General features: G+C 32.5%; 11 protein-coding genes and 2 pseudogenes across 11 annotated transcripts; 10 read left to right on the top strand and 3 right to left on the bottom strand.

Moving 5' to 3' along the window:
* Positions 1–4,389: 4,389 nt before the first annotated feature.
* Positions 4,390–7,716, top strand: LOC125821877 (cysteine-rich receptor-like protein kinase 44). Its single transcript, XM_049501244.1, has 7 exons — positions 4,390–5,213; positions 5,780–5,911; positions 6,009–6,136; positions 6,206–6,416; positions 6,529–6,766; positions 7,086–7,236; positions 7,357–7,716. The coding sequence occupies exons 1-7, from the start codon at positions 4,412–4,414 to the stop codon at positions 7,714–7,716; spliced, it is 2,022 nt and encodes a 673-aa protein (XP_049357201.1). The 5' UTR covers positions 4,390–4,411.
* A 15,541-nt stretch (positions 7,717–23,257) lies between these two features.
* On the top strand, positions 23,258–24,251 carry LOC125822996 (cysteine-rich receptor-like protein kinase 10). The gene is given in 5 exon segments (XM_049502449.1): positions 23,258–23,303; positions 23,384–23,520; positions 23,685–23,895; positions 24,014–24,079; positions 24,082–24,251. Coding segments are annotated over 5 exon segments (630 nt in total).
* A 3,650-nt stretch (positions 24,252–27,901) lies between these two features.
* LOC125821866 (cysteine-rich receptor-like protein kinase 44) lies at positions 27,902–30,957 on the top strand (annotated as a pseudogene).
* A 5,537-nt stretch (positions 30,958–36,494) lies between these two features.
* Positions 36,495–39,100, top strand: LOC125821863 (sulfite exporter TauE/SafE family protein 5-like). Its single transcript, XM_049501225.1, has 4 exons — positions 36,495–37,366; positions 38,071–38,205; positions 38,282–38,431; positions 38,524–39,100. The coding sequence occupies exons 1-4, from the start codon at positions 36,572–36,574 to the stop codon at positions 38,830–38,832; spliced, it is 1,389 nt and encodes a 462-aa protein (XP_049357182.1). The 5' UTR covers positions 36,495–36,571; the 3' UTR covers positions 38,833–39,100.
* Positions 39,101–39,634: 534 nt separating this feature from the next.
* LOC125821854 (transcription factor ILR3-like) lies at positions 39,635–42,725 on the bottom strand. The gene is made up of 5 exons (XM_049501216.1): positions 42,429–42,725; positions 40,882–40,944; positions 40,573–40,647; positions 40,211–40,373; positions 39,635–40,101 (listed from the first exon to the last, which is right to left on the bottom strand). Exons 1-5 carry the CDS (start codon positions 42,551–42,553, stop codon positions 39,835–39,837), a joined length of 693 nt encoding a protein of 230 aa, XP_049357173.1. The 5' UTR covers positions 42,554–42,725; the 3' UTR covers positions 39,635–39,834.
* Positions 42,726–47,840: 5,115 nt separating this feature from the next.
* LOC125821860 (thioredoxin-like protein CXXS1) lies at positions 47,841–51,631 on the bottom strand. Its single transcript, XM_049501223.1, has 3 exons — positions 51,437–51,631; positions 51,210–51,332; positions 47,841–48,211 (listed from the first exon to the last, which is right to left on the bottom strand). The coding sequence occupies exons 1-3, from the start codon at positions 51,536–51,538 to the stop codon at positions 48,059–48,061; spliced, it is 378 nt and encodes a 125-aa protein (XP_049357180.1). The 5' UTR covers positions 51,539–51,631; the 3' UTR covers positions 47,841–48,058.
* A 1,924-nt stretch (positions 51,632–53,555) lies between these two features.
* Positions 53,556–55,334, top strand: LOC125821853 (oxygen-evolving enhancer protein 3-2, chloroplastic-like). The gene is made up of 3 exons (XM_049501215.1): positions 53,556–53,968; positions 54,746–55,041; positions 55,153–55,334. The coding sequence occupies exons 1-3, from the start codon at positions 53,671–53,673 to the stop codon at positions 55,249–55,251; spliced, it is 693 nt and encodes a 230-aa protein (XP_049357172.1). The 5' UTR covers positions 53,556–53,670; the 3' UTR covers positions 55,252–55,334.
* Positions 55,335–55,882: 548 nt separating this feature from the next.
* On the bottom strand, positions 55,883–57,303 carry LOC125821857 (protein DESIGUAL 3-like). The gene is made up of 3 exons (XM_049501219.1): positions 57,191–57,303; positions 56,637–56,842; positions 55,883–56,320 (listed from the first exon to the last, which is right to left on the bottom strand). The coding sequence occupies exons 1-3, from the start codon at positions 57,287–57,289 to the stop codon at positions 56,107–56,109; spliced, it is 519 nt and encodes a 172-aa protein (XP_049357176.1). The 5' UTR covers positions 57,290–57,303; the 3' UTR covers positions 55,883–56,106.
* Positions 57,304–61,169: 3,866 nt separating this feature from the next.
* LOC125821852 (protein HEAT-STRESS-ASSOCIATED 32) lies at positions 61,170–64,843 on the top strand. Its single transcript, XM_049501214.1, has 5 exons — positions 61,170–61,458; positions 61,931–62,122; positions 62,212–62,422; positions 64,151–64,374; positions 64,463–64,843. Exons 1-5 carry the CDS (start codon positions 61,336–61,338, stop codon positions 64,571–64,573), a joined length of 861 nt encoding a protein of 286 aa, XP_049357171.1. The 5' UTR covers positions 61,170–61,335; the 3' UTR covers positions 64,574–64,843.
* A 2,998-nt stretch (positions 64,844–67,841) lies between these two features.
* LOC125821847 (uncharacterized) lies at positions 67,842–69,632 on the top strand. Its single transcript, XM_049501210.1, has 2 exons — positions 67,842–68,739; positions 68,974–69,632. The coding sequence occupies exons 1-2, from the start codon at positions 68,112–68,114 to the stop codon at positions 69,597–69,599; spliced, it is 1,254 nt and encodes a 417-aa protein (XP_049357167.1). The 5' UTR covers positions 67,842–68,111; the 3' UTR covers positions 69,600–69,632.
* A 7,363-nt stretch (positions 69,633–76,995) lies between these two features.
* LOC125821837 (alpha-farnesene synthase-like) lies at positions 76,996–82,008 on the top strand. Its single transcript, XM_049501200.1, has 7 exons — positions 76,996–77,223; positions 79,298–79,565; positions 79,734–80,091; positions 80,547–80,765; positions 80,856–81,000; positions 81,096–81,341; positions 81,704–82,008. The coding sequence occupies exons 1-7, from the start codon at positions 77,065–77,067 to the stop codon at positions 81,992–81,994; spliced, it is 1,686 nt and encodes a 561-aa protein (XP_049357157.1). The 5' UTR covers positions 76,996–77,064; the 3' UTR covers positions 81,995–82,008.
* Positions 82,009–88,897: 6,889 nt separating this feature from the next.
* On the top strand, positions 88,898–91,287 carry LOC125821841 (alpha-farnesene synthase-like; annotated as a pseudogene).
* A 6,179-nt stretch (positions 91,288–97,466) lies between these two features.
* LOC125821840 (alpha-farnesene synthase-like) lies at positions 97,467–101,119 on the top strand. The gene is made up of 7 exons (XM_049501205.1): positions 97,467–97,622; positions 98,620–98,881; positions 99,003–99,345; positions 99,452–99,670; positions 99,761–99,902; positions 100,470–100,706; positions 100,791–101,119. Exons 1-7 carry the CDS (start codon positions 97,467–97,469, stop codon positions 101,079–101,081), a joined length of 1,650 nt encoding a protein of 549 aa, XP_049357162.1. The 3' UTR covers positions 101,082–101,119.
* Positions 101,120–104,990: the final 3,871 nt, after the last annotated feature.

The raw sequence follows: 104,990 nt of genomic DNA, 5'->3' as shown, positions 1-104,990 counted from the left end.
GGAGATTTTTGAATTTCAAATTGGGAATTCCAAAAGATCCACCCGTTTTCCCCCCTTTCAAATTCCAATCTTTCCTCTTATAAATACTCATTCCTTTTACTGTTTTAGGGGTTCGTTTTTTTTTTTTTTTTTTGGAGATGACCTAAGGCACGAATTTCTTATTCCAAGAACGACAATTTCACGCTCTAATACTATAAGCTTAGAAAAGGGAAATCCCTAGAACAACTTAGTTAATTTAGAAGTAAAAGTTTACAAGTCTTGGTTGATCGAATTCGAAGGCATTTCCGGAGGGATTCCGTTGGTGGTGAGTTAGTCGCCTCGAAGCTCGTTGTCTCAGTCCGCTGCATCCAGAAAGGCAATCTCCATTTATTTTGTTTCTTGGTGTGTCGATTGCTCGATCCTTGCCTGTAAAAATGTTTAAATGAGGAGATTTTGGGTGTATTTCAATTGATTGTTGGCTGTGAATCAGTAGCATAGATGATCCGTTCATTCATACTTATTTGTCCCGTTTTCAACCCTTTCTGCTTGAGATTTGATGATCCTATTTGACGTTGAGTTGGCTCTTTCCGGATTAATTTTCCCTTGTTCCTTTCTGTTAGTTCAGTTGTTAATTTATGAATCTAGTTTATGTGTTTTCTCAATCTGATGTGCGGAAGTTTTCAATATATTTTCAATAGTATAAATTGTGTGAGTTTGAGTAATTTATTGCTTTTTTTTTTATGGCACAGGCCCCTTCTACATGCGAACTAATGTCTTAGTACATGTGTTAATCGTTCACATCTTTAAAATCCTGCTATGTTTACGTCTCTGAAATCTTGCTTCTAGCAGTGTTGGTTGCGTATTCTTAATTATCCTTCATGTCAAAGTTAGTAGTTTCAAGTATGTGAAGATAAGCTTAAACATAATAAATGAGTTAATGGTCACATGTGACTACCTCTGTTGTTAATCCATCCGTTATGCTTTCATATTAAATCTCTGTTTCCTAGTCCAGTTTTTGCTTTAAGTTCCTCTAAGTCATGTTATACCTCTATGTGGTTCCTAGTCTAATTATTGTTTTAAGATGTGGATTATTATAATATGTCGATTATTTCTATATCTTTTAATTGCCTAAATGTGTGATAATGAATAGTTTTGCCATTTATTATTACTGTCCAATATGCCTTTGTGTGATTCCCTTTTGTAGTATTGTGTGTTAATGTGCATTTTTCTTGAGATAATGCATATTTTCTAGTAAGTTGGCTTACTTCTTTCTATATTATATTAGTTGGATTATATATTAACTCTTTTCCTTTATTTATGTTGCATGTAAATCTGCCCGAGTTCGCCATGAACTCCTATTTTCCTCTCCTCACATTTCTAGAGAGCCCTAAAGGCTCAAACCCTTTCCCTCGAGTCAGCCCGCCACAAATATCGAAGAATAGGTTTCCTAAAATCGACAAACAGGTCCCGAAGCAGAAAGAATGTGCAAGAAGTCGGGAATCGAAAGACTGGGGCAAAAGCCCGCTTTTGATTTTTTATTTATATTTTTAGTTGTATTTTATTGTTTTGGGCCTAAGCTCTTATTATTTAATTTTGTTATTATTCTGTTAGAATTTTAGGACAGGTGAAAAATTGAGCCCAAAGAAAAATATTTCTTTAACGTTAGTATAGGACAGGTGCAGGTGACTCACATGGGCCAAAGACCCAATATGAAAATAGGCCCAAATACTGGCCCAGACGAACAGAAAAACCAGATTTTGGCCCAAATCTCTTTCCCTCTTAATTTTGATTATGTTTATTTACTTGTTAATATTTGTTGTTAATCTTAAGGTCGAAAAATTCAAATCCCCGAAAGGCACCCATTTTGAATTAATAACTTAACTAAGTTATTCGTCTCTTACTTGACTTAAAAATAAATAAATAAATAAGTTTACAAAATATTTTGCTTAGATAATATTCAACATTTTCTTTAATGGTCTCAACTATAAAGTAGTTCATTTTTGCAATTCAAGATAAATTAGAATATTTTAGCCATATAATTAATTGCCGGATAACCGCATATTAGCGGGAATTTCGGGTGCTTTCAAACCCTTCTCGAAATGCTAATAAGAACCCCCGAACCCCCCTTAAGTATTTTCAATTGATTCCCTGTTTTAATCTATTGAAAATAAGTTTTCTTGATTTTTTCTTAAAAATTAAGTGGCGACTCTTAAACCAGTTTAAAATATAATTTTAAATAAAACAAGAGTTATTTTAGAGTACCATTTTCAATAGTTCAAGAATATTTTAGGTCCTTTTCCATACTTTAATTATATCATGTATACTAATTTTTAATAAAACAAATCAAACATCAAACAAAAACTAATATCTAGTTCATATTTTTGCATCACTAGTTCTAATATTAGTACTCCCTCCGTCCCATATTATAAGTCACATTTTTCATTTGTACTTGCATTAAGAAATAAGGTAATTTTACCATTATGCCCTTATTTAATGTTTGTTTATGACAACTTTGTAATAAATGATGAAATGATAGATTTCAAAAATATAAATGCATTTGGATGACTATTTAAATTTTACTTTTTGGAGTCAAATTTTTTCCCCAATTGATCCAAAAAATTTTAAAAATCAAGTTTTTCCTACCTCAATTTTCCTATATATTTTGTGTAAAATATTTTTTTAAATTTTTATATATAAATTCTTAAAGCAAACATGACAACATCACAAAATATTCAAATTCCATTACTTCAAATTGATCTAAATTTTCCTGCTGAATCTGATACTATTGATAATGAAATTAGACGACAAATGAATTTTAGTTCTAGTTCGACAAATCATTAGTTTTTTTTATTTAAATAGTGCATATAACTCCTTTATTTGGATCTTGATTTTTCTCAATGTGGCCTTCACATGTTTTGGTTGAGTCTTCTATTTTTACATCCTTTGAACTTTTTGAAATGTCATCTTCTTTGATAAAATTTGTTGAAGCTTCAACTTTCAAGATTATTTTTGAATTTTTTTTCATCTTTTATTTTTAATTTGTTTGTTGATATTGTTTTTCAAAATCGGATTTTATAGAATAAGTAGTGAATAAAGAAAGTAGTTAATTAATGAATGAAGTACTCTCCCAATGAAATTAATTACTTGTAGATTTCCTAGGTTAGTCAAAGTAAATACATTTTCAAGATTAATTAATTAATCAATCAATCAAGGGCATAATGGGCAAAATATGGTAATTTATGCATAAATTTTATAAAATGATATTATTGTGGTCCAACTATTTTTAAAAAGGGGTGACTTATAAATTATAATATGGGACGGAGGGAGTATCTGTTATTTTGGCACAAAAAAGTTTTGGTACTTAAAAAAAGGAATAGTTCGAGAAGGCTTAATTGATCGAAATAAATTTCTAGATTTGCAAATTTATCAATATCAAATGCATAAAAAGAACCAAATTCTTGTTGGGATCATTTATGATAAAAATAATAATTGAATTATGAAATTCCTTTGTCTTATTTATAGTGATAAAAGAAATTTCTAACATCTCGTAGAAAAAAATATGCAATATAGAATTTGAAGAAGAGTATTTGACTTTCATTTATTTTGATTTAATTTTTTTAATTGGAAAAGTGTGACTATATTACTATTGCTAGATTTCATTGCCATACAACGTATCAATAATTTTCTTATTCTTAAATAGAAAGTTAAATTTATCTATATACGATACCTAATAAAGCGATAAATAAATGCAGGGAAGAAAAAAATCATTGAAAAGTGTCCACGTGATTTTTTCTGCAACTGAGGAAGAGCTTCCACAAAAACGCGCTACTATTTTCTTGGTTAAAAAATTACATTCTTCAAAGTTTCAAAAAATATTTTCTCCTAAATTATCAACTCCCGTTCTTTTCAATGACTTCTAAAATTCTACTTTTCTTCTCCATTGACTCCACAGACAGAAAAGTCAGTAGTCAACTAATGCTATTTTAATTTATAATTTTCAATATGATCTTAAAACTTGTTAAGTATTACTCTACTATTTTATATAACAAACGAAGCATTTTATTAACGGTCGATTCCTCCGTGACATTTTAAAAATAAAGTATCCAAAACTAGCCAAATCATATCAGCACTAAAGCGAATTCAAAATGATTGAAACACGGTAGAAAATTATAATTTTAATTATTTAATATTCACAATAGAGTAACCCATAAAAAAAGTAGAATACAAATCTCTTAAAATAACATTGAAAAACCGGACCTCATAAAATAACTTGACAACTTCAATTCCCGTCCTTTTCAATGCTTTTAATTTCCGCGTTTCATAAAATGAAAAGTCAAGAGTAGTTGTAAAAATGAAAAATGGATTCGATCTTCCTAACAAAATGAGCACAACTATTCTATTAAGCTTTGCGTGAATTCTAATATTCCAAGCTATGGGTTTTTTGAAATGTCAGATCATTGTAATATTCCTATTTTACTACCTCAGCATAGCACAGCCTAATTTCAGTTTACAATGTAATGTGACAGAGTACCCTCCAAATGGTACATACCACACAAACCTTAACACACTTGTCTCGTCTCTTTCGCGCAACATAGACAGTGATGGCTTCTATAATGCTACCATAGGCCAAGATCAGAACAGGATTAGTGCCATCGCACAATGTAGAGCAGATGTTGAATTACAAGCATGCCGCGACTGTATAAATAATGCTACTCGCTTGATTTTAGAGAAATGCCCTTCCAAGAAATCAGCCTTTGAGGTTTATGACGCGTGTCTGATAAGATATTCAAATGAGTCCTTCATAGGTACCATGTCAACCGATCCGCGATCTATTTCTTATGTCCGCGGGAATTTCTCGAACCCCCAATTGTTTTTTAACCAATATCTGACACCTGTGTTGACAAGCTTACGAACTCGAGCTTCAGCAGGTGGAAAACGCAAGTTTGCTGCTAATGTTTTTAGCGCCCCTGATTTTCAGACTATACATGCACTTGTACAGTGCACATCCGATTTATCTGCTCAAAGTTGCTACGACTGTTTAACCGCTATTTATTCAAGTTTGCTTGGCTGTGAATGTTATGCAAAGACGGGAAACTACTATACAATGCCCAGCTGCATTGTTCGGTATGAACCTTACTCATTCTTCAATGAATCATTATTGGCTGAAGCTCCGCCACCCTTATTGTCACCACCGCAGCCAGCCTCATTGCCGCTGCCGCCACCGCCACCGCCAGGTATTTGAAATCTTTGTGGAATTATATTCAGGGGACCTGAGCCTCTTTTGTTGGCTGGCTCACCGGCCTCAATTTATGTCTAAAGAATGTTTGCACTATCAGTATATTTTTTTCAAGATTGTAATCCCAATTATTCTGTGACTTAAACACGACAATATACCTATTGTGCTTGTAATTAGGGGTTCGTTAGATAGTTGGTTTAGATGTGAGTTATGCAAGTATTACATTCTGCATAAGTAAATACTATGTTTGGTAGTTGATTAGGAGATAAACTATTCATGTATAAAATTAATATGATGTTTGGTTTCTAATTTAGAAACTCACATAACTAATACATGTATAAGTTATGAGACAATGCAAGATAGAAGGTACATGCATAAAATAATTCATATATTCACTAGGTCATTAATATACCAAACGTCATTATAAAATATTGTGCTTAACTAACATATATATACTTCAATTCAAATTGCAATTCTAGTTTTAACTTTCCACAAAATTGCAAGAAGTGTGGAAAATATGAGTAATTGTTAACCTAATAGTACTAACTTGAAGCATTTTTGTAGGGAAGGCTGATAAAACTCCAAGAACTATCATCATTATTGTCGGGCTCGCTGTCACAGTTGTTATATTTATTGTTTGTATTCCTGTCATCTTGATGAAGAGGCGAAAGAAGAAGTTGGTGAACAAAAGAGAGGGTAAGGATGGCTTATTAATGATCAAGGAAAGTTGAATTTTAATTAAAACCATGTTTCACTAATTTGTTCTGTTCAATTGCTACTATGTTGGTGAAAGGTATACGAGACGATGATACTAGCAGTGCAGAATCCCTGCAATATGAATTTTCTACAATTAGAGCAGCAACAGATAACTTCTCAAATGATAATAAATTGGGTCAGGGCGGATTTGGTCCGGTGTACAAGGTAAAAATTCTTTACAATGTCACTATTTATAATTAATTCATTCTTTCAATTTGTGTTGATCTGCTTCAGGGTAAGCTTTCAAATGGACAAGAAGTAGCAGTAAAGAGATTGGCTGCAAATTCAGGCCAAGGTGATCTAGAATTCAAAAACGAGATCTTATTGGTGGCCAGGCTTGAACACAGGAATTTGATTAGGTTACTCGGATTTTGCTTTGACGGAACAGAGAGACTTCTTATCTATGAATTTGTTCCCAATGCGAGCCTTGACCACTTTTTATTTGGTATGTATTGCTTAGCTTTTTACCTGATCTTCTACACTAACAATATATAGAAGGTGAACTTTTTATAAAATATGGAGTTTATTATTCATTTGATTGTCCAATGGGAATGCAGATCCGGTTAAACGTAAGCATCTGGATTGGGAAAGACGATCCAAAATCATAGGAGGCCTTGCTAGGGGAATTCTTTATCTTCATGAGGATTCTAGACTTCGCATCATTCACCGTGATCTCAAAGCTAGTAATGTTCTACTTGATGCAGAAATGAATCCTAAAATCTCAGACTTTGGCATGGCAAGGTTATTTGCAATGGATGAATCTCAAGGAATCACAAGCAAAATTGCTGGGACCTAGTAAGTTTTATATCTCTCATTAGATAGACTGTTCATAAATACCCAATTTGCAGCACAACATTCTACCTCAGTACTTCCTAAGTTTATTAGAAAATGTCTTAATTTAATTAATGGAATGTGTAGTTCTGGCTTTTAACGTCAAGTAGTTCCCTGTTGACAGCTTATTCAGTCATGCTGATCCCCCTATTTGCAGTATCAAACCCCAGAAATGAGTTTTTTAGCCTTTTTAACAAGTCTGTTGAAGAAAAAAAACAAAATTAAACAATTGAATCATATCTAACCTACCAAATGTTATGTAATTCTTGTTTTGGCTTTGCAGTGGATATATGGCGCCAGAGTATGCAATGCAGGGAAAAATGTCAGTCAAATCAGATGTTTTTAGCTTTGGAGTATTAGTCCTGGAAATTTTAGGTGGCCAAAGAAACACTTGTTTCATAAATGGAGAATATGTGGGAAACCTTCTAAGCTACGTAAGTAGTAACCAAGCCGATTAATCAGCTTTACCTTTCAATTTCAAATTAGTCGGGGTCAGGTGCATGTAAATTATTTTACACTATTAGTGTTAAAATTCTTAAACTAAACTGTCACAGGCATGGAGGAATTGGCGTGAAGGAACAACATCAAATTTAATAGACCCCATGTTGAGGGGAAGCTCGGGACTGGTTTCTGACATAACGAGATGCATCCACATAGCCTTATTGTGCGTTCAAGAAAATGTTGCTGATAGACCAACTATGGCTGCAGTAGTTCTCATGCTCAGTAGTCTCTCTCTGGCTCTTTCAGTGCCTTCAAAGCCCGGATATTATATGCAAATTGATGTTAGCCCAAATATTTCACCTATTCAAGGATACAAATCAAGATTATTATCAGAATCTAATCGACCAGCCAAAAGTACATCTATTTGCTTATCACAAAATGAGATGTCAATAAGTGAGTTAGATCCTAGATGATAGAGTTAGATATAATTGCCCTTTGTACTTATTATGTTATTTCTTTGAACGAGTGATCATTACTGATGATTAAGGATTTAATTTGGGGATATTCACGGAGAATTAGCAACTCCTAATAACAAAAGAACATGGTACTATTTCACTTTCAAAACATCGCAACAAAAGTTGTTCTTTTCTCTCAATTCCAAACACATAGTGGTGTTCCACTTCATTTTCCAAATTTGCAAAAGACACAAAAACAGAATTTTCCATGTATTCACTTGTATATGATGATTGGACAGTTTGTTAAACATAAAACACAAAAGTTTCAATCTCGTCCAGGGATTGTTTTAGTCACCAATCAACTAACCACAACAACCGAACCAGTATGTTATACGAAAAAAAAAACAGAGGAATCCCCGAAACGTTGATTCCTTATTGGACACAGCTTATATTAACATTAAGAAAGTGAACAGCTGCTTGGCAGGTTCCATTGTTAATTGATTTGTCAATTCAATTTGACTCACTTTTGAGAAGTTAAGATGTTTTCTCTGAGATATATACAAATAAGTTGGATTTCCATTTCTGTAATCATATAATTCAAAGAAGAACAAGAAACTGTCATAATTTCCCGCCCTTGTTGGCTTGTTTGCATCCACTTCCTGTCCATAAATTAGAGTTGTTAAATTCCAAGTAAATTTGTCAATTCCAAAAATATAAAAAATAAAAAATACTCCATATAATAGACCAAGTCAAAAGTTTTTTTTTTTTTTCAATGCGTGTGACGACCAAGCAGACGTGCAGTCAAAAGTTGATGTCATCTTATGTGACATGAATTTTATTTGGAGTACTAGAAACGACAAACAAGAGTAGTGTGCTACATGGAAATTCATACTAAAGGGAAGTCGTCAAACCTAAAGAAATTCAAAGCAGCAATACCAAAATAACTTTTTAAAAGTTTCTAAGCCTAGAAAACACAATCTCCTTATTTACTCCCATCCATTTCAATGCTTGAATTTTCTGCCTTCCATATTACTTCATAGACTGAGTCAATCTTCCAACAACAAAAAGGTTGAAAAACTGAAAATTTGGAGCCATGCCTTCTATTTATACAGTCTCAAACACGTTAATTGAGCAGACAGCTATGGGTTCCTTGAAATGGCTGATCATTCTTGAAGAAACCTTACCCCTAAAACAAGAACCAGGTTCTTGTATATTTGCGTATGACAGAATACTTTAACAGCTACACAATACTTTTTGTTAAAAACTTCCTCACTCAAGGAAGGAAAACCTTGTTTTATTATTTAACAACTATGTCACGATTACAACTCAATAATCAATGACCTCAAAAACTCTTGACTAACTATAGTCAACTAACTCTACTCTCCAAGAGGCCAAACCCACCTCTTGTTACAAACCTCTCAATAACTCAACTCTACAAGAAGCCAAACTCACTTCTTGTACAAACAATCTATGACAATGATTCTAACTATGAATCAAAAACACTTTTTTCACACAAGAAATTCTAACTCTAGAACTTCTTGAATTTTATTCCTAAGAACTCTCAATATAGTAGGCTTTTGCGTATTTTCTTACTCTTTCTTCCTCTCGTTTCTTGATGCTGCAAAAGACAATCTGTCTTGTCTGCTTTTGACATCCTTTTATAGAGTTGAAAGATTGATGTCCAATGTATACAAGGAAACGACATAGAGTTGTGTACGAAAAGGAAAGGATTTATTTTTGACCTTTTATTACAAATCCTGTTAGCACACAACTTCCTCTTTTATTTGTTTCCTTCTTTAGCTCTGCTTTCTTGCTTCAATTGTTTCCTTCTTTTGCTCTGCTTTCTTGCTTTAATTCCTTTTTTACTCTTCTTTTTGAAACCCTTTTAAAATTGGTTTGCATATCAAGATGTGTCTATCATCAAAACTTCATAAATCATCATTTTCCCCCTTTTTGATGATGACAAAGTGTCTACTCCTATTTTCCTGTACAAATCCATTATAATATAACGCACACGACTGTTATATATACAATACTGATATATAATACTATCTTCCCCCTTTTGGCATATCAAAAAGAAGTAAACAGAATGAACAAAGCTAACCAAAACTCACAGCTCTGAAAGAGCAACATCGCGCAGATCACAACCAGATGGCTCTAGGCAAATGAAAGCAGCAATCTATAAACATAGGAAACAAGAAGATCAGCATGCAAAACCACAGGAAACATAGAATCCAAGATACATCAACATTTTAAGCTCATGCAGAGCCCCACAAAAATATTCAGTCTAAGCAAAAACACAAAACAAGCATAACAAAGGTCGTTAGGTCAAAGACACATAAGAAGCTGGAGCAGACAACAAGAGTCAAGAGGACGATTGGCTGAGGTTCGGAGGACAGGATGAAGAAGAAACAAGCAACTGGAGGACCCGGTCCATACGAGCGTTGTTGTCAAGCTGCAGCTGAACCAACTGATCTTTCAATCGCCCAACCTCTTCTTTAGATGCAGTTAGTTCTGCACACAAGGACATATTCTCATTCTGTAAAGTCTCACACTGGTCCCTTGCAGCCTGCAGATCCTGAAGTAAACGAGTGACAGGGCCAGACGCCCTTGGATAGGTAATAGGGACTTGTGCAGGGTCAACAATCAATCCACACTCAGCAAGAGTAGATGGAGTGATCATATCAGCACGCGTTAAGGCTCGCCCCTCACCCAATGGGACAGCAAACGCAGTGAACACTCTCGTGAGAAGATTTCCAAATGCCAACTGGTGAGAACCAGGTTGTGGATCAGCGACTCTGGCCATATGTTTGATCATAAGACTCGGCCAATCGATGGGCTCCTTTCTTTCTAAGGCATTGGTAATTCCCATGTCACGAAAAGACGCTATGTGTCGCCTATGACCCCTAGGTAACACCCACTTATGAACCAGTTCGAACAACAATTTATGCACAGGTGCCATCTCACCTTTCAATACCTTCCTAGCCGTGGAGGTAACTCTTCCTTGAGAGAACGTGGTTGTGAGAATACACTGCTCATCTGTAGCCCAAACATACTCAACAAGGCCAACAGAGGGTATACATAGAATCTCCCCAAGGCGACGATGATCAAAAACCAACTCCACCCCGTTCACCGTGGATGTCACCACATTTTCTTCCAAAACCTTTAGATTTGTATAGAATTCCACAACTTCCTTTTCTGATAATGGGAATGATGGAGATGAAGTAAAGGGTTCGCCTGAGGCGTATGTCGGCAATGGTGACTGTGGGCAAGCGGGGACGGGATCAGTGGGGGTTGAGTCATGGGGCAGTGAAGTGATGGAGGTGTCTGTGGAGTGATTTTCTTCCCCCTGAGACTGTGCATTGGGGGATGGTAGCATCGACCGGGATCCCGTCGACTTAGAGGAACTTGCATCGTCGGAGTAGGCAACAAGGCGTTTAGCCATAAAGAAAAATTGGAATTCTTGGAGACTGCTTGATTTTATTTTTTTGATTTTTGAGGGGTGAAGTGTTGGAATAATCTTTCAAAAGGAAATATTGGGAAGGAGAAAGTAATTATAAGGGTCTGACATTGATGAGTGACGATTGGGTTTTCTTTAGAGGTGACTTATGGGAAAACAAAAAAATAAGTACAATTTTTGTAGAAACTTTCCCGCGTAGAATATGAAAAGGAAGGGTGGACCAGGTGTCTTATGCATTTTGAAAGTTGACAATGTTAGCTATAAATGTGTATTGCATAGATAATTATTATGTGGGATGAGATGCATACCTGAAATTCGGAGAACCCGGTTCTAGTCATGTCAGCATTCTTGCTCATAGTCATGGGAGATTATGGGTAATGTCATTTAAAACAGGTCCATAGGTTGTGTCCTTATGATGTATACCTAAAAAGGGTACCATGATGAGTAAAGGAGAGCAGGTTCAAAGTTTACAACCTTTATAAAAAAAAAAGGAGAAAGACAAATTTATCAGTCTTGAAATACAAGTCCTAGAGCAAGACGATTTTTCTGGAATGATTCTCTTCCTAGTGCTTTGGTGAAGATATCAACGATCTGGTCCTCAGTCTTGCAGAATGTCATCATAATGAACCCTTTTTCAATATTATCTCGAAGAACGTGACGCCGAATGTCTATATGTTTGGTGCGTTTGTGTTGGATCGGGTTCTTAGCCATGTTCATAGCACTGGTATTGTCACATCTAATGGGAATGCACCCAATCTTGATACCAAAGTCTTCAAGCTGCTGTTTTTTCCAGAGGAGTTGAGCACAACAAGAAGCAGCGGCTACGTATTCTGCTTCAGCGGTAGAAAGAGCTACAGAGTTCTTCTTTCTAGTTGCCCAGGATATCAGACATGGTCCTAAGAAGTGTGCCATTCCAGAAGTACTTTTCCTGTCTACCAAATAACCTGCATAGTCTGCGTCTGCGAAACCGATTAAATCAAATGAGTCTCCAGCTGGATACCATAGAACCAGGTTCACTGTGCCTTTAAGATATCGCAGGATTTTTTTTACAGCCTTTAGATGAGATTCCTTAGGACAAGACTGAAATCGTGCACATAAACCAACGCTGAATACAATATCAGGTCTGCTAGCAGTTAAGTATAGGAGTGATCCGATCATCCCTCTGTACTTTGTATCATTTACTGGAGAACCAGGTTCATCTTTGTCAAGTTTTGTTGTTGTGCCAATGAGAGTGTCATTTGTTTTGGCTTCATTCATATCATATTTCTTTAGCAATTTTTTGATGTATTTCTGTTGATGAATGGATGCACCTGTTGGGGTTTGTTTAATTTGGAGTCCTAGGAAGAAGTTTAGTTCACCCATCATACTCATCTCAAATTCGTTGTTCATTAGTTGAGCAAATTCAACTCCTAGTACTTCATCAGTTCCTCCAAAAATGATATCGTCGACATAAACCTGAACTATAAATAGATCTTTACCTTGCTTTCGAAGAAACAGCGTATTGTCTATTTTCCCTCTAGAGTAGCCGTGTGTGAGAAGGAATGTAGACAATCGATCGTACCATGCTCTTGGTGCTTGCTTCAACCCATGCAGTGCTTTGTCCAGCTTGTATACATATTCAGGGTGTTCAAGATCTTCAAAGCCAAGAGGTTGTTTCACATATACGTCTTCTTGCAGATAACCGTTTAAAAAGGCACTTTTAACATCCATCTGATAAAGCTTAAATTCCATGTGAGCAACATATGCTATCAATATTCTAATTGCCTTCATTCTTGCTACGGGAGCAAAAGTTTCATTATAGTCTATTCCTTCTTCTTGATTATATCCCTGCACGACTAGTCTGGCTTTGTTGCGTGTGACCTGCCCTTGTTCGTCAAGTTTATTTCTGAAAACCCACCTTGTTCCTATCACTGTTCTGTTTTGAGGTCGTGGAACCAGGTTCCATACTCTACTTCGTTCAAACTGATTCAGTTCTTCCTGCATAGCAGTAATCCAGTCAGGATCCAACAATGCCTCTTTTATATTCTTTGGTTCAATTAAGGATACATAAGCTGAGAATGCACACATGTTTCGTAATTTGGATCTTGTTTGGATTCCTGAATCTAGATGAGTGAGAATATTTTGGATGGGGTGTGAGCTTTGGTGTTTCCAGCTATGAGGTTGATTTTCATGGGTGTTTTCAGAGGAAGAGGGACCTGATTCAATAGTATTTTCATCTTCTGTTGCAGGTGTTTTTTGAGGGAATGTGGGATCTGGCTCATTGATTTTTAATTCTGATGGGTTTGTCATTCCTATTTCGTTTTGATCATCCTCTGAATTCTCTTCTGTTGAGTTATTTCCTTCATCAAAGATAACATGGACTCTTTCCTCCATACGATTTGTTCTTTTGTTAAGTACTTTGTAGGCTTTACTTTGTGATGAATATCCGAGAAAAATTCCTTCATCGCTTTTGGCATCGAATTTTCCTAAGATATCTTTGTCATTGTTATGTATATAGCAGGTGCACCCAAAGGCTCTAAGATGTGTCAAGTTTGGCTTTCTTTCCTTCAGCAATTCATATGGAGTCTTGTTTAACACCGATCTGATCATACACCTATTTATAAGATAGCATGCCGTGTTTACTGCCTCAGCCCAGTAAGTCTTTGGAAGATTGCTTGAGATCAGCATGGTTCTTGCGATATCTTCGAGTGTTCTATTTTTGCGTTCAACTACACCGTTTTGTTGTGGTGTTCTAGGTGCTGAAAAGTTATGCTCAACGCCGTTTGTGGCACAGAATTCCAAGAATTTTGAGTTTTCAAACTCTAGTCCATGATCAGATCGGATGCTAGTGATTTCCTTGTTGAATTTCTTCTGGACCAGTTTTGCGAAGATTTCGAACATGGTATATGTCTCATCTTTTGTTGCAAGAAATAATGTCCATGTGAATCTTGAGTAGTCATCTACAATTACGAATACATACCTTTGCCTCCTCTACTTTGTACACGCATCGGCCCGCATAAATCCATGTGAAGTAGTTCTAGTGGCCTAGTAGTGCTGACCATTAATTTAGGTTTGAATGAGGATCTTACTTGTTTCCCTCGAATACATGTTCCACAGACCTTATCATCATTTAAGCTTTTGGTTGGAAGCCCTCGAACTAGATCCTTGGATATGAGTTTGTTTATTGTCGAAAGACTGATGTGTCCCATCCTTTTGTGCCAGAGAATAGACCAGTCAGTGACTGCGCTGAGACACTTGAGTGTATTTTCCTTAGGATTCATGATATTTGTCTTATACACATTCTTATGCCTTTTTCCTAGAAGAATCAGTTTCCCGGAGGCTGAGTTTGTCACCTTACATTCTTTAGCTGTGAAGAGCACACTGTTTCCTTTGTCACACATTTGAGATACGCTAAGCAAATTATGTTGTAGTCCCTTCACATAGTACACATTGTCAATTGTATGAGTATGCATTGATCCAACCTGTCCGATTCCTTGTATTTCTCCATTTTTTCCATTTCCAAAGGCCACGTTTCTGCCTTTGAAGTTTCTCAGTGAGTGAAAGTTACTTTTGTCCCCAGTCATGTGCCTCGAGCACGCGTTGTCCAGGTACCATTGCTTCAGCTCTTTCCTCACTGATCCCTGCAATTAACATTTATGAATTAGTTTTGGGTACCCAGATCCACTTGGGTCCCTGTTTATTACAAAAAAGATGAATGAGATTCTTCCTAGCCCATCTAGGGAGGGGTTTCTTATGATTTACAGATGTTCCTCCCTTCTTCTTCTGATTCTGATATGGCGACTAGAGCAAGAAAGTCATATTCATCGGATTGCTCGATCGCAAGAAGTGACTTATTTTCCAGTTCTTCATCCTCAGATTCTTCTTCAGACAGATTTCCCATTGCTGCGAAAGCTTTCTTCATGGACAGATCTGCCTCTTGATTCGTCATTCGTCTGTTTGAGGGAATATATTTGTCATTCTTGACTTCTCTTGATTTTTCCGAGGTGCTTCTTTTCTGCTCCAAAGCCCAAAGTGGGCAAAACTTGATGAAGTGATCTGGACTTCCACACTTATGACACACTTGTTCTTTGGTATTCTCATTTGTTTTCTGAGGATTTCTTCTCTGAAATACTTGCCCTCTCTTTAACATTCTAGAAAATCTTTTGGTCATTAGTGCAATATTTTCATCTTCAAAGTCTTCTGGTACAGTAGCCTTTAGGACCAGGTTCCTTTCTTTTCTCTTGCCTCCGATTTCTTTTTCTTGATTTTTCTTGAGTTCATATGTGATGAGATTTCCAATTAATTCGTCCATAGCTAGCGCATCCAAATCACGAGCTTCAGTGATTGCTTCAACTTTGCTTTCCCATGATTCATGGAGAACACTTAAGAGTTTTCTTACTGCCTTTCCATTCGGAACTATTTCTCCCAAAGAGTACATTTCGTTAATGATTGAGGTGAACCTGGTGTGCATTTCTTGTATAGTTTCACCTTCTGCCATTCGAAACAATTCATATTGCCTGTTTAGATTATCTACTTTAGACTTCTTTACTTGAGTTGTTCCCTCGTGAGCAGTTTGTAAAGTTTCCCATATAGCTTTAGCATCCTGACATGATGAGATTCGATTGTATTCATCTGGACCTATACCGCATATCAAGATTTTCATGGCTTTGGCATTGTTCTGGATAGCTAGTTTGTCAGCAACGTCCCATTCCTTCCTTTCTTTTGGTATCTTGGTAACTCCATCAGTTCCAGTTTTCATAGGTATGGTTGGTCCGTCCAGAATAGCTCCCCATAGATCAGGGTTTTCTCCGATGAGGTGATCCATCATGCGATTTTTCCACCATCCGTAGTACTTTCCATTGAACAGTGGTGGTCGAGTTTGTGAAGCTCCTTCTTGTGGGGTTGGTGGTGCTGCCATTGATTCTTTTCAAGATATTAATCTTTTAACGAGAAAGACCTGCTCTGATACCAATTGAAGAAACCTTACCCCTAAAACAAGAACCAGGTTCTTGTATATTTGCGTATGACAGAATACTTTAATAGCTACACAATACTTTTTGTTAAAAACTTCCTCACTCAAGGAAGGAAAACCTTGTTTTATTATTTAACAACTATGTCACGATTACAACTCAATAATCAATAACCTCAAAAACTCTTGACTAACTATAGTCAACTAACTCTACTCTCCAAGAGGCCAAACCCACCTCTTGTTACAAACCTCTCAATAACTCAACTCTACAAGAAGCCAAACTCACTTCTTGTACAAACAATCTATGACAATGATTCTAACTATGAATCAAAAACACTTTTTTCACACAAGAAATTCTAACTCTAAAACTTCTTGAATTCTATTCCTAAGAACTCTCAATATAGTAGGCTTTTGCGTATTTTCTTACTCTTTCTTCCTCTCGTTTCTTGATGCTGCAAAAGACAATCTGTCTTGTCTGCTTTTGACATCCTTTTATAGAGTTGAAAGATTGGTGTCCAATGTATACAAGGAAACAACATAAAGTTGTGTACGAAAAGGAAAGGATTTATTTTTGACCTTTTATTACAAATCCTATTAGCACACAACTTCCTCTTTTATTTGTTTCCTTCTTTAGCTCTGCTTTCTTGCTTCAATTGTTTCCTTCTTTTGCTCTGCTTTCTTGCTTTAATTCCTTTTTGACTCTTCTTTTTGAAACCCTTTTAAAATTGGTTTGCATATCAAGATGTGTCTATCATCAAAACTTCATAAATCATCAATTCTAATATTCCAATTTTACTACCTTTTCTACCTCACCATAGCACAGCCTGATTTCACTTTTCAATCGCCCTGTGAAGGTAATGTGACAGAGTACCCTCCAAATGGTACATACCACACAAACCTTAACACAATTCTCTCCTCTCTTTCGCGTAACATAGACAGTGATGGCTTCTATAATGCTACCATAGGCCAAGATCAGGACAGGGTTAGTGCCATCGCGCAATGTAGAGCAGATGTTGAATTACAAACATGCCGCGACTGTATAAATAATGCTACTCGCTTGATTTTAGAGAAATGTCCTTCCAAGAAATCAGCCTTTGGCATTTATAATCTGTGTCTGATAAGATATTCTAATGAGTCTTTCATAGGCACCATGTCAACCGACCCGCGATTTATTTATTATGTCCTCGGGAATTTCTCGGACCCCCAATTGTTTTTTAACCAATATCTGACACCCGTGTTGACAAGCTTACGAACTCGAGCTTCAGCGGGTGGAAAACGCAAGTTTGCTGCTAATGTTTTTAGTGCCCCTGATTTTCAGACTATACATGCACTTGTACAGTGCACAGCCGATTTATCAGCTCAAGGTTGCTACAATTGTTTAAGCGCTGTCTATTCAAGTTTGACTGACTGTGAATGTTATGCAAAGAGGGGAAACTACCATTTGATGCCCAGCTGCATTGTTCGGTATGAACCTTACTCATTCTTCAATGAATCATTACTGACTGAAGCTCCGCCACCCTTATTGTCACCACCGCAGCCAGCCTTATTGCCACCACCACCACCACCAGGTATTTGAAATCTTTGTGGACACTTTGTTTGGATAGTTGTTATGTATTATTTCATAATGTATCCTATTGTAATGTATTGTGTTGTATTGTATCGTAATGTATTGTTTTAATGAATACAATGTTTAGATAGATCGCATTGTTTCCAATCGTTACATAATGCCACACATTCATAATTTGAATGATAACCTACAAAAAAAGTAGGAAACAAGATAGAGCTACTATGAAAAAGTAGGATAAAAGATGAAATATAATTATTTAATCATCATCATATATCATATATTACTATAAGTGGGAACAAAAAAAGTTAAAAGTTGAATTACAATTTTACCCCTATTATAAATTAAAATATTATAAAATATTTAATTATTTAATTTAAATATTAAATTGTATCATTTCTATTAATATGTTAATGACTTTTGCACTTTCTTAATATGTTAATGACTTTTGCACTTCCTTAGATTAATTCCTAATTAAAATATCTAATACATATTTATCATCTATAATCTATATGTATATAATAATAAATTAATAATAATAACAATAATAATAATCCAAAAATCTCTTCATAAAATGTATAATTAATTAAATATTAAATTATTAAATAATAAACTGACCGTAGTATACTAATTAATACTAATGATATTATCATCATATGAAAAGACAATGTTGTCATTGTAATTACTACCGGTTTAAAACTAAAAGAAGAGGAAGGATTGATATTAATTTATTCATTAATTCATTCATATGATAATATCATTCATTTTTGGTCTTTTCAAATTTCCTGGATTAATGGTGGAAAAATATTCTCTTTATTGAATTTATATAAAAAGGCCTAAGTTCTTGACATTACTATTAATGTTATATTCATAGATGATTCTCACTTGACTTTAGCCTTTTTCATATTTTTTGTAAGTTATGCACTATATTTTTTTTCCATGAAGCAATCATTGCTCTTTTGATTTGGTTTACTTGGTCAGCCAGCAACATTTGCAGCATATATATAGGTAAGGATATACTTCATTTATCTAGAGATTGTATGAAAAATATTTATGTCACTACTTTAATTTATTGATTTGGATGAACATATTTCAAAACTTTTTATTGTTGTTTTTTTTTTCTTACTCGACGAAAATGTTAAAATTCAGTGGCTATGACCCTTTGAATTACTATAAGTTGCATCTACTAGCTTTAAGTTATAATTTATTATACAGTCTACCTACTAGCTATATTTAGATGCTCAAATTTACAGGTTTGGACAATCATTTTCCATAAATGCAATAATCAAGTCATTCAAATAGGTTCATTGTCAATCAATTTCAACTTACACTTTAAATGGCTATACTAAATTCTACAAGTATTTATAACACCTTAAATCTCTTCAATCACCCCACATTTGTTGTATTATTTCAACCATATCAAATTATATATATGCTCTTAAATTTGGCAATTTAAGGTTGAGTGATCAAGGCACAGGAAGTGTACTTTGAACTATAGAACAGAAGACGTTGGCAAAAGATGGCACGGAGATGGTTTATTTCCTATATTATATTACACTGCGTAAGGCACAATTTTCACTAATTTCTATTTTCTTTTGCAGGAATTAACTCAACAAATCAGTAACGTTCTATAGGTTTTAAAAAAAAACATGGATCCAAAAATAGTAGATGTACTGCATGGGGATGAAGAAGTCGAGATGGTGATGTCTAGGTGCACTTGAATTTGAGAAGGCTTGATTTGAAATATGAATTTATTTTTTATATGGTGTTTTATGCTCACACAAAATATATTGATGTTGACTTATTGTCATATTATATTTTATAATACAATATACAAATTATTCAACTAATATTTTCTACCAAATTTCCAGTTTAAATGACTCATATAAGTAAATCAAATAAAGGGTACTTATACATGCACTTATGATATATATATATTAAATTAATTCTCTTAAGTTGATACAACTTCAACAAACACTACTTTCATCTGACAATAACTACTTGATGGGGCTGAAGTATTTGTAACCATTAGCGGTGTTGCTCATATCCTGACTATTTGTTGTTGAAATATCATTTAGATCGAATATTTGATAGAGTAAAAGTACTATACAAGAAAACGTTATACAATTTGTTGACTGTATACAACTGCTAACTATAGTAGTAGTTATCAAAGTAATAGAATACAATGCTGAAGGAACTTTCTTTTTTTCTTAAAATTAAGGGGATTATTTCAACTTCATTTGATATTAACTTTTGGTGTGATGTACTTTGTGATGATAGTGAATATCGATTGAATTATTCATCAATTGAGCATGTATCCTTCACTTTCAGTTTTGGTGTTATTTCTAATGTTTTAAGAAGTTTAAACTATTAGCATCGAATACACATGCAATGCATGTGCTCAAAACTAATATATATTATTATAAGTGGGAAGTTCCAATATGTAAAGTTGAATTACCATATTACCCTCACACTAAATTAAAATATCTAATTATTTAAATACTAAGTAATAATTATATTATATCATACTAAATACTAAAAATAAGAACGTGTAAAGTCAAACTTTGAAAGAAAAAAATATTTCATAGAAAATTGTTAGAAATTATTTCATAGAAAGTTGTTAGGAATTACTTTTTTTTATATATATATAAAAACGCTTTTATCTAATTCTTTTAAGAAAGGTTATGTTTAAATTGATTAAATTTGTTAATTTGATAAAGCATTTTTATAAAAAAGAAATAGATAATTAAAGCATTTATCCTTTATTCTTTATTCTTTTTCTATAATTAGTGTGGTTAAATGAATTAAATTTGTTATCCTTTATCTATAATTAGTGTAATTAAATGTATTGAATTATCAGTAAAAACAATCAACCTTTCCTCTCCCCCATGTCTAAGTCACTAACTTCTGAAAATTAACTTAAACAACTCTTCACCTTTTCATCTTATCCTATAAATCTTTAGCTATATATATATCATGGAAAAGTAATTTTTCTTTACCAATTGCCTCCTGTTGATGTGAATCATTAGGCAATTTTCAGGTACTTTTTTTTTTGTTTTGAAATAATCATATTTGTTTTGATCCTAATTAGAATGTTATTTTGTATCTTAGTTTTATCTTTACCATTTTAGATGGCTTTTTTTTCAACTGTTTATAAATATCTGGATTTTTGTGAAACAATTATTATACTCTTATTTTATTATATTTTCCTCATTTTTGTGTTTACTTCTCTTTTTCTATGTCATTTTAATTTTAATTTTTAATTGATAAGCTAAATTTCTTTTCAGGTTATTGTCACATTAACCGTATGGATATATATATATATATATATACACACTAAAAGTGGGAACAAAAAAAAGTTAAAAGTTGAATTATCAAATTATCCTTTATAGGTTGAATAGTCATTTATGTATTTAATTAAACACTAATCCTTTAATTATTGGTATTAAAAAGTAAATTTACCTATCTATTAATAATATATTTCATTAAAATGAAACAAGAAAACAGATACATTCTCATTCATTAGTTCATTCAATTCAATGTGGTGGAATTGCTTTCATATTCCACAATTATTCAACCTTCAGAATTTCTTTTTAGTATTTTAGATTTGTAAAATATTTGGTAATAAATATAAACTGTATACTAATAGTATTCAGGAAGTCCAAGTGACGGGCATATCTATGTGGTCAAGATAATCATTTAACTTTTTCTTGCTTTTTTGGATTTTCAATTATTTTAAATTTATATGCTATGTACCATTCATTATATATATATAATAAGTCTAAAGTTGAATCATCATTTAATTACCCCTATATTAATTCAAAATATTATAAAATATTTAACTAATTAAATATTAAATAATAATCATATTACTATATTAGTATTATGATGATAAATACTACAAGTGAAAATGTGTAAAATAAAAAAAATAAAAAGATTAAAATATCCATAAAAGTATGTGCATTTATTTAGTACGTGAAAACTTGTATCTGATACTCTAACTAAACCTTTTCCCCTTCTCTAAAATAATTTAAATAATTTAATTAATGTAGTAGTATTTGACTTTATGAAAATTTATGTGCATTTTGTATTTTATGCAGTTCATAAAAGTAATTAATACTTTCATGTATAGGAAAAATCAAAGAATTATATTTGAAGTCTTATTATTATGATGTGGTTATTTTTTGTTCACTATAAATAATATGATAACACTATTTATTTAAATATCATTTACCGTAATGTTTTTCTCTCTTTTATTTACTTATTTATTATTTTTCTTCTTCTTCTTTTGCTTTAAATATTCACCTTCATAATTCATATCTAATATAATTACCTATTCAATTGGTACTCTTAATATTCATAACTCTCACGTTTTACATATTCGTAACTTTCAAATATTTAATTTAAAACTTTAGGGTGTCTTTGATATTCCTCTACTTTTATCTATATAAATCATTCTTTTTATTTCATGAGAAGAATCCCTACCAAAGGTTATCCATTTTCTCTGCAGTTAAAGTAGTGAAGCACTTGGATCATTATTAAGGCTTTTGAATTTTATTTGGTTACGGGAGAAGGTATCATCAAGAACTCTACTCCTTATGTATTTTTTTTACTATATATATTGTTATAATTAAAGTCTTAAGAAGGAAATGAATGTTGTATTTGTTCTTATCTGTTTAATTTTTTTGTATTCTTTACCGATTTATACTTCTTTAATTTAATCTTCTATGAAATTATGAATGTTATAAGCCTATCTTTATTAGTGCTGAAATTACTAATTTATGACTTTTATATTCGTTTTTAAATGTACTTTTATAATATTTTCTTTCTTTTCCTTTCCTTACTGATATGGTTTCTTTAACTAGCAACATATTTGTGTACTTACTGATATGAGAGCAGAGAGCGTAATGAGAGATTATTGATGATAAGTCATATAGATATATTCATATTATTAGAGGCTATAGTATCTTAATTAGTTTTCCATATTTATTGCTTGATGCGCAATGTACTATTTGATTATTAGGAATTTTATTTAATGAATAAAATATAAATTGGTAAAACTAATATTTGTAGTTTCAACATTTTCTATATAACAATTCAACTTTATAAAAATTGTATGGGACAAACGTGCAACGCACGTTCCCAGGAACTAGTAATAAATAAAGACAAAATGAGAAGAAAATATTAAGTAAACAATGTGATCACACTAAATCGGTCATTACATAAATTAATGTCATTACCTAAGGATGGATTTAAACAATACTATATAATAGAATTTAAGTAACAATCAAAACAAATATTTCATTTAAACTAATAATACAATACAATGGTAACAACCATCCAATCAAGGTGTTCATAGTCGTATTCACCTTCAAGGGACATGTTGTCCAAGTCGAGCCTCTTTTGTTAGGCGTGCTTGGTGGTGTCAATTGCAAAGTTAGATCCAGATTATAGAGTAATTGACACGAATAGCTGAATCGTGGGCTGTGAATTTTAATTCTATACTCGGCGGTGCTTGTGATACTAATTTGAAGCATTTTTTGTAGGAAAGGTTGACAAAACCGCACGAACTGTTTGTATTTCTGTCATGTTGATGAGGAGGCTAAAGAGGAAGTTGGTGAACAAAAGAGAGGGTAAGCCTAGTTTATTGACCTGCAATTGAATTTTAATTAAGACCATGTTTAACTAATTTGTTCTTTCCTATTACTACTAGTTATTGAAGGTATATCTGTGGATGATACTAGTATTGCAGAATCTTTGCAATATGATTTCTCAGCAATTAGTGCAGCAACAGATAACTTCTCAAATGCTAATAAGTTGGGACAAGGCGGATTTGGTACTGTGTACAAGGTGATTAATCATTAGTCATTACTAAGTTTTGAGTATTCTTCACATTGTCTGTGTATATAGATGAGGACCGTGTTGCATAACAACCTAGTTGGAGCAAGAATACTATGTTATAATTTCATTGTTTTAATTCATATTTTTCAACTTGGTCTCATATTATGTTTCAGGGCAAGCTTTCAAATGGACAAGAAGTGGCAGTGAAAAGATTGTCAATAGATTCAGACCAAGGTGATCTAGAATTCAAAAACGAGGTCTTGTTGGTTGCCAGGCTTCAACATAGAAATTTGGTTAGATTGCGAGGATTTTGCTTTGATGGAACAGAGAGACTTCTTGTCTATGAATTTGTTCCCAATGCAAGCCTTGACCAATTTTTATTTGGTATGTATTGTTTAACATTTAGTTAACTTGAGAGTGTAATTCTTCTACACTGTCCGTATATAGAAGTTAAATCTTTTATAAGTGCTCTACATTTAACATTTGTCCAATGGGAACACAGATACAGTTAAACGTAGGCAATTTGATTGGGAAAGGAGATCCAAAATCGTTGGAGGCGTTGCTCGGGGATCCTTTATCTTCATGAGGATTCTAGGCTTCGGATCATTCATCGTGATCTCAAAGCTAGTAATGTTCTACTTGATGCAGAAATGAATCCTAAAATCTCAGACTTTGGCATGGCAAGGTTATTTACCCTGGATGAAACTCAAGGCAGCACAACCAGAATTGTTGGGACCTAGTAAGTTGTATAACTCTCATTAGATAGACTGTTTAATTTCATATTGCTCGGAGAGATTCTTTAACCATTTAGCAAGCAAGAACAAAAACCTCAATACTACTCGTAAACAAACCATTCCTTAGAATTACTAGAATATGTAAGATGAATTTTGATTTGTAATGTAGTTGCTTCAGGAACTTTATCTCATTTTTTGTTTTCGCACCTCAATTTTGTTGAACTAGAATTTTAGTCGTCCCCACAATTAAGGTACCGAATACTAGAAAAGTTTTGTAATTTATGTAGTCTTTAATTTCCAGTGGATATATGGCACCAGAGTATGCAATGCACGGGCAATTCTCAGTGAAATCAGATGTTTTTAGCTTTGGAGTACTAATCCTAGAAATTTTAAGTGGACAAAAGAACACTTGTTTCAGAAATGGAGAATCCGTGGAAGACCTTCTAAGCTATGTAAGTAGCTAAGTTAATTGATGAACTACATTTCAATAGTGGGCACCATCCTTATGCATCAAATTGTTTTACATTGTCGATGTATAGAGTTTAAACTCTGAATTATAATATTGCAGGCATTGACGAACTGGCAAGAAGGAACAGCTGCAAATTTGATTGACCCCATGTTTAGTGGAAGTTCAGGACTGGTTCGTGACATAATGAGATACATCCACATTGCTTTATTGTGCGTTCAAGAAAATATTGGTGATAGACCAACTATGACTGCAGTAGTTCTCATGCTCTCAGTAGCCTCTCTCTGAGTCTACCCGTGCCTTCATACTACACGCACAACGATATTAGCCCAGAGATTTCACTTATTGAAGAGTACAATTCAAGATCGTCAGAACCTAGAGAATTAGCCAAAAGTAAATCTATTTCTTCATCACGTAATGAGGCATCCATAACTGAGTTATACCCTCGTTAACTTTATTTCCTGAATTACTTTTGTTATTTTTTCCAACTCCAGTACTTAGTCTAGAATTGATGAGATTGATTTATTAATAATTTTTGTGATCCAACTTGTTTCATATGTATTACTCCCTTATTAGACTAATATAATTGCAGTTATGTAACTAACTAGTTACACTTTAATTTAATTAATTACAGGGTTCTGGCCGCTTCCACTATCTTCTACAAAAACATAAGGAGAAAACGAAAATATAATACAAGTAAGGATCAGTTGAATTTCTTTTCTGAAATCATATTCAAAGAAGAACAAGTAGGCCCGAAATTTCTAACCGTGTTGGCTTGTTCTCATCCACTCCTTAGTCCTGTAGACATACATAAGAGTTGTTAGAACTCCATAAATTCTAAGTCAATTTGTCAATTCCAAAGAAAACTGACCAAATCAAATGCTGATGTGCCACCGTTGCAACAGATAGGGGCCATTTTAAGTTCATATAGTCAAGTCGACCGGTACTTTACTAGGCACCGTTCAAAATGAAAGTAATAATTCATGCCAAATTTAGATGTGATTTTACTACTTCTCTCAATCACGGTTATATAACAGAGAAGACACGTATGAATGTTCTATACTTTTTTCCTGGATATTCTTTATTTTTAATATAATATGATGTTATTTAGTTTTACCAGGCATGATTAATAATTATATTTTTCATATAAAAGTATATTTTATGTACTTGTGCACTAATTTTGAACAAGTAATGCATGGCTAAAGGTAACATGCGACTCTTTAGTTCTTCATAATTAGGTATTTCACTCTTGAGCCTTAATACATGCACTATTAAAAAAAATGAAAGGTATTTATCTTACTAATAGATTGAATTACTAAAAGCTGGCCATTAATTGTGTTCATTTAAAGAGCTAAAGTTCTTAAAATAATGAGTGCTTGAAGGGTTAAATGAACTCAATATCTAATGGATATTTCAGTCGTTTTAACTTTTCACTTCAAGACTTTGCGGTTATTAAATAAATAATGATAATATGATTTTATATGTATATTTTTTACATATTCGTGTATCAAGTACAAGACGTGTAGATTTTGCACTGAGGGCTCTTCAACCCAAACACCAAATTTGATGTCAGCACTATTTTTTGTGTAATCAACTCCAACTCACTGCACCAAATTTTACACCAAAAAGGAATATTTTTTTCTCTCTTTATTATTATTATATTATTTCTTATTTCATAAATTCTTTCTAAATCATTCACCATGTATAATTCATATTATTTCCTTTTATAATCGTTTAATATAAAATTATTTTGTACCATAATTTTTTAAATAATATAAATTTCTAGCAAATATTATACATTATACATAATAATGGATAATACAAATAAAAGTGAAATCATTAATGAAATACAATTAAATAAGCATTACATAATTGAAAAAATTATTTTAAATTCTACACAAATATTCAACTTTCAAGATCACTATGGTGCTCCCATAAATGTTCTATTAATGCATTAAGTAGTTCAAAATGAGCTTCTTTGTTGAATGTTTATTATTTTTGGTTATTTTTAAGTACATTGTATTATTTGTTTAAAAAATTATATGTTTACATTTTTAATTTTTGTGAAGGTTAATTGTAGTTATATCCAATTATAATTTATAGTAGAATTAACATAAATTTAATTTTTAGAAAAAGTCATATATAGAAAAATTAATTTATAAAAAAGCTAAATTTTATATCTAAAACTAATATTATAAAAATATTACATAAAAAATAATTAAATATACAAGAGATTTAATTAAAATATACAATTTATATAATGTTTAATTAAAAGTTTGTATAATAAAAAAATATTAAAATATTTAAAAAGTGAATTGATGTGATGAATAGTGTTACACCAAATTTGGTGTAACACTATTCACACACCAAATTTGGTGTAAAAAAGGGTGTGGGTTGGAGCTCAAAACACCAAATTTTACACCAAATATAGGATTTGGTGTTGGGTTGGAGATGGTCTGAGATAGCTAATTCTAGAGTTAAAATTCAAGAGAAATCATCCTAGAGTATATACTGCCTCTATTCCTAATTACTTGTTCAATTTCGAATTGACACACCTATTAAAAAAATAATTATTGACATAGTGAATTTATCATTTTACCCCTATTAATTATTAAATTGATGCATTAAAAACTTAAGATTTTCAAGAAGTAATTAATTGAGGGTATAATAGGTAAAAAAAAAAGTTATCATTTTTTGATTTGTCAAAATGGACAAGTAATCAAGAACAAAAAAAAAAAAAGGTGACCAAATAATTAGGAATATAAAATTGTATAAAGGAAAGAAAAGATTAAAAAAAGAACGTGTAAATAAGTGGAAATTTCCCACCATTTCGGTGTGCTGTCTAAAAGTCAACTTGTCAACGTCGGATACCCAAGTTAATAGTTGACTGACTTCCTATTTATTACGTCAAATCATTTTTAGTCTATTTCATTTTAATTCATCCAATACATAGCTCAATTTAACCCATGAAGAGTTTTGTTAATATATTTTAATAAGATATTTTTTATAACAACCAAGGTAAATGAAAAAAATTATTTATATACCTAAAAAATAAATAAATAAAAACTTAGTAAGAATTAAATGGATTGGATTATGATCCATTTTTTACATACATATTTCAGTACAAATTCTTTTGGCACCCCCCTATAAGCACAGATCAATTGCAGCCAAACATTCTATCTAACCTTATTTAAAATATCTTAGTTCTACTGATGAAGCTTACCCTCCATGGCTATTCATCAGAAATTGCAAATCTTTCTTGTTTTTCATATTTATTTTCACCATCTCATCATAGCTCAGCCTGATTTACTATTCTCCGATTGTGGTCTCAATGGTAACTACACTCAAAATAGTGTATACCAGAGCAATCTTAACACACTCCTTTCCTCCCTTTCTTCAAATATGGATGAATATGGTTTCTACAATGCTTCCGTTGGCCGAAACACCGACATAGTCAGTGCTATTGTGCTCTGTAGAGGAGATGTGGAGCTGCAAGAATGTCGCAATTGTGTCAATAACACTGCTCAAAAGCTTGTACGGTCATGTCCAGAACAGAAAGAAGCTTTTGGTGGCTATGATGACTGTATGTTACAGTACGCATCTCGATCAATCATTGGCACCTCGTCGAATGATCCTCTGCTCTACATGTGGGATTTTGGAAATGCCTCAAAACCCGAAGAGTTTAACAGGGAGCTCAAGAAATTAGTGGATAGTTTACGAGGCGAAGCTGCAAATGGCGATCCCCTTCGTAAATATGCCACTGGTAGTGCCACGGATCCAAATGATCAGACTATATATGCACTTGTGCAATGTACTCCTGATTTGTCTCCTCAGGATTGTTCTGATTGCTTAACGAATGCTTATGGAGCTATGGCTACTTGTCCCTGTAATGGCAATAGAGGCAGTAGACAAATAGGGCCTAGGTGCAACTTCCGTTATCAGAGTTATCGCTTCTTCAAACAGGTGGCGGTCGAATCTCATTCTCCACCACCAGGTGAATTTTATATATTGACTTTTCTGTAAAGAAGAGGATTAATTGGCCTTATACAACTTTAGCTGATATTTAATACTAGAATTTATTACTCACTAATTAGATTGATGCTAGGTCGGAGCGACTTTGCAGGAAAGGATGATAAATATGCTAGAATAGTTATTATCATTGTTGTGTCAACTGTTGCAACGATAATTCTTATGCTTTGTACTTTTGTCATCTTGATGAAGATGAGAAAGAGGAAGCTTATGGACAAAATTCAGAGTAAGAGTGACTTGTTAGTAGACAATGATTAAGGAAAGTTGATTTCTAAATCTATGCTTTGCTGATTTGTTTTAAATTGCTATGTTAATAAAGGTACACATGTGGACGATATTGATACTGCAGAATCCTTGCAGTTTGATCTCTCTACAATTAGAGCAGCAACAGATAACTTCTCAAGTGCTAATAAGTTGGGAGAAGGTGGATTTGGTCCTGTGTACAAGGTGATTAGTCCTAATTGTTGCATAATAATTACTGCAATAGTATCCCAAAATAAATAAAAATGTACAAGAGTTAGTTTCACTTCAAATTCAAAATTTCCACTTGTTATGATATGCTTCAGGGTGTGCTTTCAAATGGACAAGAAGTAGCAGTGAAAAGATTGTCAATAGATTCAGGCCAAGGAGATCTAGAATTCAAAAACGAGGTCTTGTTGGTTGCAAGGCTTCAACATAGGAATTTGGTTAGATTGCAAGGATTTTGTTTCGATGGAACAGAGAGACTTCTTGTTTATGAATTTGTTCCCAATGCAAGCCTTGACCAATTTTTATTTGGTATGTATTGTTTAACATTTAGTTAACTTGATAGTGTAATTCTTCTACACTTTTCATATATATAAGCTAAATCTTTTATAAGATATGGAGCTTGAGCATTAATAATTTATGCTCTTCGTTTAACATTTGTCCAATGGGAACACAGATCCAGTTAAACGTAGGCAATTGGATTAGGAAAGGAGATCCAAAATCATAGGAGGCGTTGCTAAGGGGATCCTTTATCTTCATGAGGATTCTAGGCTTCGGATCATTCATCGTGATCTCAAAGCTAGTAATGTTCTACTTGATGCAGAAATGAATCCTAAAATCTCAGACTTTGGCATGGCAAGGTTATTTGCCCTGGATGAAACTCAAGGCAGCACAACCACAATTGTTGGGACCTAGTAAGTTGTACAACTCTCATTAGATAAGACTGTTTAATTTCATATCGCTTGGAATTAAGGATTCTTTAACCATTTAGCAAGCAAGAACAAAAATCTTAATACTACTCGTAAAACGAATGATTCCTTGAAATTACTAGCATGTGTAAGATGAATTTTAATTTGTTATGTAGTTGCTTCAGGAACGTTATCTCATTTTTGTTTTTGCACCTTAATCTTGTAATTTTATGTTTTTTCTTTGCAGTGGATATATGGCACCGGAGTATGCAATGCACGGGCAATTCTCAGTGAAATCAGATGTTTTTAGTTTTGGAGTACTAGTCCTTGAAATTGTAAGTGGCCAAAAAAACACTTGTTTCAGAAATGGAGAATCGCTGGAAGATCTTCTAAGCTATGTAAGTAACCAAGTTAATTAATCAATTACCCCTGAAAGCCGAACTAGTTGGGATACCATCCTTATGCATCAAATTCTTTACATTGTTGATGTAAGAGTTCAAACTCTGAATTAAAATGTGACAGGCTTGGATGAACTGGCGCGAAGAAACAACTAAAAATTTGATAGACCCCATGTTGAGGGGAAGCTCAGGAATGGCTCGTGACATAATGAGATGCATTCACATAGCATTACTGTGTGTTCAAGAAAATATTTCTGATAGACCAACCATGGCTGCAGTAGTTCTCATGCTCAGTAGCCTATCTCTGAATCTTCCCCTGCCTTCAGGGCCTGCATACTATACACGCAACGATATTAGTTCAGAGATTTCACTTATTCAAGAATACAATTCAAGATCATCAGGACCTAGAGAATTAGCCAAAAGTAAATCTATTAGTTCATCACATAATGAGGCATCGATAACTGAGTTATCCCCTCGTTAACATCCTTAAGACATAATACCCTTCTTTCCTGAGTGTTGAGAATTACTTTGTTGTTTATTCCAACTCCAGTTAGTCTAGAATTGATGAGATTGATTTATTAATGGTTTGTGTGCTTCATACAAAATTCCAACTTGTTTCATATGTATTACCTATTACACTAAAACTGCTATATATTTATAAACTGCTATTACACATATGTATTACCTATTACTGTTATGTGACTAACTAATTACACTTCAACATAATTAATTACAGGGTCCCGGCCGATTACACTATTTTCTACAAAAACATAGAGGGGAAAAAGAAGATACAAGTAAATATCAGTTGAATTTCGTTTCTGAAATCATATTCAAATTAAAGAAGAACAAGTAGGCTCAAAATTTCCAACCTTGTTGGCTTGTTCTCATCCACTCCTGAGTCCTGTATACATACATAAGAGTTGTTAGAATTCAATAAATTCTAAGTCACTTTGTCAATTCCAAAGAAAAATCAGATCTTGATCTGCCACCATTTCGACAAGAGAGAGTTGCTCGGATGGTGATCACTCCTCAGTTCCAACCCTAAGATTTTGGGTTCGAGTCACCAAGGGAGAAACTCAAAGCAGCAATAAAGCTGTAAAGATGAAGCTGATGAAATTTGTATCAATGCACAGTAGGGTATCCAGATCAATCAGCTTCAACAAAAAATCAGAGAGGATATAAATTTAAAGTTTATGGGTCCGTACAACTATTTCAAGTTAATAAACAATAATAAATAGGGTCATAGTCAAATATTTAGTGAATACATTTATAGAATTTGAGCAAAAGCTACTTGTTCCTGTGAACCCTTACCTGACAACCTGGATTCGCCCCTGACTACAATCATATTAAAAAGGAATCGAGAAGAAGAGTTATACGAAATGAGGAAGAAGCAGACAATTATGGTGTACCTGTCTCACTCAAAATAAAACTTCTCCACAAGTAGCACTTGAAAATATCAATAGACGCATTTTGCATGTGAATACAATTGGTACAAGTCTTAGTTGAAGCGTCAAAATGAAAACTGGTGTGAAACGTTAGGTGATCATTCATGAATATGGTCATCATATTTATTCATTGATTAACGTGTGTTTCTCAGAAATTGTAAACATTTTTTCTGCTCATGCAAATATAGTCCAGTCCACTACACCTTTCAATACTTTTTCTCCATCTCTAATTACTCTTTCAAAAACATGGAATTCCATGGCTTGCAAAGACTATCTTTTTATTGCACTTATCATGTACTATTACGATATAAAATTTGATATAAATCATATTTTATTCAACTACAGCTCTTATTGATATGTCAATTCTGATTGTTTCAATAAAAAGTCGAAACAGTTAAAGAAAAAAAACATAGCGCAAAATGAAAAATAGAGATAGCTAAGGGTTAAATTTTCCCAAAAACATGCATTTAAATTATGATGCTTAAATGTGCACAGCATTATGCATTTGGTTATAAGGATATTAGACAGTATTATAGTCTCAGAAAACCATTTAGTTTATCAGGATACATATATTGCTTGAAATTACAAGAGAAAACTGATAAAAAGAAGAAGGCATAATACATAAATATGCCCTTTAACTTTGTCTCATTTTATATTTATGTCCTCCAATTTTAAGTGTGCACAAATAGACACTTAAACTTGTATAAAATTGAACAAATAAACACACACGTCCTATGTGGCATCCTACATGCCAATTTGTGTCCTACGTAGTGTCCTATGTGTATTATACTCATGTGTCTACTTGTTCAACTTTATACAAGTTTAAGTGTCTATTTGTGCACACCCAAAGTTAGAGGTATAAATGTGAAATGAGGCCAACTTTGTTTAACTAGCTTGAATCTAATTAGTTTGGACATTACTATCTGTTACCACCAGCAAAGGTCTTTACTAATTGTCCCAATTTATGTGGCACTTTTCGTTTTTCGAGAGTCAAACAGTTTAAGTTTGATCGGAAATTTGCGCATGGAATCTTCAAATTTTTTGAAATGAAATTTATATATATATAAACTACGTAAAAAGTACTATAAAAAAGTCAAAATAATTGGCAATTCAAAATATTTAAAAGATATATAAAAAATTCACAATTAAAAATAGATTTGTTTGAATCTTGAAATTCGAAAAGTGCCACGACGGAGTATGGGATGAATGGTGGTACCATCTTATCTTTCATCACTACGGCCAGATTTTAAAGACGATAAGATTCGAGAAGAAATCACTCTTGAAATATTGAAGAGTAGCATGAATATAAATTGGTACCACAACCAATACTATAAAGTTATACTATACAAATTAAAGCTATATAACCAAAGTTTTGAGTCATTTTAGTATCCCTGCCATTTTTCTTTCACTCTTTTCCACTTTCATGTAGCATCTGATAATGTACTGTAAGATATTATCTTAATGGAAATTTTTTATTTTCTTAAAAAAATAGGGATAAGGGTCTTAAAAATACCCTAATTTTGATCGGATTTGCTGTTGCGATACTAAACTTTCATGAGGACCTATTACCTCCCTAGACTATTTAATACCGTATTTTAAACATATATATTTGCCCACGTGAACATAAAAAATAATGCAAAATTATAAATAGTAATGTGTCCACATGGGTACATATATACCTTTAAAATACACTATTAAATAGTTCGGGGGGTAAAAAATACGGTATTAAATAGTCTAGGGTGGTAATAGGTCCTTATGAGTTTAGTATCGCAACAGCAAATCCGATCAAAGTTGAGGTATTTTTCAGACCCTTATCCCAAAAAATAACTAGGAAAATTGCTGCCTATTAAGCAAAAAATGCTCAAAATTCTTTGAAAGCGTGTAGTGGCAAAAAAGATGGCAATATTTGATTCACTGTGGATAAGAACATCAAAAAGATGGATTCTATATATAGGCTCAATCATCCAGCTAGATAGATGTTCTTGAAAACTTTATTGCTATGTATATATATAATTTGAGTCGAATAATATGTGCACTCATTTTTTTTAGGTAAATATCAGCATAAAGTGTTTACATCAAATCAATAAATGCAAGATATGTGTCTTATATATACACATTTATCACTTAATAAGAGATAATAAGTGATTTGATTTTTTTGTCTTTCATTTAAACTAACAAAAGTTGGTATAAACACGTTACGTTTTTACCATTTCCCTGGTTACAGGTGCAATTGCCGCTGAAACCAACCTTGTCTTAATAGCTGAAAAAGAAAGAAATATTTTGGTCTTGATTGTGTTAATAGGCACTATTGTTTTAAAAAAAAAAAAAATCATATTGTTAACCTTATAATCTCAAGATAAAATATTTTGTTATTTGTTTTTGTGTTCAAATACATATCTTAATTACTAGTAATTCAATTGTCAATGGTTTTCTTTTTTCTTTTTTGGAAAATTAGTAAGATCTTTGCAGGTCCATAAGACGTTTTCAAATTAGGACAAAAACTTATGCTAGCTAAAAGGAAAAGAGTTGAGTTCGGAAAATAGGTACATACATAAAAAGAGAAAAATAATAATGCGACAAAACTATTTGAAAGAATTCTAGAGTTAGAATCTGAAACAAATGGATTCTGAATTAGCTATTAAAATAAAAATCCTCAATAGAAATAAGTACAAGCAAGAGGGCTAGGTGTTACCCTGTCAATCCTAATGAAACAACGAACCTCTACTAATTAACAAGCATGAAGAAAATAAGAATTAGAGAGAACTAGATATACTAGTACTATTCTCATAATTAGTAGCTATTAGGAAATAAGGTGTTTAAGAAACTGCATTAGTGATTTTTCGAATGAAAAAAGTCTTCCAAAAATAAAATACAATATTACTTGCACCCTGAAAATGTATATTAATGAACTATATTTAATTGATAACCGTTTATATAAGAATAATACATATTTATTATATGATTTGTAAATAGTGAGCACATGCATTCATATTTTTTCAAGTTTACCCCAGCAAGGAAGCCACAAATTAATCATCCAACTTATCAAATCCAAGAAGCTTCGATGATGCTTCATTTCATCCGTTTTTGTGACACAAGCACTCCAAAAATAAGTTTATTCGCGTGATGTATCAATTGATTTAAAAGCAAGTTACACACGTCATTTTCGTCTATTATATTCTACCTAGGTGAGAGTATGGGCGGAGCCATCTAAGGCAAAAGATGGTCTGATATACACTATTTGATGGAAGATTATATGATGTATATAGGTTAAATATTAACTATTATGAATGTATATTACTCTTAACATAAATGAAAATAAAATTGCACACCTTAGCTAAATTCCTGGCTCCGCCGGTGCTTGGGAGTACCAGACTCGATCATCATGACATTTGCAAGTCATAGAATTAGAATCAGCTTGATGTGGGACTCAACATTTTGTATACTAAAACTTTTAGGTTGAACTAATGAGAATCAAGTAAAAGAAGAAGGAGGAGTTTTTCATATTTCAGAAGAGAAGGGGTGTTGAATTTGGCTTCAGTTACTAGTTACTGCACTAAAAAAAATTAGCATTATGATTAAGTTGCTAGTTTTAGAATGAGTTTGAATATTAAATTACTATCAGATTTTGTTTAGTTTGTTGTAATATACCATACTTATTAGTTTGTTTATTTAAATTTTAAAATTCTTATTAGATTTTGTTTAGTTTGTTGGATATTTTAGTTTTTTTTTTTTTAATTTTAAATTATATAGATTTTTTGGTTTTAAATTAGTTATTTAAAGTCTTCATATACGAGACATTTTCAATCGACACTTACAAATACTTTTTATTGCTCCTATCTTTTAAAAAATTAACACTTTCGCGGCATATAAACAATAGAAAAACGTAATTTTAATAAGTTACCGATAGATTAGTGACGAATTATTATAAAACTCTGCTAGCTACATATTATATCGCAACAGATTAACAACAGATTGTAACTATTTTTTTAAAATTAATGCCCCCATCCCATTATAGGGTCTACGGTTTTCAACTTCTTAGGGTACATGCATATATGCTCCTACTTCTGTTTTCTAAAAAAAATTACCTTAGGAGCGTCCATCTTTTTGTTCCTTTGGTGATTCAAACTCAGTGCCTTAGATTTTCTCAACAAGTCATTTTCAGATTCTGCTTATTTATTGATCTCAAATACGTGCTATTGCCATAAAGACAATTAATGTTATGTAGAGCTTGAGCCTTTAAGCATTCATCTGTCTCTATTTCAACTTATTCCTCAACCCCTTCAATTTCTTCACTTAAAAGAGTAGCAAATTTGATCAGTCACAATTATATACTATTTATTATACCATCCTAAGAAGCAACTCCACTGTTAACAAGCCAAATATATATGCTTGGATGTTGATGATGTAGACAATTGGTTGACAAGTGGCAAAACAATTCTAGTTACCCCCATGCATTTTGTACTATACTTCACTAAGTCTCATAAATGCACCATACATACTTCGTGTGTACCAATAGACACTCAAATTTGTATAAAATTAAATAAATAGACACTAGCATCCTACGTGGCATATTATACATAGGACGTCATTTAGGATGTGAATTGCTACATAAGATGTCATATATGAAGCATGTGTCTACGGTTCAATTTTATACAAATTTAAATGTCTACTTGTGTAGACCCAAAATTAGAGAATATAGATACTAGATGAAGCAAGTTAAAGATATATTTATGTATTAGGCCTATTTTAAATCATCATTCTTTTAAGCCACAACACTATCATAAAAACCCCTCCTACTCCAAAGCACTCTCATTGTAACCAAAAATTCAAGAAAATGAATTGTCACAACAACTACTTAAAGTTTATATTTTTTCTTGTTGTTTTGGCATCTTGTAGATTTTCTATAGCAAAACAGACAAACCCCACCTCAGATATCCCCAAATTGGATCAATTCTTGAATGCAATTTATGAATGGAGGGCTAATCAGAAGCAGAAACAAGAAGATGTGGGTTTAAAATTTGGAGTTTCAACTGTAGCAACAGGGGTGCTCTGTTTTTTAGCAGCCTCTATATCAAGTGCTGGTGGGATTGGAGGTGGAGGTTTGTATATACCAATTCTTACTATAATTGCTGGTGTAGAGCTCAAAACAGCTTCAAGTTTTTCTGCATTTATGGTCACAGGTGGCTCTATTGCTAATGTTGTAACTAACATGTTTGTTAAAAGTACCAAATATGGAGGCAAGATTTTGATTGATTTTGATATAGCATTGCTGTCGGAGCCATGCATGTTGTTGGGTGTCAGTATTGGAGTTATATGCAATAGGGTACTCCCAGAATGGCTTATCACTATACTGTTTGCTCTGTTTCTTGGTTTTTGCACTTTCAAGACATGTAAATCAGGCTTCTTTTATTGGAAATTGGAATCAGAATTGGAAAATGGAAAACAAGAATTGGAAAATGGGTTGCTGAAAAATGAAAGTTGTGATGAAGATGATGAGGCTTTGTTGGAGAAGAAGGAAGGAAAGGGAGGAATAGTTAGCAACATTCCATGGATGAAAATGGGGATGTTGGTGATGTTCTGGTTTTCCTTCTTTTTCCTCTATCTTCTTCGTGGAAATCAATATGGACAAGTATGCCTACTTTTATCTTGTCTTCACTTCTCTTCTTTTGTGTACACGTTTCTTTTTCATTTGTCTTGAATTTTCCTTTTTTGGACACTTTATGCCATAACTTAGTCCTATATATGATGCATCATGTGACCTTAAGTCCCTGGAAGTAATCTAATTTACTTCAGGTTTACAAGTATTTGGACTTCTTGAGTACTTTTCTGTGTTCCCTTTTAAGGTTAAGTTCATTTTTATTTCTCATCTTCTTTTTTGGTACACTGCTGTTTTCTCTCCTTTTTTTACACTACTTTTGGTAGTTGGTAGCATCAGTAACATGACTCCAATTCCTGTCTTCTTTCAGAATTGTGAGAATTTGTGTTGAGACCATGAAAGTAAGACAAACAAAATGAAACGGGAAAGAAGTGCTTAAATTCAGCTTAGCATACGCCATACGGTCTTTAGTCCCTTTCTAGCATAATAATAGGCTAAAAGACATTTAGTTGAGAGATACACATTATCTTTCACTTTCTTCAATCTTGAAACGGGAAAGAAAGTAGGGTCTAGTACTTCAGAGTATAGACTTGAGATGTGGTATTGCTAATTTTAAGGACGCTAATTGCAAGACAAGGAAAGAAAAAGAAAAGTGATGATGAGGCAGTAAGAATTTTTTAAAAGCTAGGTTACTTGTTTGTAACATTGTAACAGAAACTGTTCAAATCTATGTACAGGGCATCATTCCAATGGAAGCATGTGGAGTCGGATACTGGATCATTTCATCAGTTCAGTTTCCTATGGCTATCATCTTTACATCATGGATCTTGTATAATAGAGAAAGTCAACAGAACATGCCTTCCAAGAAACCGGTATTTATAAGTTATAAGAGAGTATGTTGTTTGCTTAACTTGTTGACTAAGAACTAACTTGGTTCGGTAAATGCAGGAAGGAAGCAGTGAAACTAAACATGGACCTTCAGGGAAGCTCATCTTCCCTATAATGGCACTACTAGCAGGGGTTCTAGGAGGCGTTTTTGGAATTGGTGGTGGAATGCTAATTAGTCCCCTCTTAATCCAAGTCGGAATAACTCCTGAAGTAAGCTTTGCTACTTGCTATTTTTCCATCTTACTTATCCTTAAATTTGTGAGTCTTTTTCTCACAACACTGATGACTTTGTTTTACCCCAGGTGACAGCAGCAACCTGCTCATTCATGGTGTTTTTTTCCTCTACCATGTCAGCTGTGCAATATCTATTTCTAGGGATGGAACACGTGGACGATGCCCTCATCTTTGCAGTTGTATGTTGTATTGCCTCAATCATTGGATTAGTAGTGGTTCAGAGAGCCATAGAGCATCATGGGAGAGCATCCCTTATTGTATTTTCTGTTGGCATAGTTATGGCTTTAAGCACTCTTCTCATGACTAGTTTTGGAGCTGTTGATATCTGGAGGGATTACACTAGTGGGAATTACATGGGGTTCAAACAGCCTTGCTAAGATAAGAAAACGAGGAAGCCTTAAGAGATGGTCCAATTCAAGGCATTGTCCAAATCTTGCATTACTATGCTCTATAAAGAATTAGATGCTTCTTTGGAAGCTTTTGTTAAGAATATCATACTATTAGAGAACACGGGTGAACTGGTGCTATGGAATGTTTGTAATCTGGATTATGAGTCAACACATGATTATTACAAATACCTATGCATTTCCAATTGTTATGTTTAAGCCATGATTATTACTTATATTAAATAGCTTGTATTACTACTATCTCTCATAGAAACAAACTTCCAATGAATCGTCACTTAGCAAACATGGAGTGACATGATTTACAGAAAGTGTTTCTTCAATGAAATTCTACTTCAGTATCAAACAGTATTTCTGAAATTAGTTAAACTGGAATGTAGAGTAAAAAGTTGTTAGGTCGTCAAACATGAGTCTCAACAAATAAATTGCAGGTACTTCAAAGCCAGACCTAGAAGAAAAAAAAAAAAGTTTAACAAATAAATTGCATGTATAGCTTTCTCATCAAATGTGTGTTCAAGCTCGTTCTTTCAAGTCCATAAAAACTAGAGCTAGTAGCTGACAATATATGATCTACAGGGTAAATGGAAAACAGAGAGCATAGGGTAGCATTCATACACAGTCACTCTATGCATTGTTCACATAGAAGATACGAATGAACCAACTCTAACAACTAGAAGCTATTTAGCTGAGTGTAAAACCAGATTCAAAAATCATAGAGTCAAAATTGAACAACCAAGAATGGCATGTCTTGAGGATGCTATGTTTGGTTAGATGATATAACATAAGGTAGGTATTCATGTAAACTTCAGCGAGATTTACGTATTAGTGTACATAATCAGTTGATCAACTACCTCATTATAGTATATATACCAATCTGCTCATATTAGGAGAACAAAATGTCAACAAAGGTCAACAAAATTGTTGACATAGGAAACAAACATTTGCATAATTCTGGTAACAAGAAGTCACCACGATTTAAGCAACTGGAGGACGGAGAGAATGATCTTCTGAGGTATCAACTGCAGCAGGAGGCACAAACTGCCACATAGGGATTCCAGGGTAGCCAAGATATGGCATCATTTTGCTTGCAAAGACTTGATGTGGGGCTGAGAAAGGGGAAGGCATTGCAGGAGGGTGTGGTAAAAATCCAGGTTGAGTGTTCATGGCCTTCAGATGCTGCTCGAGTTTGTCTTTCTCTGCTTTTAGCTTTTGTTTCTCATCTCGGAGTTCATTTTTCTCAGCCTGCTAAAGCCCAATCAAGAACGACTTTATACATAGCTCATTAAAGAGAATAATAAGATAGGGAAACTCAATCAGTATAATAACCAGATAATAATTTCAATCATCGCACCTTCAATTCAATAACCTTCTCCTGCAAGTTGTTGTTCGACTCTTTCAGCTTCTGAGCTTCATCTCTCAACTGCACCACCATACGAACTGCATCACCCAGGATAACAGATTTATCCATTTTTGGCTGCTTTCCTGGTTCCAGAATAGAACTTAATTCTTGAAACCTTGAAAAAAAAAACAGAGAACAATATTAAAACAATTTTATATTCTAAAAATATCCCACTTGTGAGATTACACTGGGTATGTTCTTGTTGCATTCTAAAAATATCGAACAAGAAGCAAACACAAGTATAATTGCAGCACAACCATCACTCAAGTATGCACACAGAAAGAGAAAGGGAAAGAGAGAGAGAGTGTGTCTGCCTGTCATTCAGCTTGTCCCTGCGCATTTTCTCCCTATGTGCTTTTGAATCAGATGCACATGCTCCAGATCTCACCCTGAAATAAATAAAGGCTCTATCATATAGGGAAGAGGAACAAGAAACACTTCACAAACACATGAAGGACATGGAATGTTAGATGATGCCACAAGACATCACTGATGCTTTTCAATTTTCTGATATACAAAGCACAAGACATATTCTGATGTTAGGTGCTAAAGGATACTGTTTTCAACTCTTTTATTTCTTGCTTCATAAACTCCAATCAAGTAACTCATTAAAAGAAAAATACCTCTTTTTGGAGCCGCATTCCTTTAAACTATCTGAGTTGCCATAGGAATCTTCTAATCCAGAACTGTAATAAGGTAAGAAACACATCACATTCACCACACCGATTTGAATGATCAATTGGCTTAGTTGTACAACGCAAAAATGGAAACGCTTTCATAAAATGCAAGGTTACTATGCAAGATTTGAACTGTCTGCTAAGGCCGAAAGGACTTAGCACATACAAGTTCCTCCTCATACCATATTTAAGTTTAAAAAATGAGTAGCTCCTCTATGATTAAGGCTGCAGATAAACTAAAACATTGTTCAGGCAAAGATCCACCAGGAAAATCTTTTCAAAATCAAGTGTGTCTAAACCTTCAACTTCATATATTCAAAACATATCCATGCTCAATCATTAAATTGATTTTTTTTAATTTGTTGGGGAAAAGGAAAATGAAGAAACATAGTTCATAACTTCATATAGTTGACTCCAACTTGTTTGGGACTAAGATTAGTTGTTGTTTGAGAAAAGGAAAATGAGTGCAGACAAAAGAAGGCCAAAGAAATCATTTCTCATATTCTTTTGGAGCTTCTTTTATTTGTGATCTCTGCATCTCAGCATAACTCCTAATTTATCCATCAGTATTTTACATGATTAGCTAAAGCATCTAACTGGAAATCCTTGAAGATCTATATGTTTATCAATAACCCAATCCAACAAAGAGCTAAACAACAATAAAACCAATCATTTGACAGCAGTGAGGCACCTAGATACCAAATCCAACTAGACTAAAAAAATCTTCTTACTTTTATGCTATAGATGGTGCAAAAGATTTTGGCTGTTGAAGAATAAACTTGAACATACTACAAAAGTCAGTATTTCCTCTGACTTTTCTTTTTGATAACTGTGGTATCCGGGTCAGCTTTCACACACCTCAACTAGTTCCATGTGATCCCTATCACCTCCCACCAACAACACCAAGGCTAGTACAGATGGAAAAAGTGTTTGTGTCTCTTCTGGGATTTGTCACAAATAAAACATTTATATAACCCTCATCTTACCCACAGCCTCCCTTATTCTGAAATAGACCAGCTTAGCTTAACAATACAAAATCACCCAGAACCTAGATTGAACTTACCTCTGCACATTGAAACTGGAACTAAAGCTATTTTACAAGTAACCAAGCAAAAAAAAAAAAAAAATCATCTTTTTCAATTTTATTAAGAGTGAACAAGCTAAAACTACTTGATGATTAGCAGTCTACTGATAATTAGCAACATACAGTTCAGAAAAAAAAATGTTTCTATTACCTTTTTTAAGTAGTACACTTAAGGAGAGTTCTTTATTTAATTTTTTTGGTATTTTGAATAGTTCACTTCAAGTTCTTTATTCAAGAAAATTCAACCCCACATTCCCATTTTACCACTTATTTATTTAAAAAAAGAAGAAGAATTAAAGAATGAAACTTGAATCGTTAGACAAAAGGTTCAAATTTTTTTAAAAAATCGATTAATTTAATTAAATCTGTTGGAAAAAAAAAGAAAAAAAGAAACCCTATAATTAAGAACCTGAGATTATTTGGAATGGAAAAAGCGTTGGAGGGCCATTGAGCATTGGGTTCAAGAGAAGGAAGGTCTTCCATTAACCCTAATTCTATAAGCCAATTTGATCCGTCTTCCTCTGTTTCCGCCATTTTCTCCGATGTGAGAACTACCGGCGCCGGAAAATTTCAGTTGAAGATTGTAGGGTATCCCAATCCCACTTGCGTGTTAGGTGGAAGAGGAAAAAAGGAGGAAAATGAGGAGGAGATGGAGAAGTGGAACGAAATTATATGTGTGGTGGAGGGAGATTTTGTTTTTCACTGTGAAAAAGTTGAACCTCTCTCTACTTTTAACGTCAGCGTTCACTGGCATTTTTGTTATTTTTTTCGTGTTTTTTTAGCGTTCACTGCCATGGGCTTTTGACACCATTTGCCTATACATAACTTTCAGTTTCGGTTAACATCTATGTCTTTCAATTTTTTATATGCACATGTATATATTTTAACTTGTGTAAGATTAAACAAGTAATATATACACATTCTACGTGGTGTGCACATGTATATATCTTCGTCCAATTATTAATTGTTATGGTTTTCTGTTTTAGAGTCAAACGATAAAAACTTTAACTAATATTTTATGATGTATTTTTTTATTATATTAATATGCAAAAATTACAATTTATAGTACTTTTCGTATAGTTTTTAAATATTTAAGTTTTTTGTTTAAAATATCAAATTAATGTAATCTAATTTAATTTGAAGATTAGTCAAATTGTTTTTCGAAAAGCACAATATAACAATTAAAAATGAACGGATGGAGTAATACTTTAAGAAAAAGTTATTGGCACGCTTGAATTCGAATTTTCACTACTAATGTCCATTAAGGTAAAGATAAAATTCTTCCTGTAAAGATTTCTTTTAAAATGCAAAATATTGGTTAAAAGTAAATAAATCTCTACTTGGGAGCGACTTTGTTTCAATTTTCATTAGCGTTTGTTCAAGTAATTATTAATATAGTCTTAAATAAATGCCACGTGTCTTTGTAAATTATAAAGGTTAAAATCTGTTTTTAATATTTCTTCTATATTAGAGTATTAATTAAAAGAGAAAAAAGTTAAAATCTAGATAGTCTAACATAAGAGCCTTGTAAATTTTTTATTTTTTAGTATATTTTTATCACTTGATTAATTCAATTATTCAATAGACGTGATATTATACAATGTCAAAAGAGGTGATAAAATTGTTCCAAAAGAATAATCAATAGTAGTTCTCTAAAATAATATTTTTTTTTCTCTTTATTTGGATAATTCAATTGTCAGGTGAATACAATTTGAATAGTGGTTAGTCTTATTTTATTTCGATAAAATATACAAGGTAATTTGACTCCTCATTAGAAAGAAAATTATTTAGGAATTAAAATTAGTATTTGGTAGTTTTTTTATTATTATTTTGTATAAAATCCAGCACATCAATTACCATATTTAATTATCATTTTACAATTTTATATAATTAAATATATTTGAACTATCAGTCAATTTATATAAAATTTTATATAAGATGAAAAATAAAATAATTAATACATAAATAACTAAATTCGACATTATTAATCATTCATTTGCATGATTAATACATATCTAACTCATATCAGCAAACCATTTGCATGATTAATACATATCTAACTCATATCAGCAAACAAACAAGTGCATTATGCATGTGGACGACTTTTGGAAAACTTTGTTACTAAAGAGTGTGTAAAACGTGTTTGAACACTAAACTAATTTTGTGAAGATTTTTGTGTATTCTTTAAAAATCCATCACTAAGACATGAAGAATCTTTGTACTGTGATGAAATAATGATTTACACATAAATTATGTGAGAATTTTATTGCTTTTCTGAATTGCACCAAAACAATAAGAAAAACTAGACATAATTTAGGTGTGTGCAACTAACAATTTCATTATAGTCAGACAGATTTTTATGCCTTATCCCTAAGAAAATTGGATTAGTTTTCAGAAAGAAAATTTTAAATATCTTGAATAATTTAATAATTTGCTACTTCTCTTAGCTTGTGCATATAAGTAACAAATTAGAGAATTTGCAAAAGATTGTCCTTTGCTATTTCAGATTTTAAAATGAGTGATATATGTTTATATACTTTTACTAGGAGTTAAAATTTTCTGGTGTCACAATGTGCCACGACTACAGCTTAATGTTTATATAGTTTTGGGGTGTTCTATTTATTACTCCACAATTCTTGTCCTATTTCTTATGACAAATGACAAATATTAATTTGAGTATGGATTCAATAACCATATATTAAAAAATAAATAAAAGAAAGGATGCTGTTTGTCTTGGGAATAAGGCATTCAGAGCCCTTCAAAGTGTTTCAAAATTATTACCACCATTAACAATGTCTCTTTTCTCTAATGGTCCCGCCTATGCACATTTATGCCTAGATATTTTATTCCAAAGAAATTTTATATGCCTATCTTCCATCCATTAGTGGACGTTGCCTTTTCAACTATTCCTTTTTTTGACTTCATTCATTCATGTAACCAAACTTTATTAGCATTTCTTAGTAGCAATAATTTACGTGAAAGCAACTATATATCCATTTACGTATGTATCCCCAATTAATACAACAAGTCAGTCTGTGAAGTGTGATATGTGATATTAGTACTTTAATAGTTCAGTTCGTTGACTATCTAAATTTTTTTATTTTCTAAGGAAGTATTTTCTTGAAACACGAGTTGAATTCTTACTTATTTTCTAGTGTTATGTTGGTAAGTAAGCAATTTTTTTTTATTATCTCAAAAGCATTTATATGTAATCTAACAGAACACCAAGGGCGGGAGGCGGAGGGGAGTGTGGTGGGGTGGGGGTGATGGTCTAGGGGTACAGATTGGGGTCGTTGAATGGGTGGGAAGATATATACAATAAACATAAAATGTCACTTGTAGAACTTATTATCCCTACTTCCATTAAGGAAGTCATTTTCCTCATTTTTGAGAAACATATTTTTCTAGAGAAATGTTTTCCCAAATATAGGAAAATAGAAAACGTTTTCCTCCATACCAAACACACATTTTGTGAGAATATTTAATTCCTCTATGACAAGCGGCGGGAGATTGGAGAGTCTTGATGCAAATTAAGGTCATAGATTAAAGATTATTTTTTTTACATATAAATGTACAGGAAACGTGTGTATAATAATTAGGACATTTCTTAGATCATAGAGAAAAAGTTGAATGCATCAAATTGCCTTTAATTTCCTTTCGGTATGCAACACTTAAGGAGAATTCTGCCACCACACTCTAGGTCAAGCTCAATGACGTGGTTAGCCAGGTTTAGGGGTGTCAAAATGAACCCAAACATAGGTAATCCGCTCAGAATTTTAAGAGTTGGGTTCAAGATAATTTGAATTGAGTTCAATCTCAAATTATTCAAGTCTAACCCATTTTAAGAGAATCCTCAATTGAGCCCAATTCAATCTCCAATTTCAACCCGTTTTAAAACTCTTTACTAAGATATGTTCATATATTAAAGGTATGAATTATTTTCTATTTAACATCTTTTAGGATTTATCTATCCATTTGTTACTTTAAAAAAAAAAAATCTTGAGCGGAAACTTGAATTGTGATTATAAAAGCTAAATATCACTATGTTAAAATTATTGAGATTAATCGGGTCAAAACTATCCTCAAACTATTCGAAATAGAGCAAATATACCCTTCATTTCATTTTTGGCTCAAAAATACCCTTGTTGTTAACATAAGAGACCACAAATACCCTCCAACTCAACAGCCCCGTTAACCTCATGACGTGGCATTTGATGTGGAAAAAATAAGCCACATGGCTCAACACCTAAAGATCCACACGACTGCCACCTAAGCTACCCATGCCCATTAACCATTTACCCATCCCACTAAATAGACCAACCCGTTCCCAATTAAAGGTTAAAGAATAGAAATTCTGGCTGCTACAGGTGTTGATTATGGCTGCCAAAAGGAGCAGATTGCCAATCTAACTCATAATGCTGAACAACTTTCTCTTAGAAACAGCGACCCCAAAAATGGCGCAAGCGAGATCAAGAGTGATATTCCCAATCTCGAGTCAAGTGATATTAAAGTCGTTGCAGCAGATGCATCTGCGTTTAGTTTTGGAGATGATGAAGACTATGAATATGAATGGGTCGGTCCATTTAGTGGGGTGGGTAAAGGGTTAATGGACATGGGTAGCTTAGGTGACAGTCATGTGGATCTTTATTCCACGTAGGACGCTGATGTGTTGAACCATTTGGCTTATTTTTTCCACATCAGATGCTATGTCATGAGGTTAACGGGGCTGTTAAGTTGGAGGGTATTTGTGGTCTCTTATGTTAACGGCAAGGATATTTTTGAGCCAAAAATGAAGCGGAGGGTATATTTGCTCTATTTCGAATAGTTTGAGGGTAATTTTGACCCTTTTCCCTTATCTATTTAACATCTTTTAGGACTTATCTATCCATTTGTTACTTTAAAAAAAAAAATCTTGAGTGGAAACTTGAATTGTGATTATAAAAGTTAAATATCACTATGTTAAAATTATTGAAATTAATCGGGTCACATTGGAAGGGTCAGTTTTTAGCCCATTTGAGTCCAAAGTAAACTTGGGAGGGTCAAGACCCAACCTGATTTCTATCTCAACCCATTTTAATATCTCCAATTTCAACCCAACCCGCCCATTTGACATCCCTAGCCAGTTTCATGATTTTGCTTAGCTTTGAATTACATAAAAGAATAATCTTTCATTATCTAGGTGTCCTAGAAAAGAGATTCCACATATTCACTCTTTCGTAATTTACGTCCTTATAAGTAGAAAGATGTAAAAGGATGAGTATCCAATTCACGCTAAGAAATAGACGGGATGGTCTCAAAATATCGAGTTAATATGTTGCCATCGTAATATATTTTGATGCTTCTTGAAAACAACTAAAGCGTGAGAAAGCCACACTCTACTTCTCCACTCGTTTACGTCAATGCCCAATACAGCAATAGATATGTGCTAGACGAATCTCTACGTTTGTGCCAAAAATATCATGTTTGCAAAACATCTTGATCCAGGAAGCTAATACTTCCATACATGATCAGAGGCGGATCTAGAATGAATCTAATTCATTTAACTGAATCATTTTTGTCTCGAAAAATGAATGAATAGTGAATACCCACTGGCTGTCAATATATATTAGATTCGTCTCTGACACCTAACTCTTTATCTTGTTGCAATTTACAAGTAGGTAACGACATCCATAAACAAAAGGAAAAATGTATTTGTGGTAAGTTCATTTATCGCACATTTACTGGTGCAAAGAGAAATTGAAGTTCTTTCGTTTTCAGGATCCTTTTTAGTTTTGGCATGCACATAGATTCCAGGACCACTACTTATATTAGGCCAAATACCTTCTCAGTGTACAGAAGAGCCATTCATCGCATATCAAGTTCATTAACTTGTTACATTATACATACACACCTTGAAGACATTACTATTTTTAACACACTCCTATAATTGGATATGGAATTATCTGACATTTAAAGATGAAACAGCAGAAGCCACACAAACAAAAGAACCTTTTGTAGCACACTATATATTTATGTTAGTATATGTAATATGTACTTGGACTAGGGTATATCCGTGGGGTTTGATTGAGCAAGACCGTGGATCCTTTTCTTCATCTCATCTGGATTTGCACCAACTATCTTGTCAACTGGCACTCCACCTTTCAGCAGCAGAAATGTTGGCATGGCTTTCACCTCATATTTTCTAGCCACCTCCTACCAACCGCAAACAAAAAAATGTGTATATATAAGGTAGAATCAGCTTCAACAATATGATTTATCTCGAATTCCTCAAGCACCTTTTATTGTCCTGATGCTTTTATATTCACATATATCAGAACTCGTATTGTTGCTTGAATCTCAACAAGGGATTGAATATAATATGACCAAACATTCAAGTTGCGAAAAGGATCAAGGTTGTGAAACTAAGTGGTAGCCCATAATTATATTAGCCAATTATGTCTATCGATCAACTGAACAAAAACTTCGATCCTCTAAGATTATAAATTAGAATATTACTACTTGAATGGATTTAATGAATACCGCTAGTTGAAAGAGAAATAACAAATCTTTTCTTTTTTTTAACAAGTGAAAGAGAAATAACAAATCTTCATACAACAGTAATTCAGTTGCATAGCATGATCATATAATTGGACAATGGTTTCTACAGACAACATGGAGAAACTCATCTGTCTATGGAAAGTTGTGCAACTGGATTTTCAACAGATGAAATTGACAGCAGAGGAGCATTGTTTGAGAATTACGCAACCAGAATTATTCTTTTGGCAATACCAAAATTATGCAACAGCCTACTTAAATTAATCAGATTCTCCTACCACAAGTAATAGAGAAAAGATCAGGACTCTCTGAAGAATAATTCGGTTAGATAATCATCAAACTCACTCCACAAATGGGAATCCAGTAGTCTTAATCTAACAAATCTTAAGCAATGCTAGAAAGTATCTGTGAAGTGATTGGTAAAAGGTGAAGCCTTTCCCTAGACAAAATATATGCAGATTCCATGTCTAATTGCAACTAGGAGAGCAAGAATCTCTCAACTTGGCCACTTGCAAATAATTGAAATAACTATTCTACTCTCAAATGTCTTAAAGATCAACGAGCTTATATCATAAATAACAAAACAAATGATAGTACAATTGGAAGAGCTTATATCTCAGATATCATTATTCTCTTATTTAATATGGGAAATTCAAACGAGGTGTGTTTGTACGTCACTTCTTCGTAAATCATTTCATGGTTTTAATATCTTCATATTTCAAGTAATGTTTTCTTTTTGAGAGAAGGTAAGGAGGATTTCTAGTATTATAGTAAGCGATATAAGTCTTGCTGATTGCTTAATATTTTAGGAAATGAAAAGCAGCAAAACAAACTTTTGTCACTGGGTGAAGACTTAATAAAAAAATACCATTATGGTTGACTCAGTTGACCTTTGACAAGCATGTGAACAATATCAAATGACTTTGTAGAAGGCTAGAAGTCAATTAGCCCCAAGTGTCAAGTTGGGACAACTAGAGCATAAATGCCTTTAATAGACTAGATCAGATTATAAGCAAAAAATGGAACTTGGAATATTACACCAGAAAATAGCAAGGGTAGAAAAAAGAATTCAGCAAAACGATAAAGATGTCAATCTTAGGCCTTTTCTGTTGGGTGTTGCAGGACTTTTAGTAAAACAAATCCCATCAGAAGCATCTTTTAGTCCAAACAGTTCCTTTTTTCATGCAAATCTCCTTTTCAAGTGGATGATACTAAATTACTAACTAGGTAGAAAAGGACCTAACTTTTGTACAACAGGAATTGCCTCCTCGTCTGATTGAAAGGCCCAGCATAGTAGACAAGCCAAAAGAATCAAAAGGAAGAACCAAACTAATCAACTTTTTATGAATGTAAATGAGTTATTCACTTTGTCTACGAACATATTCTTGTTGCACGATGTGATATTGACATATTATATGCCAAGGTCACTCTGATCTCATTGTATGAATGATTCATCATAATCAAGGACTGACCTCCAGACACTCGACAGTAGGACAGATGAACATAAGTTTGACCATGCAACTAAGCAATTCTCGGAGAACAGGCATAATATGTCCACACCCAGTAGCTCATGAAACTAAGGAGACTGAATATTAGTGAGAAATGACTTGTCATAAATTACATGTTTGAGCGAAGGAGAAGATAAAAGAGATGGTCTCAATTAAGGACATTTCAAGAGTCAATCAGTTTAAAGACCAAATTTTGACTTGGTGTAGAGGATTTATAAAAGACCCCCTTGACTCCAAATGAAATCCCTATCCATGATGTTGGACTCTGCTGTAAAAGCAAGATAAATTAAAACCCAAGGCTGGTAGAAACCAAACAGTCCAGTACCATTCATTATTTGATCAGAGGATATATTTAGTCCAATATGTCACATCCTCCTCAAAATACCCCTCTCAAATGTGCTTCCTGATCAAGCTGTGAGCTTTTAGACGGAGCGCATTATCGAAATATTTGTAGAGAAGGATGAATTTCAGCCCAATAATTGGATCCTCACATTTTTTATACTTTGTTTATAAGATCCCAACATGCAATATTCAATTAGAGAAATATATTACCGGAAAGCTAAAGAAGGACCTTTACAGCTCTAATATAAGACATCAACTCGGCTATTCTTTTATCAAGTCAACTGGCTCATACAAACTACCTCTCTTGATGATTTCCAGCTCTTACCCTTTCTCGTTCATTTGATTGTGATCTTTTAATCAATGAAGAAACATAAGTTTCTAGTATTTCCTTGAAAAATTGAACATATTGCACTAGCAATCCCGCCATGATTTTCATGATACAACTCATACTTGATCAAAATAAATTAAAATTATCCAAATCTATACCAAAGTTCTTACTATGTCACATGCCTTAAAGTCATGCAAATTAACTCGAACATCTAGAATACAATCAGCTATTTACTCAGGAAGTGGATTACACTTTAAAAACCCGACCAGGGAGACACACAATGATACAATATAATACATACTACCATTAACAAGGTTAAGCTTATATCCCTCAAAGGGATGCCACAGGCAAGTAACCTCTCATAACTAGACCAGCCCTTAGAAGTATGTTTAGCAAGGGAAATTTCTGCATCCTTTTTTTCTCATCTTTTAGGCTTTAAAGTTGCGTCTTTTACAGCAAAGGGCTAAAAAGACCTTACCTTGACCTCATCCACATCAACTGTGAGAAAATACATATTATGGTACATAGAAGCCAATTCCTCCATAAAGGGTTTCATAGCCACAGAGGGAATACACCAAACAGCCGTAAAGTGTGCCACAATCTACAAATACACACAAGGAAAAAATGAATTTGTACACATACTAGAAACTGGAAACTTCAATAAAGATTCCAACTTTAGAGAAACAAAAATCAAGATTTACTTACAGGGCATCCTTGAAGTGTGGCCTGATTTACATGAAAATCCCATGATTCCTTAGAGTCTACCTTCACAACTCTTGATTTAGTCCCCTGTTCTTGAACTTCCATTATTCCTGCTTACAATTGAGAAGGCCAAATTTGTGTTTATCCAAAATAGTTACTAAAGAGATGAAAAAAGGAGGTCTTTTTTTCTAAAAAAAAATTAAACCCCACCTTATGAGTTATGCATTTTTGGCTAAGCTTAAACTGATAGAAGTTTTGGACCTTTCTCGAAATTTCTTCCTTATCTAGTTTTAATAATGACAAATAGATTAGCCTAGAAATTAAAAAGTTTTTTTTTTTTTTAAACTTTATGATTGTGCTTTCCTCAATCTGATTTTAGTGATGACAACTGGGTTAGGCACAACTGCACAATTATAGTGGTGATTTTTAAGGAGTCGCAGTAACATTCTGGAGCACACTTAATAAAGAGTAAAAATATCATATAAAATATATATGAAATTTTAGTAATTATATTGGTTGATTATTTAGACTTTTACTTATTGATAAGGGTTCGATTCCTTAACAAACTTGAGTGGTTGATTTTCAGTTCTACTTAAACTTTACGGCTCTATATATAATTGTTGGCTATTGCCTATAAGAACGTTAACCAAATTATAAGGATGTCACATGGACCTGGGTCTGACCCATTAGAGGCCCGAGCTGATTTGCACATATAGAAACTTTCAGTGGCACTATTTAAAATTTAGCCTCATTTTTTAAAAGTATAAAAATAAGGACAAATTACTTAACTACACTTCCTTACTTACCTTAATATCCATTTATCCCTACTTATTTCAAAAATCCCTTATTTACCTATGTATCCCGCATGTATCTCGTGTACAACGCTATGTATTCCGCTATGTGGAATGTATCAAATGCTATGTATCCCGTGCACAACGCTATGTATCATGTCCACAACACTATGTCCCGCATGTATCCCGTGCACAACGCTATGTATCCCGCTATGTGGAATGTATCAAACCTAATGTATCCCGTGCACAACGCTATGTATCCTGCTATGTGAAATGTATCAAACCTAACGTATCCCGTGCACAACGCTATGTATCTCACAAACATCATTTTTAAGGGATTTTTGGTAAATAGAAAACTAGAAAGGATAGGATGTTATTTAGTACTTATAATATGTGGTTCCTATAATTTATACTAAAAATAATCTTTTCACCAAAAGTAGGAGCAAAATTCTGGTATGTCAGCCAAAAAAATTGCTGTATTTGATATTGAGCAAGTTTTACTTAATAATAATTTATTGTGATCATCATGATTTTGGTCACAACAAATTCTGACAAATTATCATAATTTTAATCACAAGATCTGCCTTAACAAGTTATGGTAATGTTAGAATTTAGTTAGAAATCTTATTGAATTATGGGGAGAATCCTAAATCATCATGAGTTTTTCTCTGAAAATTTTAGAAGAAACCTTTTTGCTTTAAAATTATGCTCCGTTAGGTTTATAGGGGCATGGTTGGGACAAATTATTAACGAATAACAAATATTGAGTTTGCATATTTAAAAGGTATTTTAACCCTTTTCCTCTTATTTTAAGTGATGATAATTTTGATACTCGTATAGATTTGGCTAAATCTCAAAAAAATTGTACAGTTTCTTAATCTTCACATTCTGTTATATGTAAAATTTGAGATAAAGTAATTTGGAACTTCCTTCTCTTCACCTTCAATTGGTGGTATGTTGTACGAACATCTTAAAGCCTAAAAGGTGAAAACCTTCTGATGAAGGAACCATATGAGACACCTACACTCAATTTATAACAAAGGGAAGGAATCTCTTTGTATGACACTATTAAGTTATCATAGTTCGACATATAATAGGAGATTAGACTACTTTTTTTATTCATTCGACAAGCGTTCATCAATTTCAACAAATATCTGTCAAACATTATGATGTGTACATCCAAAATCTCTTTGGTCCAGGTGTCAACATGCTACAGCTTGGAAAAGAACCTAATCCAACATGTCAACAATTAAGGCATTGATTGGCTGATGGAATATCCAAAACCAGATAAGGTGATCCTAAGTGTAATCACTCTGCATCACAGACACCAGAAATTGCAATATCCACATCATTCGTACCACAAACATTAACTTATAATTCCCAAACACTTGTAATCACTCTTAACTGAAACATTTTTTCATCACCAAAACAAAAAGGTCCTGAGAAATGGCTCATGCTATGGCTTCTATGGGTGGCCTAATTGGTTCTTCACAAACTGTCTTGGATGGTAGCCTCCAGCTTAGTGGCTCAGCTCGCTTGAGCACTGTCAGCACCACCAGAATTGCCTTGTCTAGACCAGGACTCACTGTCAGAGCCCAACAGGGGTCTGTTGACATCGAAACTAGCCGCAGAGCCATGGTTGGTCTTGTTGCTGCTGGCCTAGCTGGCTCCTTTGCTAAGGCAGCTTTTGCTGAAGCCAGGTCAATTAAGGTTGGCCCCCCACCTCCTCCCTCTGGTGGATTGCGTAAGTCGTCTTTTTTGCTTTCTTTCTTAGTGATGAATCAACTTCTTCTTTTATAGATGTTTCAATTTTTTTCTATTTCAAACACCTATATATATATAAAGTCTGAATTACACGCGCCTAGTCTAGATCCATCACTGATTACTCTAACGATACAATAGTAATTTCATAACAGATATACTTATGGACAATTGATATAGTGTAAGATTCACATATCCAAGACAGAGAACCTAGGAGTGACCCTCAAATGCTGCATTTCAATTTTTAGTAATTTGATCCTTTAGATCAAGCAACTTGATATTTATATCAGCATTTCCAATTGAAAGATGGATCAAGGAAAAGATTAATTTAGATTGTTATAAGGTCATGTCAAACAGAAAGGTCCTTAAGTGAATTAAAAAAGAGAATTAAGCTTGAGAAAAGAAAAAAGAAGAAGAGGGGCTCATAGAAAGTAGTTAAAGATTGCATTTTGACAAGATGATTTCAATCCTTATAAGGATCTGTAAATTGTCCCTTCTAATTTTAATAGTAATATTGTGTGAGGGGAGCCTAGCCGTAGCTGGTAAAGTTGTTCGAGCTGTTGTGGTAATAGCCTCTTGCAGGAATGCAAGATTTAGGAGTAGTTATATATGCAGTTGGAACTATCATGGTTTCTCATTTTGGTAAAATTAGATGTACAGAAAATTCCAACTATTTGAACAAGAAAGAATATTGGTTGCAAGTACTAGAAAAGATAATGTATGGAATTTCCGTACTGATGCTGAGATTTGGTTTGGGCAGCTGGAACTTTGAACTCAGATGAGGCAAGGGACTTCAGTTTGCCGTTGAAGAATAGGTTTTACCTTCAACCATTGACTCCAGCTGAGGCAGTCCAGAGAGTTAAGGATTCAGCCAAGGAGATTGTTAGCGTCAAGGATTTCATCGACAAGAAGGCCTGGCCTTACGTCCAGAATGACCTTCGTCTCAGAGCAGAATACCTTCGCTATGACCTTAAGACTGTCATCTCTGCTAAGCCAAAAGAACAGAAGGGAAAACTCCAGGACCTGTCGGGAAAGCTCTTTAAGACCATTAGTGATGTAAGTCAAATGCCTAAATTCTTGGTTAATAACATGAATGACATAGTATTTGGATGGGTTGCTTATGATTTCGCTTTCTTCTGACAAACCATTTTTATTTTCTTTCCTCAGCTGGACCATGCAGCAAAGACCAAGAACAGCGCTGAAGCACAGAAGTACTATGCTGAAACTGTAACTACATTAAATGATGTTTTGGCCAACCTTGGCTAGAAAGCTTTTCTGTACTATGTTATTACTTCCTGTAAGTTAACGAATACTTCTTGAATCAATTGTGAAGAATGATTTTGGAAGAATGTTTAAAATCTGAAACAACTAAGCGCTGCATCTGAGAGCCTCAGCTTGAGTTTTGCATGTGATTTTGATTGGGAATTTCACTTGATTGAGGCCTGGAAACAAAAAACATGGTTGCACCATTCCACATTACTCAATGTTACACTTAATCTGTAATTTGCTTCCCATAAAAAATCTACCTCAGTTAGGAAGTTTCACTACGTCTTCTGTCTTAAGTCCTTCCGGCTTGCAACACCAGAGCACATGACCAAATGGATTGGTTTAAACCGAACTTCACAAATGTACATAGGCTTACTGCAGACTCAAATTTAAGTACTTGAATGTTAAGCAGAGTATTAGTATGCAGAGGAATAGATGAGTAACAGCAAGGATGCTAATAGGAAAAGATGCAGTGAAATCATATTGCAATTAGACCCCAAAGTAGTTGCAAAAAATACATTGAATACTGAACTAGTAAAAGTATGAGTCAGACCAACAATGCTTTAATACATTCTTTTGTTCTTTTGGAAAAACAACGCAACTCACATTACTGTTTGCCTAGGACATATTATGAACATAAAATTACATTAGAGTCAAGAAAAAGCTACAAATAACATAAAATTCAAGAAATGTTACATGAAATATTAGGAATTTTTAAAAGGGAGATATGGGACTCGGTTATGATGAGTTCTCCATATATATTCTGCTTTCATTTCTCTCATATAGAGCACTGAGTTGATCTAATTCTGTTAGCAAAGGCTGCATATATTGGAAGAGAGTAATTTTTTTTTGTATTCATGCATGACCTCCTTGTTGATTCAGCTTCTTATCTTCCTGGATGGTGGCAGTAGCAGAGATGTAGTAGGAAACTGAGAAAAGTCCATGGATAAAGCACAATATCCCTCCTATCGACAAGAAACGATGGTGTGATATGCCACAAGATCTTCTTGCCTTCCCATTTGACAATGTTCCAGCTACCAGCAATGAGAATGCGATGGCCATAATGATCCTAGTATCAGAACAATTTCTTTTAAATCTACAACCATGAATAAGATAAGTAATACATAAACAAAGTGCACGATTTAATTAGCACCACAACATTCATTGCCCTCATAAATAAATCTGTCCATGCTACCACTAGGGGATATAATGTGATGGTTAGAATCTTTGAACCATTAATCAGAGGTCTTAGGTTCGAGCTCTTTCTGCAAGTGGAGAACCTTTTGACAAAGAGTGTTTTACCCCTTCGTGGTTCTACCCAGCACAAATCTAAATAAGTCGGAATGGGAGATTGGGGGGGGGGGGGGGGGGGGTTTGGAAATTACCATTGGAATACAAATGAAGCAAAAGCAAGTTGCTTGTTAGAAGAGGCCTTATCGAGCTCTTCCTTGGACTGGACGCAAATACAACCAGCAAGCAGATTAGAAATAACTTGTGCCAGAACCAAAAGTACTGTTGCAGCCAATCCTAGCTTAAAAGCTTCATAGCTTGGATCTCTACATTCAAAGATCCACACCTTTAAGTCTTGAACCTGTTCCAACAAATCAAGCCTAATTGTGTTAATTGCCACAAAATATAATTAAGTAGATAAAAGTGTACCCTCTCTATACTCAAGTATTTTAGACGAGATGACCACACATTTAACATAGTATAAGAGCACAAAAAGGTTCTAGGTTCAAGTCTCACTACTACCCGCTATCAAAAAAAGATCCCACATATTTGCCCCATGAATAAAAATCAGGTTGGTACATGAAGAAGCGTGTTAAGAATGTAGCAACTAAATAAGAGTATGTTGTATCCTAAACTTTTCAGATGAGGCAGTCACACATTTCAACAATTTATACTAATCAAATTTATGAAAGAATTACTCATCATTTACCTTATTTTGTTCTACCTCAGCTTGAATTCCTAGTATACCAGCAGCAACATCCAAAATCACAAGAAGAAGACAAACAAGAATGCCAATGTTTTTTGCCATCTTTGATAATCTAGTCGATTAATTAATTTCAAATTAGAGATGGCTGATAATCTTCATGGGAAAACAGGATATACCCTTTTATACAAACATAGAGAATGCATGAAAACAGCAAAAAAATGGAGTCCAACGTGAGAATCTGAATAAAGGAATGGATGCAAGAAACCTAATACTTAATGTTGTATATGATATATGAGTAAGATTAGCTGGAGCCTATGGAGAAAAAGTTTTCCTTTGTCTTGAAAGACCTCTTTATTCTACTTTACTTTCTTTGTTTTTTTTCTCTCTTTAGATTTCGATTCCTTTCATGGGGAACAAGGAAAGCAGGGTATCCCCAGCTCAAATTTTTTGTTATTCTCTTAATATGTTAAAGCCATATATATTCACTTGCATGTTACTGCAGCTTTCATCATATATATATATATATATATAAAGATGATTTGTGTCTTTAACTGAGAAGTATGCATAGATGGATTCTTTCTAATGGTTAAGTATTTGCCTTGAGATCATGCTAAAACACAAATAAGATATAAACCTAAAAACACAAATTTCGACCTTTGACCTTTCAAAATGGACTTGTTCTTGGAAACTTCTCTAAAAAGTAGACCTTACAAAATGGACTTTCTACTAGGAAAAATTAAGCGGTTAAGTAAACTTATACTATTTAATTATTCACCATAACTATAGTTTGTTATAATTATCACTCGCGACTAACATTAACCATTAATTATGTGGGCTGACTTCGAGTTTGTATATGTATAATTCACCACATTTGTATAATTCGCAACTAACAATTCTTTGGTTTGATTTGTATTTGTATACGATGTTTTGTATTTGTATATGATGATGATTTTCTTTGATTTTTCAGTTTTATCATCATATACATTCAATCTTTTTGTCTATAACTTTTTAAAGTTTGTATACCGTGTAGTTTTCAAATTTTGTATAATATAATTTATATAATGTAATTTGTATGATATATTTTGTATAATTGTTTAAAGTTCATATGTTTATGTTTGTATCAATTCTTTATTTCGAGTTTTATTATATTTGTATAATTCCACACTTTATATTACTCAATTATACAAAAACAAGCGAATTATACAAACGAGATGCGAATTATACAAATTATTGTCCTCTCTCGCTCGCCTCTCTCCTCCCTCTCCCAATCTCTCTCGCCAAAATATACAAATACATATGTATGATATACAATTATCTAACCGATATACATATACAATTCACCTCTCTCACACTCTCTACCCTCTCTCGCCCGCCTCTCTCCTCCCTTTCCCAGTCTCGCTCGTCACTCTCCTCCCTATAACATGTAGCTACGAATCATAATTAAAAAATTATAACTATGGAGCATAAATAGGCTATTTTTGAGTAGCTATATGCGAAAGTTCCTCTTTCTACTATTTGAAAGTGAAGAAACACTTTGCAGCTTTTTGTGAAAATCATTAAAGTCCAGCCCAAACATAGAAAATAACAATGAGTAAATTTTAGATTTAGCAAACATAAAAATCATATTTGTATGATATAGCTATAATTTGTATAATTGCGCTTCATGGCAATTATACATATACATAAAAAATATGTATTTGGATCTATTTGTATATTTTGATATACAGATGGGTCCTGCATTTGTATATTTCGGTATACAAATGGGTCATGCATTTGTATATTTGGGTCTATTTGTATATTTCGGTATACAAATGAATCCTGCATTTGTATATTTCGGTATACAAATGGATCATGCATTTGTATATTTCGGTATACAAATGGGTCTTGCATTTGTATATTTTGGTATACAAATGGGTCTTGCATTTGTATATTTTGGTATACAAATGGGATGACAAAAAAATATGAAATATTTGCTGCGAATTACAAGTGAAAGAAACTATGACTATAACATTAATTTGAATTAATAATTTGATATTTCATACAATTTTCTCAATAAACAATTATGCTGGACTCCACATGAAGAGAGTATCCAGTCCAATTAATAGATTTGGGCTGATTACTTCTGTTCATCCACATTCAATAAAAGCCCATCTCGGAATTGTAAGTCTACGTTTCAATTTATATAATATTTTTTAAAATTTATTTTAAAAAATAGTAGTATTATGTATCTTGATAGAATGATTATAATTTATTTGGAAATTGTTATAAACATGTTTGTATTATATAGTGAATATCTATTATGTGGAGTCCATTTAGGAAATGGTTAGAAATTCTACTTAGGGACAAGTTAGGTTTCCCCTCCTAGAGATATGTGAATCCCTATGAATAAGAAGTCTTCTCTCTACTTTATTTTCTTCTTGCTTTATATAGTTTCATAACACGTTATCAACACTAGGGGCGGATCTATTAAGGGGTGTGGGGGTGCCACGCCACCCCCGAACTTCAACGAAAACTCTATATATACATAGGTATATATATATAATATTTATATAAACATAAAGCGTGCCACCCAGAGAACAAAATTGGCTTGTGGTGCCACGGTAGGAGGGCAACTTTAGAAGGCTGATGTTGTGGGTTTCAAATCCCATTTGTACCTATTTTTTTGCGAAATTTGCTACACACATTCTTCTAAGAAAAAAAAAAGGCTCCAAGCACGTTTTTTTAAGGAAAAACAGCTAGCACATTTAATCGATAAGTCTATTTGGCATCCACAGACTCTAAATCCTGAATCCGCCATTGATCAACACGGGACTCTAATCAATAGAGAAATTAGATAGTAAGGTAAAATTGTCAATTGTATGTTGTCCGCTACAAAATCATTTCTAAGGTATGATAAGTTTTATTAAGTGTGTTCTTTAAAGTATTCTGACAGAGTCACTTTTGAAAAGTAAATCTTGAAACAAAGATGTAGATTAATACATATGCCTAATAATGACAATGATTTGTATAAAGAATAGTATATATGTGATCATCATTGCTTGATTTCAATTAAATCTTGTTCTTGATTTAATTTTCTATTTTATATGAAATTATTGAAGGTACAAAAAATAATTCATTAAGAGGGTAAGACAATTTGTGTCTTTAACTGAGAAGTATGTATAGATGGATTCTTTCTAATGGTTAAGTATTTGCCTTGAGATCATGCTAATGCCAATATTATATACTTGTTTGGTACAATTTATGCGACACTCTTTTATTTTTGTTTTTTCAAATAAGACATAAAACAAAAAATACATTTATAAAGATTCAACCTTAGACCTTTCAAAATGGACTTGGTTCTTGGAAACTTCTCTAAAAAGTAGACCTTTCAAAATGGACTTTCTACTATTTGAAAGTGAAGAAACAACTTTGCAGTTAATAGCTTTGGGCTGATTACTTCTGCTCCTGTACATTCAATAACAGCCCATCTCAGAATTGTTAGTCTACGTTTCAATTTATATAATATTTTTTAAAATTTATTTAAAAAAATAGTATTTTCTTCGTTTTAAAAAGAATAACCTATTTTAACTTGAAACAGAGTTTAAATAAAGAAAAAAAACTTTTTAATCATGTGGTTCTAAATCAAAGCTATGTCGAATATATCAAAATGCCCTTTAATCTTGTGGCCTCAACACATGTCACGTGGAAAGTTGAAGTTAAAGTGTTGCCAAAAAGGAAAGGGGTCATTCCTTTTTAAATAGACTAAAAAGAAAATTAGATCATTCTTTTTTAAACAGAATAATTATAATTTATTTGAAAATCATAAATTTCATTTTTTATTTTTAAGTAAGAAGATAAACTTTCATTTACATTAGTGTTGCTCTATTAAATATCAACCGTCTCTGTCACAAAAATCTAGAAATCCTACGTGTCAAAAAGGAACAAACTAGAAAACTCTTTTTCTGTATGTATCTGCCCATAACCGAAAAAGCTAGTGTTGGTTCTAGAAACCGCTGAAAGCTTCTTCAAATCATAATAATCGAAATTCAAATGAACACCAAAATTTTCAAGTTTACCCAAACAAATTGATAAATCATTCTTCTGAGCATTTGCATCCCTCTCCCTTCTCTCTCTCTCTCTCTCTCTCTCTGTGAAGGAGGAGGCAAAAAATGGCAGCGTACAGGTGGAAGAGTTTCAACGATGATGGAGATCGTCCAGAGAAACCTCGTCGCTATGGCGTTACAGAAATGAAGGGTCCCAACTATTCCCTTTTCTCGAGAGGCCTTCTTGAGGTAATGGCTTTAAGCTTGATCTATTGAATGTTGTTAATGTATTCCTAGTTTATTTTGATGGTCATTTAAGGGATAAATTCATGACTGCATATCATATGCCTTGGAATTCATAATTCTGAGTGCTGCTAGCTGTAGAGGATAATTTGCATAATCAATTGGGGGAGGGCACACTGGTAGTAAACACAATCAAAATTGATATAAGTAAATTGAGAGAAAAAGAGAGGTTGCGCGATTTTGGTATTCAGGATTCGTGTTCTCAATCGATTCAGAACTTCCTTGAGATAGAAAATTACAAACTTCTGTCGAAAAAGAAAGCTTAAAGGGGAGTATAAAATATCTAACTGAGCTGTATAGCCGTTTCCGAGAGTAACTTGATAGCAGATTGCTAAAATGACTTTGTGTACAGAATTCTGTGCTAGTTTATGTTCTTATGGTTCAAATTTGTTGAATTTCTCATTTTCTTGGTTCATAGGATGTTTTTGAGTCTATGGGTCAGTTTGTTGATGGGCTAAAACTATGTGATGGATCCCATACTGTGATGCCAAAGAATTACATCAAAGAAGTGACTGACATGGCACATAAACACAATGTTTATGTTAACTCTGGTGATTGGGCAGATCAAATGCTTCGCCGAGGTCCTTCTTCTCTTAAAGAATATATTGAGGTATAAAGTAGTTAATATGGCTTAAATGTTTCCTTTCTGATTGATTTTTTAATCTTAGTAATAACGTGTTACTTGTTGTAATCTCTTAGGAATGTAAGCAATTGGGGTTTGATTCAATTGAGCTTGATGTTGCATCACTTGGTCTACCTGAGGAGACCCTCTTGAGATATGTGAGGCTGATTAAGAGCAGTGGGCTCAGAGCTAAGCCTCAGTTCTCTGTTAAGTTTAACAAGTCTGATATAGCCTTCGCCGGTGACAGAGCTTTTGGGGCTTACGTGATTCCAGCACCTCAAACCTCTGGTATGCTAGTACTTCTGGTTTAAATTTATTTTTGCTATTTTCTCTTTTACATTTTCTTAGAGAGTGGTAATGTCACCACTGTAAGCTATATCTGTAGATTCCTTTTTTTAGACTAGAAAGTGTCTGCTTGATAAAGTTGAAAAAAAGAGAGACTAATGTGATAGATAGATAATAGAAATAAAACAGTGGATGCATCAGGAGATGTGTTCATCAGCAGAACAGTAATTTCCTAAGATCATTTGTCTAAATTTTCAGACAGATATTTCCTGAAATGATATTTGTAGACTACTATTGGAAAAAATATTTCAGTTCATTCATACCTCTTTGTGTAGAAACGCAATTGAGTCCACATACATTGTAGAGGAAGTTGCGTATGAGCACCTTAACACTAATGATCCCAGCTAAAGTTGCAAGTATTTAGTTATATGGCTGCATTTCTGTAACTATGATATCTTCATCAATAACTGTTTCGAATCTCATGAAACTTTGGATAGTAGGTATTTAAAAATTGGTGCAACCTATGTTGCACAGTGTTTAGGTGTCAAAATAGCTACAACTTGAAAATTAGGATATTGCCGTGGCAAATCAAATTGACCCTTCACAGACAGCTGATATATGCTAGTATTTTCGATCCAATTGGGCCACTCTCCTGACTGTCATTTCAACTCTAGTGGCTACTAGTATCCCATCTTTTCTCGTTTTACAGAGATCTATAGCTTCCTTTTGCTGCAAAGAATTATCTTATTGACCAATCCATTGTAGATCCCAGACAACATGGTAGGACCCCGAGATAGACAATCTGGATAGCAGGTTTTAACCATTGTCTTACATGGAAGAGCGTCATGTACCATCTCATCTGCTTTATAGACAAGACTAAACTAATTGTTACAAGGATGGGTAAAGTTCACAAATGATAAGCCGGAAAGTATATGGTTTTGCTGTCTAGGAAGTTCAACCCCACTTGCGCCACAGCACAGGCAAACTGAAAGAGGGATAGGCGGTGGGAGGAGAGAGTTTGAGGCTTTTTTCCATGTAAATAAAAATATTTTCATTGCTAATTACCCCAAAAAAAAAAAATCATTGCTGAGCTTTACCTTCTGTGCTTCTCATTGGATAAAACATCGCGATTCAAAGGACTTGAGGGAAGTTCACAGCTTAATTGCCAATCTCATTGTACTTGCGATGCCTCATTTTCCTAATGGAGGAAATATGTCCTTGCAGTCTAGTAATCTTGTAGTTGCTCTTGACAGCTTGATAATCTTTCTCTGACTGTTGAAGTTCTTCTCGTACCTCTTTCTCTTTTGCTAAGAATATTTGTATTTTGCAAAATGGAAACTAGTGTCTTATAAGACTCATGCCTTTAAGAATATTTTATTCTGAAGCTTGGGATATAAGATGATGCTTTGTGCCCTTCTATTTAGATGCTTCTGTTGTTTAATCGCGATGAGTTTGTGATCTGCTGCCTAACCTAGGACCTATTTTGCCAAGGATATATCACTTTCTGTCTTATGATCACTAAATTTCATGACAGATTATTCAACAGAAACTTCAAAATTGAACTTGTGAAAATTAGCAGTAAAAGATTAGTCCAGTTTTAAACTGATTGAGTACATAACATGCGCTCCTGCATGAAACAACTTTTGTAATGTTTGTCGTGCCATAGAAGTTGACGATTGAAATGCATAACAGTTTCTGTTGCATGTTCCATGCTGTTTTGTCTCTCTGCAGAGATGGTTGAAGATGTGGATCTTTTAGTCAGAAGGGCAGAGAGATGCTTAGAAGCTGGGGCAGACATGATAATGATCAATGCTGATGATTTATGTAGGCAGGCTGGTTTACTAAGATCAGATATTGTTGCGAAGATTGTGGGTCGTCTTGGACTTGAGAAAACTATGTTTGAGGCATCAAATCCTAAAATCTCTGAGTGGTTTGTCAAACGTTATGGTCCAAAGGTACTAAGCTTCTCTGAGCAAATATATCTAAAAAGCTACATTGCACAATGAAGACGATTCAATTATTTCATTTTGATGGTCTTTTCAGGTTAATCTTATCGTGGACCACTCACAAGTAATGGATCTGGAATGCCTCAGAGGACGTAACCTGGGTCAAAATCACTCATCTGTACTTGGCAGGTCATATTTTCTGCTCTGATCTTGCGGTGTCCATAGAGAAAAATGTGCTCATTGTAGCAAACAACTTATCTCTGTAAAATGCTTTGCTGGTCATGTTTAAACTTTTAAATGAAAAAAAGGAGAGTATTTCATATATGTACTCATGTACTGTAAGGATTTCAGTCTTTTTAGATGCTTTCTTGCTTGAAGTTCAGCTGCTTGTAAAGATGTTCTTTAATGTTCCAGTGCCTAAATGGCCGAAAGTTCACCAAATCTTTGAAAGATTGAGGATCTGCGCTTTTGTAGATTATATTGTGTACCAGTCCACCAAAGTATTTGCCTGTTAATGGTCAGTGTTTTTCACAAAAATTCCATGTTAGGTTGGTCAAAATTTTTGGAAAATATGTTCTCTCTAAGAAAATATAAGTTCCTTAAAAATGAAAAAATTGACTTTCTTAAAGGAAGTAGGGAAAATAAGTTATACCAGTGACATTTCACGTTGATTGTGATTTTTCTACTCAAGCACACCTTATCTTTAACGCCACCACTGTAGCGGGTAGCCCCTACCCCCAACCTTACCTTCTATAGCATGTACATAGTCAATTGTTTTAATCATAGGTTGGGCCTAGTGTGTTTGTATTTTATAAATTGTCTCTATGGGGATAATTCTAAATGAAGGGATGTAGGTATAGTCCTGCCCGTGGATTATATAATCTTTCAGAAGTTCAGAGGGTAGATGTATCATCATGCAAAACAAACCCATAACCCATTCTTGTTTCCTTCTATTGTAAATCAATTATATTTACCTTGTTGAATAGGGACAGTTTAAGATCCATTCAACCCAAGCAATGGTGCTAATGCTAACGATAACTTTATGATATGCATTGTAAAAGTTTGTTCAAATAAGCTTGTGGTAAATTGTCTAACCAGAGATGCAATTTCAGAATCTAAACTGTTCAGTTCACCGGTCTAGAGACCCGTTAATGGATCCCGTTTGAAACAAAGTAATGTACATATGCAGGAAAGACTAGGAAGGAATTAATGTATTTCTAACCAACATGGAGGATGGTGGTCAATGGCCATGTGACATTTCTCTATCAATATTCTGTGTGCTATCTATGATTGTTTTGACTTTTCTTTTAAAAATATGGTTGCTCAACCAGGTTTTATGGAGACGACGTGCTGATTTTATTAGTATAAGTTTCAAATATTACGTCCCTTCAATTATTAGAAGCAACTTCTGCTTTTGGAACAATTTAAAAATAAAAATTAGTGATTCTTGACAAAGTTATATACTCATATTTTGCCTTGGTGAACCAGCTGGTAAATACCAGTTAACACGCTTCACGTCACACATCAACGAGAAAGAATAAAACGGTAATTATGCACATATCGATGTTTATACCTAATTAAAAACTTGGAGTCTTTCAGAATTGTGTTGAAAAATTATATAGTATATCTAAGCATTTAACTTTTAGAATGATTCAGTTCATATCGTTTTAACATATCTTGCAAATAACTTATTGCTTGTCGTGTAGGTGACATATCGACAAGTAGGGTAACTTTTGTTTTGTTCTTTTTCTCCCGCTAGTAATAGTAGGGTAAACTATCCAGGCTTAATTTATTTTTAATGCATTTGACAAAAAATAAAATTTAATGAAAGTATTCTTATCATAAAGATTAAAGAAAGGATGTTGGGAGGAATTAAATGTGGGGGATTTTCATCTCAAATGGTAGATAGAAATTGAATTAAAAATGGGACCCTTTAATTTATCACAGGTCACAATTGTAGATGAATTGGCATTTTGAAGTAAGGAGAGTAATTTATTGATCTACATCCATAAAGATAGAAGTCGGTCCCTTCAATCTGCAATTTTAGCACTATGTCATAATCTTTCTTCTTCTTCTTCTTCTAACTTATGACGGTAGATGTACCCAATAGCCACAACACCAAAATTTTAATGCTAGATCACATGCATCAGTGTTTTGTCAGGGCGGATTTAGAAATTTTTAAGTTTATGAATTTTGAATGGTATATATTTTTGTTGTTTATTGGGTACTAGATAAATTATTTAGAGAATAGAGATACATATTAAGTCAATTTCTTAATACAAATACAAAGTTTGAATTAAAGCGTACTGAGCCCGTAACTTCCGTTGTAGATCTACCCTATTTTTATTAACCTAAAGAATAGGTGTACGTCCGCAACTTATTTGGGATATATTGAAGCATAGTTGTTGTAGATAGTATAAGAATATGTTGTGTGCAAATGAACATAGATAAATACACGATTTGAAGTTTATGATTCTGAAGTTCATTATATACGCATATATTTGTAAAGTGCATATATAGGATTATATGTACAAGCTAAATAATTATCCGCATACAAATTAAACCATATAACTTAACTTAAAGGGGCAAAAGTTTGAGTGGGGTATTTAATCATTGATTAGGTACATGTGATTTTGGTTATTGTAGCAGTTTATCTAGTTTCCTTCGTAATCAAATTGTTTTATTTTCTCTTGTGTAGGCTTTGTTTGTATCGAATTTATCCTTTCCATTTGTCTTTACAGGAACAAGCATTGAGTAGGAAGTTGTAATTGATGGATATTTTCAAAAGTTACTGCCATATGATGGCACTTTATTACCTTCTGTTGTCATGTCTTTGTACACTTATTGTTTGTTTTCAACCAATTGATTTAATTTAATTCTCCATTATTAAAATATTCCATGTCGATGAACAGACGTCACATGCCTCCTAATAACTCTTCTAGGTCAATAACTAACAACTCAACTCTATTTAATTCAATTTCTTGACCATCTTTTTATTTCACACTATCAATTTGTATTTAATTTTCTTATTCCGCTGATTTCAATTTATACAATACTCTTTTCTATTTTGGAATGCGTAATTAATGTACTAACAATAATATTTCGTACATGGCTTATAACTTACTAGAATTTGAATTTATTTGAATGAACAAGTTCAAATTTGACGTGATGGTTTCTACTATCTATATGCAAAAAAATAATAATATATATCATGGGTAAAAATTCTGTATATGGTCGGTATATATAACTTAAATCTATTTTATTTTCTTCCTATATGTACTACTATGAGTCTATGACCAATTAGTTTGTACATTAATGTCACGTAGTGAGATGATTCTATACGGCAGAGTTCCTCTTTCCCATTGAATAATATAGTTATCATTAATTAATCCCACAATTAAAGACAATAACTTTGATGCTGATTTGTTTACTGAATTTAAGAATATTAAACGTGTTATGTTGTTTTTTCATAGCAAGAAACTCTGAATAATGTTATGTATTTGAAGAAGTTTCCATAAGTTTTGGACCATAGTAAAACTACAGCATTTATTATGGTTGAACAACACAAATTTACACAAATGGTGACTTCACTATTCAAACAGGAAAACTTATATGGAGGGAAGATTTTTTTCCTTAAACAAATTTTTTTCCTTCCCAATACAAACACTTCAAAACTTTTGATTCAATGTATATTTTCAAGATTTGTCTAATTTGAAGGTCAAAAGGAGGAGGAGGAGATAAAAAAAATGCCAGCAGTTTGGTTTGCTTTAAAGAAATCATTGCAGTGTAGATCAGAGATAAAAGATGTGTATGATCCAAGAAGTGATGGGAGAAATTTAAGCAAGATATCGACGAAAAAGGCGACGACAGGTAGGTCAGGTTGTTCAAGATCAATTGCAAATCTGAAAGATGTTATACATGGAAGTAAAAGGCATATGGAGAAGCCACCATTACAGAGTCCAAGATCTATTGGAAGCAGTGAGCTTTTGAATCCAATTACTCATGAAGTTGTTTTGAGTAATTCAACTTGTGAACTCAAGATTACTAGCTGTAATTTCCAAGATGGTAATGGGAGTAGTACTGGGAATAATGTTGAGAGTATTTCTGCTTTTATGGGTATTTTAAAACCAGGGACCCCTGGTCCTGGGGGACACCATATTGGGTCATCAAGGAAATATAGAGGCTTTGGTAGCCCTATAAGAAAAGGGTCACCTGGGAATTTATCAAGAAAAACAGGACCTGGATTTGGGGGTGTTGTTTCTAGGCCTAGAGCTTGTTATGGTGCAGATTCCCATGGCTTGACTTGTCATAAATGTGGTGAACAATTTGTGAAATGGGAAGCTGTTGAAGCACATCATCTCTCAAAACATGCTGGTATATACATCTATCTTGCTTCTTGTTGATGCTATACCTTTTTTTTCGGTTTAACCACATTCCACATTAGTGATTGGATCTGATCTCTTTTTGAGTTTATGTGAAGATGGTTTAAATTTCTGTTTTTAGTGCAGCAATTGAAGAGCTGTCTTTCTGATAGTATTTCATTGCATATCTTATTTTTTGTGTGTGAATATGTTACCTTAAAGCATATATTCTTGATATGTTTTTCAGTGACAGAACTTGTTGAAGGGGATTCTTCAAGGAAAATTGTAGAGATAATATGCAGAACAAGCTGGTCAAAGCCTGAAAACAGTTCAAATGGTATTGAGAGAATCTTGAAAGTTCACAATATGCAGAAAGTACTAGCTCAATTCGAGGAATATCGCGAATTAGTAAAGATCAGAGCCAGTAAACTCGCCAAGAAACACCCTCGTTGCTTAGCAGATGGGAATGAGCTTTTAAGATTCTTTGGCACAACCGTTGAATGTTCTCTTGGCATGAATAACTCTTCTAGCCTATGTACATCAGAAAAATGCAAAGTTTGCAGGATTCTACAACATGGATTCTCAATCAAGAAGGAAATCAATGGTGGGGTTGGTGTTTTTACAGCTTCCACAAGTGGAAGAGCACTAGAAGCCATTGAGGAAAATATGTTATCTTGGAGAAAGGCTCTAATAGTATGCAGAGTAATTGCTGGTAGAGTGCATAGACCACTGGAAAATGTTCAAGAATTGATTGGTCAATCAGGATTTGATTCATTGGCTGGCAAAGTTGGACTTTACTCAAACATTGAAGAACTCTATTTGCTCAGTCCTAAAGCTTTGCTTCCTTGCTTTGTGGTGATTTGCAAATCATAAATATACATTGTGCATGAGCCATTCTCTCATGTAAGATCAATTGGAGTTCTTTATGTTTACTTGATTCCCTCATTCCATACTTCTTTTTTTAATTAGTTGAGAAGTGTCCTGCTTCTAACAAGTGTAAATTTTATTCTTTTGCATTGAGGTATATGGGTGTTTGAATCATAGTAGTTTCTTTCTTGGTGATTTCAACTTGCTACTTAATAGTAAAATGTGACCACAAAAACTCTCCCTTGGTGGATACAGTAATTTGGTATTTGTTGATGATCAGATGTGACAAATATCCCATGAAATTAATTGAGGTGCGTGAAAGCTTGTCCAGACACCATCATAAAAAAAAATTAGAACAAAAGGAAGTTTTTCTTAATATGTAAGCGGAAAATTCGAGATATCTCCATAATAAGTGGTGTAATGGATGAGATATATTTATTTACTCTTAATAACCGTTATCGAGTTCGTGGCCTAGGATTGACAAAACTTTTGGTAAGGTTGTAGGGAGCATTTGTTAAAAAGAAATTATTCATATCAGATGTTTAAGTTAAATCATATAAGTTTACATAGCTAAGTGATTTAATGAGAACACATGTCAAATAATTTTGAGCAGTTTTTCTTTAATAGACTACAAATAAATCAGTTTAGCCAGTAAACACTAAATATCTCATGATTAATTATAGAATTAAAAAATAAGTCCTAAACTTCCAACGTTTATTTATTTTGAATCAAAGAGAGTATATTCCTTAAATTTTAAGAAGATGTTCACAAGTTTAATAGTGTTGATTCTAGTTGCTCTATACTCCTATTATTCATGTCCCCCTTATTTAAATCACCAACTGCACTCTTTCATAATTTCATAAATACTTAATTCAGGGGACAATAAAATTTGAATTGGAACACCAACAATAAATATATTAATTCAGGGGAGCAAACTCATTCATGAACTTTTGTCTTTCTCTATTCAATAATGACAACGGATAAATCTGTAAGAAATCAAAATCTTACTAAAAGATTCATGATGAGTAGTATTACTCTTTTTCTTTTGTAATACTGCTATTTCTGGGGTCAAATTCATAATACAAGTACATTAAAAATGATTTTTATCAATAATTAATTAAACTGTTGTTGAATATGTTTTTTTTATAGACAATTAACACTCTTTGTAAATGTTTCTAAAACCTATAACGATATTGAATCTAATGGCAATTAATTAATCTCTGTAAAAACTTTAACATTCTTTGATAATGTGTATATTTGTTACCGCTAAAATTTGTTTTTGTTGTTGTTAATAATCCTTGAAAGTTCCAAGAAGAAAGTATAGTATGCATTTATTTTTTGGATTGGACTTCACTAAAATTGGAAATAAATTCTGACAGCGACTTGCATTTGCAAGGACTACTACATATGGGTCATTATTATACAGTTGGTTGATCTATGGGTCATTTTTCTTTGGTGTAAATCCAGTCAATTTAAAACAACAAAGCAGAAAAACACAACCTCAGTACTACATCAAGTCTAGCTAAATTTTGCCAGTCAAGAACCGTAGGGATTGTTTTAATTTGTAGGATTTATGCAATCTATAAAGTAAATGATATCTCAAACTTTATCAGAGGTTTCGGGTTCGAGGCTTTCTAAATACATAGTCGTCTCTTTTAAGGAGCATTTTACCTTCAATGTGTGAATTTCTGATGTGAATCAAGATTAAATCAGACTCCAATGTGGATATCAAACACTGGATGAAAAACAAAAAAAAGTGTAATTGATATCTTATCCCACTAGGCACCAACTAAACAAGTGATGAAATAATTTCAATTCAGCATACCAAGCGAGTCCTATTTGTACTCCCACCATTTCAAAATGAATGATTTTTTGGTTAAAAATTTAGTTATTGACATCAATTAAAGGGTAATTTATTAATATTATCCTTGTATTTCTTTCTTAACTTATCTTAAAGTCAGAGATAGTTGAAAAATCAATTAAAAGGAACGGCTATTTTGGAAAAATTACTCAATACATTCTTGGACTTAGTTCCTTTTGGATCATATAAAGGGAGTCAGAAATTTATTTATTTTAGAATGGAAGAAGTGTATGATTTCATGCCCTCTAGAGACTAGAATGCCACTTCCATTTTCTCATTTCACCCAGCTACAGTGTTTTAACTAAATGTAGGATGTTTTTTTATTTTACTTATTTTGATATTTTCCAAAGCACTGCTTTGAAAGTATAATGCACAATTTATAAGGTACACCAAAATTGATCTTTAGCGAAATTATTTAATAATAATTAATTAACCATAAATATTTTTTTTCAGAAACAATTACGTTTTAACACTCTTGTTGGATAATGGACTTGAACAAAATTTCTTGACAAGTAACTGTATAGATAGTTTACCAACTTTGAGGTATAATTTACCTACTATATCTGGTATTAAGAGTTAATTACGTTATTTCCCTACTCTTTTTCACATTATAAAAATTCCTTAAAATTTATGGATATCGGATACATCATTGGACTTCCGGATACATCACTAGACTTATGGATACATTAGCAGACATCCGGATACATTGGTGAGGGATGAATCCGAGAGGGGAGGAATGTATCAGAGAGGAATAGGTCATCTATACATATCAGTGGACTTCCGGATACATCAGCAAAAATCTGGATACATAGGCGAGGGATGTATCAAAAAGGGGAGGAATGTATCAGGGAATAGGACATCCGGATACATCACTGGACTTTCGGATACGTCAACAGACATCTGGATACATAGGTGAGGGACGTATCAGAGAGGGTATAGGACATCCAGATACATCAACATACATCTGAATACATACGTGAGGGATGTATCAGAGCGGAGAGATGTATAAGAAAGGGGAGGGATGTATCCGAGAGGCAGATGGAGATGTATCAGCAAGATGAGAGTGATATATACGAGAGTGGATTTTTGAAATTTTTTTAGATGATAAGAAATTTTAGAGATTATGGTAAAATAAGATGTGTATTCAGTTAATTTTTCCTTTAAAAAATGTCGTCGCTCTTGCAAGATAATGGACTTGAAAAAAAGTTCTGGATGGGCCAGTATTGAGAATGGCCCAAACCTCTCGCAGTGCCGGAATTTGGGCCAAGTCCTAAGCAGGTTTAGTCTCTTCTTCTATTCAAAAATGTTTTAAAAGTTAAAACTTGCAAGAAATATGTTGAAATTTTTGAGCCTTACTTACTTTACGATGAAGCATCTCAATCATGTCAAGAATCATTAAAGTTCTCAAAAATTTCTTATTTATCAACAATGACAGAAGGATAGAAAGATTTACTATTTTTTCTCTTCTTTACTGTCACTTTAATTCCTTCCGACAATAAATCATGGTGTTGAAGTATTTTATTGTTTCAATGGCTTGTTTCTTATATGGATTCATAATTATCATACTAAAGAGCATATATATGTTTAATATGAAGTGCCTTCGCAAATAACAAGAGAATCAATAGTACTTTGTCATCCATAATTTTCACCAAAAAGAACTTTTACTTATGAATTGAAATATGTCCTATGTTGATGATGTGGATATAAATAAGTTGTGAAATCTATTAAAAATAATTTAATTTTTTATTTTATCTATCATAACAATTGAGTAAATCATAGATCATAAACAAGAAATTAAAATATCCCAAATTATGCTCTGTGGAGAATTTGAAATTTCAAATCAAGGTCCCAAATCACATGTCCAAATGCTAATTTGAAATCATTACTTCATATTGTTTCTCCAAACGCAAGCTTAGATAGGTCTTTTTACTAAAGGAACCATATATATGTTACAAACATAATAAAACTAGGGTTAGTACAACAACAATAGCATATATATTATATACGAGATAATTTTAAGCCCATAATACGGGCCCAATATAATGAAAGGCCCATTTACGGGCCCAATATTACAATATTATATATATTTATAATAGAAATTTAATTAGTTTTCAAAAAGAAAAATTATTATGACATTTTCAAATAAACATGATACAAATAATAATAAAATATCAGATGCTCCAGTGCTCATTATAACATCATGTCAAACATATATATTCGAATTAAATAATTAATTTAATGGTATTCTTTTTCTATTTTATTTGAAAATTATTCAAGAGAATAGATTAAAATTATTCTCAATATATTAACAATTTTCATAAAATATATGAAGCAATAAATTCTACTATTCACCTATAGATTAATTTTGAATACACTTATAAATTTGTTTTAAAGGTGTTTAACAAACAAAAATAACGACCTACTTGATGAAAATTAGAATGAATCATCTCATTATTTACAAAGTGATAAAGGATAAAAAAAGTTATGACTTTATATCTTGTCTTTATATTCATTAAAATCAGGAGAACAATCTAGTATAGTAACGAAAGATTTTTTTTCTAAAGTAATTTATATACCCGATGAATGAATGTTATACCTCAAATAATGAGATGTTAAAAATATTAACAAAAGTTAATATAATTATAGATTGCAGTAATTTAACATAAGGTAGTTAAAATAATAATTTATATTATAACTTGATAAAAATGATTTTAACTGATGATAAAATAATAGTACTTAATAAATAATATATGTTTCTCAATAAATTATATAATGACATATATGTTATGTGAAATTTTGGGATTATACATAAAAAGAGAAATCAAGTAAATTAGATACTTCAAAAAGTATCTTTACAATCCAGAAAGAAAAGCAACACCATGAAATTGAAAAGTCTAAAGAGAACCAAAGAAAAGGATATAACATGCTCCGAAATTTTTGAAAATTTTGTTCTTAAAGAGCTTGCTCACTGATTGCATTCCTTATGAACTACGCCTTTTGAGAATTGCAATTTGTTATATGGACAAGTTTCAGAAGTGATGTGTTCACTAAGAAATAATGAATTTTACTTTTGTCTTATAATTGATTTACAAAAGTAGGGCCATTAGGGAATAGATGAAAAATGAAGTTCTTAATGTTGAAAAAATTGTGTTATTAGTCTTCCTAATAAGAGATTTATACTGAAGTGTGTAATATTTAGAACTATTTAATTTTCTTGATATCATTGTTGGTAGATTTTTGTTAGCGTAAAATTACATTTTTACCCTTGATCATAACATAATTCACTTAATATATAAAAAGATGTTTCTAGAATTATTTACTATCTTTCTTAATAGATTTTTGTTAGAATGAAATTATATTTTTACCCTTGGTCGTCCTACATATTATTAATTTTTATCACACTTATTTCTTTTCAAGTATATTAATTAGAGCCAAAACAAAGGTGAAAATAATTAATTCATAATGAATTTTTATATTAAAGTAGGCATTTTTGATTAACATAATGAATAGAAAAAATATTAAGCATTAAATTAACGTAATAGTAAAATAGAGTAATGAATAGATATTACAATAACTCACAAAAGAAAAGAAAGTGAAGTAATAACAAAATAAGTTAATGGTAATAACAATAACAAAAGATGTTTCTAGAACTATTTAATTTTCTTGATATCATTCTTGGTAGATTTTTGTTAGCGTGAAATTACATTTTTATCCTTAATCATAATTCACTTAATATATAAAAAGATGTTTCTAGAATTATTTACTATCTTTCTTAATAGATTTTTGTTAGAATGAAATTACATTTTTACCCTAGGTCGTCCTACCACTTCACTCTTCTATATAATAGAAATATATATATATATATATTACTTTAAAAATATGAAGGTCTTACAAATGTTATTAATTGAACTTTTTCCTTCATTAAAAGACACTACAATAGATAAAATTGTCATTTACTATTTTCCTCTTAAATAATTATTTTCTAGGATTTTTTATGACAATATGTTAGTGAAAAACTTACAAGATAATAAAAATACAAGATTACAATTGAAAATAAATATGAAGAAAATAAATCTCTTCAGGCTGAGGCGCGGATATCTCGCTCTCTTTAAGGAGATTCAAGTCCACTGCAGTAAATATTTTCACTGGTCCAGCAGTAGTCCTCTTGACTTGTCCCCTCCAGGATACAACAGCCTTCACAAAGTATAACTCAACAACTCTGGACAAGAGTTGAGTCCAAAGCTCCACAAAAAAGAAACACCTTCCTTCAACTAATAAGAACTCTCTTTTTGACAAACCTTATGCACTCTATATTTTTCTTGTGTATTGTGTGTCACAAACCAAATGAAGACCACCACTATTTATACTAGAAGAAGTCTTCCTAGCAATGAATAGGAAGATAATGGTGTAGTAAATAGTGAAGATAATGATCTTAGGAGTTACATAGGTTACAAGGTGTAATGGAGGAATAATTTGGAGAAGTAATTGTGTGGGCAACAAATGCACCAACGTGCAAATGCAAAACTGCCCAAGATGTTAACCCAACGTTCAGTGGAACGTTTTTGTAACCAAAAAATAATGGGCAATAATACCTATGTGCATTGATAGGTGAGTAATGTCATATATGCCTCACCAACGGATGCAATGTAAGAATGCCCACTAACACTCTTTTAACTCAAAGTAAAGCAAATTAATATATTAAAATAGTAATATTAAAATGCTAAACCAACACAATATAATGTGGTAAACAAAATAAATTAAATAAAGAATGAAATATATTAAAAAAGAGGTTCAGGTTTTTAAAACAACTTTGTAACTTTTATATATGAAAACATTTATTTTAACATTAATATCTAGTTTTAAATTATTTTTTATATATATATATAATTTTATTGATTGACATTAGATACCAAGAGAAATGCGTACTCGAAATTTGTGTACATATATGGCGTACCCACTAAATAAACGTTTGTTACAAATTAGTTAGTCATATATACAGTCTTATAAGGGGTCGTTTGGTTATCAGGATATGATATCCTACAAATTGAGCTAGGGTGAGATATTCCAATGGATTAGCTATCATATACCTCCACCATATAGAATAACTAATCCCACCATTTTAGTACAAAATACATCAGGAAACTAATTAATACTCATAAATTAATGCGAGATCAAATAATTCTACATTTTATCCCAAAATTTGTATTCCTTATCTAACTAACCAAACGATCCGTGGAGTCTAGTATGTTTTCACAAACAAATAAACGTGTCTAAAGCATTCATTAAATACATACAAAGTATTCAGCAACTTAGGATTGGGGACCATAAATTACTCAGTATTTCATATGACCAGACTACCACAGGAGAAAAGTCGATCCAAGCTAAGCTAGGGCCTAAGGGCTTGGTTGTTAAAAATTATAATGTCACTACTCTATTTTTTGCATGGCTCAAATTTTATTTGATGCTACGTTAGACTTTATCGTCTATATAAATAGTTACGTACATTAATCAATATGCTCAATCACATTTCTCTTCTTCTTATTACATTCTAGTTAGGATCCCTACAATATTGTTGTTCAATATATATTTTTCCTTTAGAAAAAAATCATCATGACTAGTGAGCAGCAATCTGTCTTTTGTAACCAAATCAATTCTGCATCATTTGGTGAGAGTAAGATAGATCAAAGCCTAATTCAACGACGAAATGCTAATTACAAGCCAAACATTTGGAAGTACGACATCCTACAGTCACTTAAAAGTCAATATTCAGTAAGTTTAATTTGTGATTGTTTTTTTTTTTTTGGTCTCTGTTATACCTCAAGATATGTTATATCTGCTATATCAAAAGTTTATAATATACCGTAATTGTACAAAAATTCTTTAAACTATATCGATCTATATATAAAAGTCAAAATGACTTAATTCAAAATATAAGACAAACACTACCTTTGCTACTAAATCAGCTTAGCGTTGGATCGGAGCTTACATAGTTATCGATTACAACAATAACATACCCGATAATCATATAGTTACCGGATAAAAGAATAAAATCCGATACAAGTAGCCTAGTTACCGCTCAATGTATTCAGTGAATTTCCGTAACTTTAAGAGGTTGGGTAGGTAGAAAAATTTAAATTTTGATCAACACTAAATTCAAGGACAACAATCTAACTTAGAACCATGACCAAATATTTTCTCTAGCTATGTTAATACTTGTGCAACTTAGAATTTAGAAGCTAAGTCAGGTTGTGTCATCCATTTGAATCTATGCATGTGTAGTATGTTTTCACAAGAGAATTAACGTGTATCAAAATTAAGTCATTCAGAATGATTAAATTATATAAAGAAAATTATACAAAGTATATAGTTCATAAATTATTTTTTGTGAGTATATCTTAATTATTAAGTACTGTTAATGAAATTTTTGACTTCCCGATTCATAAGAGTACTCAACAATGTACTCCTTTCGTCTCATATTAGTTTATCACTTTTAATTTTGCACAGTGCTTAAGAAATCATGAATGAGAAGACAATTTTACTAATTCACCCCTTAAAAAGCTTCTTGAGAATTTTACCAACAAATGTGAACAGTGAACACTTACAAAAAGAATATTTAATTGCAAGGGTAATATAAAAACTTAATTAATGCTTTCTTGATTTAATAATATGAAAAAACCATTTTTAGTATACTGATCAACTAATATGAGATGGAGGGAGTAATATATTAGGATTGATCCGGCACCATATACTCATTGGACCCATGTGGTATGATGGATAAACACCCAACATGGGTGTGTTTGGCCAGGAATTTGGATACATACACTGTGCAAACCCGCCATGGGTGCGTTACCACTAAAAAAAGAAGAAAAAAAGGAGTTTTGTGGAGAAAAATAATATTATATAACTAGATTTAAACCTAGATCTCCCAGATAATTCCTCTATCTTGTACAAACAAAACAATGACACAAACACAACCTTTACCAGAAGACCAAAAGAACTATATGCAATTTTCAATTTTGTAACAGCTGATATATTGTGTCACACTGTCACCTTAGACGGCAGTCAAAAAGACAACTTTTAAACTTTCGTCGTTTTGCTACTTGGCGTACCAGTATAATGCTGATTAAAATAAAGAAGGTAGTGTACTTGAACACAAACGTCTTATCATCATAAGTATCATGTTCCTTAATTATTCCGACCGCAGCAAGGCATATGCAAAATGTTGCTGTTACGAGCTGTACGTGGATAAAAAAACCACCACCACTTTTTAATTATTCTTATGGACAGTATTTACTTATTTTGTCTTTTTAAGTTATTATTAAATACTTCTTTCGTTTAAAAGAGAATGACACAATTTTCTTTTAGTCTGTTTCAAAAATAATGATCTTTTTTTTTTTTTTTTTGTAACATTTTAATTTCAGTTTTCCACGTGACATGTTTAAGGCCACATGATTAAAGGGTAATTTTAAATTTGACATAACTTTAATTTAGGACCACAAGATTCAAAAGTCTTGTTTACTTTCTTAAACTCCGTGTCAAGTCAAACTAGGTCACTCTTTTTGAAACGGAGGGAGTAATAAGAATAGCGGGAGCTGTTATTTTATAGGGTAAATTTCATATATGACAAACAAATTTAATCAAACAATGTTTTATAGTTATAGTAAACTTAATTACTTTATGACTATAGTTTAATTTGCTATGGAGCTTTAAATTATAGTGACGCACAGTAATAAAATGAAACTATATCCTCATTAAATAATAAACTAATAATATTTGTCATATTTTTATTTATTCCTATTAGTTTGTTAGTTTTTTATCTTCAATTTTTTCACTAATAATGCAGGAAGGGAAGTACAAAAGAGAAGCACAAAAGTTGAAAGAGGAAGTTTTGTGGCTTGTGGAAGAAATAGAGAATCCATTGGCCAAATTAGAGCTTATAGATAGCATAAACAAAATGTCCCTCTCTCATCTGTTTGACAAGGAAATCATGGTGTTTCTACAAAACATGGAATTTGCAAAGAAGCTGAAGGATTCTGGCGTTGAAATGGATCTCTATTCAACTGCCTTATATTTTAGGATTTTTAGGCAGTATGGCTATAATGTGACACAAGGTGCGTACACAAATATCTTAGATACTTCTCAATATATAATATGATATTCAAATTAAAATTTCACCATCGACTCAAATTAAACTTTTCCTATATTAAATTCTATGTCCAGTCAAACACCATCACATAAATTGAGACTGATTTCCATAAACTTATATTTGCATAATACAGATGTATTCCTTAGCTATATGGATGAGATGGGTGAACAGATCGAGGTAGACGCAAACATGGATCCAAAAACAATGATGCAACTATTTGAAGCTTCTCACTTGGGATTAAGGGATGAAAATATGTTGGATGAGGCTAGAATATTTTGCACTAAGAATTTGAAAATTAGTTGTAATAATATTATTCCAATGGAAATGCCACTGCATTGGAAGGTGGAATGGTACAACAGTAGAAAGCAAATCTCCAAACAGGAAAACGAAAAAGAAGAAAGGGTGTCAAACTTGAAGCTTCTTCAATTAGCTAAACTCAACTTCAATATGGTTCAAGCTGAGCATCAGAAAGATCTTGTCGATATTTTGAGGTAGAGTTTAAGTTTTATGCATCGTAGGTTATTAGAAAAAAGATATTTTACAAGATTATCTGATCCCTTGCAAGATAACTACTAGTATAAGTTTATTGGTCTCTCGATAAGAATTAATGGGTACTACGTAATTATCTGGTAAAATATAGTAGAGTAATTTATCACTTACTCCAAAACTCCCCTTCAAAGTGTGTGTAAGTTAAATTTTCGAGAAAAATAATAAAACCAGACATCCTGAAGAAAAAAAAAGGAATTTTTTAATTTGTTTATTTAAAAGGAAGATACTCTTCAAATATTTATTTATTTTACATATTATCCTGTTGTTTGGAGAAATTAATATATAAGGAGGAAATAGGGAGACAGGAAAATCGACTTGTATCTTATCATGTTGTTTGGAGGAATTAATGTAAAAACAAGAGGAAATTGACATGGTTGTCGTGTTGTTAATTTGGTAGGTGGTGGACGAATTTGGGACTGATAGAAAATGTAAGCTTCAGCAGAGATAGAATTGTCGAAAGCTTTTTGTGGTCCGTGGGTGTTGCTTTTGAGCCTCAACATTCTAATTTTAGGAATTGGCTCACCAAAGCTATCACTTTCATTATAGTAATTGACGATGTCTACGACATTTATGGCACTTTGCAAGACCTACAACTATTCACCGATGCTGTTGTCAGGTATAACAAAAAATTACAATATACTATTCACCCATGTTGAAGCGTGTGACCATTTTATCTAAAAGCACACACTTTTTTCCCTCTATTCAGATGGGATCCTAAGGAAGTTGAGGAATTACCATCATGTATGCAAATCTGTTTTAGGAAACTATATGATACCACAAATGATGTAGCTCTCGAAATTGAGCAACAAAAAGGCTGGAATTTTCCAGTGTCAACATATCTACAAAAAGTGGTATATATTAGCTAGTTACTTAATTTAATTATTGTCTATGATATTAAATCAGTAACACATGACACAAATTTAACACGAAAATAAAACGTTTTCAGTGGGCAGAATTTTGCAAAGCATTGCTTGTGGAAGCTAAATGGGATTCAACGGGTTATACACCAACACTTAGTGAATATTTAGATAATGGATGGAAATCATCAGGTGGCACTGTGCTATCTCTTCATGTTCTTCTTGGTTTGGCTCAAGATTTCTCCCAAGTTGATGATTTTCTTGAAAATGAACAAGACCTTATATACTATTCCTCCCTTATAATCAGGCTTGGAAACGACCTTGGGACTTCAACGGTAAGTAATTACTACTCCCTCTGTTTCAAAAATAATCACATACTTTCCTTTTTAGTCTGTTTAAAAAAAGAATGACTTTTTTTTTTCAACTTTCCACGTGACATGTTTAAGACCAAAAAATAAAAGGCACTATGGTAAATTTGTTATTTATAACTTTAATTTAGGACTGCAAGATTGAAAAGTTTTTTATTTTATCTTCTTAAATTTTGTGTCAAGTCAAACTATATCATTCTTTTTTAAACGAATTAATGAAGTAGTATTTAGTAGGACTAATTCAAATGACATAATATTGTGAAAAGAATTACATTATTGGTGTATAGATATAGATATTAAATTATTCGGTCTGACATTTCCGAGTACAGGCTGAATTGGAAAGAGGTGATGTGTCTTCATGTATCTTGTGCTACATGAAGAAAGAAAATGTTAAGGAAGATGTAGCAAGGAAGCATATCGAAGAGATGGTGATAGAAACATGGAAGAAAATGAACAAACATTGTTTTGCGAATTCATCATCTACATTAATAAAGTACATAATGAATATTGCCCGAGTTACACATTTCATATATCAAAATGGAGATGGATTTGGTGTTCAAGATAGAGAAACTCGACAACAAATCTTATCTTCTTTGGTTCAATCTCTTCCTCTCAATTGATGACAACAAATAGTACATACGTCTACACATGCAAGGCATATTTTTATCATTAGTGAGAGAGAAAAGTAAAGTGGATATGTACTAAGTCCTTTTCTTTCCTTTTTTTGTTTGGTTGTAAATCTTCAAATTTAGCATTCAACAACCATTTCTATCGGCCACTAAAAATGTAATGAAATACTAGTAGTTTTCATGGATTTTTTTTAAAAAAAAAGTGTGTGGAAGAGTTTTCTATTGCTGGTATGTATTTATTTTGATCTTTTATCATAAGCTTGATAGATTTATTAAAAAAAAGTAGGTGTTAAATTTATAGTGAATCTTACGTGGCTAATAAAATTCACTCGTAGGTGTGTCAATTCCCCCAAATGATTAAGTGCTCATTTAGATTGACTTATTTTGGGTGCTTTTAAGCCAAAATAGTTTTTAAGCAGTTTTGAAGTGTTTGGGTAAAGTTAAAAAGTGCTTATAAGCACTTATTTTAAAGCTAAAATAACAAAAATAAACCAAAAGCCATAAGTTAGAAATCCTAACTTAAGGCTTTTGGCTTATAAGTCATAAGCCAAAAGTCAATCCAAACAGGCCCGAAATACCATGCGAAGCTTTTCCTGATACTCACATTATTAAAAATGGCCAAGAAGGATTGTAATGAAGTGATAAGTACTCCTTCATCTCAAATAAATAATAGTATATCCTTCCATTTTTATAAGATAAAATTGTTCAGCAAACACACATAAAAAATTAATTATAATAAAAAAGGTCTGTTCACTGTCTCTTTAAGCAATTAAAAAATTAATAATTTTAGGGAAAATTTCACAAATAGCTACTATAGAAAACTTAATTAGGTTCATTAGCTACAGTTTGCCTAATTGTATATTTCACATGAATTTAATATTATATACAATTCGTTTTTCAAAAAATTTAATGAATTTAGACAATAATTTCGGTTGAGAAAAAAGAAAATACTCTCATAAATTACGATATTGTATCTCATTAGAGTTTCATACCAAATATGACTCTCTTCATACTAACAATTGCTTATTATCAATTACTTTGTATTTATATTTGTATATATTGACTTATATGAGTTAGCTATTGCGTTTACTAAAAACGTATACATTGCACTTTTATTTTGTATAAATATAATTTTGTTGATATAATTTTTGTATAATTTTTTGAAAATCATAATGAATTTGTATATATGTATGAAGTGACTACTAGATTTATTATTATACGTGTAATTGACCGGTAGAGTTATATATATAGTTAGAAAATTTTCATAACTTAAACAAATCAAATATGTCAACAAATCATATATAAAAAAATTAATTGATAAATATAAATGAATCTATCATATATGTACCACTGATGGACAAAAAAATATACAATTAAATGTATATAGTTGTATAAAATCTGAAAATTAATATTTGTACATCTGAAAAACCCCGTAACATTATACAAAAATAAAAAAATTGAATTCATTAAAATATAGAAATTAAGTTATACAAAACCACAATTCCTTCCCCATTTCGTTGGTTCATTGAGTCAGATTGGACTATTTCTTCTTCTTCTTCTTCTTCGTTTATTCTTCTTCGATTAGTTGCCTGTAGATGCAATTTCTTGTCTTACATAAAGATAAGAAATCATCCAATTTTTGTGCATGCATTTGAATACCTTGAGTGATTCTCTTATGGCTGAGATATTTGAGATTATTATGGCTGAAGACTATGAAACAATGGGAGAAATTGAAACAAATGATACAAATACCAAAAAATAAAAACGGAAGGAAGGATTTTATGGATAAAATTAAGTGAGAGTGGAAGAGAGATAGTAGGAAGATTTGTATAAAAGGGGAATTGAGTTACTACACGTTCTATACCAAAAGTGGGGCCCAATTTAACCATTTTCTATAATTAAATAAAATTATAGTAATGTAGCATAATTAAGTACTAAATGTTAGCTTACAATACAAATGTCTATGTATATAAGTATTCTACTATATACAAATTTGACAATCAAACAAACCTCAATCTCTTTTTGCTCATGTTCTTCTTCTATTATTTTTTTTATAACTATAGCCATTATAATGGAGAAACAAATAATTCTTCAATTGAAACCTTATAAAAGTAGATAAAAATATAAATTTATACAAATATAATTTTCATAAAAACAAGGAAAAAATTTTATTAGAAGATATTTCTTTTCCTCAAAGACAGAACCAATGGTCCATTTTATTAAACAAAAGGAAATCATACAGACTTGGTTTCAGCCCAAGTAATTAAAAAAAAAAAAAAAAGAACCAAACATAACAAGATAGCAAAGACAAAATAAAATAAAAAAGACAAAAGCTCTAAACAACCATCGGAGAAATGAGAGGTCACCGGAGAAGATGATGAATTCAAATCACAAAAAATGATCCTAGGGTTATGTAAAAGAATCTTAAATTGGAAGGAATTTGTGGGGGAAATATAGAAAATTTGTGATAAAGAGATATTGATGAAAGAGAAAGTATTAATGAGGGTAAATATGGAGACCAATCACATAAAATGTGCCTAGCATTATTAATTATGTGTGTAATAATAACTTTCCTATTTAATATTTAATAATTTCCTATTTATTTATATATAATTAACTTTGCTATTTATTGTGTAATTATATCCATATAACATAAAAAAAATAAACTGTAGCTATTTATCTTTAATGTATATTGATGTTTGCCATATTTTGTAGTTTTTCCTATAATTATATTCCATAATTTTATTTTATCTTAGTGATTGCTTCTTCTTTTTTCTTTCTAATAGTGCAAGTAATTGAGAATGCTCATACTGATGACTCTTGATCCGATCAACCAACAAGACAAATACTCCTCCACACTAACACCTCAATTAGCCAAAACTTAAAAAATTGTAACCAAAGGACGAATATGAGCTGAAATGGAAGCCAAAATGATTTGGCTCGAAAACAAGTTTTAGCTACTAGATTTTGGAATTTTATTTTTAAAATTTCATAAATAAACAAATTCTATGGCCGAACAGACTTTGCCAAAAATGTACTAAAATATACCTTCAATATCTATGGACAAATGGGTCCTTAGTGTTTAAAATAAATGGTCAAAGTATCAACAAAAAAAAAAAGGAAAAAGGACAAATATATCTCTAAACTATCGTAAATGGTATGCAAATACCCTCCGTCATACTTTTGGGACATTGGTGCCCCTGCTGTCCAAAAACTAGAGCATATATGCCCTTCACGCTAACGGAAGACTAAATAGGGACACATAATCTTATCCGTCGATAATTATCGGATCGGTGGATAAGATTATGACACTTGTATGTCCGTTAGTATACTCTAGTTTTTGGACGGAAGGGACACCAATGTCCCAAAAGTATGACGGAGGGTATTTGCATATCATTTACGATAGTTCGGGGATATATTTGTCCTTTTTCCCAAAAAAAAATTATAATCACAAAATGAATAAAGATTATGAATATTATTTTATATGTTCTCCGGATTATATTTGAACCTAAAATCAAGTCACTGCTTATGCGGGTGAGTCATGTGAGATTTTCACAGATTTAATGTGATTATCCCTTGATCATTCATATATAAGTAATATCAGTTTTTAAGTTATGAGACTCTTACGATTAAATTGTTTAATTTGGTGTACATATAGAGTACCGATGAATATTTTCCATCAAAAGCCTTTGATTTAAACTAATGTTTATATAGTTGATAGGTCTTAAATGTTTATATATTTATACTAAATTAAGACGTATGCTTTTTATTTGTCTTTAAACATTGGATAAAGTTAATTACTATATTCATGTTGAAGAGATTTCGAAGTTGGTTCACAAAAATCGTTATATGTATGGTCTTCTTTTCCAGATATCCAGTATTATCAAGGAAAAAGGGTTAAATTTGACTTCTACTATTCCAAAATAATCAATTTTACTCTTTTGTTGGGTTGTTTGCACAAAAATATTCTTGCAATTATAAAGGTGGTTCAAAGACATTTTTTTCTATTAGAGGTTGTTCAATATGAGCGCTCAATTCAATGTAACCATCAACACCATGGCCATTTCAATTTCACCACTAACAGTAAATATCAAACATTACAACGTAACTCTCTACAATTTTGACTATTATTATTTATTTTATTTTTTGAAATTATTATAGTCAAAAAATTGTGTACTCTTTAGTGCTATTTTTTTTTAGTAGAAAATGATGAATATCTAACTCAGATGTTTTCCACACGGAATACACTAATAATCACGTTCTTCGTAAGGGCGACTGCATCAAGTTGCAAAGAAGAAGAAAGTCAATTGAGTATTTCTTCCTTGGAATTAATATTTCCGCGTCCATGCAATACTTTTCTCATCTTGCATATTTTACAACGTTTTTTTCGTATTTTTAAGTTGCTATTCGAATTTGGTCCTATTCCATTTAATTTTATTGATTTGTTACGTAATTATAAAATTAACAATATATATATATATATATATATATATATAATGGTCAACATGTCTGCATTACCTGTGTCTTTCCACAGTTACATATATATTTGCCAGTTTTTTTCTTTCGTTTTAATTTGTTTGTCTTATTTTTAATTTTTTTATATATATTTAAGAATTACATAAAAAAAAATACTATAAATCATGATAATTGACAACTAAATATATTTTTTATGAGACAAAAGAAGTAACATGTATTATTTAATTTGAAAACTACGTATAAAGTATTGTAAATCTCAATAATTAACAATATTTGATCGACTTTTGAAATTCTATATATGCTACATAAATTGGGACAAGGGAAATAACATATATTATTTTAAAATTAGGGAAAAAGACAAATATAAAAGGTATATATGCTCTAGTTTTTGGACGACAGGGGCACCAATGTCCTAAAAATATAACTGAGGGTATCTGCATATCATTTACGATAGTGCGGGGTATATTTGTCATTTTCCCCTAAAAATTACGTAAAAGGTATTATAAATTACAATAATTATCAACTTAAAATATTTAAAAATCATATTAAAATTTAATTAACTCTCTAAATTTTATCTATGTCACATAAAGTGAGACAAAAAAATAAAAGATATTGAGCCTGTGCTAGCACAGACACTTATGTTGTATAAATAATATATAAGCGTGTATATTGATATAAAATTATTTATTATAGATGTATATACATTCATATACACTATTTGTACACTGCAACAACAGTTCATCTTTCTCACTAAGTTGATTTTTTCTTCAATTTTATCCAACTCAAATCTCCTCTAATTAGTTTCAAATTTTAAATATTAACTTAATATTTTAATTTTTTAATAAATTACTAACGATTCACATTTAATCATTAGAATTTGAGCTAAGCATTGAATAGACAAAGAATTATTTGTTTGACTAATATAATAAATAACAGTACAGTAAATGCTACAGTATCTATGAACTTAACTCTAAAATATAAAAAAAAATTCTTCGTGCTTTCCGTGGATAAAATAGAATTTTGCACGTGTCACGACCACCATATACTGTACAAAAGCTCAATAAAATTGACATGAAAAAAAGTGAAACAAACTAAAAAAAATAAAAATCGAAGGCCCTTACGACAATTTGCTTACGACAATTCCCACAACATCATCATATGACATCATTACATGAGTATTTGATTTTTTTTAAATTTTCTATCCTATATTCAATATTTATATTTGAATCCGATTAAATCTGAATTCGCACTAGAAAATCCCTTATTCAACGATAAAACACTCTCTAACAAAGACAACTCTATATATAAAGACCTCTAATTGAGGATAAAGTTGTACTTACCACCACAACAATCTATCTTGGTCATTATATGATTACTCACTTCGTCAACTCCTACAATACACCGAATTACAAACAACACCTTAACACTGAAACAATTCAAATAAAAGTGGGCCAAAAAAGTGGCTGAGCGGCTATTTTTGAATAACAAAAATAATTAGGTTATTTAAAAATAAAAAGATTTGACCTAATTGAACCCTTTTTTTTTTTTTTCTGTTTTACTTTTATATGAAGACATTAATGAAATTTTTTAGAAGTTAATGTATTTGATATCAGAAATCATATTAAAATACTATCTAACACCCTATAAATAAAAGCAGTAGAACATCAACCTACTTCTGATCTAAGTAATGACTATATTGAAAATATTCAATGAATGAATAGGTATGTAAAATTAGAATTTTCTAATTAACGATCTGCGTCCTACAATCTTAATAATAATCATCCAATTAATCATCCGTAAAGCATAAACTTTGAACGTAATTTAACCCAAATCTAGCTGATTTAAGAGTTAAAAAATGCTAAAATCATATTTAAGCGACCACTTAACCCTTGAGTCTAACAATGTGAAACTCTTCTGTCACATCCATGACGACACGACATTTGGAGCATGAACAATTGAATATGGGGTTCCAACATCAAAATACTAAAATATTTAAGATGGGTCTTGTTCTGATATCATATATAATGAAATAAATCTTGGGCTGATTCAATCCACAAAACTAGCTCAATAAATTAGAATTGTACAAAAAATATTAAAATGATAGTTTAGATATGAAAGTCACACTCGATATTTTTTAACACTAATTTACTCATTAGTATACAACAACCCACATGTAATCAACGTAGAGTAAGTGTGAAGCTGAAATGTACTAATATAGTATTCAACTACGTACACCCATGTTGCAGTTGCAGAGCAAGTTGAAGTTGAGGTCATGAGAAAATTCAATTTTCAACTACCACCAATTTAATTGCTTAATTACGCACGTTGCATGCTTATTCCTCTTTATTACTCTATATATATTAGATAGTATATATATTTCATACCTTGTAATGTGCTACTCTCTATTATCTAAAAATCATGGCTTGCAGAAACATAGTGTCAATTGTTTCAACCATGCAGACACAGAAACTTTATCATACTAAAGAAAAAAAAAGTCATCCTGAAAAGATTTCTACTTATAAACCAAACAATTGGAAATATGATCATCTACTTTCTCTTACAAGTCAATATTCTTTGAGTATATATTCATAATCTTAAGTCATTTAATTATTACCTACGTACGTACTTAAGTCATTTGGTCGTGCAGGAAGAGAAGTACAAAGTTAAAGCAGAGAAGCTAAAAGAGGAAGTGTGTTGTACGTTTTCAGACACTCATGCTAGTCCAGTGGCTCAGCTAGAGCTTATAGATACAATTGACAAACTTGGCCTAACTAGTTACTTTGAGGTTGAAATACAGAAAACTTTGGAAAATACAATTATCTACTCCATGAAAAGTTGTTCCAATCACTATGCTACTCCTTTGTGCTTCAGGCAGCTTCTTACTGAACTTGGCTACAATGTTTCACAAGGTACTAGTCGATCATTTGAGAAATTAACTCTTTTAAGTTGAACATTTTCCTATTTCCACTCTTTACTCTTTTTTATTTATTTATTATTATTATTGGAGCTTTTTGAAGGGTCACATCTAAGCATGGATGGTGAAAATTTACTAAATGACATAATATTATATATTGTCAGATATTGTTGACAGATTTACTAGTAATCCCTTGGCATGGAGAGTGAGATGGTACGATGTTAGAACACACATTATTAATACTGCTCAAAATTGCAACAACACAAATATTCCAATGTTGCTCAAATTAGCTAAACTTAACTTTAATATCATTCAAGCCACGCACCAAAATGATCTCAAAGATGTTATAAGGTAAGTACTCCTATATTAAAATCATTTTCTTTTCTTGACGGTTCACCTCAATTATTTGTTTTTGTGATCGAATTAAACAGATGGTGGAGGAATCTTTGCATAGTTGAAGATTTAGAGTTTACAAGGGACAGAATAGTAGAAAGCTTCTTTTACGCTGTAGGAATTGCATCAGAGGCTCAACATGGAAGCATTAGAAAATGGATAACCAAAGTGATTCAATTAGTGCTAATAATAGATGATGTTTATGATATTTATGCTTCCTTCGCCGACGTGCAACAATTCACCCGTGCCATAGAAAAGTAGGTCCTCACAACATTTAATTTGATACAAGTTAATTATAAATCAATTAAGTTTTTTTAATTATAATCATTAAAAACAAGTTTAATTTTGACATTAAATTAATTAGATGGGACCCAAATGAAGTAGAGCGGCTACCAGAGTGTATGCAGATCTGTTTTAAGGCGTTGCATGCTACCATGGAGGAGATTTGTGTTGAAATTCAAGAACAAAAGGGTGGCCCTTCAACATTACCTTATCTGAAACAAGGGGTAAGTACTAATTCTAAAGTAGTAAGTCTTTTTTTTTTCACATGTAACATATGTTCTGGATATATAATGCTTGTAAAAATATAAAATGTAGTTTTGGAATATAATTTAGATTCACACCACGTAAAATATCAAGAGCAGAGGAAGATCTAAATTATAATTAAGTTTACCAGTTTTGAACTTTAGAATTTGACAACAAGATATTAAGTAGATTTTAAAATATATATACATAATCTAAATTAAAAAAGTTGTTAAGACTTCTTTCCCTTTTGCATGTCTAACACATGCTCATTAATTTTATACATGATTTTTTCATGCATGTTTGTGGAAAGTCTCTGATATTGTTTGTTTCAATAATTCAGTGGGTCAACTTTTGTAAAGCCTTGCTGGTGGAAGCACGTGGCATTATGAAGGTCATATACCAACACTTGAAGATTATCTTGATAATGGGTGGATCTCATCATCCGGTTCATTATTTTCTTTTCATGTGATATATTGTATGACAAATAAAATAACAAATGAAAATCTTGATTTATGCAAAAATTGCCAAGAAATTATTTACCACGTCTCGATCATAATTCGACTTTGCAATGACCAAGGTACCTCAACGGTACGTAATACCTCAAACTCTTAATTTTATCATTCTATTCTAATAAAAAATTTCATCCGTTATATATAAATTTTTTTGTAACATTTGAATAATGTAGGCGGAGCTAGAGAGAGGTGACGTTGCTTCATCAATTATATGTTACATGCAACAAGAAAATGTGTCAGAAGATGTAGCCAGAGAGTATATCGAAAGCATAATTTTGGATTCGTGGAAGAAGATTAATTACCATTTCAATAAGCTTTCTACATCACATCGAAAAATTGTTAATCATGTAATAAATGGAGCACGAATGGCACATCTCATGTACCATTCTGGAGATGGATTTGGGGTTCAAGATGGAGAAACTCGACACCAGATCCTTCTCAACTTGGTTCAACCTATTACATAATTGTGGAGACAATCGTTATCTGGACTTCTAGAAGCTATTGTTATGTGTATCAATAAGAAGATAAAAAGAAGTTCTGTATACTATACACTATGATTAAGTTAAAAATTATTATGAGTATCATTTCTAGACTCCAAAAGTTTAATAATTTTACTAATGGTCATACCAACAATAATATCACGGTACGGCCTATATGCAAGAGAAATGTTGAAATAGGATAGGTTCTCACTTCTCTCATCAAGTCAAGTAGATTTCATAATTACAAAAGTTAAGGTGACTTACATTACAATAAATTATTTGTATATGTTAAGTGAATTCCTGATACAAATATAAATCAAAATTATTGAATTTTACAAAATAATAAATAGAATTATAGCTCTGAAGATACAAAGAGTATGTTTGACATTACTTCTAAAAGCTGCCTTATTTTTAGAATTACTTTTTTAAAATAGATTTTTAGAAAAGTGTTTTTGAAAAAAAGTTAATTTGTGTTTGGCTAGTTCATTTGAAAAGTGTTTTTGATAAGCAAATTGTGTTTGACTAATATTTATTAAAGAGTACTTTTGAGAGTCCATTTATGAAAAAGGGCAAGTATCAATGCGCTTTTAATATTAAGTTTATTTTATAGAGATACACTATTTTCTATTATAAAATTTTAATTAATTTTTTACTATTATTGAATTAAGATGTACATATTCAAAATTTCAATCAATATTATACATAGATGAATACAAAATAAATTAAATATCGATATAATATTATCATGATGATTAAAATATAATTAAAAATATCAAGCAAAATAAATTTAAAATCATTCCACAAATTAAATCAGGATATACAAAATTCATAACAGAAACTAGTAAGTATAAGAGATTTATTGACAAATATGTATGTACGGTAGGGATATTTTGGTCTTGATATAAATAATTTTTCATTTCTGCTTTTGCTTTTTGTAAGAACCAATTTTTTTTTTTTACTTCTTTCCAACCGTAGAAAAACTACTACTACTTTTATTTAAAAGCGGTTTTAGTGATTAGCCAAACACCTTATTATCCTAAAAAATACCCCCTCCGTTCATTTTTATATGTCATCCCTTTCTATAAATAGTTGGTCCATAATACTTGTCATTTCATAAAATCAATGTATAAATTACCATATTATTCCTTTTTATCCTTGTGAGTTATTAGGCTTGAAAATATACATTTGACCAACTTAGAAAAGCTAAGTAAATGATTCATGTTCCTTGGTTAAATTAATTAATCAAAATATATTAATTCATATTCATTGATTAAAAACTTGAGTTCCAAAAAAAAAAAAGAGGGTAAAATAGTAAACTTATTTATTTTTTTAATGCATGTAATATCTAAAATAGTGATATATATATGATAACAGAAAAAATATTATTTTTTCTGTGGGGGTATTCGATGGTCACAAGCAAATTTTATAAGGAATATCCATAGAATGTATTGCCACTACAACCTTTTAACACACACCAGAAAAACGCATGGGACAAGTCACAATAATTTGACAACAACTTTTTACATTTGAATTGTTCTTTTTTTCCTTTTCTAAGGACCACAAAATATACAAACAAGAGGAATGGCTAAGAATCAATATCAATATAATTCTTTTTCTCGATCCTAACTAGTACTTAGTTCTTTCCGAAAAAAATAAATAATAATGCAAGTTCAATGTACCAAACGAAAGTTGAGACAAAGTTGTTAAAACTATGACCAGGGGAATTACGTAGTTGAGTTTTGAAGGCCAATAAACTAAACATCCACACAATAGCTTTCTCATCTTGCATTGTTACAACGTCTTTTCTATTTTTAATTTTTTTTTTTCCAAATCGAAGACTCCAATTTGTTTTCCTTCTTTTTTTTTCTCTTACTTAAACAATTTACAAGATTAAATGTTGAGTTTAACTAATATTCATTGACGAGGTAATTGTGTTTATATTTTTTTACATGGTCAGGTAATATTGAAGCCTACATATAAATTCTTAAGTATTTTTACTTTTTAAAATTTGAATTACAATTAAAAAAATAGTAGTAATAGAAAGAAACTAGGACTTTACATTTAATATACCCAAACGAATATTTAATAGTACTCTCTTTACCTTTTTCTTTTTCTTTTTTCCTCAGATTTTGGAAATGGAAAAATATTGTGTGTTTATTTTAAGAAAGTAAATAGTTCTTTCTGAACAGCTAATCAAACATTAAAATTTAAAAAAAAAACTTTCATCTCACTTTTTGAAAATTTTCAGAATTACACGATTAACTAGATCGCAATTATAAACGCAAGTTTGTCCTATGTGGAGAAGTTGATGAATCTGCCTTAAGAAGTTGAGATATTGTTACACTTAACGGCCCGTTTGGCCATAGATTTTCCAAATAATATTTGGGGAAAATTTGGCAAATAGTGTTTATCCATACAATTTGCTATTATTTGGTAAATATCCCAAATTCCCAAATACTAGTTTTTTCTAGTATTTGGGCCAAATCTCATTATTTGGGATCTTTTGAAAATTAAAATTTTACACCAAACTTTTATTTTTTACAAAAACACCCTCTATAGTAGTTGATTGCATTGTATTACATAATTTTTTACATGAACACTAAAGTAGTGATGAAATATTTCGTGGATATGAAAGTGATGGTATGGTTATTGATGAAAATGATGAATAATCGGCTTAGGGTAACAAAGTCTGTGTTTTGTCTACTTCACGATGTATGGAATGATGCTTGTTGCACTCACTCCAAACTACCACATTGCTCTAGTGTCATGGACACCAGTGGCGGAAGCAGGAATTCTATCAAGGGGGTTCAAATAAAACATAGGCGAAATCCTGAACCCCATAAACCATTGAGCTACTCCTTTGACATATGCTCAGGGGGTTCAATTTTAACTATATGCATGTACACAAAAAAATTGATCTTATATATATAGTGTAATTTTTTTTTCGAGGGGATCGGATGACCCCCCTGGACACACTCTACATCCGCCACTGATAGACACTACTTGTTATTTGTTGTAACGAAGATCCAATTGACTTGTAATACAAACTTATGGTTTGTTTTGATAGTTTTTAAAACTTATGGGTATAAATCATATTTTCTAAAAAAATAAATATATTTCCCAGAAGATTGTCAGCATTTTCTTCAAATTTGTGTATATATAATTCTTTTTTCTAAGGAAGGCCAAATGACATGATTTTTATTTTCGATTTATTAAAGTTTCTAACACTGAGCCATTCATATAGGTTGTTAAAATTTTGGACTTGTTATTGACAATGACACGTGTCTTTCTTTTTCCTTCTCTCTTTTTCCATTCCCACCAAACTAATAGCTTATGTTTGGTTAAAAAAATATTCATTTTTTGGAGGACTAAAAATATTACATTTTTTTTTTTTTGCCAAACATCATCTTTTTCCCAAATGTTTGGAATTAAGTTTAAAAGAGGAAAGGAATTAAGTTTAAAGATCTCATTTCAAGATCTGAAATAACTTTATTTTGCTTTCCTGTCAAATAAAACATAGAGAATAAATGAAATTCTATCAATTTTCGGTAGATTTGTAATGCACAAGGAACAAAAACTAATGTAGTAATGTTTGTTAGAACTTATCAATACTTCTCAGCAGTACAGTAATGCACTTAGACATCCATTGACTAATGAGTAGGGTGTCAATAAGAAACCTTAGTGATACCGAATGAGTACTGTTTGTTTTGTATGTTTCTTCAGCTTTACTAATAAATAAAAGGCCTGAAAATTTCGATTAAAAAAAATAAAATTAGAAGAGAATCAATGTAAAGGGTATATATTTATAAATTAGTTTGTATTTATGGATATTTACCTAGTTTCCCTTTCATATTTTTTTTTTTTAGAAATTTCACGTAAATATGGAGAAATCAAAGATTGTAATGATAAAAATAATGTTGAGTATTTACACGAGTAGTATTATATTATAACTCAAATACCTTATCCTAGTCGACTCCTATCCTATACAATAGCTTAATCGTACATAACTTAGATTTTAATAATCTAATCCTAGTATGACTCTAACTCTAACTCGTCAGGAAGGACCTGTTTCCATCAGGCTTCACTTTCCTTCAACATTTTTAATAGAATATTTAGACAAATTCTCTCAGCCCATTATTCCATTTAGAATTTGCAGGACAGGTGTCACATTAGGATATTGACACTTTTCACAGTTTAGCATTTCTTTCCCATTCTCTAGATGTAAATCATTTCACCTGTTTTAAGAATATGTAATTTAACGAACAGGTAACAATGATAATCGATAAATGATATCTATCAGTTCTATTATTGGTTTTATATATTTATGAATCGATAATATTTAAAATCGTAAGTACCCCTACTTGCATCTCGTATAAATAGACTTATTTACTTCTGAAAAAATATATTTTATATTATTAAAATAGTTTATTAGGATTGTATTACTACTCAAACCAATTTATTTATTTGTTCATAAATGATATTTGCAATTATTTAAAAGGTCCAATGTGGGCCTAATTTGAGAAATAAAAGAAAAGAATTTTAATTATATTAGGATACAATTATTTTCTAAAATATTGACATATTGACATATTGACATTTGTAATAATTATTTTAAAGTGCAGATGTTTTTAATAATTATGTTAGAAATTGTGACTAGTTTGCTAATTTCCCTTCTTTTAATTGTACACCACTTCCTCCTGTCTAAAATAAGTGTCAGCATAATATGTATTTATTAAGAAATTAATAAATATAATATATAATTTATTAAACTATTCATATATATATATATATATATATATATAATAAATATCTTTTGGAAATTAAGTGTAATAGCGTAATCGAAAAAAAGTACTTTGAACTCTTAAGATAATACTTTTTAAGATAATATTTTTGTTTAGATAACACTTATTTTAGGACGGAATAAATAGTATTGTCGGTGGAACTTTTTTCCAAAGAAAACTTATAGATGTGCTAGTTTCAACTTCCAGATTATAAAATAATTTTGATACTTTTCGGGTGAAAAATCTTCTTCCTTCGCGAAATTTTGATTCTTTTTCAAACTAAATACATGTTTAAATATATTTTTGACTTCCTATTACACCTTTTAAACTGAATTTCAAATAATATCTTTTTCTAAATATCACATGGTTTATGTTCATATGCCTATTTAGCCATTTCCTCTCTTAATATTTCCACGTCCACACAAATAATATTCCCATCTTGTATCGTTTACAACGTTTTTTTTGTTTGTATTTTTAAGTTGCTTTTCTTATTTAAGAGGGCTCCAACAGGGACGGAGCTATAGCCACGTCCCCAGGGTGTCCAACTGGACACTCTTTGTAGAAAATTATGTGTATATATATATATATATATATATATATATATATATATATATATATATATTAAATTCTATATTTAAAGGATATATATTCAAAGTTGGATATCCTTGACGAAAGCTATGCATTTGACACAGTAATAAAATGGATATCCATTTGAATGAAAGAGTTCCGGGGTTTAAATCTTAAATAACACAATATTTTTTGTTTTATTTTAACAACCACACACCATTATTTTTGAACACTGCCACTAAATTTCAATATAAAGAAATATATCTCGAATTTAATTATTAATTAACTCAATACAAAAGAAACTTAAAAGATAAGAATGATTTAGGTTATATTATAGAAATTACTCATCTCTAAATTAGATATGGAACTCTTCATCATCATCTAAGACTAAATCATTACGTATATATTTAGAACCTAAGGAGAGACTCCAACAAAGCCAAAATATAATATTCTCTCCAATTAAAAAAAAATGACTTACTTTCATTTTAATTCGCTTAAAAAGAATGATCCTTTTTTTTTTGGAACACTTTAATTTCAACTTTCCGCCTGACATGTTTAATTAATACCACAAAGTTAAAGGACATTTTGATACATTTGACACAACTTTAATTTATGATCACAAGATTGAAAATTGTTCTTTATTTTCTTAAATTTTGTGTCAAGTCAAATAGGTGATTTTTTAAAACAAAGTATAACATAGAAATAATAAGATATACTAATTGAATATGATTTTGACAAAAAAAAAACACTTGGAGATCACCATAGTTGTGCTTATATATATCCTCCACATCTTTCAGTGAGCTATTATCTAAAACAATGGCTTGCATAAACATAGTCTCTATTGCTTCAACCATGCAGACACAGAAACTTCATCATACTATTGAAAAACAAAGTCATCCAGAAAGGATCTCTACCTATAAACCAAACATTTGGAAATATGATCATCTACTTTCTCTTACAAGTCAATATTCTGTGAGTATTCATAATCTTAAGTCATTTATTGCCTACTTTTATTTCATAGGATGTGTTTGTCGGTGAAGAGAATAGTTTTTGAAAAATATTTTTCAATTTTTCATGTTTCTCTTGTTAAAATTATTTTGAAAATGTTGTTTCTTTTTCTAAAATGAGGAGATTAATGACTTTTCTGGTGAAAATAGATCGAGAAAAGAAGTTTCCCCAGTATCCACGCTCTTCAACATGGTACTCTCTCCAAAACACCCCTTCGATCCTCCCCTGTCCTTGCTCTCATAGTATTTGTCTAGTGATTATACATAAAATACTTTTGAGATAATATTTAAATTTTCTTTCTATGCATCAAACACAAGAAAATAAATAAAGAACCACTAATTTTTCACGAAAACCTTTTCCATGGAAAAATGTCCTTCCTTGCAAAAATTTGAAGTGACTTGAATATGATTTGGGGTTGTGTTTCATTGTAGTTGGAGGTGGATGAAGAAATTAAATGGAGGGGAGAGGGTCGGGTTAAAACAGGGATTCGGTAATTATTTAAGTAAAATTGGGTATTTTGAGTGGATCTACGGAAATCCATCCAATTGGGGGTAGTTTACTCCTATGACTCTAATTACTAGTCAACTTTTAAATTAGCACACCTATTAAAAAAATAGTAATTGACATAGTGAATTTATCATTTTACTCCTATTAATTATGAAATGGATGAATTAAAAGTTTAAAGATTTTCAAGAAGTTCTACATTTTCAAAGTAATTAATTAAGGGTACAATAAGTTAAATTTTTTTGTCCTTTCTTGATTTGTCAAAATGAATAAGTAATTAGGAACAACTAAAAAAGGAAAAGTAGACAAGTGATTAGGAACAGAGTGAGTATTAAGTTTCACAACCGCATGGTTAAAGTTGATCCAATAGTATCACAAAAAGACAAATTTAACCAATAAACGAAAGTAGATAAATATTTTTGACCCTATACTCCGTAATTATAATTTGTTCGTGCAGGAAGGAAAGTACAAAATTGAAGCAGAAAAGCTAAAAGAGGAAGTTGGTTGCATGTTTTCAAACACTACTAGTCCAGTGGCTCAGCTAGAGCTTATAGACGGAATTGACAAACTTGGCCTAAGTGCTTACTTCGAGGTTGATACAAATGAAGCTTTGGAAAATACAATTTTGTACATGAAAACTAGTTCCAACTCAAAGGATCTCTATGCTACTGCATTGTGCTTTAGGCTTCTTAGGGAACGTGGCTACCATGCTTCACAAGGTATTATCACGTAAAACATCGACTTATGACCATTTGATATATTAACTCTTGCTAATGAAAAAAATGACATTTTCCTTCTTTCCACTTTTTATATTCTTATATTCTTTTTGTTGTACTGCAGATATGTTGAAGGATTTGTTTGATGGGAAAGGGAAACTACCTCCAGATGTAAAAACGTTATTGGAGCTTTTGGAAGGGTCACATCTGAGCATTGATGGTGAAAAATTACTAAACGACATAAGATTGTTGTCTACTACCAAAAACCTCAAAAATTTATCATTACATGTTGACAGATTTACTAGTAATCCCTTGGCATGGAGAGTGAGATGGTACGATGTTAGAACACACATTGTTAATACTGCTCAAAATTGCAACAACACAAATCCAATGTTGCTCAAATTAGCTAAACTTAACTTCAATATTATTCAAGCCACACACCAAAAAGATCTCAAAGATGTAATAAGGTACTCCTATTTATTAAATCTTTTTTTTTTCTTGACGGTTCGATCGTTCACCTCAATTATTTATTTTATTGAATATTTTTTTTGTTTTTGTGATCGAATTAAACAGATGGTGGAGGAATCTTTGCATAGTTGAAAATTTAGGGTTTACAAGGGACAGAATAGTAGAAAGCTTCTTTTTCGCTGTAGGAATTGCGTCAGAGGCTGAACATGGAAGCATGAGAAAATGGCTAACCAAAGTGATTCAATTGATACTTATAATAGATGATGTTTATGATATTTATGCTTCTTTACCCGATGTGCAACAATTCACCCGTGCCATAGAGAAGTACGTCCCCTCACAAGTTATTAAATTTATTCATATAATTAAATACAATAATCATGATAATTAACGTAGTAACGACCTAATTTTAATTAGGTGGGATCCAAAAGAAGTGCAAAGGCTACCAGAGTGTATACAGATATGTTTCAAAGCATTGCATGATACAATGGAAGACATATCTGTTGAAATTCAACGACAAAAAGGTGGCCCTTCACCATTACCTCATCTCAAACAAGTGGTTAGTATTATTAAACTACTCTATTTATACTAATCATTTTTGTTTAAGGGACGTATGAAAATAAAAGTGAATGTAATTAATTCTTTAATTTGTTGCTAAATTATATTGGACCTTTCTTTAAACTTTAAATTTGACTACACATAGTCTTATTATTTTATAAGAGAAGTGCTATGACTACACATTAAGAAGTGCTTTACTAATGGCAACAACAAATTGCTAATATTAACGTTGTTTTATGAGATTAGTGATATTATTTAAATAAACCCATCATCCAATTAACGTAGCCTAACCTAAAAACAAAACTGCAGGTTCCAAATATATAGGTGTATCAAACTAAGGATCCAAGTTATCGGCTGTCTAGGTTATGACATGAAAAGAACATAAGATCAATTCCCAAAATAACCAATTTTCACCTCAATAATTGGAAAGTTGAAATTTTCCTGTACTCACTTTTTTTTGTTTCTTTTGTCTAATAACCTGTGCCTATTCTACATGTGCTTTACATGATTTTTTTTTTTTTCATGAATATATATATCTGACCTATTAATAATTGTTGCAATAATTCAGTGGGTCAACTTCTGTAAAGCGTTACTAGTGGAAGCAACATGGTATCACAATGGTCATATACCAACACTAGAAGATTATCTTCATAATGGGTGGACTTCATCTTCCGGTCCTTTACTTTCATTACATGTCATTTTTGGTCTCACAAATGAAAACCTTCATTTATGCAAAAATTGCCAAGAAATTATTTACCACACTTCCCTTATAATTCGACTTTGCAATGATCAAGGTACCTCAACGGTAAGATCTTAAAACTTTAACCTCTTTTTTTTTTGTTGATTATATTCTCTTTTGTAATAATATTAGTTGTATCGAGTATTGTAGGCGGAACTAGAGAGAGGTGATGTGGCTTCATCAATTATATGTTACATGCAAGAAGAAAATGTTTCAGAGGATGTAGCCCGAGAGCATATTCAAAGCATAATTTTGAATTCATGGAAGAAGATTAATTATCATTTTAATAGCCTTTCTACATCACATCGAAAAATTATTAAGCATGTAATAAATGAAGCGCGAATGGCACATGTCATGTACCATTCTGGAGATGGATTTGGGGTCCAAGATGGTGAAACTCAAGACCAAGTCCTTATCAACTTGGTTCAGCCTATTATATAATTAATGAATATATTAATTAGTATGTGTTTACATATAATATTTATTACGCAATACTATTAGCCATGTGTACTTTAGATATAATATTTCTTATACAATAATTTAGATCATATATTCGTTTTTGTGTCTATTTACTTATATAATAAGTGATTTAATGTATAGAGTTTAAATTATACACAAAAAATTAAATCATCGATTCTTATAAATATGAAGTTTATGCTCACTATCTAAAATGGAAATTGAACAAAATCATTGGTATGATTATAGTACAAAATTAAATAAGTATAATTTATTTTTATAATTAGAATGAAATAATTCGACTTCTTGGCAGAAATCCTGGACAGCTTTTCCAGACTCCATTTTGGACACCTTTACAGACCCAATTTTATTTAGGATACATTTTAGGAATCACATAGTTTTAATATGAAATTACAATCTATCTTTCTTTAGTTTGTAATTACATTAATTTCTTAAAAAGTAACATAAACCGGATACATAATATGTAGCTCGGATACATTAAAAATTAGCTCGGATACATAATATGTAGCTCAGATACATTAAAAACTAGCTTGGATACATTATAAAATAAATTGGATACATAATATGTAGTTTGGATACATTAAATACTAGCTCGGATACATTAATATGTAGTTCAGATACATTAAAGAAATAAGAGATATTAGAGGTTTTTAGAAATAGAAGAGGATATTAGAAATAAAGGAAACATAAGACGTGTATTTCAATAATTTTTCCGTAATGGGCCTTGTGTCATGTCCCGCCACTATCTGGGCTAAATTTTGCAGCCAAATAGGCGTGGAGGTTTCTAGAGTCCAAGAGAGAGCTCTAGAATGCCTTAGAGATTTCAAGAAGGCCTTGGAGAATTCTAGATTATGTAGAATTCTCTAGAAAGGGGGCCAATGTGTAAATATCTTAGGGACTTCTCATGTAAATATTAATTGCACTTTAGTCCTTAGGAGGTAGTATAAATAGAGGTGTCACTCATTTGCAAAGGCATCACTCAAGTGTAAAACATTCTCCAAAGCAATACAAAAGCCTTCTTCCAAAAACTCTCTTTGTTCTTTCCAAGTCTTTCCTTAAGCATTCTCTTAGCGATCCAAGTCTTAAAGGCTTCCTTGAATTTACAAGATCTTGAAAGAGTAGTGAGTAAATTGTCAAGGGCCACACAGAACTTTAGCCAACACTCTAAGTCCGTGACAACGTGGTATCAAAGTGAAGGTTTGCACTAAGGGAATGGCAATCGAAGGGGACGTAAACACCGCTAGCACCACCAACATCCGTCCGGATGGTGGAAAGAAGGCCCGAAAGGGTAAGAAGCACCAAAAGAGCCATGAGGAAATGCTGCTGGATCCTACACCAAGCGAGGCGCTAACATCTCATCCACCCTCAACCACCGAGGCCAGTGATAATGAACACGGCGATGGGGCCATCGACGTCACCGGAGGAGAAGAGTGGGTCTCAAGGGTTGAAGTGGCCAGGCAGGCCGTTGAGATATTAGGTCGGTGCATGAATATTGTAGCCGCTGGCAAATTCAAGACTCTTGAAGACTTCACCCTTGAGGAGATCGAAAACATCTGTAAGGAGTTGGAGGGGCGTCAACGGGCCGAGTTTGAGATGAATGAGGCCATCACTTCCTTGGAGTGTCGACTCATAGAGGCATTGAACACAATTGAAACCATGAAGGCCAAAATGAGGACACTCAAGGAAGGCATGGAAGCTGGAGGATCGGCATCACCCGACCGTGATAGGGAGGCCAGGGTCGAGGCTCCCAAGCCACATATGTTTAAAGGTATCCGCAATGCTCAAGAGGTGGAGAATTTCTTGTGGCACTTGGAGAATTACTTCAAGTGTAGCCGGGTGAAGAGTGACGAGACCAAGATCAACACTGCCGTGTTGTATCTTTCAGAGATGGCCATATTGTGGTGGAGGCGCAAAGAAGTCGAGATAGGGAAGAGGACGTGCACCATCAACACGTGGGAGCAATTCCGCGAAGAATTCAAGAAAGCCTTCTTCCCTAACAACGTCATATATGAGGTTAAGCGCAAGTTTAGGGAGCTGAAGCAAATAGGAAGCATTCGGGCGTACGTGAAAGAGTTCACAACTCTAACGCTTCAAATTCCCAACCTCACAGACGAAGACATGTTGTTCCACTTCATGGACGGGTTGCAGAATTGGGCTAAGACGGAGTTGGAGCGGCGACAGGTCAAGAACATAGACGAAGCCATCACACAGGCCGAGTCTTTAACAGACTTTAAGCATGATCGGCATGACAAGGCAAATGGCAAGGATCCAAGGAGCAGTCATACCAAAGGTGGGGGAGACCGTGGCCGAGGCAAGGAGCAGCAGGCACACCCTAAGCAACACGACCCCCACAAGCCAGACAAAAGACGGTTCGTGCGCCAGGATTACACGGAGAAGAAGGCGCAGACCACTAAGGGAGATGGTTGCTACTTATGCGGAGGACCACACGGCTACGCCAGGTGCCCGAAGATGAAGAACCTTGGTGCCATCCTACGCGAACGGAAGGAGAAGGACACACAAGAGCAAGGGCAAAACGCGGGCACGACGCAGTTGGGCATGGTTAGACTATGCGGGGCGATAGCCAAGCAGACAGAGAAGCCAGGAGACTTCAGCACGCAGTATGTAGACATCTCCATTAATAGACGTACAACTCATGCCATAGTGGACATCGGGGTCGAAGCAAACATCATGACCAAGACGGCGGCAGAGAGGTTAGGGCTAAAATATGTTCCAAGCAACACCCGCCTCAACACGGTCAATGCACCACCGACCCCCATGTGCGGAATCGCCTAAGGAGTGAGCATCACGTTAGAAAGTTGGCAAGGTAAGACAAACTTTACCGTCGCTCCTTTGGATATCTTTGACATTATTCTTGGGCAAGAGTTCTTCCAGCGTTGTCATACGATGATCGACCCCCACCTTCAACGACTCATGGTCATGGTGCGGGAGGGGTCGTGCATGGTACCTCTAGTCAAGGTGCCAAAGAAGGAAGGACACGCCCTTCTGTTAGCCATGCAGATTGTAAAGGGCCTAAAGAAAGGAGACCCGACATTCTTGGCCACCATTGCAAGTTCGAAGGAAGATAATGGTGCTAAAGAGTCCTTGCCACCGATCGTAGAGAAAGTCCTTGAAGAAAACAAGGACGTGATGCCAGCCGAGCTGCCAAAGACCCTACCTCCGAGGCGCGAGGTAGATCACAAGATAGAGCTGGAGGTTGGAGCTAAGCCACCTGCACATACACCTTATCGCATGGCTCTACCCGAACTAGAGGAGCTAAGGAAACAGTTGAAAGAGCTCCTCGAGGCCGGTCACATCCGTCCATCCAAGGCACCTTATGGCGCGCCGGTATTATTCCAGAAGAAGAAGGACGGATCCTTGCGCTTATGCATCGACTATCGGGCGCTTAATAAAGTAACAATTAAGAACAAATATCATATCCCGCTTATTGCAGATTTATTTGACAGACTTGGACAGGCCAAGTACTTCACGAAGGTGGACCTCCGAAAAGGATACTACCAAGTACGCATCGTAGAAGGGGACGAGCCGAAGACAGCGTGTGTGACCAGATATGGAGCATACGAGTGGTTGGTGATGCCTTTTAGCCTAACCAACGCACCCGCCACGTTCTGTACGCTGATGAACAAGATCTTTCACCCCTACTTGGATCAGTTCGTGGTGGTGTACTTGGACGACATAGTCATCTACAGCAACACCTTGGAGGTGCACGTAGAGCATCTAAGGAAAGTCTTCCAAGTCTTACGAGAAAACCAGCTTTATATTAAGCGAGAGAAGTGTGAGTTTGCCCAACATGAAGTGCATTTCTTGGGGCATATCATCAGCTAGGGCGAACTACGGATGGACGACACCAAAGTA

Source organism: Solanum verrucosum, unplaced genomic scaffold, assembly GCF_900185275.1.
Source record: "Solanum verrucosum unplaced genomic scaffold, falcon-dt-bn FXZP01000103.1, whole genome shotgun sequence".
Classification (NCBI taxonomy): Eukaryota; Viridiplantae; Streptophyta; class Magnoliopsida; order Solanales; family Solanaceae; genus Solanum; species Solanum verrucosum.
This window is presented reverse-complemented; position numbering and strand designations above follow the sequence as displayed.

Excerpts from the sequence above, each read along its gene's own strand:
- LOC125821877 (XM_049501244.1), top strand. The coding sequence starts at position 4,412 with ATGGGTTTTTTGAAATGTCAGATCATTGTAATATTCCTATTTTACTAC. Across the intron at positions 6,767-7,085 it reads AGCAAAATTGCTGGGACCTA|TGGATATATGGCGCCAGAGT; the intron begins GTAAGTTTTATA and ends TTGGCTTTGCAG. Across the intron at positions 7,237-7,356 it reads TGGGAAACCTTCTAAGCTAC|GCATGGAGGAATTGGCGTGA; the intron begins GTAAGTAGTAAC and ends AAACTGTCACAG.
- LOC125821863 (XM_049501225.1), top strand. The coding sequence starts at position 36,572 with ATGAATTGTCACAACAACTACTTAAAGTTTATATTTTTTCTTGTTGTT. Across the intron at positions 38,206-38,281 it reads ACATGCCTTCCAAGAAACCG|GAAGGAAGCAGTGAAACTAA; the intron begins GTATTTATAAGT and ends CGGTAAATGCAG. Across the intron at positions 38,432-38,523 it reads AAGTCGGAATAACTCCTGAA|GTGACAGCAGCAACCTGCTC; the intron begins GTAAGCTTTGCT and ends GTTTTACCCCAG.
- LOC125821854 (XM_049501216.1), bottom strand. The coding sequence starts at position 42,553 with ATGGCGGAAACAGAGGAAGACGGATCAAATTGGCTTATAGAATTAGGG. Across the intron at positions 40,945-42,428 it reads TCCATTCCAAATAATCTCAG|TTCTGGATTAGAAGATTCCT; the intron begins GTTCTTAATTAT and ends ACCTTATTACAG. Across the intron at positions 40,648-40,881 it reads GAATGCGGCTCCAAAAAGAG|GGTGAGATCTGGAGCATGTG; the intron begins GTATTTTTCTTT and ends TATTTATTTCAG.
- LOC125821860 (XM_049501223.1), bottom strand. The coding sequence starts at position 51,538 with ATGGAAGTTCAAGAACAGGGGACTAAATCAAGAGTTGTGAAGGTAGAC. Across the intron at positions 51,333-51,436 it reads CCACACTTCAAGGATGCCCT|ATTGTGGCACACTTTACGGC; the intron begins GTAAGTAAATCT and ends GTGTATTTGTAG. Across the intron at positions 48,212-51,209 it reads TTGATGTGGATGAGGTCAAG|GAGGTGGCTAGAAAATATGA; the intron begins GTAAGGTCTTTT and ends TGCGGTTGGTAG.
- LOC125821853 (XM_049501215.1), top strand. The coding sequence starts at position 53,671 with ATGGCTCATGCTATGGCTTCTATGGGTGGCCTAATTGGTTCTTCACAA. Across the intron at positions 53,969-54,745 it reads TCCTCCCTCTGGTGGATTGC|CTGGAACTTTGAACTCAGAT; the intron begins GTAAGTCGTCTT and ends TGGTTTGGGCAG. Across the intron at positions 55,042-55,152 it reads TCTTTAAGACCATTAGTGAT|CTGGACCATGCAGCAAAGAC; the intron begins GTAAGTCAAATG and ends TTCTTTCCTCAG.
- LOC125821857 (XM_049501219.1), bottom strand. The coding sequence starts at position 57,289 with ATGGCAAAAAACATTGGCATTCTTGTTTGTCTTCTTCTTGTGATTTTG. Across the intron at positions 56,843-57,190 it reads CTGAGGTAGAACAAAATAAG|GTTCAAGACTTAAAGGTGTG; the intron begins GTAAATGATGAG and ends TTGTTGGAACAG. Across the intron at positions 56,321-56,636 it reads GCTTCATTTGTATTCCAATG|GATCATTATGGCCATCGCAT; the intron begins GTAATTTCCAAA and ends TTCTGATACTAG.
- LOC125821852 (XM_049501214.1), top strand. The coding sequence starts at position 61,336 with ATGGCAGCGTACAGGTGGAAGAGTTTCAACGATGATGGAGATCGTCCA. Across the intron at positions 62,123-62,211 it reads CTCTTAAAGAATATATTGAG|GAATGTAAGCAATTGGGGTT; the intron begins GTATAAAGTAGT and ends GTAATCTCTTAG. Across the intron at positions 62,423-64,150 it reads TCCAGCACCTCAAACCTCTG|AGATGGTTGAAGATGTGGAT; the intron begins GTATGCTAGTAC and ends GTCTCTCTGCAG.
- LOC125821847 (XM_049501210.1), top strand. The coding sequence starts at position 68,112 with ATGCCAGCAGTTTGGTTTGCTTTAAAGAAATCATTGCAGTGTAGATCA. Across the intron at positions 68,740-68,973 it reads TCATCTCTCAAAACATGCTG|TGACAGAACTTGTTGAAGGG; the intron begins GTATATACATCT and ends TATGTTTTTCAG.
- LOC125821837 (XM_049501200.1), top strand. The coding sequence starts at position 77,065 with ATGACTAGTGAGCAGCAATCTGTCTTTTGTAACCAAATCAATTCTGCA. Across the intron at positions 80,092-80,546 it reads GATCTTGTCGATATTTTGAG|GTGGTGGACGAATTTGGGAC; the intron begins GTAGAGTTTAAG and ends TTAATTTGGTAG. Across the intron at positions 81,342-81,703 it reads ACGACCTTGGGACTTCAACG|GCTGAATTGGAAAGAGGTGA; the intron begins GTAAGTAATTAC and ends TTCCGAGTACAG.
- LOC125821840 (XM_049501205.1), top strand. The coding sequence starts at position 97,467 with ATGGCTTGCATAAACATAGTCTCTATTGCTTCAACCATGCAGACACAG. Across the intron at positions 99,346-99,451 it reads GATCTCAAAGATGTAATAAG|ATGGTGGAGGAATCTTTGCA; the intron begins GTACTCCTATTT and ends CGAATTAAACAG. Across the intron at positions 100,707-100,790 it reads ATGATCAAGGTACCTCAACG|GCGGAACTAGAGAGAGGTGA; the intron begins GTAAGATCTTAA and ends CGAGTATTGTAG.